This window comes from Macaca thibetana, chromosome 11 (assembly GCF_024542745.1).
Source record: "Macaca thibetana thibetana isolate TM-01 chromosome 11, ASM2454274v1, whole genome shotgun sequence".
NCBI classification, from domain to species: domain Eukaryota; kingdom Metazoa; phylum Chordata; class Mammalia; order Primates; family Cercopithecidae; genus Macaca; species Macaca thibetana.
Window position 1 is genome coordinate 32739442 of NC_065588.1, and position 144179 is coordinate 32883620.

Consider the following 144179-nt stretch of genomic DNA (forward strand, 5'->3'; position numbering starts at 1 on the left):
AAGAAAAAAAGGGCTTACAGCTTCAAAAAACAGTTCTCTGACATGCAGCATAAGCTGTCCCTCCTTGGAAATTTTACAATTACAAGGCACTCATGGCATTCTGAGAAGTCATGCCATGGTCAAGAATCTTTTGATCTTTGTATAACTATGTTTTTTTTTTCATAAAGAACATATTTATTTAAGTATAGGATATTTCTTTTCATGTAGCACTTTACCCACAAAGGACTCATGTCCTGAGGAATGGACATTCAGAGTCACTTGCCTGGGCCATATTTGTTTTCCTCATTTCTACCTGGCCTTCTTTTGGGGCTTTTAACTGAACCAGCTTTATCTACAAAGAGAAATTCACAAGAGATGAACTTAAAAAGGAAAGCAAAGACCTCCAAACCAGGGAATTCCAAGTAATTTAGTTAGCATTTGTATTAGTTTTCACACTGCTATAAAGAAATACCCGAGACTGGGAAATTTATAAAGGAAAGAGGTTTGATTGACTCACAGTTCCACATGGCTGGGGGAGCCTCAGGAAACTTACAATCATGGCCGAAGGGGAAGAGGCATGTCTTACATGGTGGCAGGCGAGAGAGCAAGTAAGAGCAGGGAAAACTGCCATATAAAACCATCAGCTCTCATGAGAACTCACTATCAGCAGAACAGGATGAGGGAAACCGCCCTTATGATCCAATCACTTTCCACCTGGTCCTTCCCTCAACACGTGGGGATTATAATTTGAGATGAAATTTCGGTAGGGACACACAGCCAAACCATATCGGCATTTATTGAGTAGATACTATTAGGCACTGTTTCAAATGCTTTGTATTTATTAACACAGTTAACCCTCAGAACAACCCAATGAGGTAAATCCTACTGTCACACATTACAAATAAGGAAAGCTGAGGCTCAGAGAGAATAAGAAATGTGCCTCAGCTAGTAAGTGGAGAAACCACAATTTGAGCACAGGCTGGCTGTTCTAGAATGAGCCTTCTTAACCATGATGTCATACTGCACTCTTTATTTACTCTCCAAAGGTAGCAAAGCCAAAGAGACTTCCACTGTTGACCAGCATGGAGACATGAATTGTTCACGCTTGGCTCACAGGGGACTCGCAGAGAGGAGCCAGACCATCTGGGTTCACAAAGCCCCTCTGCACTTTCCAGCTATGACTTAACCTCTGTCTGCTTTGAGGTTTTCTTTCTCATGCTTTTTAAAATGTTAAAAAAGAGGCCGGGTGTGGTGGCTCACACGTGTAATCCCAGCACTTTGGGAGCCTCAGTGGGGTGGATCACGAGATCAGGATATCAAGATGACGTGAAACCTCGTCTCTACTAAAAAGACAAAAAATTAGCTGGGCGTGGTAGCATGTGCCTGTAGTCCCAGCTACTTGGGAGGCTGAGGCAGGAGAATCACTTGAACCTAGAGGTGGAGGTTGCAGTGAGCCAAGACAGTGCCACTGCACTCAAGCCTGGGCCACAAAGCGAGACTCTGTCTCAAAAAAAAAAAAAAAAAAAAAAAAAAAGAGAAAAGGATGATTTCACGAGGCTGTGAGAAGTACTCAATATATGTCCACTATTACCCTGTCAAAGCTAATCTCATAATAGCCTCCACCTATTGATCCTGGTTTCATCCTCTATACTATGCCAGAACAAGCCTATCATCTTCTCTACAGTGGGCTTTCAAATATGTACAGAGAGGTGACACAACACCCTTCTCAGGCTAAGGACTGCTGGATCCTCTCACTGAGTCTCCCAGGCTAGGGCCTTCACGGCACTTTCCCTTCTCATATTTTCAACAATTCTTATGCCAGTGCTTGGGATTTTGGATCTCTCTTTCCTGAATATCATATCACAAAGAATTTTTCTTATAGTCCTTCAAAGGTTAACATTTACTTCATAAATGATGAAACTGTTCTATTTCCCTTCTCATATTTTCAACAATTCTTATGCCAGTGCTTGGGATTTTGGATCTCTCTTTCCTGAATATCATATCACAAAGAATTTTTCTTATAGTCCTTCAAAGGTTAACATTTACTTCATAAATGATGAAACTGTTCTATAAACTAAAACATGAAAGTTAAAGCAGAATTTTATTTTGAAAAGTTTGTTCCCTTTTTTATCTATCTTCCCTCCCACAAGAAATACTTTAATGCAACAGTGAGTCTTGAAAAGAGCCAGTTATATGGTCATGTTGAGAATTAGTTGAGTGTACGACTCCATGTTTTTCTTTTCTGTCACATTAATAAGAACTGAGTCTTTTTCATGCAAGATGATACTTCGAGGAGGATTTGACCAAATGCCTTCTAAATTCCCTCTTAATCCTGAGATTCTGTGATTTGAGGCTTCTTCTGCAATTTTGTTCAATGTACACACATACTGAAGTCCTCCTTATTCCAAAGCGGTAAGTTCATTAGACATTTTATTTAGGGGAAATCTCATTTTATAACTATAGTATATAGGCACACACACACACACATATGTAGGTGTCTATATATAAACGTGTGTGTGTGCGCGTGTATATAGATATATATCTCCCATCTCCTGTTTTCTTCTAAGAAATTGCTTCTTCAGAAGGTGATTAAATTGGTTTTATAGTGGTTTATCTAGTCCTGCTGCTTATTCTCCCACTTGACATGTTAATCCCCTGTCTATTTTATCAGATAACCCTTTGGTTATTGCCATCAGATCTAAACAAATGTTTCCAGTGATGGAAATCTAGGGCAGCAGCCTCCTTCATTCCAGACCATGAAGAATTCTTGACAGAGAGCAGCCCTTTGGAACAAATAAACACAAATGAATAAAAAGGCCCAGCTTTGCCCATTCGTGTCTCTGAAGGCATGGGCGAGGTCTGGGACACACAGGAAAACAAACATATTTATATATAGACCTGTGATCAAAACTGTTCATTCACAGAAGAACCTCCCTGAGAGGTGTTCACAAACTGTAAAGTAGTGAGGTGTTTGCAAACAGGGTAGACAAAGCAGCACATGGAAATCAAATGTAGTCTGTCTTTTCGCAGTCACAGAATCACCCAATAATATACTAAAATCTAACCACAGCTAACACGTCTGCATGTGTCTTCATTTTTATGGTCACCATCTAGTCCCACCATTCTTACAGGAAATGTCTCTTGGTAAAAAATTTAGGATTTTAATTAGGGGGAAAATATAAGTAATTACAAAGTATCAAACCCTTAGTAATTGAAGTTTACAAAGTTAAATCCTCAAATTTCATGTCAATCATACCATATATTCCAAGATACACAAATAAATCAGATATACACAGACACCAATGCAAGCAACACTACTTTTGTCTCATTTTGTATTTAATATTATCAAAGGCTTTATTAATGCCTTAAAAAACACAAAAAATTATTGAACATACATTTATTATCTGGAGGAATAAATGCACTCCAAATGCTTATCATCAGAACTCTGGAAAAAGACATATAAATTCTCTCCAGTATTTTAAAAATTGGTATCTAAATAATTTCATTTTGAACTAGGTTAGTAACCTAAGTTGTCTTCATTCAGCTTTTAAAATTGAAAAAAAAATTGTTTCAAATACAATAAAGACTTAAGTACACATTCAAAATTTATTTTCTATTACACCTTTCTGGCCAAGGGAGTTGAAGAATTTTTTTCCTTATCTTACTTAGGACAAATGTTGCCAGATTTAAAAAAAAATATATAAACAGAATAGTAGTTGTAAAGACTAACTCTATATGAATGGTTTTAATCATAGCACAGTTAAAATAACATTTAATATAGATTCATTTCGCTGGATGATGTCACCTTTTAAAACATCAGTATTTCTCGTATCATTTCTGGATGGTCTTGACACATTCTTCTCTCTTCTTCAACATGACTTCTTCATTTTTTTTTCTCTAGAGTTTTCTTGAGTTAAAATAATGGCTTGAAGAAGATCATATGAGATCTAGTGGCTCTGTGATATTTCTTAAATGCTGGGCAAAGCTGGGCTAGTTGATAATGTAACTCATTAAAATGAGCTGTATTTTCAGTGCCCCAGGCTGGTTGGTTAGTCTGATAGAAGGCCTTAGTTCCTCTTGCAGATAAAGATAGAGTCCATTCTTCTACTAGTCCAGGGCAGTGGCCAAAGAAGTCCAGGAAAGGCATTACACGGAATGCCATTGTTTAGAAGGGATTTGGATTTAATGGCATCGTTATAGGTAAAGTATTTCCTGAGCAAAAAATCTCATTCACTGAGTGTTTGGGGGAATGTTAAATTTTATAATCATAGTTGCCTTTCTCTGTGGAAAAGATTTTATTTATTTATTTATTTATTTCTTATTTTACTTTTAAGTTCTGGGAGGAAAAGATTTCTTTAATTTGCCATGATCACTTCCTCTCAATTTCTTTTTCTTATAGTCATGCATACTCTGTAATCTAAATTTCTTAAGTTTATTTAAAAATCAGAGGAAAAAAAAAAGGGGATAAAAACAAGCACAAAGTAAAGAAAGAAACCAATAATTTTGCCATTATACCTTCTCCTGGATAACTGCAGATATTTATCATTTCTATTCTGTTTCAACACTGCAGAACAATACACTCGTGGCCCAATGGTGAAGCAATGTGCACGAGTGACCAAACATGGGAACCGGAAAAGGAATATAAATGTAAATCACACTTTTAAAATCCCAGTAATGCAACCGCTTCTTTCCTTATTTATTGGATTAATGTCCCTTCCACATGAATTCCCATTTTGGTTCCAGGAGGCCATGCACCATAAGCTCTAATAGCAAAGACGACTATTTGTAGTGCCTGTAGCCAGTATCTACTGGTGGCAAACTCGCGAAAGTCTTCTGGAAGACTCATAAAATTATGTTCTATTTGTTTTCTGGATTCAGGGGACCATGGAAATAGAAAAGGATAGAAACAAGGCATGCTTTTGAGGTTTCTTGGGCTGGGTAGTAGAAAAATAGGTGTTTTCCTTTGGGGATTTTTGCAGCTGAGAATGCTTTGTCATTTTCCTCAGTCTTTAAGGGAGTGGTAGGCTTTGGCAGTCCGGCTGTTGACGAAATCTGTCTTCTTAAACTGAGCCTTTGGAATAAGGAAACAGAAACGTGAAAGGTAACAAAACTGGCACACAAGAAAATGCAGTTTTTTAGTGATTTCTTACCAGGGTCAAGTCAAGTGGGCCATTATTACCTGGCTCTGTTAACTATGACACATTCCTTGTTCATGTTCTTACCTTCTTGTAGGCATGGTGGAGTTCCGTGTGTGCCCACAGAGAGTACAGGAGGACGGAAGCAGCTTTACTTGCTTTGTTGGAGGCATAGCTGAAAAGAAAAGGACATTCTGAGATCAGGGAGAATGAATGAGGCTTCTGCATGCTGCCTGTCGGCGTTCTGTAAGACCTCTTCACTCTTCAACTGCTCCTCCCCAGCAGCCGTCCGTGAAGTCAGGCCACTCAGTGACCAGACAATTAGGCAGCAAACTCTGGAAGGAGGGGACCATATTTGTTTTTGTTTTCTTTTTAAACCACTAGCACAGTGCTAATAAAGAAATAGTTTATAGGCCAGGCGGGGTGGCTCATGCCTGTAATCCCAGCACTTTTGGGAGGCCAAGGTGGGTAGATCACGAGGTCAGGAGATCGAGACCATCCTGGCCAACATGGTGAAACCCTGTCTCTACTAAAAATACAAAATCTAGCTGGGTGTGGCGGTGTGTGCCTGTAATCCCAGCTACTAGGGAAGCTGAGGCAGGAGAATCACGTGAACCTGGGAACGGAGGTTGCAGTGAGCTGAGATTGTGCTACTGCACTCCAGCCTGGAGACAGAGTTAGACTCTGTCTCAAAATAATAATAATAATAATAATAATAAAATAAGCAAAGTAGTTTATAGAGAAAAATCCCTGATATTTATAAGGAATATATCTTTAGATATGTTATAAATTCTTGAATTATTTATAGAATATAATCTATATTTGTATGGTTATAATGTGTGTTTATAGAATAAAAATGCATGAAAGCATGACTGAAAAATACATATGATTTTGTGACACCATAAATGTAGGAGTAATTTTTCAAGTCAATAAAATAAATTCTTGTGGCAGCCCCTGTTAAAGCAGTTTCAAAATCTCTTTACGTTTCTGTATAGAGCAAATGGAAAACTTGTTCCTGCTATAAATCCAAGTCACCACTGCATTTGAACTGTACTTAGTATTTCATATTCTGCTTTTTTTTTTTTTTTTTTTGAGATGGAGTCTCACTGTGTCGCCCAGGCTGGAGTGCAGTGGTGCCATCTCGGCTCACTGCAAGCTCCGCCTCCCAGGTTCAAGCGATTCACTTGCCTCAGCCTCCTGAGTAGCTGGGACTACAAGCGTCCACCACCACGCCCGGCTAATTTTTTGTATTTTTAGTAGAGACCGGGTTTCACCATGTTAGCCAGGGTGGTCTCAATCTCCTGACCTCACGATCTGCCTGCCTCGGCCTCCCAAAGTGCTGGAATTACAGATGAGAGCCACCGTGCCCGGGCCATGTTCTGCTTTTAAATTTATTCTAAATGTCCCACTTCAGGCTTAGATCAGTGCTGCCTTAGATCTCTTTCTCTTCTATCACCTGATTAGCACATGGCTGAGTTTTTTTTTTTTTAAACAAAGACTTTTCCCCCCTCCCATAGCATAGGCATTTGTAAACATAAAACCAAAACCAGAGAGTGCAACGATGTACAGAGAAGAGCATGCTGTGTTCCTTCAAGAGTGAAAAGCCTTTCTCTTCCATACTAGCCTGGCAGGGAGGAGCAGTCAAATCAGCCTTCACAGACTTGTTAGTACCTCCTGGACTTTTCAGAATCACTTGGTAATAACTGAAGGGCAAATAAATCCACCAAAGTGATGGGTCTCTAATATTCAAAAGTGTAAAAAGTTATTAAATTCCAAGGCTGTTATATTCATAACGTTTGTTTATAAGTTGGTTGTTGGATACTTGGTACTCTTTTATTCAAAGATGTAATGTTATAAATGATAATTAGTTCCCAGGCTAGCCTACAAATGATAGGTCAGATATATAACACTCTAGTAAGGAAAGAGCAGCAGACACCACTGGCAAGAAGCTGCTTGTTAATTTTCGTTTTTGAAACAAGAGCATGTGAGGACTCACAAGTGGACACCCAGGGCAATAAACAAGTAACGAAGTAGCTCACCCCCTATCTTGCTAAGCAACCAGAAGTTTCCAAAAGTAATTGCATATTCCCATGTGCAACAATTGTTATATCTGAATACTCAAATAATGAGCATCATACTATCTTATGGTGATTTGCCTGGAAGTTTGGATGACTGTTTGGAAGAAGAGTCATTTCTGTTTTCCAGCAGTAATTCATTCTTTCCACAAAGACTGAGCAACTCTAGATACTATCTGCCAGCCTGTGGCGACAGGTGAATATTCCTGGGGAACTGACGCTCCAGCCAGTGCTCAGGGCTTGTTTTAATCTGACTCTGAATGCAGTCTTCCTTCCTCATGTGCACTGCAAAGTGGGCTGCAGGGTAGAAGGGACCTCACTTGGGTGGGGCTGTGGTGGAGGTGACATGTACATCCCTGAACAGCCAAGCACACGTTTCTTCAGTACAGATGAAGTCATCTGCTTTGTAACTCATTAGAACTACGCTATAGTGGCCATTTCTTTTCTTGTTTGGTTATTTACAAAAGTAACTTGTATCTATTTGTAAAAAGTCAAACAATTCCGAATTGTATAAAGAGAAAAAGATAATCTTCATGCCCCTTTTCAATCTCATCACTCTAAATTAACTAATAGTAAATAATTTGGTTAAACAAGGTTTTTCATTCTCCTCACTTTTTTTTTTTTTTTAATAGGGCAAAGTTGAAAACAGGAACACATTGGACCTTCTATTCTCAAAAGGGAATAAGATGTGGAAGAGATAAGATAGAGAAAAAACTGTGAAAGCAAGACTTTGTCATCAGGCTCCCCCCACTGCTTCTCCTGTGCCATCACTGCTGCTGCTGCTGCTTTTTTTCTTCTTTTTTGAGACAGAATCTCACTCTGTCAACCAGGCTGGAGTGCGGTGGCATGATCGCGGCCCATTGCAACCTCTGCCTCCTGGGCCCAAGCAATTCTCAAGCCTCAGTCTTCCAAGTAGCTGGAATTACAGGCACGCACCACCACATCCAGCTAGTTTTTGTGTTTTAGTGGAGACAGGGTTTTACCATGTTGGCCAGGCTGGTCTCGAACTTCTGACCTAAGTGATCCACCTGCTTGGACCTCCCAAAGTGCTGGGATTACAGGCATGAGCCACTGTGCCCAGCCCATCACTGCTTCTTCTAAGCCACCTGGTGTGACGTTGCCTCTTAAGATGGGAGTGAGGAAAAGGGCACTTATCTGTCCAGAGGACTCCTGCTTTGCCTACATTCTGCTGTTATTAAATCATGGCTGTGGCTCTGGGAAACTAATTCATTAGGCCAATACAATGCTGGAATGCACTACCAAGAGAAGCTCTGGAGTCTGACCCTCTCTCGACACTTCAGAAGAGAAGGGACAAGCATGTGGTGTGGTGGCTCCAGTTCTTTCCTTGGCTGGTCACTGAGGGCTGGCCAGACAATCTGGCCTGGCTTTGCGTCCTGTTTGCCGCCATGTTGCACATGATGACCCTGCCTGCACATTCATAACTGGGCTGTTTACACACAGGGTGGTGAGGGGAAAGGGAGGCCACTGACGGGCAGAAGCTGAAGGACTTACGCATCGCCTGCACTGATGGTCATAATTTTCTGGATGCCCCCGGTGTTTAGAAGGTCCCGTGCATTCTGGTAACTGTTTTGGATTATGTTGTTCAATGTGTAACAGGCAGAAGCTGTAGTTTCAATGAGAAGGTCAGTACTTGGGACTGTGTCAGGAATGATGGAAACCAAATCGGGGAGAGTTTCTTTGGCTACAAAATGAAAAAAAAAAAGAACACTTGATTTAAAAGATTGTTTCTTAATCCCAAAATCCCAATACATTTTGGGTAATGAACATTTTTTTTTTTTGAGACAGAGTCTTGTTCTGTGCCCAGGCTGGAGTGCAGTGGCACGATCTTGGCTCAATGTAAGCTCTGCCTCCCGGGTTCACTCCATTCTCCTGCCTTAGCCTCCCGAGTAGCTGGGACTACAGGTGCCCGCCACCACGCCTAGCTAATTTTTTTGTATTTTTAGTAGAGAGGGGGTTTCACTGTGTTAGCCAGGATGGTCTCAATCTCCTGACCTTGTGATCAGCCCGCCTCGGCCTCCCAAACTGCTGGGATTACAGGCGTGAGACACCGCGCCTGGCCAAGAACATTCTTAAAAAGAAACACAGCTGGTTGACAACACATGGAAAGATGTAATTTCCCTAATAACAAATTTTTTAAAATATTTGAAAAGAGGATACTCTGTGCTCAGCACATTGAAAATCTTTTCAGAATGTAATTTGGCAGAAATGTCAAGAACTTAAAACATTTTCATCTTCTTCAATTCGGTCATTCCATGTCTAGTAATACATCTTAAAAACATCACTTTGAAAATGGAAAAAGCTTTCTACAGAGATCTTTATGACAGTACTACACGTAAATGAAAAACTAAAAAGCCTGAATATCCTAATAATAGGAATATGATTAACTAAAACACACCTGCAGAGACTATTATTCATCACAAAACCTATCTATGAAGCATGTGTAATAAAAAGAAAATAATTATGCTAATAATGTATGTGAAAAATCTGTATATTTATTTATATAAAGAATACATAATATTATTGGCCAGGTTTGGTGGCTCACACATGTAATCCCAGCACTTTGGGAGGCTGAGGCGGGTGGATCACTTAAGGTCAGGAGTTCAAGACCAGCCTGGCCAACATGGTGAAACCCCATCTCTACCAAAAATACAAAAATTAGCTGGGCGTGGTGGCACCTGCCTGTGCCTATAGTCCCAGCTACTCAGGAGGCTGAGGCACAAGAATTGCTTGAACTTGGGAGGGAGAGGTTGCAGTGGGCAGAGATCACGCCACCATATTCCAGCCTGCGCAGCAGAGAGAGACCCTGTCTCCAAAAAAAAAGAAAGAAGAAAAGAATACATAATATTACCAAAAAAACCCACATAAGAAACCTGAGGAAAAATGTTAATAGGAGCTGTTTTTCTACAACAGTATTAATAGTGAACTAAAATCATTTTCTTTTTTTTTTTTTTTGAGACGGAGTCTCACTCTATCGCCCAGGCTGGAGTGCAGTGGCGTGATCTCGGCTCACTGCAAGCTGTACCTCCCGGGTTCACACCATTCTCCTGCCTCAGCCTCCAGAGTAGCTGGGACTACAGGCGTCTGCCACCATGCCCAGCTAAGTTTTGTATTTTTAGTAGAGACGGAGTTTCACCTTGTTAGCCAGGATGGTCTTGATCTCCTGACCTCATGATCTGCCTGCCTCGGCCTCCCAAAGTGCTGGGATTACAGGCGTGAGCCACCGTGCCCGGCCAAACTAAAATCATTTTTGAGGCCAGGCACAGTAGCTTATGTCTGTAATCCCAGCACTTTAGAAGGCCGAGGCAGGTGGATCACTTAAGCCCAGGAGTTTGAGACGAGTCTGGAAAATATAATGAGACCCTGTCTCTATTTTAAAAAGTACAATTAAATAAGTGAATAAATAATAAATGAATAATCTTTGCTTCCCAAGGTTTTTTTCAATACATAAGTAATACTACCATTCTAAAAAGAGAAATAAACTATTTTAAAGGTACTTTTCTACTATGTATATGACTTCTTGGTTGTAAGTTTGAGTTTGGCTTTCTTTTTGTATTAATAAGAAAGGTATTAAAAAAAATAGACACGTCACTTTCACAATTAGGCTACAGAAAATAAAAAAGACACATAGACCAATGGAACAGAATAGAGAACCCAGAAATAAAGCCAAATACTTACAGCCAACTGATCTTTGACAAAGCAAACAAAAACACAGAGTGGGGAAAGGCCACCTTATTCAACATATTCAACAAATGGTGCTGGGATAATTGGCAAGCCACATGTAAAAGAATAAAGCTGGATCATCATCTTTCACTCAAAAACCAACTCAAGATGGATCAAAGACTTAAATCTGAGACCTGAAACCATAAACATTCCAGAAGATAATCATGGAAAATCTCTTCTTGACATTGGCTTAGGCAAAGAGTTCATGACCAAGAACCCAAAAGCAAACGCAACACAACGCAAAATAAGTAAATGGGATTCAATTAAATTAAAAAGCTTCTGCACAGCAAAAGAAATAATCAGCAGAGTAAACAGATATCCCACAGAGTGGGAGAAAATATTCACAAACTGCATTCGACAAAGGACTAATATCCAGAATCTACAAGGAACTCAAATCAGCAAGAAAAAAGCCAAATAATTTCATCAAAAAGTGGGCTAAGGACATGAATAGACAATTCTCAAAAGAAGATATACAAATGGCATATGAAAATTTTTTTGATAAGCTTCAAACAAACATGAAAAAAATGCTCAACATTACTAATTATCATGGAAATGCAAATTAAAAGCACAATGAGATACCACCTTACTCCTGCAAGAATGACCATAATTTAAAAATCAAAATATAATAGATGTTGGCATGGATGTGGTGAACAGGGAACACTTCTACACTGCTGGTAGGAATGTAAACTAGTACAACCACTATAGAAAACAGTATGGAGATGCCTTAAGGAACTAAAGTAGAGCTACCATTTGATCCAGCAATTCCACTACTGGGTATCTACCCAAAGTAAAAGAAGTCATTATATGAAAAAGACACTTGTACATGCATGTTTATAGCAGCACAATTCACAATTGCAAAATATGGAGCCAACCTAAATGCCAATCAACCAACAAGTGGATACAGAAAATGTGGTATATATACACCATGGAACACTACTCAGCCATTAAAAAGACAGACATAATGGCCTTTGCGGCTCAATTGGATGAAATTAGAGACCACTATTCTAAGTGAAATAACTCAGGAATGGAAAACCAAATATTGTATGTTCTCACTTATAAGTGGGAGCTAAGCTATGAGGATGCAAAGGAATAAGTGATATAGTGGATTTTGGGGACTTGGGGAAAGGTAGGAAGGGGTGAGGGATAAAAGACTACACATTGGGCATAGTGTGCACTCCTCAGGTGACAGGTGCACCAACATCTCAGAAATCATCACTAAATAACTTATCTGTATAACCAAACACCACCTGTACCCAAAAACTTATTGGACAATTTAAAAAGGTATTACTATTTGACAAGTCCACCGGAACTTGTCCTGTGGTACATATTTTGGTCAATGCGAACTTGTGCTTAAACTTTTTGTAATAGTTATTTTCATGTATGTTTTCCTCTTTTTCCTCTAACCACTTTAGACTCTTCTTAAAAGATAGAGAGCATGCATCTTTTGCTTTTGCTGATCCCCACAGTTCCCGAATATGTGTTGCATTGATCAGGAATTAACAAATACTGCCTAATTTTATTGTGTGCCTTCATCTGTGTTCACGTGGCATCTTGAAGCACATTTCTCTCTCTGTGATACTGGATTGTAATGAATTGTGTGACTGTCTCAACCTCATATGAGGCTGTGGGTTCCTTGAAGCCAATTATCTTACTTATTTCTATGTTTCCAGCATTGATCATCATTCCTGAAATGGACAAGTACTCAATAAAAGGCACTGAATGATATGTCATCATAATACCTGGACCTGATTGACAGGTAAGACATACTTTCTGCTCACAGGCCTGAACTCTTTCTTTTTGACTGTGGTTCAAGCACACAGCATACTGTGGAGAGCTCAGTGTTCATCTAAAGCCAGAGGGCTTTAGTTTCAGTCCTGGTTCTGCTACTTTATGGCTCTATGGCCTGAGCAAGCTATTTAACGTCTCTATTTGTTTTTCCCTAAGTTGCAATGTGAGATAATAATGTCTATGTCACAGGGTTATTTTGAGGGAATGAATCAATGCATGTTAAGTGTATTATAGTACTGCGCATGTGGTAAGCTCTCAATGGATGCTATTATCAGAAGGCTTCCTCCTTTTAATAAGTTAAACTACAGAATGAAAGCCTTGACTGGCAAAGTAGCACTGTGAGATACATACCCGTGTCTTCTGTGTGAAATCTGTTATTCTGTTACCATGCCCCATTGCCTGTCTTTAAGTTTTTGAGAAAATGTAAGTTTCAAGTTTATTTCTCTAGATGTAAGTAAAACGTAACAAACTTATTGCAGGTGAGAACAGGGAAAGTTACCTGGCTTAGAAAGCTCTGGTGAGAAACACAAAGCATGTATTCAAGATGATTTTCACTTATGTCTGGCTATTACAATTCTGAATTAAGAGAAGTCCTTTTACTTATATATTTGACATGAAGCCAATTTGGAATTTTAAAATTGCATTTATCTTGCTGAAGCCTCTTCTCTCTGTTATCCTTAAAGTGAAGTGTATCAACAGAATCATCTACTATAAACCAGGTGGCTACGGCTATACCTTCCCAACATTTAGGGGACTGCAGAGCCTGAGGCCAACAGCATTCCTGCCCTGAAGGTACGTGCTTAATGTGTACAGTGCCATTGTTTACCTTGGCGGTGTTTTAAAGATGGAGTCAATTTTTTATTTGGGAAAAGAACAAAAAAGGGAAGGATAATACACCTCTATTGAAGTTCAGCACAAAAGACCACGGGGAGAGCATTTTAATAATTTTGAGAGTGCCTATGACGAGGTCTCTTTCAGATTCACTGAGAATGTTCCAGGTTGTCTCTACTCATAATGAGCATGAAACCATTGTATAAAAAAAGCTCCTGTCAAATGTGCGGCTGGCTGGCTTTGAAAATGACATTACTAAAACATAACTGCAGCCTTCAATATCTCTGGGGCTATCTGTGTGCATATTTAAAAATCTAATCCATTAACACAAGCAAAATATTGTTTATATTTTTTGTGAAATGTGAAAAACTGAGTTTGAGTTGTTAGAAACGACCTATTTATAGAGCATTACGAAGCATGTTTAATTTTAGCATTATCTTTCTATCATCTCATTTTGTAATTTTCTACTTGATACAACAAACATTTATCACATACTTCTTGGTATAAGCAAATAAATAAAAAATTATGTTATTTGATAATGTAACGCCATTATCATCCCAGTCAATAATACAGTCAAAGGCAAAATATGTCTCATCACAGTTACCCAAAAAAAGATGCCAAATTTGCTATATTCAGTTACTCCTTTTTTGTCTTTCTATTGTGATTATCTGCTTATCCATTTTTTTTTATGTCCAACACACTGCCAAACTACTAAACTACCACTACATGTGTTTTTCAAATGTTCTAGAATTATGGTGCTTAAGAGAGCCACCGAGAGAACATTCTGAAAGACAACTATATGGATTAGAAAGACTTCATTGGATGGTGTGAGTGAGGGTGCCACCCAGTGAAAAATATCAACAGTATTACTTATCTTGTTAATTATTAGTATGCTCTAAAATTTTTCTTTTGTAGTAATTTTTTAAAAAATGTCGGGTATTTAAAAAAATCTCTGGTGAGATCCACCGAGAAAGCCTCCTTGTGATATCTGGCGGCAGAAAAGGCAGGCCAGTTTATCACCTACTCCTTACTCCCATTTCCAGTGCATCTTTGTGAACGGGAGGGGATACAGACAACATTTCATTGCATTGTATCTTCAGCATGTACATATTACACATAGATACTTATACCGACTCACCAATTTCATTCTGCAGAGAAAGATTCCGGGACAGATTTCTTAGCAGCGAGATGGCTGTCTTTTTCACACTTAGGTCACCGACATGCAGCATCTTTCGGGTGTGCTGCAGGCCATTTTCCTTCTGGACAACTGCCTGAGCCACTGACGTCGGCATCTGTTTTGTGAGACACATCTTATAAGTGCTATTGTGTTTGATTTCATGATAATATTAAGTTTTCTGTAGATTACCAGAGGTTGATGAAAATGTTTTATTTTATTTTTATTTTATTTATTTATTTTGAGATGGAGTCTCTCTCTGTCACCCAGGCTGGAGTGCAGTGGTGCGATCTCAATTCACCACAACCTCCACCTCCCAGGTTCAAGTGATTCTCCTGCCTCAGCCTCCGGAGTAGCTGGGATTATAGGTGTGTGCCACCACACCCAGCTAATTTTTTTGTACTTTTAGTAGAGATGGTGTTTTATCATGTTGGCCAGGCTGGTCTCGAACTCCTGACTCAGGTGATCCACCTGCCTCAGCCTCCCAAAGTGTTGGAATTACAGGAGTGAGCCACTATGCCCGGCTGAAGATGTTTTAAAAATTAGAACTGTGATGAAACTAGTCTAAATTAGGTTTTCAAGTCAATTACTAGATAAAAACTGTTTATTCAGTACATTTAAATGCAATCTTGGGGCTGGGCGTGGTGGCTCACACCTGTAATCCCAGCACTTTGGGAGGCCAAAGCTGGCGGATCACCTGAGGCCAGGAGTTCAAGACCAGCCTGACCAACATGGTGAAACCCTGTCTCTACTAAAAAATACAAAAATATTAGCCAGGTATGGTGGTGCGTGCCTGTAGTCCCAGCTACTCAAGAGGCTGAGGCAGGAGAATCGCTTGAACCTGGGAGACAGAGGTGGCAGAGAGCCAAGATCGTGCCACTGCACTCCAGCCTGGGTGACAGAGCAACACTCTGTCTCAACAAGCAAACAAACAAATAAATGTAATGCAATGCAATGTTGGATTTAATTAGGTTATTACATTTTTTTGCATCTGTGTTTATAAATAAAATGGATTAACCTTTTCCTTGTACTACCCTTTTCACTTTTAGAATCAAGGTTATACTAACATCATTAAGTTAGTTGGGTAGTATTTAATCTTTTTCTATCTCCTTTAGCTGTTTGTGTAATACAAGAATAATCTCTTCTTTTGGGCTTGGTAGAATTTAGCCATACAGATTGAGTATCCCTTATCTGAAATGCTTGAGACCAGAAGTGTTTTGGGTTTTTTTCAGATTTTGGAAGATTTGCAAATGTACAATGAAATATCTTGGGGATAGATAGAACCAAGTCTAAACATGAAATTCATTTATCTTTCATATGCACCTTATACTTATAGCCTGGAGGTCATTTTTTAATTTTTTTTATTTTTTTTTATTTTTTGAGACAGAGTCTCGCTTAGTCGCCCAGGCTGGAGTGCAGTGGCGCGATCTCGGCTCACTGCAAGCTGCCTGGAGGTCATTTTATACAATATTTGTAATAATTCTGCGCATGAAATAGTTTGTATACATGGAACCATCAGAAAGCAAAGGTGTCACTATCTCAGCCACCCACATGGACAATCTGTGGTTGTTTGCATCACCATTATTCCTGACTCTGAATTCATATACTACGATAGGCTATCATTTTCTTCCACCTGTACTCAACAGTTAAAAATATGGTATGCCATTAAAACAGTTAAAAAAAATAACGTGTTCAGGTAACTAAGCAGCACAGTAGCACCACCAGAATACCTGTCTCAGCAGTCTAACAGCGACAGACAATGGCAGGCTTTCTGTCTCTAACTACCGTGCTGTGTTTTGATGCAAAGGTTATTGTCTACTGTTTTTTGTTTGTTTTTTTTTCCAGTGAGAAGAAACATGAAAAGCAATTGAGGGATGAGGAACTGGGTCCTTTAGGGATGAGGAGGCATTCTGTTGGATGGTTTTGCAAAATGTTGCCTCTAGAGTCATCTGCCTCATTAACAATGGCTTTTTTCCCTTCAACTTTTAAGTTCAGGGGTACACGTGTAGGATGTGTAGGTTTGTTACATAGGTTAATGTGTACCATGGTGGTCTGCTGCACAGATCATCCCATCACCTAGCCCAGCACACATCAGCTATTCTTCCTGATGCTCTCCCTCATCCCCCCAAGTCCCCAACAGGCCCCAGTGTGTGCTGTTCCCCACCAAGTATCCATGTGTTCCCATTGTTCAGCTCCCACTTATAAGTGAGGCCATGTGGTGCTTGGCTTTCTGTTTGCCAAGGATAACGGCTTCCATCTCCATCCATGTCCCTGCAAAGGACATGATCTTGTTCCTTTTTATGGCTGCACAGTATTCCATGGTGTGTATGTATGACATTTTCTTTATTCAATCTATCACTGATGGGCATTCGGGTTGATTCCATGTCTTTGCTATTGTGAATAGTGCTGCAATGAACATACACATTCATGTATCTTTATATGAGAATGATTTATATTCCTTTGGGTATATACCCAACAATGGAACTGCTGGGTCAAATGGTATTTCTGCCTCTAGATCTTTAAGAAATCACCACACTGTTTTCCACAACGGTTGAACTAACTTGCCCTCCCACCAATGGTGGAAAAGCGTTCCTTTTTCTCTGCAACCTCACCAGCATCTGTTGTTTTTCTGACTTTTTAATAATCACCATTCTGACTGGCATGAGATGGTATCTCACAGTGGTTCTGATTTGCATTTTTCTAATGATCAGTGATGTTGAACTTTTTTTTCACGTTTGTTAACCACATGTATGTCTTCTTTTGAGAAGAGTCTGTTCATGTCCTTTGTCCACTTTTTTTTTTTTTTGTCTGTCTTGTAAATTTGTTTAGGTTCCTTGTAGACACTGGATATTAGACCTTTGTCAGGCAGATAGACTGTAAACACTTTCTCCCATTCTCTAGGTTGTCTGTTCACTCTGATGATAGTTTCTTTTGCTGTGCAGAAGCTCTTTAGTTTAATCAGATCCCATTTGTCAATTTTTGCTTTCATTGCTATTGCTTTTGGCGTTTTTGTCATGAAATCTTTGCCGTTGCCTATGTCCTGAATGGTATTGCCTAGATTTTCTTCTAGGGTTTTTATAGTTTTGGGTTTTACATTTAAGTCTCCATCTTGAGTTAATTTTTGTATAAAGTATAAGGAAGGGGTCCACTTTCAATTTTCTGCATTTGACTAGCCAGTTCGCCCAGCACCATTTATTAAATAGGGCATCCTTTCCCCATTGCTTGCTTTTGTCAGGTTTGTTGAAGATCAGATTGTTGTAGGTGTGCAGTCTTATTTCTGAGTTCTCTATTCAATTCCACTGGTCTATGTGTCTGCTTTTGTACCAGTACCATGCTGTTTTGGTTATGGTAGCTTTGTAATACAGTTTGAAGTCAGGTAGCATGATGCCTCTAGCTTTGACCTTTTTGCTTAAGATTGTCTTGGCTATTCGGCTCTTTTTCAATTCCATATGAATTTTAAAATAGATTTTTTTCTAATTCTGTGAAGAATGTCAATGGTAGTTTAATGGGGATAGCATTGAATCTATAAATTACTTTGGGCAGTAGTTTATTGAGAGCTTTTACCTTGAAGGGATGCTGAATTTTATCAAAGGCCTTTTCTGCATCTATTGAGATCATGTGGTAGTTCTGTTTGTAGATCATGTCTGTAGTTCTGTTTATGTGATGGATCACATTTATTGATTTGCAAATGTTGAACCAACCTTGCAGCCCAGGGATGAAACCCACTTGATGGTGGTGGATACGCTTTTTGACATGCTGCTAGATTCAGTTTGCCAGTATTTTACCGAGGATTTTTGTATCGATGTTTGTCAGGGATATTGGCCTGAAGTTTTCTTTTTTTTGTTGTTGTATCTCTGCCAGGTTTTGGTATCAGGATGATGCTGGTCTCATACAATAAGTTAAGGAGGAGTTCCTCCTTTTCAATTTTTTGGAATAGTTTCAGTAGAAATGGTACCCACTCTTCTTTGTACCTCTGGCAGATTTCAGCTGTAAATCTGTCTGGTCCTGGGTTTTTTGTGGTTGGTAGGCTATTTATTACCACCTCAATTTTAGAACTCATTATTGGTCTATTAAGGGATTTGATTTCTTCTTGGTTCAGTCTTGGGAAGATGTATGTGTCCAGAAGTTTATCCATGTTTTTCTAGATCTTCTAGTTTATGCATATAGAGGTATTTATAGTATTCTCTGATGGTTGTATGTATTTCTGTGGGGTCAGTGGTGATATCCCCCTTATCATTTCTGATTGTGTTATTTGATTCTTCTCTCTTTTCTATTAGTCTAGCTAGCAGATCATTTTATTAATTTTTTTTTTCTTCAAAAAAACAGCTCCTGAATTTGTTGACTTTTTGAAGGGTTTTTTGTGTGTGTGTCTGTATCTCCTTCGGTTCCACTCTGATCTTGGCTATTTCTTGCCTTGGGGTTTGTTTGCTCTTGGTTCTCTAGTTCTTTTAGTTGTGATATTAGGTTGTTACCTTGAGATCTTTTTTTTTTTTTTTTTTTTTTTTTTTTTTTTTTTTTTTTTTGAGATGGAGTCTCATTCTGTTGCCCAGGCTGGAGCGTACTGGCACAATCTCGGCTCACTGCAAGCTCTGCCTCCTGGGTTCACGCCATTCTCCTGCCTCAGGCTCCCAAGTAGCTGGGACTACAGGTAAAGACAGGGTTTAACCTTGTTAGCCAGGATGGTCTCTATCTCCTGACCTTGTGATCTGCCCACCTCGGCCTCCCAAAGTGCTGGGATTACAGGCATGAGCCACCGTGCCTGGCCACTTTGAGATCTTTCTAGCTTATTGATCTGGGCATTTAGGATTACAAATTTCCCTCTTAACACTGCTTTAGCTGTGTCCCAGAGATTCTGGTACACTGTCTGTTTGTTCTCATTAATTTCAAATCACTTCTTGACTTCTGCCTTAATTTCATTATTTATCCACAAGTAATTCAGGAGCAGGTTGTTCAATTTCTATGTACTTGTGTAGTTTTGAGTGAATTTCTTAATCTTGAGTTCTAATTTGGTTGCACTGTCATCTGAGAGATGGTTTCCTATGATTTCGGTTCTTTTGCATTTGCTAGGGAGTGTTTTACTTCTAATTATATGAACAGGTTTTGGGTAAGTGCTATAGGGTGAGGAGGAGAATGAATATTCTGCTGTTTTTTGGTGGAGAGTTCTGTAGATAACAGGTCTGCTTGATCCAGAGCTGAGTTAACACTTCTTGATGAATTGAACCCTTTACCATTATGTAATGCCCCTCTTTGTCTTTTTTTGATCTTTGTTGGTTTAAAGTCTGTTTTGTCAGAACTAGGATTGCAACCCTTGCTTTTTTCTGTTTTCCATTTGCTTGGTAAATTTTCCTTTATCCCTTTATTTTGAGCCTAAGTGTGTCTTTGCATGTGAGATGGAAGACAGGACACCAATGGGGTTTGGCTCTTTATCCAGCTTGCCATTCTGTGTCTTTTGATTGGTGCATTTAGCCCATTTACATTTAAGGCTAGTATTGTTATGTGTGAATTTGATCCTGTCATCATGACGCTAACTGGTAATTTTGCAGACTTGTTTATGTGGTTGCTTCATAGTGTCACTGGTCTGCGTACTTCAGTGTGTTTTTATAGTGGCTGGTAATGGTTTTTCCTTTCCATATTTAGTGCTTCTTTCAGGAGCTTTTGCAAGGTAGGCCTCGTATTGATGAATTCCCTCGTCATTTGCTTGTCTGCAAAGGATCTTATTTCTCTTTTGTTTATGAAGCTTAGTTTGGCTGAAAATGAAATTCTGTGTTGGAAATTCTTTTCTTTAAGAATTTTAAATATTGGCCCCCAATCTCTTCTGGCTTGTAGGATTTCTGCTGAGAAGTCTGCTGTTAGTCTGATGGGCTTACCTTGTAAGTGATCTGGCCTTTCTCTCTGGCTGCCCTTAACATTTATTCTTTCATTTTGACATAGAATCTGATAAGTATGTGTCTTGGAGATGATCTTCTCATAGAGTATCCTACTGGAGTTCTCTCCATTTCCTGAATTTGAATGCTGGCCTGTCTTGCTAGGTTGGGGAAATTCTATTGGGATGATATACTAAAGTGTGTTTTCCAACTTGGTTCTGTTCTCCCTGTCTCTTTCAGGTACCCCAATCAGTCGCAGGTTCCATCTCTTTACATAATCCCACATTTCTTGGAGGTTTTGTTCATTCCTTTTCATTCTTTTTTCTCTATTCTTGTCTGCCTGTCTTATTTCAGAAAGATAGTCTTCAAACTCTGAGGTCCTTTCCTCCGCTTGGTCTGCTCTGCTATTGAAACTCGTGATTGCACGGTGAAGTTCTCATGTTATATTTTTCAGCCCTATCAAGTCAGTTATGTTCCTCTCTAAACTGGCTATTCTGGTTATCAGCTCCTGTATTGTTTTATCATGATTTTTAGCTTCTTTGCATTGGGTTACAACGTGCTCCTTTATCTCAGCGAAGTTTGTTGTTTCCAACCTTCTGAAGCCTACTTCTGTCAACTCAGCCATCTCAGCCTCATCGCTGTTCTGAGTGCTTGCTGGAGAGGTGTTGTAGTCATCTGGAGGAGAAGAGGCACTCTGTCTTTTTGAGTTTTCAGTGTTTTTGCATTGATTCTTTCTCGTCTTTGTGGGCTTATCTACCTTCAACCTTTGAGGCTGCTGACCTCTGAAGGAGTTTCTGTGGGGTCTTTTTTGTTGATGTTGTTGTTGTTGTTTTCTGTTTTTTTTTTTTTTTTTTTTCTTTTCACAGTCAGGCTACTGACTGTTAGCAATCACAGGCTGCTGTGGTTTGCTGGGGAACTGCTCCAGACCTTAGTTGCCTCTGCTTTTCCTGTACTTGGAGGTATCAACAGTGAAGGCTGTGAAGCAGCAAAGATGGCAGCCTGCTCCTTCCTCTGGACACTCCATCCCAGGGTGGGTACTGACCTGCTTCTGGCCCAAATGCTCCTTTCGGAGGTTTATTGAAAGGTCTCACCTACTCAGGAGGAATGGAATTAGGCCCTTATTGAAAGGTCTCACCTAGTCAGGAGGAATGGAATTAGGCACCTGCTTACAGAAGCAGTCTGGCTGTAGACCAGGTGTGCTGTGTTTGGGAGGACCCTTCCTCATCCAGACTGCCCAGACTCTCTAGAGTAGGCAAGCTGGAACAGCTCAGTTGACCGAACCACAGAGATGGCGGCCTCCCTCTCCATCCCAGGGAGAGATCAGAGCTCTCTGTCCATATAAGCCTGGCTGGAGTGATTAAAGGCCCCCCACAGGGAGGCCCTGCCCAGTGAGGAGGAATGGATCAGGGTCCCACTTTAAAGCAGTTTGGGCACAATCTGGCACAGCAGCTGTGCAGTGTTGGGGGGGGGGTATCCCTTCCTCATCTGGACCACCCAGACTCTCTGGAGCTGGCAGGCTGGAATGTGCAGTTGACCAAACCATAGAAATAGTAGCCACCCCTCCCCCAGGGAACTCCCTCCTGTTTCAGGCAGACTCACTGTGTTGCCATTGGCTGGCTGGAATTCCCAAGCCAGTGGGTCTTAACTTGTGAGGTGCTGTGGAAGTGGGGCCCGCAGAACAATGCTGCTTGGCTCCCTGGATTCAGCCCCCTTCCTAGGGGAATGTACAAAGGGATCTGTCACCTTGCTGGGAATTCCAGGGTGGAGTATGTAAAACTCTTGTCTCTGTGTGTACCTGTGCTGAGGCTCCACACAGCTCTGTTTATTGGATCCAAGGCCCTAGTAGTGTGGGCTCATGAGGGGATCTCCTGATCCACAGGTTGCAGAGATCTGTGGGAGAAGCATGGTTTCCTGGGAGGGTTGCACAATCAGTCACTGCTTCCCTCTGCTGGGGGTGGGGGTTCCTTTGGCTCCGTGAGGCTCCTGGGTGGGCCACTGGCCCACTCTGCTTTTCTTTATTCTCTCCCGGTCAGGATGATTGTCTAGTCAGTCCCAGTGTGAGAACCTGGATATTTCAGCTGAAGGTGCTGAATTCACTCGACGCTTTCATTCCTCTCTGTGCTGTGGGCTGCAGCTGCTTCTAATGGGCCCTCTTGGTCCCCAACTCAACAATGGCTCTTATTTTAGCAGTCTCTCTTTGATTTTATAAATAGAATGAGTTGTTCTGTTATGAATGCCTGCTGCTCTAGTTCTTCAATAAGCCCATCACACAATTTCACCCTGTCATCTATAGGCACTTTTTCTGCAGTGTTAACAACATCACTATTATCATGATTACCTTATTCAGAATCATTTTGGCCATTTCACCATTGGTCAATGAATGAACAAGTGGAGCCTTGTTATCAATGTTAAAAACTTCTTATAGTATTCACTTCTTCCAGCTTACTGACGGATTATGAAGTCTATTTTTTTGCAAAGGTAAGGAGTTCAGCCATCTTTTTTTTCTCACTTGACATATATAATCCTTCAAAGCCACCATCTCGTTTATCATTACCACTGGACATAGCTGTAGGCCAGAGTTGTGCCAGGCATGCACACCTGTTTCAAGCAATGGCAACAGCATATAGAGCATCCTCAGGCTAAACTCCTTTTGAACACTTTCTCACACCCACACCTCTGTACACCGCTGCTAGCCAGCATGCTGTTCAAGAAAAGTGTTTTTTTAATCTACTCTTTATTGATCTAAGGATACTCTGGTCACATGGCTAAAATGATGAAGTCACATTTGAGGGAAAGTACATAGAATAGACATTTTTAAAATGAGAATTTCAGCTGGGAGATGAGCAGAACAGTTGTCATGTAATAACAAAATCTTGCAGTCATCATCCAGTCGAGTCTCCCTGCAGCAAGCATTAGCCACTTGGTACCAAATGTTTGTGAAACCAATCAAAAAAGATGTCCCTGGTGCTCCATGTCTTTCTGTTAGCATAATAACAGACTGGTAAGAAACTTGCTCCTTGAAAACAGTGAGGACACAAGTTTTTATCTATCACCCCACTTATGTGTGCCTGATGCATTAACACATCCCGGCATATTCTGTCCTTGGCAGCCTTAATTCTAGTAGGTGCTGTTTCAGCAGCTGTAGTCAGTGTCTTTCTGAGGCAATGATGCCAAAACAGTGATGTTTCATCAGCATTATAGACTTGTTTTGGCTTCAGATTTTCATTAGGCATGACTGGCAAACTCAATGAATTTCTTCACTGCTTTGTGATCAGCAGATGCTTTATCATCACAAATCTTTAAAAATGTAATGCTGTGTCTTTTGTTAAATTTCTGCAACCAGCCTATTGATTATTCACATTTCCTTTTAATTTTCAGTTCATCAAGATCTTTGCTTGTTTCATGGTCAGCGTACCATTATGTGGCATGTGTTCACTGTGACGTGGACAGATCCGCACTTTCAATACATGATCAAGATCTTCATGTTTGACTTTATGCTGTTTTCTAATTTTCACTAACTTCTGTGAATCAGTTTCAGCACAGAACTTCAACAATGTATCCTTCTGTTTCTTCAGGTCATATATGGATGTTTCATATACTCCTGTCCAGTTTCTCCAACAGCTTGGCTTTCTGTGCTAGAGGTAAACATAAATGCTTCCTCTTTTTATCAGTTACCCTGAGGGGTATCTGTAGGTCATTTTGTCATTTTCAGCAATACCTTTATACCACAGAGCAAAGAGTAAGCAAGCAAACACAGTTGAGTCATGCATGTAGGTCTTGGCTCCATGTGGGGCATTGTGGGAAACCTGCCATCAGCATGCCTGGCCTGCACACACGCCATTTTACTATCCTTTGTGGGTGTGCTTGCTTGCATGGGGGAAACTGGGTGTCTGTGGAAAAGATATATGGCAGCTGAAGGGAGCTGGGAGGGATTTGTTTTTTTTTTCTTTTCTGCTTGGGGATGCCGAGTAAACTGTGTATTGTGTGCCTGCGTTTTGACTTGACTCGCCATATAAAGGTCAAGTATAACATTTTCAACGCATGATGTCATGCTGGTGCTAAAAAGGTTTTGGATTTTGGAGCATTTCAGATTTTGAAAATTTCGATTAGGGATCCTCAACCTACATTGCTGCATATCTGTCACTCACTTCCACGGTGACATGGAATCTGTGTTCACCCAGAAAGCTAACTGAGCTGAGAAAAAAATCTTAAAGGAAGATGTCTTTCATTATCATTTCAGTTCATTTACCGGTTGATAATTAGTCATCTTTTCTATTTCTTCTTGTTCAAGTTTTGGGAATTTACACAGGTTAATTAATTTACGCTTTTTTTTTTTTTTTTTTTTTTTTTTGAGACGGAGTCTCGCTCTGTCACCCAGGCTGCAGTGCAATGGCGTGATCCTGGCTCACTGCAACCTCTGCCTCCCGGGTTCACGCCATTCTCCTGCCTCAGTCTTCTGAGTGCTGGGACTACAGGCGCCCGCCAACACGCCCAGCTAATTTTTTGTATTTTCAGTAGAGATGGAGTTTCACCGTGTTAGCCAGGCTGGTCTTGAACGCCTGACCTCAAGTGATCCACCTGCCTCAGTCTCCCAAAGTGCTGGGATTACAGGCACGAGCCACTGCGCCCAGCCATTATTAACTTTTAAATGGGAAAACCCATCACTATTTCCACACAAACGACCTGCCAATTGACTTTCTGTAACCTGCTTAGAAGTTTGGATCTATATTCGGTCAAATCCGTGTTAACTGATCACAGTCCTTGCATTTGTTATTCCTGGCTGTAGCTGTAAACTATCGCAAGCACAGTCAGTCTGAAGGTGAGAATTGTATTTTTGAAAATATAAAATGTCTTGACTTCCAGGAGCTTACTAGAGAAATAAAAAAGTGTAGCCTGCAGTTTTCAAAACCAATTCATCACAAGATTGAAGGTTATAAATCTAAATAATGGTCAGTGTTAGCCCAATAGTGACCAGACAAACATAAAACAAAAATGTAAACAAAACCAAAGCAAAAAACTAAAAACAAAACCCCAAAACAACCAACCAAACAAATAGTCTAAGCCATGAGGACCCCTTGTGAACTCTCATATGGATGTCTGGATTTTAGGAACAGGATTATCAGATCAGTGGGAGAAAATATATAAACATTGGGAAGTAGAATCATTTCAAGTTCATTTTGGGCCTTTGGATATGACTTTAATGTTAATCAACTTACTTTAAACTGAGCCTGCTTAATATATAATGAAACAAATAATTGTCATGTCTTATTGTTTTTATAATTTAGTCAGCATCTTTTTTTCTTTCAATATTAAAAACAGCAGGAAGAAGCTAGGCCTGGTGGCTCATGCCTGTAATCCCAGCACTTTGGGAGGCTGAGGTGGGAGGATTGCTTGAGGCCAGGAGTTTGAGACCAGCCTGGGCAACATAGTGAGACCTTGTCTTTACAAATGATAAAAAAATTTAGCCCAGTGTTGTGGTATGTGCCTGTGGTTCTAGCTTCTTGGGAGGCTGAGGTGGGAGAGAATAATTTGAACCCTGGTGGTCAAGGCTGCAGTGAGCCATGTTTGCACCACTGCACTCCAGCCTGGGTGACAAGGCAAGACCCCATCTCGGGAAAAAAAAAAAGGGGGAGGAAGAAAACATGTAATTGTTAGATACAGTTGCAATACTCTGTTTATTAGTTATTAAAACATATCTTTTATTAGACTCTCAAAGTGTCCATGACTCAAAGGAATTTAATTACTATTTTATAATGTTTGTTTTATTATAAACAAATAAAAATTTGTCTTTCATTAATTTGCAGAACATTCTGTTAGACTATTTGCTCTCCTCTGAGAAGAATCCTTCCCCTGTAGCCATCCAAGGAGGAGACTATTGGACACCACTTCTGTATCCTGGGCCAGGAGGGACATTTGGCACTTCTGTCTCTTCCCAGCTGCACTTCTACACTATTCCGTCTTCCCTCAAATGCACAAGTCCTGTTCTTCTGAGTTACCACCGTCCAGCTGTATCACCCCCCACAGCATTTTCTTTGCTATCACAAGGCCTATTGTTCTTTCCTCAATATTCGCTGGAGGCTTTGGAGCCCAGTTCACAGCCTTCTCCATCTCCTATTCATATACCTCATCAAAATGATTACCTCACAGTTCCTAGACTCCCGCACAGTCCCTGACTTCCATCTCTTCCATACATCAGCCACTCACTTCCATGGTCACACAGAGCCTGTGTTCACTCAGAGATATGTTGCCTCCGAAAACATAAACTCATCAATGTCAGGCTCTGAACACATTTTCCCATTCTCCTTGCTCTCCCTCCTACCATGTTTCTCTTCAGCCTCATCAAGAACTTCAGTCCCTTTACCCGACCTTCATTCCTTACACCTCAAGATATCAATTCTCTCCTGTCTTAAATTTCTTATTTAGACTACAGTGCACGAACCATCACATTAAATATTATCTCTCCAGGCTGGGCACTATGGCTCAAACCTGTAATCCCAGCACTTTGGGAGGCTGAGGAAGGCAGATCACCTGAGGTGAGGAGTTCGAGACCAGCCTGGCCAACACGGTGAAACCCTGTCTCTACTAAAAATACAAAAAATTAGCTGAGCGTGGTGGTGGGCGCCTATAATCTCAGCTACTTGGTAGGCTGAGGTAGGAGAATCACTTGAACTTGGGAGGCAGAGGTTGCAGTGAGCTAAGACCGTGCCACTGGACTCCACCCTGGGCGACAGAATGAGACTCCATCTTAAAAAAAAAAGTTCCAGTACTCTCAACAATCTTGTCAGTCTAGCTTATTTTTCTCTCACCCATCAAAACTGCAATACGGGGTTCATTTAACTTTTTTCTTTTCTGATTTTATACTTGTCTACCAAATATTGCTAGGGCAAACAGTGCATTTGCAGAAGAACCAATCTGCAAATTATGGCCTCCAATCTCTACAAGAAACTCAATGTTGCTAGTAAACTTGCTGTTTCTTAAACACCAGTGGGGGTTTCAAAGCCTTACACCAGAATCACCCTTGTAAAATTTAATCTGATTATGTTCCACACCTCAGATTTAAACCCTTTCATGACTCCCCATCGCCTTCCAAATGATGTTCAAACATCTTAGTACGGCTCAAACAGTCCTCTGTAGTGTGACATTTTACTTCCTTCCTTACCACTACTCCCTAGTTCTCTAGATTACAACTCTCCTAAACTGCCTATCTCTCCTACTAGACCATTCATTAGCCTCTTGAAAGAATGTATCTTATCCATCTTTTCTCCACCTCAGTGCCTTGTATGGTACCTTGCACATGATAGGTCCTATACAAATGTTTACTGACCTGAATTGTATAAATAATATGCTATCAAGTTTCCCTGAAGATTTATCATCTCAGAAGGTACTTGAAAACAAGATGAGGAATCAAAGTCACAAAATATTTGTTACAATTTTTGTTTTCTTTTAAAACATGAGAATTTCTTGAGAATTAAAATCTCGCTTTATAGACATATCATACTACACTATTTAATGATATATGCTTAGATATAATAAAGAGCATTAATGTTTTCATGTTAATTCGTAAGAACAATCATTGAAAACATGTGACTGTAGATGAGGTCTGATTCCTTAAATGCTGTTTGCTCAGCTTGGGGACAGCATGGCAAAATTTCACTAATTCTGATTCACTGAGGGAAATGAGAAAGCGTGAAGTAGGATGACCTTTATAATTTGCTCCATAAGGAAAATAAGCAATGAGCGCTACCAAATAGAGATTCTATATTCTAGCTTTTATAAATATGTGAGAATGACTGTTATTTAGCTGGTCAACTGTTTGCAATAGCACTTTTAACTTATATTGCCTTGATCATTAATGAGGTTGAAAAAATGTTTTCAAATGTTTATTGGCCTTGAAAAAAAATTTCAACTTTTAGATTCAGGGGGTAGATGTGCAGGTTTGTGACATGGGTATACTGTGTGATGCTAAGGTTTGTGATATGAATGATCCCGTCACCCAGGTAGTAAGCATAGTACCCAAGAGTTAGTTATTCATCTCTTTCCCCCTCCTTCTCTCCCTCTTCTTGTAGTCCCTGGTGTCTAATGTTGCAATCTTTATGTCCACGAGTAACCAATGTTTAACTCCCACGTATAAGTGAGAATATGTGGTATTTGTTTTTCTGTACCTGCATTAATTCACTTAGGAAAATGGCTTCCAGATGCATCCATGTTGCTGCAAAGGACATGATTTTACTCTTTTTTATGGCTGCATATCATTCCAGGGTGCATATGTACCACATTTTCTTTATTCAATCCACCATGGATGGGCACCCAGGTGGATTCTCTGTCTTTGCTATTGCGAACAGCATGGTGATGAACCTATGAGTGCACGTGTCTTTTTGGTAGAATAATTTATTTTCCTTTGGATATCTACTCAGTAATGGGATTGCTGGGTGGAATGGTAGCTCTGTTTTAAGTTCTTTGAGAAACCTCCAAACTGCCTTCCACAGTGGCTGAACTAATTTCTATTCCCACCAACAGTATGTAAGTGTTCCCTTTTCTCCTAAGCCTCACCAGCATCTGTTGCGTTTTGACTTTTTAATAATAGCCATTTTAAGTGGTGTGAGACGGCATCTCACTGTAGTTTTGATTTGATGATTAATGATGATTAGTGATGATGAGTGTTTTTTCATGTTTTTTGGCCACTGGCAATGTCTTTTTTTGAGAAATGTCTGTTCATGTCTTTTGCTCCCTTTTTTAATGGGGTTATTTGGTTTTTGCTTGCTGAATTTTTTAAGTTCCTTACAGATTCTGGATTTAAACCTTTACCAGATACATACTTTGTGAACATTTTCTCCCATTCCGTAGGTTGTCTATTTACTCCCTTGATAGTTTATTTTGCTGTGCAGAAGCTCTTTAGCTTAATTAGGTCCCAGAATAGACAACCCAGCAATGAAGCTCCACACCTACAGCCATCTGGTCTTTGACAAAGTTGACAAAAATAAGCAATGGGGAAAGGACTCCCTATTCAATAAATGGTGCTGGGATAACTGGCCAACCATATGCAGAAAAACAAAACTGGACCTCTACCTTTTACTATATATAAAAATTAATTCAAGATGGATTAAAGATTTAAATGTTAAGACCTCAAAATATAAGAATCCTAGAAGAAAACCTGCGAAACACCATTCTGGACATTGGCCATGGGAAAGAATTTATGTTGGCTATTTCAATGTTATCTTTCGCCAAGTGTCTCTTAAGTCTCTTGTCCATTCATTTTTCTATTGGGCTGTCCATGTTTTGTTTATTTATTGTTATCTCAACTCTTCTGTATTTTCCGGATACCCATGTTTGTTACTTACATATGTTGCTTTTTTTTTTTTTTTTTTTTTTTTTTTTTTTTGAGACGGAGTCTCGCTCTGTCGCCCAGGCTGGAGTGCAGTGGTGTGATCTCAGCTCACTGCAAGCTCCGCCTCCCGGGTTCATGCCATTCTCCTGCCTCAGCCTCCCGAGTAGCTGGGACAACAGGCGCCCGCCACCGCGCCCGGCTAGTTTTTTTTTTTTGTATTTTTTAGTAGAGACGGGGTTTCACTGTGTTCGCCACGATGGTCTCGATCTCCTGACCTCGTGATCCGCCCGTCTCGGCCTCCCAAAGTGCTGGGATTACAGGCTTGAGCCACCGTGCCTGGCCTACTTACATATGTTGCAAAAATCTTTTCCCACTCTGTGGTTTGCCTTTGTAATGTCTTAACATGTCTTTTGATAGCATAAGTTATTAACTTAGTCAATTTATCAAATGTTTACTTTAAGGTTAGTCCTCTTTGTGTCCATTTTAAGGAAATCTTTCCCTATTCCAGGTCATGAAGATATTCTTCCATGTAATTGTTTAGCATCTTTATTGTTTTACCTTTTATATTTAGGTTTCATTCCTGTTGGTATTTACTTTTATATTTAGGTTTCATTCCTGTTGGTATTTATTTTTGGGTAAGGTATGCGGTAGGGCAGAAGATCCCAACCCCCTGGGTCACAGTACCAGACCATGGACCGTTAGGAACCCGCCGCAGAGCAGAAAGTGAGCAGTGAGTGGGCATTGTTAGTGCTTGAGCTCCACTTCCTGTCAGATCCGTGGTGGCATTAGGTTCTCACAGGCGCACGAACCCTATTGTGAACTGCACACGTGAGGGATCTAGGCTGTGTGCTCCTTATAAGAATCTAATTGATCTAAGGTGGAGCAGTTTCATCCTGAAACTCTCTCTCCCCAGCCTAGTCTGTGAAAAAACTGTCTTCCATGAAACCAGTCTCTGGTGCCAAAAAGGTTGGGGGCCGCTGAGGGAATCTGTTTCATTTTTTTCTGATCGATATTAAATAAAGGGCTTTTAAAACTATTTATTTCAGGCTGGGCACAGTGGGTCAGGCCTGTTCCCAGCACTTAGGGAGGCTGAAGAGGGCAGATCACTTGAGGTCAGGAGTTCGGGACCAGCCTGGCTGACATGGTGAAACCCATTTATACTATAAATACAGAAATTAGTTGGGAGTGGTGGCACAGGCCTGTAATTCCAACTACTCGGGAGGCTGAGGCACGAGAATTACTTGAACCCAGGAGACAGAGGTTGCAGTGAGCCGAGATCGTACCACTGCACTCTAGCCTGGACAACAGAATGAGACTCCATCTCAAAAAATTAAGACAAAAATACCAAACTTTATTTCAATGACTTTTAACTTTTACTATGCAATGTTTAATCTTTTAATTTATATTATATTTAAAGAGCTTGCTAAATAAGTAAATTTTATTATTCCATCCTTTTGCTACTAGAGTGACCATTATATCTGAACTAATAAAGCTTAAACTAACATACTTGTACTAACTAGAAATTACTGTCATAATTTTTGTATGTAAATTGTATAATCTGTCTTTTAGGAAGCTATTTCAGCTTGGGTTCTTTGCCAAGTAAAGTACACCGTCATTAATTGTTCGGTGCTATCTCAGTTACGATCATATGACCAATGGACTTGATATTTTCTGGTACTATGTGTATGACCTAATTTTCATGTTTTCCTATTCAAAGATTCCTTGTTTGAAATTATAAAGCCAGAGATCTTATCACAGCATCTAAGCATACAAAATTAGGAAAAGTAATGATTTAAAAAAAACACATATGTCAAAATTTTAAAAAGCATCTTGTAACTTAAAAAAATAAAGGGAGGTTGGGTGCGGTAGCTCACACCTGTAATCCCAGCACTTTGGGAGGCTGAGGCTGGTGGATCACCTGAGGTCAGGAGTTTGAGACCAGCCTGGCCAACATGGTGAAACCTCATCTCTTTTTTTTTTTTTTTTTGAGACAGAGTCTCGCTGTGTCTCCCAGGCTGGAGTGCAGTGGCGTGATCTCGGCTCACTGCAAGCTCCGCCTCCCGGGTTCACGCCATTCTCCCGCCTCAGCCTCCCAAGTAGCTGAGACTACAGGCGCCCGCCACCACGCCCGGCTAGTTTTTTGTATTTTTAGTAGAGACGGGGTTTCACCATGTTAGCCAGGATAGTCTCGATCTCCTGACCTCGTGATCCACCTGCCTCGGCCTCCCAAAGTGCTGGGATTACAGGCTTGAGCCACCGTGCCCGGCCGAAACCTCATCTCTACTAAAAATACAAAAATTAGCTGGGCGTGGTGGTGGGCACCTGTAATCCCAGCTACTCAGGAGGTTGAGGCAGGAGAATCGCTTGAACCTGGGAGATAGAGGTTGCAGTGAGCTGAGATCGCGCCACTGGACTCCAGCCTGGGTGACAGAATGAGATTCCATCTGAAAAATAACAATAATAAATAAAAACAAAATAAAATAAAATAAAGGGGCTTCATATTTGTCCCATGCTGCTAATGGTTTTCTCTTATAAATCTCCAATCAAGTCCAATTCTAACAACCTTGAATATGAATCAGTATCAGTTGAGTGTAAGCTTCCCTTTAGGGATGGCCTATTAGGCCCCTTAGGTATGACTATTGGCCACTTCCCTGCCTTTAGGAGAGAGTATAGGCCTCCCTTTAAACACTCCCTCCTGAAGGGAGGGAAATAGCCAATAGTCATACCTAAGGGTAGGTATGATTCTAAATGCCTTGATACAATTAGGGCATGAAGGTATCTTCCTTACTTAGGTCCTTTATGGACCTGGTACCTTAAAGTTTTCCTAGTACTTTAAATTTCTGTTTTTTATCCCAGTAAGACTATTACCAAACACAGGGATTTGTCTTATTTACTGCTGTGTAACCCACACCATAACTGCTAGTGTCTGTTATGTAATATGCTCAAAAGAATGTGTGTTCAGCAAATGAACGTACGAACTTAGGGACTACGTAATACAATCATATTCAGAGCTTAAGTGGCACAAATATCCCTGTAACCTCAGAAAAATGAAAGCACTCCTGGTCTGGATTCTGTGGGAGGCTCCTGGAATGGAAGAAGCTAAAATCCAAGCTTAAAGGGTTAGCTTATATTGAACTAGACTCAGACCACAGCAAGCTTAAACACACACACACACACACACCCCTATTTAATTTTCTTTTATGTTAGCTGGGAATTAATAAGAGGGCTTCTGTAGTTCAGCAAAGTAAGAGAAATGGTTTTGGGAAATCTAGCATAGGAAAATGGGAAATAACATGATTCATTAGTGTCCCTGAGTCATTAAGGGCTCCCTGGTAGTTATCAGTTTCTTTCTCAATGTACATTTTGCAGAAAGCCAAACAGATGAAAGTTTGGGTGCATTCTTAACCACAATGCTAAGGTAAGAGAAATACTGGTGTTAGCATTTCACAATTTTATTCAAAACAGAGAACAAGCTTCTGTGTAAACATACATATTAAAGAATAATATGGTTTCTCAAGTAAAACATAAATATTTTTTGCTACTTACAAGAGTCCTTTTCTCTACAGAGATAAGTGGAGACTACACAGATAATGAGCTACTTGGGGGGAGTTCATTCTAATCGTTTCATGACCAAGGCAAATAATACAAGCTTAGTTTAAATCATTAAATACTTATAGAATACCTTAAATATAGGAAGGGTATAAAATACATGGGGAAGTGAATAAGCTTTTACTGTTTTAATTATTTTGACTTTGCTGGTATAAAGTAAGTGCATCTGGAAAGAGGATCAGCTCTTTATTTTGTAGCTGAATTTCTGGGACACAAAAGCACAGATGGCCTTTCCAACTCCACACTGCAGTAGACATCTGCTGTTGTTTTTGCCTTCCCAGCACTTTTTCCTCCTTCCTTTGGTAGTAACAGTCTCATTTTCCATTAGGAAGCACTCCTTTACCAGTTCAGCCCATGTGGTACAAGGGGTAGTGGCCCTCATCCAATCAAACCCATCCCCTGGAAGTGCAAATCTGGGCATATGACCCAGACTTGGCCAATTAGAACATCGCAGCCTCAGAGACACAGGTACTGGTTCAGAAATGGGCAAGAGGCCCAAGCCAGCCCGTGAGACATACTCTCCAACTTCTTAACAACACTCTTGGGAAAATGGTAGTTTGTTTCTTGTGGGAGACACATTGGGCTGATAAAATGTGAGCCTGAAATAATTCATGGCTGTCTTTGTTACCCTATGGACAGAACCTTTGAGAACAAAACCAGCAGAGGAAAACCAAGCCCAAAAGATGAAGAAAGTCATAATTGTAATCACTGATGCACCTAAGTCCAGTCATGACAGAAAGAAGACCCACCCTGGACTTTTCAGTTCTATAAGCCAAAAATTTCCTCTTTTTTGCTTAAACCGGTTTGAGGCAGGATTCTGAAATCTGTAACTGAGAGTACTGACCAACAGCAGCCTGACTTGACTTCACATAAGCTGAGACTGAAACCCTCTGTAATTTCTGAGAACTGTCTTGACTAAAATAAGAAACCTTTGTCTCTTACCTCACTGTTTCGTCTCTGAAATGAATGTAGGTATGTCTACAATATCGTTATTTTAAAAAGTAGGAAATCAGGCCCAATACTCACTGGTCCACTTCCGGCAGTGAGGTTCTGGAGAGCTCCTAAGGATGCTTCCTGTGTGTAGTTGCGGACACTCTTGGCGATCAGTGACAGATACATCCTTATCACGATGGAATGCCACAGCCACTCCACACCCTTGGGGTTGCTCTTTTCCTCTGGCATCGGCATGTCCTGGTATTGCTGACCACACACAAGAGGAATCCAGAATTAATGCATGTCAGGTGATGTCTACAATTTCACACTCAAACCAGGAGACCAGAAATACTGTCTAGAAAGGCTCATAATTTGCATAAGCCCTTGAAATAGAAATTTTAAAAGCAAATACATACAATTTCTAATCACTTAACTTTTAGCCCATGATGATTATTTCTTCCTAGTAACACCCCACACCCCTAACTTGATATTTCTCCCAGTGAGAGAAAATTCAGAGAATTAAGCATAGGCCATTCTAGAATGGTTTTCAGGCTGCTGTTGAGCTAAAAGCTAAATTAGTCACAACCACCCTGCAGATAAGAAAAACAGGCCTGTTCCCTCAGTCTTGTGAAAGTGTCCAGGATAGCACCAGGGTTCTAAATTTACCAGCTGATCTCCACAAATACCATGATACTCAGAGAAGGAGGGGAGGTTACATTCTTTTAGTTTTCATATCAGTATGGAAATAAATATGTATTCCTTCCTATGAGGTTTGCTTTTAGTATGTCCAAAGTTGGTTTTCAGAATGCCCAAAGCCAAATATCAGGGCTGACTTTAATAAAAACAATTTATATACAATTAGCTATGCTGCATTAAGCTTCTTTCCTAACCTATAAGGCATAAAGCAGTATGGTTCATGGGTAGCAATGAAAATCTGGAGCCAGGCTGCCTGGGATTGTATTCAATCTCTTCTACTTATTTGCTGAATTATTCCGGGAAAATTAATCTTACTGTGTCTCTGTTTCCTCACTGGTAAATGAGGGTATTAATAATACACACCTCAAAAGGTTGATGTAAGAATTAAAATAACTTAAAATAGTGCCGAGATATACCAAGTACTTAGACATACACATATACACAAACACGGAATCTCTCTCATTATCTCCCTCTCTTTCTCATTCTTTCAAAAACTTCCCAATATACCTCTTTTACTTTCCTGCTTCGACTGCCAAAACACCCAATACTTTTGTTGTTGTCAGTCTGGATATTCCGGTTTTGAATATAGATATTCTGGGAATATTTCTCTGGGAGCTCTGCCTCCAGCTGGTAGGAGAGGTTATGAAGAATGCATACACAATTCTCTGTGGCCTGAGAAAACAGGACAAGAATACTGATCGTATACATATAGACATCCTTGCAGGTGTGATATCACAGGACGCAGGCTTTAGCTCTTACAAGGTTTACCAGATGCAACTGGGTGTGCTTAAACTGCGGGATGCCTGGGGGAATCGCAATGAGTATGTCTAGAAAAGCTAATGTTATCATGAATAGTCAGGAGTGCGATGCTAAGAAGTAGAGGCTAAATTTCTTAAACAATGGAGAGTCTTTTTAGTTTACTTTCTAAAGAGTGTGTCCAGAATAACTCTATAGTTTAGATACGTAACTTACTAGCTATGCTGAATTGGAGAAGAGGAGGAGATACTGTTTATAGGGACCAACTAGGAGGCTATTGCAATAATTGGAATGAAAGATGCACAATGTAGGAAAACACTAGAAGCATCAGAGGGAAGTGGAAGAACTGAAAGCCTTTTCAGAGGTAGAAAGCACATGATTACTCAGATTTCCATCTTCTTTTGGTGGATGGTGATGATTAAGAAGGATTATAGGCCGGGTGCTGTGGCTCACGCCTTTACAGAGCAGTTTGGGAGGCCGAAGCGATGGATCACCTGAGGTCAGCAGTTCAAGACTAGGCTGGCCAACATGGCAAAACCCTGTCTCTACTGAAAATACAAAAATATATTAGCTACGCATGTTGGCGCACACCTGTAATCCCAGTTACTTGGGAGGCTGAGGCAGGAGAATTACTTGAACCCAGGAGGTGGAGGTTGCAGTGAGCTGAGATTGTGCCACTGCACTCCAGCCTAGGCTGGGTGATGGAGCAAGACTCTGTCTCAAAAAAAAAAAAAAAAAAAAAAAAAAAAGAAGGATTATAAACAGAAGGGGCAAGTTTGGGAATGAAAAAAGAGATACATTAAAATTCATTGCTGAACATGTAGCATTTGTGCTCCTTTCAAATATCCACATAGTGAGGTTAGACAGACAGTTAGACATTGGAGCCTGGAAAATAGAAAAGGCAATAGGTTTGAATATTTCTAACGATGTATGGAAAAATCTTAGGCTCAGCAATTGAGTCAGTGAAGAAATCCAAAACCAAGCAGCTATCCAAGCTCGCTCTGTCGCCCAGCTATGCAGTGGCTTCAGAAAGCTATTTCTGAAAGTAGCATCTTAGTAAGACACTGTGTTCGCCAATGGATCTCCTGACCTCGTGATCCACCCGTCTCGGCCTCCCAAAGTGCTCAGGCTTGAATCACCTTGTCATCTTAGTAAGACAGAACAGGATAGTTATCTCTTGAATCACCTTGTCATCTGGTTGGTAATCTGCAATGGTTCCTCTGACATAATGGACCAGTGAGTCAATGAGTCCGTCACATCTTCTCATTGCTTTTCTCCCATCAGGGCCAGCAGAACTCATGTTTCTACCAGAAAAAAGTAAGCAAAAAACCGTAAGTCTTAGGCTGTGTATCCAACAGGCCTTTGTTTTGAAGTTTTACTTGACGCTTCTTCCAAGTGTTTGGAAACTGGCAAATATGTAAAAGTGTGACAGACTTGCCCAGTCAACAAATCACTGACTGCCTAAAGGATCAACTATGAACATACTTTCTGAATATTTCCAAACAACACGTAATCGTGTCATAAGTCTTCCGTCTACTTCACTCCAAGCACCATGATCAAAACATTATTTACTTAATCTTCGCTCCATTTTGACTGTTTTGGATATGAGGCAAATGTTTTTGTAACTAGAATGAGAGCAAATGGCACATTAGACATTATAATATACTGGATGCCAAGTCCCAATTTGCTCTAATTTTAACTCTAAGTAATTTAAAGTTGCTCTGGGCCTCAGTTTCCTCATTTGTAAAGACAGTGTGTTGGACTACATTCTTTGTGGTTTTCTAAGTTTCAGTATAAACTGTTATTGACAAATATTAAATCAGATGCTCTAAAATATGATTATTTTACCATTAAAATGGCAGAGAGATGTTACAGAAAACATGGAAGAGTCTGCAGTGTGTAAGGCTTCAGTCAAGAGTATGGCCCATGAACATCTTTACACTTCTCTATTTCTAATATGGCTAAGTCATGACACCTTTCTACAAACAGTAACTAAACCTACAATTGGAAGTTGTTTACTGAGAAATGAAACTTATCAAATACAGGAAAGTAATGCATTTGGGGATTACAGTGCAGATTCACATCATGTTTATAGTCTGGTATTATTGTTACTACCTTCCCTTAGATTAAGTTTTTCTTACTAGCATTAACTACTTAAACATATTTTTTTTTCCAAAAGTGTCAATACCTCAGTCAACAAGAATGACAAAAAAATAGGGCCTTCAGGTTTTTAAAACTTGAGAATCACCTCTATTCCCAACTTTGTTAAGAACTGTCCCTACAAAATGTATCAGATTTTTTTTTTTTTTTTTTTTTTTTTTTTTGAGACGGAGTCTCGCTCTGTCACCAGGGCTGGAGTGCAGTGGCGCGATCTCAGCTCACTGCAACCTCCACCTCCCGGGTTCAAGCGATTCTCCTGCCTCAGCCTCCCTGAGTAGCTGGGACTACAGGCGTGCATCACTACGCCCAGCTAATTTTTGTATTTTTAGTAGAGATGGGGTTTCACCATGTTGGTTAGCCAGGATGGTCTCGATCTCTTGACATTGTGAACCACCCGCCTCAGCCTCCCAAAGTGCTGGGATTACAGGCATGAGCTACCACGTCCGGCCCAGATCAGTTTCTTTTACTGGTAGGTAGAATATCCAAAATATGTTCAGGACTTTTTGTTTACAATGTGTTAGTGTCATTCTGAACATCAAAAAGAACTGCAACTTCGAGACATTTTTGAGCCTTATTTTCCTCATCTTTAAAATAATATAGGCCAGAAGCTGTGGCTAACACCTGTAATCCCAGCATTTTGGAAGTCCAAGCCAGGAGGATTGCTTGAGCCCAGGAGTTTAAGACCAGCCTGGGCAACATGGCTAAACCCTGTCTCTATGAAAAAATACAAAAAACTAGCTAGGCATGGTGGCATGTGCCTGTAGTCCCAGCTACCTGGGAGGCTGAGGAATAAGACTGCTTGAGCCTGGAGGTTGAGGCTGCAGTGAGCCGAGATTGTGTTACTACACTCCAGCCTGGGTGACAGAGCAAGACCCTGTCTAAAAAATTAACAAAATAAAGTAATATAAGTGATTTCCAAAAGGCCTTCTGCCTCAAAATACTGCTTTCAATGTATATTTGTCAAAGAAACAAAGGTGCCTAAGCATTATATCAAGAACTAAAGGGAGCTGGGCACGGTGGCTCACGCCTGTAATCCCAGCACTTTGGGAGGCTGAGGTGGGTGGATCACGAGGTCAGGAGATCGAGACCATCCTGGCTAACATGGTGAAACCGTCTCTACTAAAAATACAAAACAAAAATTAGCCGGGCGTGGTGGTGGATGACTATAGTCCCAGCTACTGGGGAGGCTGAGGCAGGAGAATGGCGTGAACCCGGGAGGTGGAGCTTGCAGTGAGCTGAGATCGTACCACTGCACTCCAGCCTGGGCCACAAAGCTAGACTCTGTCTCAAAAAAAAAAAAAAAAAAAAAAAAAAACTAAAGGGAATGAGAGGAAGATACACAATATTATACCTTGCTTTCAGGGAGATCACATCTATAGGTTGAACTCTGGAAACTAACAAAAACCGACTGTTTTAACCCTCAAAAATGGCAATTTCATGATTCAACCTGACAGTTGAGGCGATAAGACTAACATACCTAAAACTAAGAATATACTAACAATTTAATGGCTGCTGAATTGATATAATGAAAGCTTTTAACAAAATCTCTTATGTGACTGATTCTCATTTGACCCTTCTACTTCCTTATTAATTTTTACTGTACCTGAAAAACTTGGACAGTTTGTTCATAAAAAAAAAATAATGAATGGGTTCATAAGCTGGAAATAAAACAATTTTTTTACTTAGCTTTTTTCAAAGAAATGATCATTTCAGCCAAGATCCTCTATCTACTTTGTGAGCCCTTTAAGAATCATGGGGCTTCAGAAGCTTGACAGAAACTGAAAAAGCATCTTTTCCAGTCTCCTTATTTTATACATGAAAAACTAGAAGCCAAAAGAGCTTCCGTTACTTTTCCCAGTGACAGCAAATTAGTGGTAAAGTCAGGAAAAGAGGGCTGTTCTTTATTCTGCACCCAGGGTGGCCCAGAACACAGCAAACCCCATCTAGCATTCATTCAGTCTGCAAATACCATATGTCCCCAACTACGTGATGTTATCATATGTTTAAAAGCTTCCCCTTGGCCTTTTCAACCTCTAGCCGGGATAAATGGCAGTAGTTTAAAATTGCTTTGACAAATCAAAAGGTCTTTGTTCCTGGCTAAGCCCACTGCGTACCTTGCAGATGGATGACTTAGCTTTGTTTAACTCCAGGGTGTTTATTTCGGGTTGGAGTGGTAAGTCAAGTTGGCAGTACTGCCAGTTCACAAGTACTAACTGTTGTCTTGCTGTTTGGTATTATCCAGACTCTACTTGCTTGAAATGGGACTTATCAGGGGTTTCTGGCAGCCGATACTTTTGCTGACAGAAAGTGCATGGAACCCCATTGCTCCGGCATATCAAAAATAGTTCCCACCTTACTCAACTACACAGAAATATGAATGATAAGGGCAGATTATTTTATACCACTGCATCCAGGAATAGAAGTCATTAGACAGAAAGTAATTTGTTATTGTACCACCCTGAAAATAACCAATAACTATAGAAAATGATATATCCATCTTAAAATACATATTTTTTTAACAGCTAGTACTTAAGCTTGAGGGAATCAGAAAATTAACATGGCTATCCTTAGGCAGAATTGATCTTTTTTACAATGTATCTCTTGAATCATAAGAACTATTTATTGATTAGTTTCCCATACATTACCCAGTCGTGGCTCAATAGAAAAATATCTCAAAACTATAAGTGAAATACACTGAAACAATGACCTTATTGAAAATTAAAAGAGAATGAGCATACAAACATGGTAGCTACTCAATAAAAAGTGCTTATTAAAGTTAACAACAGAATATATTAAAAATGTGTAATTTAGTGCCTGTCATTTGCATTTGATTAAACAATGGGTTTATTTCCCCTGGTATAATCAAGCCTAGGTCTGAGTAAATATCTGGGTACCTTTAGGAAAACTAAAACAGTATACTGTTATATACTGAAATTTAAAAACAGCTCCTTGGACTAGGGGTTGAAGACAAGGGGCCAGAGCCTTTGGAGATGGGGAGTGAGGAAGGAGACAAACTACTCTTCACATAAAGGCAGGAATTATTTGGAGTTCTTCACCTTCACTGGTCCCAAATGGGAAGACACCAGCTTGACTTGTGGCCAGTGCTTGATATTGGGAAGAATCTCTCCAGCAATGTGACTTGTAATGGGGGAAGAAATAGAATCTGAACCTCTGTGTGTCTCTGAAATGGTCACAGAGCTTCACATATTTAGGAGGATTCAGGTGTTTTATCAGAAAGCAAATCTGTGACTTTTCACTCCCTCTAGGACCTCTTATCTCACACATTCCTGAGTGTCACAATGAAAAAGAGAAAAGAAAACATAACACCCTGGACCTTGCTAGAATGAAAAGGAAGAATGGTATGTTAATGGTTGAGATTAATGACAGTGTGACTAAATCTTAGATTCATATGGTAAACCAAAGAATGGGCAGTGACAAATGAAAAAAAAAAAAAAAAAAAAACAGCTGCAATTTAGTGTTTGCACTAGACATTATGGTAGGCAACTTACAACTAGCATGATCTGTAATTTTCACAAAATTCCTGAAATTAGGGTACCCTAGAATTTCATTCTGGGAAATTCTGACCTGTGATTCTCATTTAAAATCAGAATTAACTGCTCTAACAGGATTGTTACAGGCTCTTCCATATAAGGTAGGATATAAGCTAGTCTGTCTGTGGCTATGTGCAGGGGTGCTGTCAAATATGCTTAATTGACCAGCATTGAAAGGAAGTTTGTTACAATCCCAGAACATCCAAACTCAGGTACAGTGTGTGGTCAGCTGGCCTGGGGAAACAACGAGCTGAAGGAGATGGTTAAAGTAAAAGGCTACAGTTAGTTTCCAGGACATGAAATGGCCAGGAACAATAATGTCTGGTGCATCTTTTCAAGACACTTCACCACCAGACAAAATAAGGAACTTTAGGAGGCAGAATTTTTGTTTTGTTTTGTTTTGTTGTTTTTGAGTTAGTCTCACTCTATTGTCCAGGCTACAATGCAGTGGCATGATCATGCCTCACTGCAGCGTCAACCTCCCGGGCTCAAGGGGTGCACTTGCCTCAGCCATCTGAGTAGCTGCGACTATAGGCATGCACCTCCAAGTCCAGCTAATTTATTTTTGTAGACAGTCTTACTATGTCGCCTAGGCTGGTCTTAAGCTCTTGGCCTCATGTGATCCTCCCACCTGGCCCTCAAAGTGCTGGGATTACAGGTGTAAGCTACTGTGCCTGGCCCAGGAATTTTTTTTTTTTTTTTCAAAATTTTTTGAGACAAAGTCTCACTCTGTTGCCCAGGCTGGAGTGTGGTGGCACAATCACAGCTCATTGCAGCCTTAACCTCCTAGGCTGTAGGGATCTTCCCACCTCAGCCTCCTGAGTAGCTGGGACTATAGGCGCATGTCGCCATGCTCAGTGAATTTATTTTTTGTAGAGACAGGGTCTCATGGCGTTGCCCAGGCTGGTCTCAAACTCCTGGTTTCCAGGAATCCTTCTGCCTTGGCCTCCCAAAGTGCTGGGATTACAGATGTGAGCCACGGTGCCCAGCCAAAATTTTGTTTTTTAAATGGGACTATTGCTACTTGATAATGGGTATGGTTTTTACCAACACACAGTTTATGTGCATGTATCATATACAAGGCCTGGTGGCTGTGGGACCAGTCTTTTTTTTTTTTTTTTGAGACAGAGTCTTGCTGTGTTGCCCAGGCTGGAGTGCAGTGGTGAAATCTTGGCTCACTACAACATCTGCCGCCAAGTTCAACTGGTTCTCCTTCCTCAGCCTCCTGAGTAGCTGGGATCATAAGCGTGTGCCACTGTGCCCAGCTAATTTTTGTATTTTTAGTAGAGACAGGGTTTCACCATGTTGGCCAGGCTACTCTCAAACTCCTGACCTCAGGTGACCCACCTGCCTCGGCCTCCCAAAGTGCTGGGATTATAGGCGTAAACCACCGCACCTGGCCTGGGACCAGTCTTGAAGGTCTAATAATCAGCACTCTCTGAGAGAGTGATCACCTCAATGGTTTTAAAAAATTATGCACGCATCACCAACAACTATAGGCTTCCTAGTACTGTGTAATGTAAACTGTATGGTAAGACCCTAAGTGGTATCAGTCAGAAAGCCACTTGGTAGGCAAAGTTAAAGTTATTCCAAGACTAAGTAGGTACTTGACAAGACATCAGCTGATACGCAGGCATCCTTCTTCCTCTTGTTATTTAAGATTTAGGCTTGGGCTTTTGTTTAACTCCCACCTGATACATATCAAACAGTTGGGCCTTGTCTGTGATTAACTAAGAGAAGCAGCACAGTCAGCTTGTGGTTGCACATGACAAAAGGGAAGCCTCATTTGAACTGGCAAGAGGAAGAAAAACTCGATGCCAAAAGAAGGCTTGTCTGTTAACTCTGAAGTCAACATTTTTTCCTGAAGGTATCAACAAACATCAGCCAAAGTCAGCTGTTCATTCTGCAAATAGAGCAACATTGGGAGGTAGGACAAGGCCCTACAACCTACACATCCTGGTCCTTTCCGGACAAGCAAAATTAATGGAACAAAGCTATGTTGTCATCTATTCTGTACCATGAAACTAGAAGGTGGTAGAGCAGAAAATCTAACCTTAAAAATCCTTTAGCTCTGGCCAGGCACAGTGGCTCACGCCTGTAATCCCAGCACTTTGGGAGGCCGAGGTGGGCAGATCACCTGAGGTCAGGAGTTCAACACTATCCTGGCCAACAAGGTGAAACCCCGTCTCCATTAAAAACAAAAAATTAGCTGGGTGTGGTAGCACATGCCTGTAATCCCAGCTACTTGGGAGGCTGAGGCAGGAGAATCGCTTGAACCCAGGAGGCAGAGGTTGCAGTGAGCTGAGATAGTGCTACTTCACTCCAGCCAGGGTGACAGAGTGAGACTCCATCTCAAAAAAAAAAAAAAAAAAAAAAAAAAAAATCCTCTAGCTCTGCTTTCCTGCATTTTCAGGTTTTCCAAAAGCATTCTGAATAGTTAATTCAGCCAGTAATCAACTGGCTGGCAGGCTACATTAATTTCCTCTCAATTAGCTAGAATATGTTATGTAGGACAGAATCCCAAATTCCATTGAAAATAATTCTATTAATTATAAACAGCAAACCGTAATTTTAAAAATACACCGAAGAGCTACTGCAACTTGAATAAGCATTCTTGACACATAAAGGAGATATCTGGAATGTCAGACTAGGAATAATAAAGATGTTTAAGACCTAAAGTAAAATAATATGATGCTTAGATAATCTGTACCTTCAAGACAGGCACAGATTTTAACCACAGGATAGTGACAAAATCGTCAGTTGCTTTATCCCAGTGTATCAACCCCTCACTTTTTATAATAATGAATAAAAACAATTTAGTAGTCATTTTGACTATGATGATAGTCTTACATTTTTTGGAAAAAGACCTTCAGTGTCACAAAATACAGTTCATAAAACACCAATTTGAGCTATATAGATATTTTTCTTTAAACATGAAGATGGTATTAAAAGTCTCTGATAAAGACATTCTTGTGAATTCTTTTTTTTTTGCCCAAGACTCAACTCATAAGCTAACTGATTAAGAAAGCCCAGCAAAAAGAGTCCATTTGATATAATGAGTAAAAATTAATGTCCTGTTTCCTTCCCTGATTTTTCTTCCTCTGTATTGTTCCTATTCATGTATTTTCAGGCAGTCAATATTTATGCACTGATTGATAAGAATAAAGAGTTTCTTTAGCAAAGAGAAGTGTTACATAATTTCTGTAAAGTACAACTTTTAATCTGGGCCAATTTGGTAAAGAAACGAATAGGACAGTGGAAAATGTTAGTCTGAAGAACAGGGACCTTCGTAAAGGGGTCAGTTGGTTGTACATGTGCTGCTTGAGGATTTCAGTGAGACATGTACTCTTAAAAACACTGGGTTCAGGAAGACCATGGTTTACCAGGTAAGCATAGTCATATTTGTTTTGATTTTGTTTGCTTTAATAACTTAAGAACTGTTGAGATATTTCAAAATAATGGCCTAAAACCCTGAAGCTTAGTTCATAAAACAATCATTTTTAAAAATCAGGATCTTATTTACCCATTTAAATACCACTTCCACCTTTTAAATTTACTTAAAGAAAAAGTTGGCCAGGCACGGTGACTCATGCCTGTAATCCCAGCACTTTGGGAGGCTGAGGTGGGCAGATCACAAGGTTAGAAGATTGAGACCAACCTGGCCAACATGGTGAAACCCCGTCTCTACTAAAAATAAAAAATTGACTGGGCGTGGTGGCACACGCCTGTAGTCCCAGCTACTCAGGAGGCTGAGGCAGGAGAATTACTTGAACCCGAGAGGCAGAAGTTGCAGTGTGTGCCACTGCACTCTAGCCTGGCGACAGAGTGAGACACTGTCTCAAAAAAAAAAAAAAAAGATAAATTTACAAAGTAATTTAATTAATTAAACCATGTACTTGTTTGTATATCTAAAGTAACCAACAGAAAATATGGTTATGACCGGTTATGATAGTGTAACATTAGAAATATTGCCAATTCCATTATTTATGAACTTCATATTGCTTATGTTTACACATGAAACATGAAGAGTTTAAATAATCAGCCAAATAACCTGAGGCTGAAGATGATGATTCAATTGTCTTTCTATTTCTGGGAAAGCCAGTCTCAGGGCTGAACTATCTAGATGCTTTCATCAAGTTTCCATTTTGTTTGCACTGTCTCATCTAGCATTACTCTTTTAGTTTTATGTTAAATTCTTCTCCAGAAGTAAATGCATTTAGATTGTGATTTTCAATAGTAAGTTCTGGCCTCTTTTGGGGGCTCCTTAGAAAAATAGTAAAGTGCATTTATCTGGGAGATTATTCAGAATAAGATTTTCAATAGTGCAAGTTCACCTTGGCTCATGCCTGTAGTCCCAGTACTTTGGGAGGCTGGGGGGCTATCACGAGGTCTTTGAGACCACAAAAAAGAAAAAATAGTTGGACTATTTGTATAGTCAAGAGAATCGCTCGAACCTGGGAGGCAGAGGTTGCAGTGGGCTGAGATTGTGCCATTGCACTCCTGCCCAGGTGACACAGCAAGATTGTCTCCAAAAAAAAAAGAAAGAAAAGAAAATGCATAATCACGAAAATGTAGATGCAGTAAATTTCTAAAGTTTGGTACCAAGATATACCTTAAAAATTATATTCAGTATGTGGTTTTTTGGTGTATATGTGCTGGAGAAGACAGTTGTAACTGAATATATTAAAAATGTACATGGAGACATTCATTTTTCAGAGAGTAGCTTGTACTGATATTCCAAAACAACTTGCCCTTAACTCTGTGACTAATTAGAAACAAGATTGATAGTTACGGCTTTTCTTTCTAAAGGTACAGTTTGCTTCCTCTGACAAGCCACTCCAGCTAGATTTCCAGTGGAAGAGACAATGAAAGTTTCTTTTAAGAATTTAAATAATTTTAAGTAATAAAATGTAATACATAAAAGGATATTATACATTCAAAACACATTTACTATAGGATGAAAGGTGGGAGAAAGTGAACTTTATGTCATTTGTAGGAGAAATGCATTACAAATTGCTTTTCGTCGTTCACCAGCATACACAGGCATAAAATGCATTGAGAAAAAAAGAATATGTTTTATAATGTGTACTGACAAATTCTGGGTAGACCTTCATAAAGCAGACTGCATCTTCATCTTAAGGTGGCAATTTTATAAGCCTTTTCTCATAAGCAGATGGTCAACAAAATACAGTAACTCAGGAAAATGACTTTTTAGGGCTTTATGAATTCAGATTTTTAATATGACTATAGTATTTAAGAATGCTGGAGACAACCTAATGATAGAATGATGATCTGACGACTGAGATGGACATTCAAACACCTACTCATCCTTTAACAGTTTGACCTTCTCCAGAAAAAATTCCCAACTCCCAAGGCAAAGTGAGTGAAGCAACTCAATGCTTTGATAACAGTTTATTCATTCCTCTCTTTAATCTCTTACCAAAAGGATTGTCACGATCTCTTCAGGTGCCATTTTCCTCCACTAAACCCAGAGTTCCTCCAGGGCAAAAATAGGTCCCATTCCATTTTGAAATCTCAGAAATTTAAATAGTGGTTTGGATAGAGGAGGCCTTCAACATACTCCAGGAATAACAAAAGGGTTGGATAAGAGGGAGAATAAATGAAGACCAGTGGCAGAATCCCAAGAAGGCTGGACTAGCTGTCATTCTCAAATTTCTGATAGCTGGTTCTATAACTGTGGAAGAGTCTTGGGGACTTAATTTCTTCCCCTGAAGAATGAGGCCACTAACAGAAGCTCCCTAGATGTGTTTGGTTTTGACCTAAGTGTTTTCCAGAACTTGACTCTCACTGCTCTTAGGGCAAGTGTTTTTCCCCTTCTCTAGTCTGACAGAGCCAGCCCATTCCTCATGTCTTACACCTGCCCACTTAAGTGCCTACCTTAGCCCTGAGGCATTTTAATTTATTACCTCTAAATTGCTTCCAGTTCTTGTCCTTTAAGAGAAGAAAGAAGCTGAGGGAGGAGGAGGGGAGAAAGAAGGAAAGAAAGAAAGAGGAGGAAAGAAGCTATAAGAATAATAAGCAGAAATGATGGTAAATTTTTGGCAGCAATTCAGACTTATCCCAGATAATAACCATTGGTTTTATTTATGCTACATTCAGAGGTTTTCCAATCAGTGATGTGGAAAATAGAGTTAATAGTCAGGTTACACCAATTCCCTAGGATGAGCCACAGTATAAATTCATACTACAAAAAAAAAACAGGACTCACAATAGGTGTGTGTGTGTCTAGAGGGGTATGGAATCAAAGAAGACAGCCATTGCATTTTTTTTTTTTTTTGAAGTGGAGTCTTTCTCTGTGGCCCAGGCTGGAGTGCAGTGGCGTGATTTCGGCTCACTGCAAGCTCCACCTCCTGGGTTCAAGCGATTCTCCTACCTCAGCCTCCCGAGTAGCTGGGATTACAGGTGCCCGCCACTATGCCCAGCTAATTTTTTGTATTTTTAGTAGAGATGAGGTTTCACCATGTTGGGCAGGCTGCTCTTGAACTCCTGACCTGTTGATCAGTCTGCCTCGGCCTCCCGAAGTGCTGGGATTACAGGCATGAACCACTGTGCCCGGCCTACTCTTTTGGTAATTTAAAATTCTAAGCCTATTAAATAAATATTTTGGAATTTGAAATATTTGGAAGAGCAATCTGATAATTGCAATACATATTTTAACTAAGTTATACTTCTTACTCCAAGTAAATAAAGGATGCTGTGAAAAAAAAAAGAGATATTTTAGCAGCTTTTCTCCACTGAAGAAAGAAAAAGAAAGAGGAAAAAAAGAAAAAAAGGAAAAAAAAAGAAAAAAAAAGAAAGAAGAAGAAAACATGCTGAAGTTTCATTATACCGTCTAAGAAAACAAAGGAATTGCTTCTTCTTTGAAAAGGAGTGTTTATGGAGAAATATGCCTATACCTTAGTTACCTATGTTGTGATGTTAAAGTAATCAACTAATGGAAATTCAGTGCTAGCAGCTTGCTGATAAATGTTTAACAACCAGCTTTCTAGGGCTGTGGTAGGGGGAGACGTCTGACTTGCAGAGTTTGTCAATTTCTTTCTTTCTTTGTTTTTAGAGATGGGTCCATGTTGCCCAGGCTGGACCTCTGGGCTCAGGCAATCCTCCTGCCTCAGCCTCCCAAGTTGTTGGGACTACTGGCACACACCACTGTGCCTGGCTTGTGTTTGCCAGTTTCTTACTAAAATACTCCCATCACGGCTAGTCTCAAGCTACCAACATGGCGTCACTGAACACGGAATGATGCTGAAATGCCAAGAATCCCTCTCACTTGCCGGCTCCAACACACTGGAGTGTACAATTTATTTTCCTCTCCTATCTTGGATTTTACCAGTCATTAAGCTAGTGTAGTATGACTTAAGAAAAAAAACGGAAACTTTATGTGGGCACATGGTTATCCCTGTTGCAAAATTTGTATCACCTTTCAGTGAGTGACTTCAGTGGTGAAAAGTATGTAATTCCAAAGGGCGCTAAAGAAAGCACCGATGCCTGTGGTAAATGCTGTTGCAGGCACATGCTCATCCTAAAGACAAATGATCCGGTACATCCCCAAGGTGGCGGACCTGACAGTGCTAGTCTTTTTTGAAGGATAAATTATGCATGTTCTCTTAGAGGAGTGACCTCACTATAGAAGCTTCCGGTGGGCAGAACTGAAGTCACTGCCACAAGTTCGTTAGTTAAGCAAACATTCTACCTACAGAGCAGATTTGCTCAGCACCATTGCCACGTGCAGACCAGAAACGATCTTAACGTCAAGTCTAGTAAGTGGAGAAAGTCACTGGTGTATGCACAAGTTTTTCTCCAAAATAGACGGAAAGAATTTATTATAGTAATCTAAATCAAACACAATGCTCGAAATACTACTCAATTTAGTTCACTGTCGGCTCTGAATACATGTAGGGAGAAAATAACACCAATCAATTTGTGGCAATTAAGATATTCGGTAACATTCATGAGTTTTAAAAATGTAGCTAAGATTAATTCTTACTAGAACCAGTCAACATCTGTCTTAAAAATTTTTAAGAGTGAGCTGGAGACATAAATGAGCAACTACTTAGCAGACACCTCTATGTCCTGGAAATCAATGCTATGTGACTGCAGGTTCCATGGAGGTCTTTTCTTTTCTTTTTTTTTTTTTTTTTTTTGAGACGGAGTCTCGCTCTGTCGCCCAGGCTGGAGTGCAGTGGCCGGATCTCAGCTCACTGCAAGCTCCGTCCATGGAGGTCTTTGCTTACATTCTGACTCATATCCTGAATATTCTCCTGGTGGCCTTTCTATCCATTGTGATGACATCTACCCTGAAGTTGTCTACAATGCCATCTCCTACCTTGGAAAGGTGTCTCATTTCATATACTTCATCTTTGTATCTTCTTTGATTATATGAAATGCAGTGCAGAGTTCTACATGCACAGAACTTCAAAAAGAACAACACTGAAATGCTGATACAATGCCCATAATGACAACTGAATATGCCTGTAAATTGGCAATATCTGACCCTGTGGTGTCTTGAGACTATGAAGGGCAGGGGCTTTATCCACCTAAGCACAATCTGTGGACATATGACAAATACTAATGTATCTAGCATACTAAGACCTTCGGCTTTGAAGACAAGCTTCCCGCATTTGAATTTCAACTGTCTACTGCTAGCCATATGACTTTAGGAAAATCACTCAACCTCTTTGAGGTGTTTCCTCATCTATAAAATGAGGAAAACCTACCTTGTAGGGGCTGCTGCTGAGAATAAACTGAGAAAAACCTCATAAGGCATTTAGAGCAGTTTCTAGAACATAACAACAATAAATGTTAGCTATTATTGTTATAAATGAGATATACAGATGAAATCGGAAGGGACAGTTTAGTAAACATATATATTATGGTACTCACTTCCCAGATTTTGGCTATATTCTGCTTTTGGAAGGTGAAATTCAAATAAGTGTTCTGGACTGTTTTGCAAACACTGTTTAAAACAGTGCTATTCTGACTAGAGTGTATTCAGCTACTATATGTTCTGAAAAATGTGTGCCAACCAGGGCATTGCTACAACCAACCAATGTATATCTTCTACTCATCAATCGTAAGGGGAGACTACAGGAAGAGATTTGTAACTAGCATCGTTGCCTTTAGATTTTTACCTTCACAATACACCTTTCCCTGTTGATACTATCATTCTTCTTCTTCCCACAAAAATTATCATATCTCTGTCCTCCATACTAGCTAATTTTGCTTACAGAAGAAAAAAAATTAACTCCTGTTTCTCAAAGAACTAAAAATAGAATTACCATTCAATCCAGCAATCCCATTACTGGGTTTATATACAAAGGAAAATAAATTGTTCTACCGAAAAGGCACATGCGCTCTCATGTTCATCACAGCAGTTCACAATAACAAAGACATGGCTAGATGCCTATCAATAGGGGACTGGATAAGGAAAATGTGGTACACATATACCATGGAATACTACACAGCCATGAAAAAGAATGAAATCATGTCCTTTGCAGCAACATGGATGCAGCTGGAAGCCATTATTCTAAGCAAATTAATGCAGCAATAGAAAACCAAATATCACATATTCTCACTTAAAAATGGGAGCTAAACACTGGATACAAATAGATACAAAAATGGGAACAACAAACATTGGGGATTTCAAAAACAGGGAGGGACAGAGTAGGAAAAAGAGTTCAAAATCCATCTATTGGGTACTAAGTTCACTATTTGAGTGATGGGCACATTAGAAGGCCAAACCTCGGCATCATACAATGTACCTGTGTAACAAACCTGTACGTGTACTTCCTGAATCGGAAATTTAAAAAAAAGTTAACTCCTTAATGTGATCCTCAAGATCCCCACTATCTGGCTTTAGCCTATGTTTCCAATTTCTGTTTGATTACTTTCTACCACAAACTCCACACTCTTATCAGACTCGACTATTCACCAAATTCACCATGTATTTTCATTTATTCACTCATTCATTTATTCATTTTATTCAAATACCTTGCTCACTTACTATATGCTGAAAACTTTGCTAGGTGTTAGGCATTAAAGACGGTTTTTAAATGCATAGGCTTAGCTTCTATGGCATTCACAATCTATTAATAGTAGAAAAGCTATGTAAACAACTATCATAATACAGCTATGTGACAAAATCAGTAACGGCAAGTGGTGACTTGCCTACAAATTCCCATTTGATCAACCTCAGGAACAAGCACTAGCTTTTGCTGGGGAAGCTGGAAAATGTTTCATAGAAAACACAAACTTTATCTTTGGTTTTAAATCATTAGGAGATTAAGTATTCAATAGGCAGATAATAGAAAATGTTTACCAGGCAAATACAATTAAATAAAGTCTTGATAAGAAAGTACTATGACATCTAAGGAAAAGCAAGTACTTCGGTGGGTATGAAGTATATTTGTGGGAAAAAAGGTGGTAATGAAGGTTGTGGATAGACTGAAAAGGGCTGTGTATACTGTCATGGACCAACGTGTCTTCCATTTTTGTTTGGTTCACCCAGCAAGTTCTTCCACCCTTTTCTTATGGTAATAGATCTTGCTGTCCTTGCTATAAAAGCAGGTATCTGATCCAGGCTTGGACAATCCAGGTCAAAAGTGGCTCAAATGATGTGCCCCTTTCTGAAGCCAGGCCAGGAAAAAACTTTCCCTGTGATTGGCACAATCATTTTAAGAAAGACGTGCACTTTTTTGTGTGTGTGGCTAAGCAAGGGCTGCCTATGATTAAGTTATTAAGCAGAGAAGGCTTGTTTGCATTTGCAGGAAATGAGCCCACTAGGAAAAACGAAGAGCAAGAAGAGATGAGATACAAATAGAAAAAGAGTGAGTCCCAGGAATGCTGAATTCTGTCCCAAAAAGGGAATACGGCCATGGTTCCTGGTATACTTCCTTCACTTCCTCAAGTGACCTGCAATATCTCAGCCACATGGGCCAATGAATTCCTACTTGTTTCAGTGAGTTTAAGTTTGGTCTCCACCACTTTCAATGGAAACAGTCCTAATACATCTGCCATACTAAGAACTCTGTTTTATGTGGTAAGGCAATGGGAGCCGAAGAGAAACTTTAAGACGTGAAATGTGTTTAAGCAGGTGAGCGATGGATCAAAAGTGCACTAGAAAAGCAGATTCAATGGGCAGTACAGAAGATGGATTCAAGGAAGGCCATTTAGGCACTTCTTACGCCTTTCAAGAACGTGGTCCTTTATCTTTAGAGAATTTCTGACTACCGAAATAGTCCAGCAAGGCCCAGCTCACTTGACCCCTTTCTCTAGTGCCCTTCTGATCTCACCAGACGTCATGAATGGTCCTTTGTTCTGCATTCCCGCAGCGCTTCACTTGCACCTTTGACATCTTAGTTCGCAAACTTCAGTGTCTGTCAGAATCACCTAGAGGCTTGTTAAAACTAGACTGCTGGGCCTGACCTTGAGCATTTCTGACTCAGGAGGTCTGGGGTGGGACCTGAGAATGCTAACAGCTTCCAGGTGGTGCTGGACCTGTGGCCAGCTTTGAGAACTGCTGCTGTCTTTTATCTGTGTCCCCTGCTCCAGTAAACATTCCTTACAGATATTCTTGTTTTGTATGTTTTGAGACAGGGTCTTGCTCTGTCACTCAGGCTGGAGTGCAGTGGTGCAATCAGGGCTCACTGGAAACTCAAACCTCCTGTGCTCAAGAGATTCTCTGTCCCAGCCTCCCGAGTAGGTGGGACTACATGTCCACACCACCATGCTCAGCTAATTGTTTTCATTTTTTTGTGGAGACAGGGTCTTGCTATGTTGCCCAGGCTGGTCTTGAACTCCTGACCTCAAGTGATCCTCCTGTCTCAGCCTCCCAAAGTGCTGGGATTTCAAGTGTAAGCCACTGCACCCAGCCAAGGGTTTTCTTATTCATCTTTGTATAGCCTTCAGTAGCTAACATAATGTTTTACACAAAATTGGCATTTGATATGTATTACTGTGTGATTAACTATGGAGATAAAATAAACATATTATCGTAATAAATTTTTTCAGTTACCATCCAAATAGAGTCTCTCAAAAAAATCAACTGTGTAGGCCGGGCACAGTGTCTCACGCCTGTAATCCCAGCACTTTGGGAGGCTGAGGCAGGCAGATCACTGTACTCCAGCCTGGGCAACAGAGCGAGACTCTGTATATTTTTTTTTAAACAAACAAACAAACAAACAAACTGTGTAACTAGAGAAAGAACCAAAGGCAGAACATATCCTGACTTCCTTGGGGCTACCTAATTTTTGATTACATCTTCTATCAGGGCAGGGTACAGGTAGCATTACCTTAGGCATCCGGTGACGTTGTAGAATATGTCAAAATCGAGCAAACCATTTGCTTTTGGGTAGTCTCCTTCAGGCCACCCAGAAAAGGGGATGATGATATTTCTCGGTCAGCGTAAGCAATGCTTCTGTTATCATGAGATTCTTGAGTTTATCATTAGATGACAAATTCCACAGCAAACCTAGAAAAGCACAGAGTTAACATGAAGACAGTGCAGGGTGGGACCAAAATGACTGCTGGCAAGTTCCGTGAAGGCCATCAACTCCAGGGCTATGACTAGTCACAAAAAAATTTGGGGGTGGGGTGGGGCGGGCAGCCCCTTTCCCAAATGGAAGAACCCAATTAGAACTCATTAGATGGTGATGGAGGCTGACCCACGTGAACAATAAATATACGGCTTAGGCTACAAACTGTGCAGGTTTAAACTCATCAGATAGATAAATAAAAGCCACACATACTTAAGCATTTATTGCTGTTTCTCTTAAAGGGCCCTACCACAAAGCTGACCTGGCTGAGATAATAAAGTCTGGGCTCACCAGCAGGGAGGCTTAAAACGGTCCTATTGTAACTAAAACTTCAACATTTTTAAAGAGTTGTAGTTTTTTCTCCCTTAGATACACATGGGAAAATATCTTCCCTGCCTCCTTCCCCACTAACTGTAACTTTCACCTGACATTGTGCCTCCCAGTAAGAGCAGGGAGGGTCTGCAGAAAGCCTTTCTCCATGCCTGTCAACAGGAAGCTGATCAACATCACCAATTAATGTTATTGACTGCTACCCAATCACAGAATCACATCCTCCAGCTATTTATTCTGGCTACCTCATGTATAGTTTTATAGTTTGGCAGTGAAGGAGAGACAAGAGGATCTTCCCTATCTGCCAACTTGCATGGTCAAAGATTAGTACCCTCTTTACTCATTAAATTTTCTCTTTCCTCTTGAATCCCCCATATTAAAGAGAAAGACCATATGGGCTAATCTGAAGAAACTGAGATAATAGCATGTTGTAATTTCTAAGGTATATACTGTGACATACAGACTGAGGCTGGGTACTGAGAGAGAACAGAAAGTGGTATATATATGTACGATTTTTTTTCTTTTTGAAATTTGGAGCTCGAATGCTTCAGATTCAGTGGAAGGAAGACTGTACACCGATTGCTTGCTATTCCAGGGACTCCCAGCAGGTGTAGAGTTGCCTCACCATCTCTTTTTTTTTGAGACTGGGTCTCACTCTATTGCCCATGCTGGAGTGCAGTGGCGGCTTGATCTCGATTCATTGCAATCTCCGCCTCCCAGGTTCAAGTGATGCTCCTGCCTCAGCCTCCCAAGTAGCTGGAATTACAGGTGCCCTCCACCATGCCTGACTAATTTTTGTATTTTTAGTAGAGACGGGTTCCACCATGTTGGCCAGGCTGGTCTCAAACTCCTGACCTCAAATGATCTGCTGCCTCAGTCTCCCAAAGTGCTGGGATTACAGTCATGAGCCATTGCCTGGCCCGCCTCATCATCTTTCATACCGCAATAGGTTACCCTAACTCACTAATGCCCAGGAAAAGGAGAAGAAGGGGCAGAAAGAGAAGGGATGACTCTTCCCTTTCTACCCTATCCTCCTTGCTGCCCAGGCAACAATTCCTACTTCTTTTTTTTCCCTTGAGACGGAGTACTACTTTGTTGCCCAGGCTGGAGTGCGGTGGTGCGATCTCGGCTACTGCAACCTCTGCCTCCCAAGTTTAAGACATTTTCCTTCCTCAGCTTCCCGAGTAGCTGGGATTACAGGCACGCGCCACCATGCCTGGCTAATTTTTGTATTCTCAGTAGAGAAGGGGTTTCACCATGTTGGCCAGGCTGGTCTCGAACTCGACCTGGTGATCTGCCCACCTCGGCCTCCCCAAGTGCTGGGATTACAGGCGTGAGCCACTGTGCCTGACCCAGCAATTCCTACTTTTTTTTTTGAGACAGAGTCTTACTCTGTCGCCTAGGCTGGAGTGCAGTGGTGCAATCTCAGCTCACTGCAACCTCCGCCTTCTGGGTTCAAGTGATTCTCCTGCCTCAGCCTCCTGAGTAGCTGGGATTACAGGTGCACATCACCACACGCTGCTAATTTTTTCGTATTTTTAGTAGAGACAGGGGTCTCACCATATTGGTCAGGCTGGTCTCAAACTCCTGACCTCATGATCCACCCGCCTCGGCCTCCCAAAGTTCTGGGATTACAGGCATGAGCCACCGCGCGCAGCCAAAAATTCCTACTTCTTAAATTGACTGTGGTCTGTGCAAAGGAAAGAGGAAGCATAGGTACTCGGAGCAGGCTCCTTTATGAACACAGCAAATGTGGCAGACTTGGCTGAACTCTGTGGCAATCATCATCTCCCCTGAAATAACAGTCTGTATAGTTAAAGCTTGGTAATTACTCAGTATACTTATATTTGGTCCAACCAATTAGAACACATTAGGCTTCAGGCAGTCTTTTGGGCTTAAACAGTTTGCTTCCGCTGTGCAAAGGTAGCTACTTTTTGAAACTGTAACCAGATTTCCATTGGAGCCTACACAGAGCTTCCATTAGATACAGTGACACTGGGTCTGGTGTCTTGTGAGGACTAGATTTCTGGCTTATGAGGAGGTCTTTTCCTGATCAAACTAGCATTTGGGGTTAAGGAGCAGTGTCCCTCAGCCACAGGTTTTGTAACACAATGACTTCATTCCTCCCACTTCTCCTTAAGAGGCCCTGGAAGAGGGACAGATAAGGCCGGGCGCGGTGGCTCACGCCTGTAATCCCAGCACTTTGGGAGGCCGAGGTGGGCGGATCACAAGGTCAGGAGATCGAGACCACGGTGAAACCCCGTCTCTACTAAAAATACAAAAAATTAGCCGGGCGCGGTTGTGGGCGCCTGTAGTCCCAGCTACTCGGGAGGCTGAGGCAGGAGAATGGCGTGAACCCGGGAGGCGGAGCTTGCAGTGAGCCGAGATCGCGCCACTGCACTCCAGCCTGGGCGACAGAGCGAGACTCCGTCTCAAAAAAAAAAAAAAAAAAAAAAAAAGAGGGACAGATAAAACTCAGAAGGTGGTTGAAAACAATTTAAAGGCAAGTCTGAGGTTGAATTTTGGTTACTAAGCTACAAAAGCAAGTTAGAAAGAAGAGAGAAATGAAGAAGAAGAAAAAAAGCTTCTTTAGTTCTAAATAAGCAAACAAATTAATAGTCTCTGCCTGCCAGAAGCTTAAGAACGTGAAGCATAATGACATTTCCTCCTTTTAAAAAGGACCACACAGGGCACTCAAAGGAAAAGTACACCTTACAATAAAAACCAGAGAGGATTAATTGGAACAAAGGGAGTGGAATTTTCCTTCAACAGTCAATATCCTTTAGAGCTTGGCATGCTCTGTTATTTCTACAAAAGTATACAATTTTGGAAGTTTCAGTATAATTTTAGAATTTCTAATATAGGATTTTGCATAGAAATGTCATGCCTGTCAAATTTCTGGGTGGCATGAAAGCTGTGAAAGAACTAAGATGTTCAGTAGAGATTCAGGATTACATATGCTTACACACACACCCCCTCAAACAAAATCAGTGAGTAACCAACTACAAACTGGGAAAATATGTACAAGATGAGATAAAAGGTTAATATTCTTAATATATAGAGTTCTTATAAATCACTAAAAAGTGAAACACCAGTAGAAAAATTGGGAAGGTACACAACACAGAACCAACTGATATTAGGAGCTAATCTACACAGCAATCCATGTTCTCTAGTAACTAAAGAAATGCAAATTTAAACAACTAGATATCATTTTGTATCACTGGAGGAGGCAAAACCAGAACCAATGAGTGGAAATTCTAAAGAAGGAGATTTTGGCTCACTGAAAGGATAAACTTCTAAGAGAGCTTTGACGAAAACAGAAGGAACTACTTGTAAGACCGAGCTCTATCACTGGAGGGAATAAAAATTAGCTTATCCCTTATCAGAAAGTAGATGAGGGCTTTCACCCTGAAATTAAAGTGTTAGACAAGACGAGTGGTTTCCAAATGAGCCCAGTGACAAAACAGACTCACAGTCTTGGGCCATGCCCCAAATTTGCTGAGCCAGAATCTCAGGATGGAGTTCAGGACTTATATTTTTAAAAAATGATTCCAGTTTTGGGCATGATGAAACCAATGGACTAGATGATTCCGAAGAGATGTCCCTTCGATGATCAGATCTGGACTACCTAATATAATATTTACAGTTTGGGTTTTCATGTATTTTATCTTTAACTGTTGGTCAATTTATTCATAGTGTCTTAATGTCTACTAGTATAGTTCTTTGTTGCAGATGGTCTGTCTGCCTGTAATTTTCTACCATGAGGCTCTCATTCTAGCCAAAAAGAAAGGGATCTGGACACTGTTAAGGGATATAATTAGAATAATTATCAATTATAAGAGACAATGATAACTCCTATTATCCAGAAATTTATTGCCAACTGTGATGTTTGCAAAAAATAGCTAACCAGTAAAGGGATCTTAGATATTACAACTCATGTTTAATAATAATGGCCTCAGCCGGGCACGGTGGCTCACGCCTATAATCCCAGCACTTTGGGAGGCCAAGGTGGGTGGATCATGTGGTCAGGAGATCAAGACCATCATGGCTAACACGGTGAAACCCTGTCTCTACTAAAAATACAAAAAAAAAAAAAATTAGCTGGGCGTGGTGGTGGGCACCTGTAGTCCCAGCTACTCAGAGGCTGAGGCAGGAGAATGGCGTGAACCAGGGAGGCGGACATTGCAGTGAGCCAAGATAGCGCCACTGCACTCTGGCCTAGGCGACAGAGTGAGACTCCGTCTCAAGATAAATAAATAAATAAATAAATAAATAAATAAATAAATAAATAAAAATAATGACCTCTAGGACAGAAAATATAGTAATTTAACAAATCTGCCTTAACACTTAGGCAGCAAAACTTCCAAATTTTCTGATTAAATAAATCCCTATCTTCAGTGACAAAGAATGAGGAGGAAAAGATGATGACAATGACCACTCGAACAAGGACAAGAAAGAAAACTGGTTCTTTTTAACCGTGTTTTTCAAAGTGGTCAAAGAGTGGGAGGATTTTTTTGTTGTTGTTTTTTGTTTTTGTTTTTTTTTTACAATTTCCCTTACATAGATATACCCCTCCTTTCACCTAAATTTTGCAAAACTTACCTGGAATATCAGGTTATTAAAAAAGTCATGTATTTCAAGTTACATATAAACCCAGGGTACCTTGTTATACATTATGAATGTAGAATAAAATAATATACAATTACTTAAAGTACATAATATTTTATAGCAAAACATTTTGAGTATTTTATTAAAATATAGCTATCCAATTAAGTACTTCTACAAAACATGCAGAGATTAATATGCAGTTTCAGCACATTTCACTGACCATCACCTCTGACTCTTTCATACGTAATGAGAGAGGGATAAGAACCCCTGCTGCACTCTTACCATGACTTGTCCGTTTTCATCCAGGGTATATCCCTGCTCACTCCAGCCAATGCTCACTACTCAGTGACCTTGAAGATGAACTTCTGAGACTAAGATGTGCCGTTCTCATTTCAATTACGGGAACACTACCACACTCACTCAGTAAGGGAGAAAGAACAATCTCACCGGGGTAAGGGGAATGGGGGTGTCTTTGATCCTAAAGTTCTTTCATTAGAAGAGAAGATCCTAGCCTACTACTGGAAATGTCAGGAAAGTCAGTGAGTTTAGATTCGTTCCCAGTGATGCTAAACTTCTTATGCACGTGTAGAAACAGATGGTTCCTTTTGTATATTTTGGCTAGAAAAATGAAGGTCTTATCTTAAAACACACCTGACTCTCTTACTGGTATGTATTCTAGGTATTTCCAGGCCAGAAGACTCTTTTTCACATTTGGTCAGACATCCACAGTTGTTGAGAAACTAACGTGAGCACCACAGCTCATTCTGTGATTAAATACACGGCATGGCAGAAGTGGCAACTTAACATTAAAGGATGCAAACGCGGCTCAGAGACGCCCCTTTCTTCAAAATTCTGCTGAAAGTCGGGAGGAAACTGAGAGTAAAGTATGGAAAGATGGCATTTGAAATGCTTCAGAGAAGTGAAGTTGAGCCAACTATTGAAGGATGAGCGGGTTCTCCAGGCAGTTTAAGTGTGCAAAAGTTTTCTACTCTAAGACAGCAGCAGAGACAGACACCAAGACAGAAAACAGGCATAGAGCAGACCAGCAGGTTCTTTAGGATTTCAGAACTTAGGCTGGAAGAAGATGAGAGGAGACCCTGCTGCCAATGATCATCAGGCTCACATCATAACACCTTTGTGTGGGATACTACAGAGTACGGGCTTCATCTCACGGGAAGCAGGGAGCACAGTGGGACAGTATGTTTATTAGAAAGACAACCCTAGAAGCAGAATGGAGGATAGTCTGGCGATGTGCAATACTGAATCCCAGCGGCCAGGTAAGAAAGAGGCTACTACTGCAGGAGTAGAGTGAGAGATGAAGACAGCTTGAACCAAGGCAGAGACAAGAAGAGAGGGGGCCGGGCACGGTGGCTCACGCCTGTAATCCCAGCACTTTGGAAGGCCGAGGCCAGCGGATCACCTGAGGTCAGGAGGTTCGAGACCAGCCTGACCAACATGGAGAAACCCCGTCTCTACTAAAAATACAAAATTAGCTCGGCATGGTGGCTCATGCCTGTAATCCCAGCTACTCGGGAGGCTGAGGCAGGAGAATTGCTTGAACCTGGGAGGCAGAGGTTGCGGTGAGCCGAGATCGCGCCATTGCACTCCAGCTTGGGTAACAAGAGTGAAACTCCTTCTCAAAAAAAAAAAAAAAAAAAAAAAATAGAGAGGAAGGGTCAAACAGGAGTGAGGAAGAGCTCTCTGATGAGAGTCTCAAAGACTACAGAAATGAGTCATCACGTGCCTCAAAAGTAGGCAGGATGACAGCAAAACACTCAGACACAACTAGGTTCAAACCTGGGCTTTGTACTTTACTATTTATACAACTTTGGGCAATTAACCCCTCTGAGTCTCATACTGATCATATGTAAATCACCAATTATGCTTCCACCTCTTACGGAGTTGTCAGGAGAAACTGGATAAAAAAAAATAGAAAGCCCTAGCTTAGTGACCAACACATAATAGAGGTTCAGAAAAAAAAAAAAGGTCTAAGAAATAGACCAGTAAGATTCACATATATACTTACTTTCTTTGTGTTTCTAAACAAAGATATAAACATGTCTATATTAGGTTAACAATTTATTTCCGAGGCCCAGAAAGCCCTTATTTAGCTCTTCTATTAGTAGAGCCACAGGGAGTAATTTAGAAGGATTTGTATCAAATGTTCAAATGTCTGTTTGGTTCAATTAGCATGTAATGAACACCCTCCAGGAGGGATGTTTGGCTTATACTAGAAATCCTGGGTGCTGTACAATCAACTTCCATTTATCAGCTCTATAGCTGATGTAATGATGCCTGAATGGTTTCATATGGAATCAACATCACAGAATGTTCTCTGACGTTAGTCTCCTATTGCCTATGCAGGAGAAGAGGAACCGTGCTTCAATGGCTTGTTCCCTCGACATATGCAAGCACACACACATTTCCCAAGCTTTCTAACTACCAGGCACCCTAACTCCAAATCACGCTATTTTCCATGTTTCCTCTAAATGACTGGCAGCTAGCTTCTTTCTGCCTCTTTGCCTTGCTAGTGATGCTCACTTTGCCAGGAATAACTTTCATCCTCCTTCAAAACACCAGTCCAAAGCCTATTCCTCTTTTAAGGTCCACAATGAAACATAATCCCATCAGGAAATGCTGTCTACTGCTGCTTTTGCATTACAACACAATTGAGAATTGCTACTGAATCTGTATGACCTACAAAGGCTAAAATGTTCACTGTCTTACCCTTTACAGAAAATGTTTGCTTACCTCTGCTCTATGTGAATGGAGGTAAGTGATGAACTTTTCCAGGGGCTATAAAACTAGTAGATGGAGAAACAAAATCCAATGTGGGTGCAGTGGTGTGTCCCTGTAGTCCCAGCTACTCAGGAGGCTGAGGCAGGAGGATCTCATGAGCCCAGGAGACCAGCCTAGGCAGCACAGTGAGATCTCCATCCTTTAAAAAAACAAAAACAACAACAACAAAAAACCCAAATCCACACCCTTCCTAGGCTGTGATTCTCAGTGCCCGACCTCTGAAAGCTGCTCTGTAAATGTTGGTTAAATGAATGGAATCACTTTTAATTTCTACAGGCATTTTACTACAAATCATGGATATGAAAAGAAATCCCTCATGGGACATGACAAAATGCTGGCAAGAGGGTAGCATGGTACTAGCCAGGCGCGGTGGCTCATGCCTGTAATCCCAGCACTTTGGGAGGTGGAGGCAGGAGGATTCCCTGAGGTCGGGAGCTCGAGACCAGCCTGACCAACATGGCGAAACCCTGTCTCTACTAAAAATACAAAAAATTAGCTGGGCGTGGTGGTGAGTGCCTGTAACCCCAGCTTACTTGGGAGAGTGAGGCAGGGAGAATTGCTTGAACCCCAGAGGTGGAGGTTGCAGTGAGCTGAGATCGTGCCACTGCACTCCAGCCTGGGCGACAAAGCAAGACTCCATCTCAAGAAAAAAAAAAAAAAGAGAGAGTAGAGAGAGTAGCATGGTACCTCACATAGTTTTATAAAATTAAAATACATCAGAATTTAAAATGTGATATTTAGCAATATGGATACAGCTGGAGGTCATTATCCTAAGCAAATTAATGCAAAAACAAAAAATCAAATACTACATATTCTCACTTACAAATGGGAGCTAAACATTGGGTATACATGGACATAAAGATGACTAAAACAGGGAGGAAAGGATGGAGGCAAGGGTTGAAAAACTATCTATTGGGTACTACGCTGAGTACCTGGATGACAGGACCATTCGTACCCCACACCTCAGCACCACACAATATACCCATGTGACACACTTGCACATGTAACCCCAAATCTAACATGAATGTTGAATTTTTAAAAAATGTGATATTTTAAGATACAAAGCGAGTAGAGACAATGACAAAGTCTTTATAGAGAAATTAAACCTATCGTATAACTAAATGAATAAGGTGGAAGAGCAAAATATATTCAATTCAATTTAAAACAGTCTTTGTGGAGTACTTCCTTTAAAAGTATTTACCAGAACACTGTCAACTATTATACATAGTTAATTTAAAAAAAACCTCTTCTATGATATATATTCTTTGAGCATTTGTTTCCTCATCTATAAAACTGACATAACACCTGATAATATCTAGAAACCCAAGGTTTTTGTGATAATTAAATTAGAAACTGTATGTACATCTCTGAGACACTGAAGATATTTAATAAAAATTTACTGATGATTGCACTCAGTTATGCCTCCTGCAATCTTTTTAAATTCTTTTGAGATAAGGTCTCACTCTGTTGCCCAGGCTGGAGTACAGTGGTGCAATCATGGCCCACTGTACCAACCTCAACCTCCTGGGCTCAAGCAATCCTCCCACCTCAGCCTCCTGAGTAGCTGAGACTACAGGCACACACCACTACCACGCCTGGCTAATTCCTTATTTTTCGTACAGACAGGGTCCCACTGTGTTGCCCAGGCTGATCTTGAACTCCTGGGCTCAAGCAATCCCCCTGCCTTAGTCTCCCAAAGTGCTGGGATTACAGGCATGAGCTACTGCACCCAGCCCCTCATTCACTCTTTGTACTGTGTGCAGGGAGCACAAGTGGAGAGCTGATGGTGATGGCAGGGAGCGTGATTTTTCTGGAACATCAATAAATCATTTTCTCTTTTATCATATGACTGTTCATTTAAATGAAACTAGCCCCTTCTCTTCATGCTTAGAGGACATATTACTAACACTGCTGTTTTAATTCTCTCTGATTAGTCCATCTCTCCAATTCATTGCATAAAAAGGAGACATTTGCTCAAATCAGTATTTGAACAAAAATGTGAAGTAGACAATTAAAAAAACAAACATATCCAGTTACTCTTCTTTCTTTAAGGTTGCAGTAAGCTAAGGAGGTGGTACTGAGAGGAGTCCAGATAATGGAAAGATTGGAAAAAACAGCTTCTAATATTTGATTAATTTGATTAAATTGATTCTCCACATGGGAATACTACGTGACTCTCCATTTCATTTTTTTTCTATAGATCCAGCAAGCCGGTTATTGAGCAAATAATACGAACAACTGAGTGTGGTTCTTGTCAGTTTTCTTTAGAAGGTTTAGGACACCTGGGTAACAGTGAAACCCTACATGTTCTTAAACTACAAAGTGGGCTGTTAGTGAATTTAAGCAGAATTTTTATTACAGTGAGTCTTGTCAAGTTGTTTTAAAGACATTTAGTCAAAGGCGCATAGAGTTCCTAATTAAGAATATCAAGCAAAAGCCGCAGAACATTTTCCCTTTCAGAAAAAAGGAATTCAGGCTGGGCGCAGTGGCTCATGGCTCATGCCTGTAATCCCAGCACTTTGGGAGGCCGAGGCGGGCGGACAAGGTCAGGAGTTCGAGACCAGCCTGGCCAACATGGTGAAACTAAACTTTAGTAGAAACATGGTCTCTACTAAAAATACAAAAATTAGCTGGGTGTGGTAGCACATGCATGTAATCCCAGCTACTAGGGAGGCTGAGGCAGAATTGCTTGAACCCCAGAGGTGGAGGTTGCAGTGAGCCAAGATTGTGCCACTGCACTACAGCCTGGGTGATAGAGCAAGATTCTGTCTAAAAAAAAAAAAAAAAAAAAAAAAAGGAATTCAAATATGGCTCAAATCTGGAGTCTAAGCCAGCAGGTAACCATGTTCCTTTAAAGCCATCTCTAGCATAACAATGAGCCCATCAATCATTTGCTCCAGGAAACTTAAGAAAAAGAGATGACGTAAGGCATCTGGCTGGGGTGCAAATGTGTTACGTTCTACAATATTCAGTAAGCACTACCTGTTATTTGTTTTTTAGTCTCCAAGTCTCTGGTTTGCTTCAGCACCTGGAGCAGCCGAGGTATCCCATTTAGTTCAGCCACCTCCAATTTGTTGTCATTGTCTTCAAATACTAAGTTTCTCAAGGCCCCACACACAGATCGCTGAACGTCTTCATTCTGAACTTTTAGGAGCTGCAGAAGCTTGGGGATGCCACGAAGCTGGTTAACCTGGGGAAGAAGTAGATGCACATTTCTAATATTAATTTTGATGTGGCATCAAGACATTCAGTGTAATACAAACAGATGAAGTTTACTGATGCTGATTAGAACCTTTCTTCATCAACAACTATGTGTAGCACAACTGAGATTCTTGTAGAATATACCCCAGCTATAAGGCAGTTATCTGTCATCAAGGAACTTACAGTAAATTCAGGAAGTTAAGACTGAAACCTATGAAATAATTGAAGGGGAAGATTAAGTGATAAAGGCTGCATAGGTACTAGTTAAACAAAGTTAAGTGATAAAAGCTTGGAGCATAATAAAAATGAAGAGAATTGGGAATGTAGGCAGTAAGGGAAGTTTTATTAAAGAATCCAGAATTACGTATGTTTTTTCCTAAGACAAAACTTCATAGTCCATATAAAATGAATAGCATCACTTTCATTAACAGAAGTAAAAATGGATTTACTATGTCAACCTCAGTAGTAATGCAAACTAACCCTAAATTCTTACACTCAATTGCATTGAGTATTTTAAAAGACTTATAAAACCTATGCAAGCAGTTTAAGCAGATAAAATAACTTTACACTTTTAAATGTGTTATTTAAAAAATATTCCTTCTCTCCAAATACGTAAGAAAGCGCATGCTATTAGAGAAAGGGCACAACCACCAATGGGAAACAAATTGATGGTTTAAATTTTGAAACCTATGGGTGTTTAAGAAAAGGCCAAATAATCCTAATCTAAACAAGGAGATTTCCTGTTTTAGTCTGAAAATATTATCTAAAGAAATTAAAAGGCAGACACAGTGTTGGTGAAATGAAACATTAGGTTGTAGACTGAAGGCTTTCCTTCTCTTAGGCTTCCATTCACATTTGATTTTGAAACTTTTAAGTTGCCAAGAGCAGTTGGTAAAGATCTCATTTTCACTATCTTAATGCAGAAATTTTGAGGAAGTGAGTTTTCATGAATGGGCATGAGCTTCCCTTTCAGACGAAGTTTGTCACTTAGTAAGGACACCCTAACTGCCAGCAGTTTATGCTCAGCAGAGAGCTGCATGCCTGGCTTGGGGCAGATTTGCATATTTTCTATGTATCAAACTCTAGCCTCCCTTTCACAGACAGATAAATGGTATTTAGGACACAGGCTCCAATATTACATATTCTTTTGACAGGACTGGAGAAAAGTCTAGAAAGGTGGAAATAAGTATCAGAATTGTAAAACAATATAAATAATAAAAATAATAGCCACAATAACAACCACAATCATTATAATAAAGCAAAAATTACAACTCCTCTCCCTCCTACTTCTAACATTAAGAAGTGTCAGTATAGTGTTAGGAGTTTTATATACATTATCTAATTAATAGATTGCAAGAACCTTAAGAAGAAAGTACTCTTGATTCCTTTAAGGCTTCACTGGACGTAATAAGGAATAAATACTTCCACTTACTGACTGCCTTCTGAGGAGACATTTGCTGAACAAGAGACAGATGGGAGAGTGGCCACAGCAATTCTGTTGGACTGTGTCTAAAGCCATTTAAATGCATGATAAAGATTTCTTAGCTGGCTGGGTGCGGTGGCTTATGCCTGTAATCCCAGCACTTTGGGAGGTCGAGGTGGGCGAATCACGAGGTCAGGAGTTCGAGACCAGCCTGGCCAACAAGGTGAAACCCCATCTCTATTAAAAATAAAACATTAGCTGGGCGTGGCAGTGCATGCCTGTAATCCCAGCTACTCAGGAGGCTGAGGCAGGAGAATTGCTTGAACCCGGGAGGCGGAGCTTGCAGTGAGCAGAGATGGCACCACTGCACTCCAGCTCGGGTGACAGTGTGAGACTCCATCTCAAAAACAAACAAAAAAGATTTCTTAGCTGTCAAGTAAATCTGGTCCAACAGATTATTTCATCACTTCATCTATTCCTATTACAGGCTGAGTATCCCTTATCTGAAAATCTGAAATCTGAAATACTTCAAAATCTGAAACATTTTGAATGCTAACATAATGCTCCAAGGGAGTAATTCAGATCTTGGATTTTTGGATTAGGAAGGCTCAACCAATGTAATGCAAATATTCCCAAATCTGAAAAACCCCAAATTCAAAATACTTCTAGTCTCAAGCATTTTGGATAAGCGACACTTAACCTGTATTATACTTCCTTAAAAGCAAAAAAAAAAAAAAAAAGAAACACACACACACACACACGCACACACCACAATTTATGTTAAAACAATCTGTAATTCACATTTCCCTAATTCCCTAATTTTTATTTCATGGTAAGGTTTTAAGGTAAATTCATACTATCTCTTTTTTTTTTTATACAGAGTCTCACTCTGTCACCCAGGCTGGAGTGCAGTAACATGATCTTGGCTCACTGCAACCTCTGCCCCCTGAGTTCAAGCAATTCTCCTGCCTCACTCAGCCCCCCAATTGCTGGGATTACAGGTGTGCGCTACCACGCCCAGCTAGTTTTTGTATTCTGAGTGGAGATGGGGTTTTGCCATGTCAGCCAGGCTGGTCTCAAATTCCTGACCTCAAGTGATCCACCTACCTTGGCCTCCCAAAGTGCTAGGATTACAGGGGTGAGCCACTGCACCCAGCCGGCTTCCTCCTTTTAATAAGTTAAATTACAGAAAGAAAGGCCTTGACTGGCAAAATAGCACTGTGGGATATATACCCGTGTCTTCTGGGTGAACCCTGTTATTCTGTTACCATGCCACATTGCCTGTTTCTAAGTTTTTGAGAAAATATAAGTTTACAATATAAATTCACACTGTATAAGCTACATGAATGCCAGATATACCAAATCTTCCCAGTAGCAGTATACATATCAGATGCAAAAACAAAATCCTATTTGTCCTGAGGTACTTTGGCAGCTTTAGACATATTTTATTAACTTAATTCTTAATTTATAAGTTGTCTTCTTCAAAATATGATGGGAAATGGCTTACTGGCCATATTGTATTTCAAGCTGCAATCATAGAATTAGTACAAAGTGACATATGGAAGCCTCCCCCAGCTCAGAACAGCTCCCTTACCCTGTCACCTTTATCACCTTGGCTTTCAGCACTCGCTCTAGCCCGGAAAGAGAGAACTACAGACACAGCGGTGCTCCGATAAAGGCTGAAATCTGGCTACAGCTCTACTTACTGTATAACTTGACTCCCTAGTGTCTGGTACTTATCCCAAGTTTAAAAATAGGCTTTAGTTACTTTCATCGATTTTATCAAGCAAATGGATATAAATCCTGCTAAACGCAAAAAGTTAATGACCTTCTCCTTGCATTTAACTAAAAGATGGTAGGTGATGAATCCTATCCACAGTAGGACCAATGTCAAATATGCTGCTCTTGTCCTTAACATTCAGGGAAGCAGCTGGGACCAGAGAGGTTTGATGAGTTTCCCAATTATACTGAATCCTCGGGGTATTTTTCCCTCCTTTGGGAAAAGGAAAAAAGAAATAGACTAACATGCATGTTTCAGAACTTCAAAAAAGTTATCATTTGAGTTGGTTTCTAAATACATGAAAGGGCAGAGTCACATATGAGAATCTTAACTCTCTCTGTGGCTTTATTCTGATTATCTTTCCTGTCAATTACAAAATAAGTAAATGACGAGGACTTCTGGTTGCAAATAAGTACAGGGAACACACGGCCTCTGCTGAGGCAAAGGCTCTGTCCAGCCCCGGAGCCTTTGCTCTCACTTCCTCCTCCTGTCTGGAAGGTTCAGTCCACTCTGCCTCTCTTCCAGCGAAGCCCTATTCATCCTGTGGGATCCAGCTCAAATGTCACCTCCTCTATGAAATGTCACTCCCTTTCTCTGCTTTCCCTCCCATTAGAATTAATCACTCCCTGTAAATTGACATAACCTTTCAGGAAGGCAAGTGGCAATATGTGTCAAAACTTTTAAAATATTCACTTCTAGTAACCTTTATTGGGAAACAATGTGAAATGAAGACACAGACTAACATGCAAAAATAGTGACTACTTCTTTTATAATAGCAGAAAATAAGAAACCATGAATATCCAGCAGTGGGGGAAGACTGGTTGATAGTTGTCACATACCCATATGTTGAGGTATCCACAGGTGAGGCAGACCTGACAAAGACACTATTAGCCACACAGTTCCCTCACTAGTCAAATGGGAATTACTGTGTAAGATGAGCAATTACATGTCAGGCACACAGCAGTCACTCAATACAAGGTTGCAACTACCATCACCTTTAACAAGTTAACTGAAACTGGCCATCAGAGAAATGCAGATCAAAACCACAATGAGATACCATCTCATACCAGTTAGAATGGCAATCACTAAAAAGTCAGGAAACAACAGTTGCTGGAGAGGATGTGGAGAAATAGGAACGCTTTTACACTGTTGTTGGGACTATAAACTAGTTCAACCATTGAGGAAGACAGTGTGGCGATTCCTCAAGGATCTAGAACTAGAAATACCATTTGACCCAGCCATCCCATTACTGGGTATATACCCAAAGGATTATAAATCATGCTGCTATAAAGACACATGCACACGTATGTTTATTGCGGCACTATTCACAATAGCAAAGACTTGGAACCAACCCAAATGTCTATCAGTGGCAGACTGGATTAAGAAAATGTGGCACACATACACTATGGAATACTATGCTGCCATAAAAAAGGATGAGTTCATGTCCTTTGTAGGGACATGGATGAAGCTGGAAACCATCATTCTGAGCAAACTATCGCAAGGACAGAAAACCAAACACCGCATGTTCTCACTCATAGGTGGGAATTGAACAGTGAGACCACTTGGACACAGGAAGGGGAATACCACACACCAGGGCCTGTTGTGTGGAGAGGGGAGAGAGGAGGGATAGCATTAGGAGATATACCTAATGTAAATGACGAGTTAACGGGTGCAGCACACCAACATGGCACTTGTATACACATGTAACAAACCTGTACATTGTGCACATGTACCCTAGAACTTAAAGTATGATAATAAAAAAAAACAAAAAAAAATTGTTATAAAAATTCATATGTCATTTAAAAAATGGAATAAGGCCAGGCGTGATTGCTCATGCCTATAATCCCAGCACTTTGGAAGGCTGAGGCAGGTTAGATCACTTGAGGTCAGGAGTTCAAGACCAGCCTGGCCTTAGTGAAACCAGGTCTCTACTAAAAATACAAAAAATTAGCTGGGCGTGCTGGTGCAAGCCTGTAATCCCAGCTACTGGGGAGGCTAAGGCAGAAGAATTGCTTGAATCCGGGAGGCAGAGGTTGCAGTGAGCTGAGATAGCGCCACTGCACTCCAGCCTGGGCGACAGAGCGAGACTCCATCTCAAAAAAAATAAAAAAAATAAAAATGGAATAAAACATCTATGCATTTCTACTTATAAACACAGGCAAAAAGGAAATGAGATTAGGGAATTTGGGAGAAGTGGCAAATGTATGAGTCATAAATAGGATCTGCCATTTTCTGTTTTCAAATAACAAGCCTGTATTTGTGCACACTTTTAAAAATTGAAATAAAAATTTTCTTTTGTGGGGACAAAGAAAGCTACATAAGCAATTTGATTGAAGACATGTAAATATAAGCATTAAAAATTAGAGAACAAACCCAAAATGATAATGGGGAGATTATGGGTGCATTTTCTTTTATGTTTTTTAATTTCTCAAATTTCTTATCAAAAACTTGAATTTGTTTTATAATAAGTTTTTGCAAGATATTTATGGCAGTAACTACTTCAATAATGCGATATGAAACAGCATGAAAATAAGACCATGTTAAAAGGGGTCTTACGACTAAATAAGGGATTTATCTTTTATCCTGCAGGCAATGGGGGCAGTTATCGGAAAGGTCTCCCTGGGGTCCGTGAGGCATGAGACTATTAGGAATGGATAAGAATGGAGACAGGGATGTTAATCTGGAGACAGCTGGATTAACACAAGATGGTGCTGGGACCAAGTCAGTAGCTCTGAGTAGGGAGGGAAAGATGTGGGTAGATTCCAGATACTTTTAAAAGTAGCATTAATAGGACTTGAAGACTAAGTGACTATGAGAGGTAAGTTAAAAAGAAGGTTCACCACATGTTCTCACTCACAGGCGGGAATTGAACAATGAGAACACTTGGACACAGGATGGGGAACATCACACACCCGGGCCTGTTATGGGGTAGGGGGAGCGGGGAGAGATAGCATTAGGAGATATACCTAATGTAAATGATGAGTTAACGGGTGCAGCACGCCAACATGGCACATGTATACATATGTAACAAACCTGTACGCTGTGCATATGTACCCTAGAACTTAAAGTATAATAATAATAAAAAAAAAGATTCAAAGTATTCAAGTTTTGGTGTCAAATTACCTGGGTGAACTACCCTCCTACCATTCACTGACAGGGAACAATATGCTTGGAGTTATTGCCTTGGGGCAGGCAGTGCACCATTATCTGATTGCATTATCAGGACAACTCTTGGCAGGAGAACTATTTCCACTTTATAGGTAAGAAAGCTGAAGCTCAGAGAAGGAAAATATCTTGCCCAAGGGCATCTATGTAATTAGGGTGCTGGGAATCAAATTCAGCTAGCAGTGACTCTTGAGAGTCCATGATTAAGCCACCAATGTCCTGCCTCCGAGCCCAACAGGAAGAACAAGTTCAGAGGGAGGGTTGGAGAGTAGAGAAGAAAAGCAAAAGAAGATAATAGGTTCAGGCTGGCACTACGGCTCATGTCTGTAATCCTAGCACTTTGGGAGGCCAAGGTGGGAAGACTGCTTGAGCCCAGGAGTTCAAGACCAGCTTGGGCAACGCAGGGAGATCCCATCTGTATAAAAAATGTTTAAAAATTAGCTGGGCATAGTGGCATGCACCTGTAGTCTCAGCTACTCGGGAGGCTGAGACAGGAGGATTGCTTGAGCTCAGAAGGTCGAGGCTACAGTGCGCCATGATAGTGCCACTGCCCTGCAGCCTGGGCAACAGAGTAAGAACATGTCTGAAAAAAAAAAAAAAGAGAGAGAGAGATCAACAGTGTAAAACACCAAAAATCCTAATCAAACAAACAAAATGAGGACTGAAAAGCTGCTACTGGTTTTAAAAGTATTATGATTTAAAATTTTGATCTCTATGTCCAAATTATAATTTTCTTTCATACATACATTTAAAAACTATAGTACCATGTTTAATATAAGGATTTTTCAAATGTTCTTGGGTTATAACATTATAATTCTTAGGCTTTCTATGAAGCATATACATTTTTAGTTTTGCATATAATTTTCATGTTTCATCATTCTCAAAACCAGTCTTTGTTCTAGTTTTATCTCTGAGTAATGGTCAAGCCAGCAAACACAACTTCAATCCTATGTGTAAGCAAAATGATATTTTTAATCAAATTAGTAATTTAAGAGATAGTAGAAATCTAGACCAACTTGGGCAACAGAATAAAAATTCCAGTAATTTGTAATACGAAATCGAAGCATACATAATGATGCCCAGTTTTTAAAAACTAGGAATAGGCCCTGGTGTGGCGGCTCATGCCTATAATGCCCAGCACTTTGAGAGGCCGAAGTGGGAAGACTACTTGAGCCCAGGGATTTGTGATCAGCCTGGGAACACAGGGAGACCCCATCTCTAGGAAAAAAAAAAATTAGCCAGGCATGGTGGTATGTGCCTGTGGCTCCAAGCTACTTGGGAGGCTAAGGTGGGAGGAATGACGCCCAGAGGTCAAGGCTGCAGTGAGCCATGATCACACCATGCACTCCAGCCTGGGCAACAGAACAAGACCCTGTCTCAAACAAACAAACAAAACTCCCCCAAAACCAGGGATAAACAAATATTTAAATATTTAAAGATATTTAAATCTAAATATTAAAACAAGTATTTAAATATTTAAAGACAAATATTTAAAGATTTATCTCTGACTAGCTATTAAAGGATCAATATTTAGCCCCATTCCCTTCACCTATATGTATAAAGAAGGTTCATCACTAGCTAAATATCTTCTAAAATCCTTACTCATTCTTCCTATGGAGCAAATAGGCAAAGGGTCAGTGAGAAATACTCCATAATTACACAACTTTTGAAACAGAAAAGTCTAGATGTAGGGATAGGTCTTTTAAAGCAATATCTAACATACAGACATCGAGATGAAACATATTGAGTTTGATCTCACAAGAATTTTAAAATCTTGCATGATGAAAGATACCATAAACAAAGTTAACAACAACAACAAAGATAGAACAGGAGAAACTATCTGCCACATAAGTAACAACAGATTAATATGTGTAATAGGTAAAGAACTGTAAGTCATTATGAAAGAAACATATCTTAGTAGAAAAAATACACAATGGATTAAAAATGACAATTCACTGAAGAAATACAAAGTCAAAAACCACACCAAAAGGTGCTCAACTTCATGAATAATTAATGAATGCAAGTGAAAAAAAAAATCAGCAGAAGCTCTTTTGTGTGACCCTTCCTCAACCGAACTGCAAGGTTTACCAACCACATGCTCTTTTCCCTCTGTGAAACCTCCTTGATTCTCAGAGTACTATCAAAGCTGGTAGGTTACTCTATTTGAGCCTTTGCACTTCTATTTCTACCAGTTGAGTTACATGTTTACCAATAGTAATTTAGGTTTGTTTCCCAGTGTATTTATGTCAATTGTATTTGTTATAATTATGTAATTTACTTACCTATTCTATAAATGGATGGAATGTAAGTATAGAAAGAGTACTTATTTCGCTGAAAATTAATCTGAATATTTTGGAAAGACTAGATGAAGGTGAAAAGCTTAAGAGAGCTTTGTAATTAGTGGTGGATAGAATTAATGTAAGAGACTAGGATTTGAACTCAGATGAATTAGTTCCATTAAGTTCTCATTCCACTTTAAACTTAAACTAAAAATGGCAGATGATCTATAATGGGCATAGTTTATGCATGCAAGATGACGACAAATTCTAGAAAAGTGTTTATCACTTTAAAAAATAATTTTCCCAATAACTTTTTTTGTGTGTTTGTATGACAGAGTCTCTCGCTGTTGTCCAGGCTGAAGTACACTGGCATGATCCTGGCTCACTGCAACTTCTGCCTCCTGGGTTCAAGCTATCCTCCTGCCTCAGCCTTCTGAGTAGCTGGGACTACAGGTGCGTGTTACCACGCCAGTTAATTCTTGTATTTTTAGTACAGATGGGGTTTCGCCATGGTGGCCAGGCTGGTCTTGAACTTCTGACCTCAGATGATGTGCCTGCCTTGGCCTCCCAAAGTGCAGGGATTGCAGGGATTACAGGTATGAGACACTGCACCTGGCCCTCAATAACTCTTTGGACAACTACTAGTCTTGATTTCAAAATATAAGAAAATTTCTATGATAATGAAATGCCTATTTTTGCTTCTCAGATTAACAAAAACAAAAGAATAATACCTTGTGGTAGTAATGGTACATGGAAATGAACACTCTGATAAAATGTTGATGGGCGTGTAAACTTGTACAGTTTTTCGGAGGACTTATTGGGGAGTTATTTATCAAAATTAAAAATGACTCGATAGTTATTAACAACTCAACTTACCTACTGCCTGAAACAAAAATTGGACAAAGCATACAATGGTTTCAATAACTGAATATTAGTAAATGATGGATAGCGATCCCTTAGATATCACTGCCTTGGGAGAGTTCCCAGGCTACAGGGCAGCGAGAGAAAACTTAAGTGAAACTCAATAGAGTTGAGGGCACAGAGCTCAGAGTCTGAGAAGACCAAAGGGGCGAATTTGTTCAGAAAAGAGTATCACAGAGAAAAGAGCCGAACAGAAAGGGAGCTCCTGAGATCTGCAGAGGACCTGCCCGCTAGTATTCAGTAGAGTATTAATTAGTGCACATGGTATGAGGAAACTGTCTGAGGCCAGGGAAATAATCATCCAAAAGGATTTAAGGGAACAGCTCCCCATGTTCACACAGGCCTAGGAACAATGACTATTTTTGTCAGCCAGCCAGAAAAATCTCAAAAATTCCTGCTACATTAGGTAGAGTTCTCAGAAGTGTCTTGCCTTAAGAAGTAGGGATTAATGATCTCTAGAATAAATGCTGCTCTGGTTCCACTTAACGAATCTTAAAAGTAGAATTTGAGTGCAAGGAGAGGGAAAGCATTAGGACAAATACCGAATGCATGCGGGGCTTAAAACCTAGATGACGGGTTGATAATGCAGCAAACCACCATGGCACATGTATACCTATGTAACAAACCTGCACACTGCACATGTATCCCAGAGCTTAAAGTAAAATTTTTTTAAAAAGTAGAATTTGGTCTGGGCGTGGTGGCTCAGGCCTGTAATACCACCACTTTGGGAAGCCAAGGTGGGTGGATCATGAGGTCAGGAGTTTGAGACCAGCCTGGCCAGCATGGTGAAACCCCATCTCTACTAAAAATACAAAAATTAGCCCAGCATGGTGGCGCGTGCCTGTAATCCCAGCTACTTGGGAGGCTGAGGCATGAGAATCGCTTGAACCTGGGAGGTGGAGGTTGCAGTGAGCCGAGATCACACCACTGCACTCCAGCCTCTGGGACAGAGCAAGACTCCATCTCAACACAAACAAACAAACAAAGTAGAATTTGAAAGGATCAAACTGTTTCCAAGTACCTTAACTGCACCCAGAACAAAGCTCAATGACCCATAATGTGGAGAAAAGCCAATCAATCAAAAGCTACCTAGAGGCCGGGCGCGGTGGCTCAAGCCTGTAATCCCAGCACTTTGGGAGGCCGAGACGGGCGGATCACGAGGTCAGGAGATCGAGACCATCCTGGCTAATATGGTGAAACCCCGTCTCTACTAAAAATACAAAAAACTAGCCGGGCGAGGTGGCGGGCGCCTGTAGTCCCAGCTACTCGGGAGGCTGAGGCAGGAGAATGGCGTAAACCCGGGAGGCGGAGCTTGCAGTGAGCTGAGATCCGGCCACTGCACTCCAGCCTGGGCGACAGAGCGAGACTCCGTCTCAAAAAAAAAAAAAAAAAAAAAAAAAAAAAAAAAAAAAAAAAAAAGCTACCTAGAATAGACACAGATGTTAGAATTAGCAGACAAGAACGTTAAGGTAGCAATTTTATCTGTCTTCCGTATGTTCAAAAATCTTGAGCAAAGATGGAACATGTTAAATAGAAACACATAAGACATAAAAATACTGAAATCTAACTTTTAGAGATGAAAACTACAATGAAGAAAAAATACACTGAATAAGATTAATGGCATATTAAACACATATTAATGTATTAATGGCATATTAAACACATATTAAGAGATTAGCAAACTTACAGCATAGGAATTGAACTTGTCTAAAAACACAGAGAAAGAAGACTAAAAAAGAAAGACCTAAAGAAGCCTAATATGTATGTGATTGTAGTTCCCACAGGAGGAATAGAAAAAATGTGACATTTTTCTAATTTTGATGAAAAGTAGAAACTCACAAATCTATGAAGCTCAGTGAACTCCCAAGCACAAAAAACTAAGAGAAACTACACTAAGGCACATGTGACCAAACTGATCAACACCAATAAGAAAGAAAATCTTAAAAGCAGCCAGAGGGGGTTGGAAAAGACACATGTATGGAGGAAGGAAGATAAGGATGACAGGAGATTTCTTGTCTAAAACAATGCAAGTGATGCAAGTGAGAAGACAGTGGAGCAACTTTCTTTCTTTCTTTGAGACAGAGACAGGGTGTCACCCAGGCTGGAGTTGCAGTGGCGCGATCTCAGCTGACTGCAACCTTCGCCTCCTGGGTTCAAGTGATTCTCCTGCCTCAGCCTCCTAAGTAGCTGGGATTACAGGCACCCGCCACCATACCTGGCTAAGTTTGTATTTTTAGTAGAGACAGGGTTTTGCCATGTTGCCCAGGCCGGTCTTGAACTCCTGGCCTCAAGTGATCTGCCCACCTCAGTCCTCCAAAGGGCTAAGATTACAGGCGTTAGCCACCGCACTGTGGCCAACTTTCAGTACTAATATTTAGAAACGGTCAACCTAGAATTCTAAAGCCAGTGAAAATACCTTTCAAAAGCAAAGATGAAATTCTTTTCCAGACATACAAAAGGTGAAATAATGCAGGTTTGCTGGTGATGAACTAAAATATTTTTTAAAAATTCTTCAGGCCGGGCGCAGTGGCTCACGCCTGTAATCTCAGCACTTTGGGAGGCCGGCGTGGGCGAATCACGAGGTCAGGAGATCGAGACCGTCCTGGCTAACACGGTGAAACCCCGTCTCTATTAAAAATACAAAAAATTAGCCAGGCGTGGTGGCGGCGCCTGTAGTCCCAGCTACTCAGGAGGCTGAGGCAGGAGAATGGCCTAAACCTGGGAGGCGGAGCTTGCAGTGAACCCAGATCGTGCCACTGCACTCCAGCCTGGGCCACAGAGCCAGACTGCATCTCAAAAAAAACAAAACAAAAATTCTTCAAGTAGGCCAGGCGCAGTGGCTCACACCTATAATTCCAGCACTTTGGGAGGCCGAGGTGGGTGGATCACCTGAAGTCGGGAGTTTGAGACCATCTTGACCAACACGGAGAAACCCTGTCTCTACTAAAAATACAAAATTAGCCAGGCATGGTGACACATGCCTGTAATCCCAGCTACTCAGGAGGCTGGGGCAGGAGAATCACTTAAACCTGGGAGGCGGATGTTGCGGTGAGCCAAGATTGCACCATTGCACTCCAGCCTGGACAACAAGAGTGAAAGTCTGTCTCAAAAAAAAAAAAAAAGAAAAAAGAAAGAAAAGAAAAGAAAAAAGAAAGAAAAGAAAAGAAAATTCTTCAGGTAGTCTGGGCATGGTGGCTCATACCTATAATCCCTGCACTTTGGGAGATAGATCACTTGAGGAGGACCCAAGTGGATCACTTTGAGAGGCGGGTGGATCACTTGAGGTCAGGAGTGAAAGACCAGCCTGGTCAACATGGCAAAACTCTATCTCTACTAAAAACACACAAATTAGCCAGGCCACGTAGTGCCCACCTGTAATTCCAGCTACTCAGGAGGCTGAGTCAGGAGAATTGCATGAACGCAAAAGGTGGAGGTTGCAGTGAGCCAAGATCACGCCACTGCACTCCAGCCTGGGCAACAGAGCGAGACTCCATCTCATAAATAAATAAATAAATAAATATTCTTGCTTCACCATCTTGGATCCTGGGGAGGCCTGCTAGGAACAGGACTTCTAAAAGGAAATACGTCTGGAAAGCAGGCTGTAGTCCAAAGCCATTTTTGCTGGCTGTAAGTGGGGTCTCCAGAACCAAAGGGAACACATCTCTTCTTAAAATTAAAGGTGTTTATGCCCGAGAGGAAACAGAATTCTATTTGGGCAAGAGATGTCCTTATGTATACAAAGCAAAGAACAACATGGTGACTCCTGGCGGCAAACCGAACAAAACCAGAGTGATCTGGGGAAAGGTAACTTGGGCCCACGAAAACAGTGGCATGGTTTGTGCCAAATTCTGAAGCTGTCTTCCTGCTAAAGCTATTGGACACAGAGTCCAAGTGATGCGGTACCCCTCAAGGATTTAAACTAATGAAACAATAATAAATAAAAGTGGGTTTGTAAAAAACAAAACAAAACAAAATTTTAGGTAAAGGTAAATGATCACAGTATCTACACAAACAGATAAAGACCACTGGGGCAACTTAGATCAAATGGGCAAATCCCTTGAAAGACACAAACTACCAAAGCTCACTAAAAAAGCAACGGATAGCCCAAATAGCCCCGCAGCTGTTAAAGAAACTGAATTTGTAGCTAAGGCTTCTACACATAAAAAACTTCAGGCTGAGATGGCTTCACTGCTGAAGTCTACCAAACATTTAAGGAAGAAATAATACCATTTCTAACCAAATTCTTTCAAAAAACTGAAAAGAAGGGAATATTTCCTAGTAAATTCTATGAGACTAGTATTACCCTCAACTCAGAATCAAAGACACCAGAAGTACAGATCATGTCTTTTATACATACAGACATAAAATTTCTTAACAAGATTTTAGCAAATCTAGTCATAAAACCTACAAAGTGATAGTACATCATAACCAGGTGGGGTTTATGAATGGAATAACATTTCAAAATCAATCAAGGTAATTTACCATAATGGCAAAATTAAAAACCCTAAAAAATTTCGATAAATGCATAAAAAGCATCTGACAAAATCCAACATCCATTTGTGATTCAAAAACTCCATTAAAGCAGGAGTAGAAGGGAAGTTCTTCAACTTGATATGGTCATTTATAAAAAACCTACAGGGTTGGGCGCGGTGGCTCATGCCTGTAGTCCCAGCACTTTGGGAGACTGAGGCGGGCGGATCACGAGGTCAGGAGATCAACACCATCCTGGCTAACACGGTGAAACCCCATCTCTACCAAAAATACAAAAAAAAAAAAAAAAATTAGCTGGGCATGGTGGCGGGCGCCTGTAGTCCCAGCCACTCAGGAGGCTGATGCAGGAGAATGGCGTGAACCCTGGAGGCGGAGTATGCAGTGAGCTGAGATCGCACCACTGCACTCCAGCATGGGCGACAGAGCGAGACTCTGTCTCAAAAACAAACAAACAAACAAACAAAAAAAACCTACAGGTAGCATAATATTTAAGGGTGAAAGAAAGATTGAATACTTTTGCCCTGAGATCAGAAACAGGATAATATGCCTACGCTCACCATTTCTTTTCAAGATTGTAGGAGAGGTTCTAGCCAGTACTCTCTCTCTCTCCATATATATATATACACACAAAAATATATATATATATTACATATATATTATCTATTCTATATACTAGCAATGAACAACCAAAAATATAAATTAAAAAGTATCATTTATAATAGCAGCTGGAAATATGATAAACTTATGGATAAATCTAAGAAAAGACATGAAAGACCTCTACAGTAAAAATTATAAAACTCTGCTGAGAAAAACTGAAGGCCTAAATAAACGTTAAGATGTACCATGGTCATGGGTCACAAGACTCAATATTGTTAAGATGTCAATTTTCTCCTTATTGATCTACAGATTCAGTGCAATCTCTAACAAAATCCCAGCAATTATTTTTTAAGAAATTGACAAGCTGATTCTAAACTTCAGATGGAACTGCTGAAGATGTAGAATAGCCAAAACTTTGAAAAAGAATAAAATGGAAGGACTAACATTACCTAATTTCAAGACTTACAAAACTATAGTAATCAAGACAGTGTGGAATTTGAAAAAGACAGACAAATAGTCTTCATCTTTGCTGAAGACTAATTACTCTGGGATTATTACCTAACGTGTCTGTTTCTCTGAATCAGATGATGAGAAGTTGGCCCCTTTCTGGGTGAAGGCTTTTTGAAAGTAAGACGTGGTTGACTTGAGTCATATTTATTTGCACTAGGACGTAAGCATGTTTCACATCCCCAGTTTTACATAGTATCCTCAAAAAATCAATTTTCTCAAAATTCATTTAGGAAATAATACTTGGGAATAGTAAACATTCAAAAATAATCTTACAGGCCGGGTGTGATGGCTCACACCTGTAATCCCAGCACTTTGGGAGGCTGAGGTGAGCGGATCACTTGAGGTCAGGAATTGGAGACCAACCTAGCCAACATGGTGAAACCCTGTCTCTACTAAAAATACAAAAATTAGCTGGGTGTGGTGCCTATAATCCCAGCTATTCAGGAGGCTGAGGCAGGAGAATCACTTGAACTCAGGAGGTGGAGGTTGCAGAGAGCCAAGATTACGCCAGCCGGGGTGACAGAGCAAGACTCCATCTCAGACAAAAAAAAAAAAAAAAAAAATCAGCTGGGTACAGTGGCTCACACCTGTAAATTCCAGCACTTTGGGAGGCCGAGGGAGACAGATCACTTGAGGCAAGAAATTCAAGACCAGCCTGGCCAACATGATGAAACCTCGACTCTACTTAAAAAATACAAAAATTAGCCATGCGTGGTGACACATGCCTATAATCCCAGCTACCTGGGAGGCAGAGGCAGGAGAATGGCTTGAACCCGGGAGGCAGAGGCTGCAGTAAGCCAAGATTGCACCACTGCATTCCAGTCTGGGAAACAGAGTGACTCCGTCTCAAAAAAAAAAAAAAAAAAAAAGACAAACAGATCAATAGAACAGAATACACAGTCCAGAAATAGACTCACACATATTTAATCAATTCCTTTTCAGCAAAGATACAAAGACAATTCAGTAGTGAAATAAAAGTCGTTGCAACAAATGACACCTGAACAATTAAATTTACATATATCAAAAAAAGGAACTTCAGTCCACATATTACAATATATAAAAAATTAACCACAAATGGACCATAGAACAACTACAAAATATAACATTTACAAAATTTCTAGAATAAAATATAGATTATCTTCTAACCTTTGAATAGGGAATGATTTCTTGGATACACAGGAATCTCATTAAATCTCATTAAAATGAAAAACTATTAGGAGAATGAAAAAGCGCAACTGGGAGAAAATATTTCCATATATATCTGGAAAAGGTCTTGTGTATAGAAAATATTCAAAAACTGTCAAAATTCAGTAATAAGAAAACAAAACACAAAAAAATGGGCAAAAGAATTGAATACACATTTCACCGAAGAAGACATATAAGTGGGAAATAAGCACATAAAGAGATGTTCTGGCTAGGTGTGGTGGCTCATGCCTGTAATCCCATCACTTCGGGAGGCCAAAGTAGCCGGCTCCTTTGAACTCGGGAGTTGGAGACCAATTTGGGCAGCATGGTGAAACCCCGTTTCTACAAAAAATACAAAAATCAGCAAGGTGTGGTAGTGCACTGGTAGGCCCAGCTACTTGGCAGGCTGAGGTGGGAGGATCACTTGAGCCCGAGAGGTGGAGGTTGCAGTGAGCCTAGATTGTGCCACTGCACTCCAGCCTGGGCAACAGAGGCAGATCCTATCTCAAAAAAAAAAAAAAAAAGTTCAACCCCTTTGTCATTGGGGAAATGTAAATTAAAATCACAATAAAACACCTCTACAAACTCACAGACTAACATTAAGGCTCACTATATCAAATGTTAAGATAAGGAGGAACTGGAACTCTCATAAATTGCAAGTGGGAATGTGAAATGGCACAGCTACTTTGTAAAATGGTTTCACAGTTTCTTAAAAAGTCAAACATACACCTATCATACCATCCAGGCATTTACGCCTACGTATTTACTCAAGAGAAATGAAATCATATGTCTACATGAAGTCTTGTACACAAATGTTCACGGTAGCTTTATTTGTAATAGCCAAAACTTCTGACACACACGACATGGGTAAATCTCAAAAGACTTACTCTGAGTAAAAGAATTCAAACCAAAAAAAGCTTATATTCTATATGATTCCATTTATACAAAATTCTAGAAAATTCAATCTAATCTATAGTGACAGAAACCAGATCACGACTGGGCATGGTGGCTCATGCCTATAACCCAAGAACTTTGGGAGGTCGAGGAAGGGAATTGCTTGAGCCCAGGTGTTCCAGACCAGCCTGGGGGCAACATAGTGAGACCCCCATCTCTACAAAAAATACAAAAACTAGCTGGGCATGGTTGTGTGCACCTACAGTGCCAGCTACTCAGGAGACTGGGGTAGGAGGATTGCTTGAGCCCAGAAAGTTGAGGCTTCAGTGAGCTGTGATCGCACCACTGCTCTCCAGCCTAAGTGACACAGTCAGATCCTGTTTCAAAAAATAGAAAGCAGATCATTCATTGGTTGTTTTGGGAGGCTGTTAGTAGGTTAGGGGCAGGTGGGATATATGGATTACAGAGGGGCACAAGAAAACACTGGAGGTAATGGATGTGTTTGTTATCTTGATTGTGATGATGGTTTTATAGTGTCAAAACATGTCAAAACTATGTCAGATTGTACCTCAATAAGGTTGTTAAAAAATGAATCAACAAAACTGATACATTTAACAACAGTAATCTATGCAGCATCTTGAAAGAATGAGGTAAGATTAATATATATTGAAGATTTCCAAGATATAGTGTGAAAAAATAAAGTACTGCAAGTAGTAAGTTATCATTTATTATTTCATGTTTTAAAAAGGATACTCAATCAACTGTTTCAACAATTGTTTCTATGTGTATAAAATATCTCTGGAAAGACAAAAAAAATGATATATGTGTTTGTGTGTAAGAAAGACTGAAAGAGAACAGAGAGAATATATAGGCTGGAGTTTAGAGTAGAAGAGACTTACTTTTCACCGAACACCTTTTTGAGCTGTGATTCCTTCTCCCTCACTTTTTATTTCTTTTCTTTTTTTTATTTTTATATCACTTTTTTTTTTTTTTTTTTTTTTGAGACGGAGTCTCGCTCTGCCGCCCAGGCTGGAGTGCAGTGGCCGGATCTCAGTTATATCACTTTTTAAAACAAATATAAAATAACCTATTGCTTCCATCTCTGAGGATCTGTCCTACAGGAACAAAGAGTCAAACGACATATGCACAAAGCAATTCATTGAACAACTGTTACAAATGTTAATGGAATCATTGAATGAAAAAAAGTTGCAAAACACTGGCCGCTGGGGAGGGTTCTAAATGGAGAGGTTGGGGAGACAGGAAAAGAAACGGGAAGTTTGCGTAGGGACTTACTTTCTGCATTTCCGATTTGCAGGAAATATTTTTGGTAATGAGTGGCTGTTTCCTTTTAAAGTAAAAGACCTCAATGAAATTTTTGTTTGTTTATTTTTTCTTTTTTAAGATGAGTCTCACTCTGTTGTCCAGGTTGGAGTGCCATGGTGCAATCTTGGCTCACTGCAGCCTCCACTTCCCGGGTTCAAACGATTCTCCTGCCTCAGCCTCCAGAGTAGCTGGGATTACAGGCACCTGCCACCACACCCAGCTAATTTTTGTATTTTCAGTAGAGATGGGGGTTTCACCATGTTGGCCAGGTTGGTCTGAAACTCCTGACCTCGTGATCCACCTGCCTCGGCCTCCCAAAGTGCTGGGATTCTAGGCATAAGCCACTGCGCCCAGTCTCGATTTTTAAAAATTTAAATAAAGTACTGGTTTCAGTGTGCAAGGTCATCATAATAAAAGTGAAAGTGTGTTGCGTTTCGCAATGGACTGAAGATGACACTCACCCTCTTCCGAGCTTCAGATTTCTGGAAGCACTCATGCTGTATGAAAGTGGCTGCAGCAGAAATCCTGGACAGCGGTATGTGGTCTGCATCGAGCATACTCACTGCTCGCTCCAGAGTCATCTCCATGTCTGCATTCCTAGACAAACAGGCACAGATTCAGCCAGATTCCAAACCTCCCACCTCCTGCCTACCGACCTGGTCTTCCACAGATGACTCAGCTAATACTGGGAAGCACTAGAACATCTGAACCTTGGCTTTTCTTCAGCCAAAAGAAAAATCAGCACCCAAGATTGGAAGGCAGAGGGACTACTGACTAGAAATTCTCCAGCTCTGATCAGACGGGAGAATTGGATGATGTCATTCGATTGAATTATACCATATACCAAAAAAAGAAGCTGAACTTTTAAAAAGAAATATGACGCCGAGGTGGGTGGATCATTTGAGGTGAGGAGTTCAAGACCAGCCTGGCCAACATGGTAAATACAACCGTAATCTCAGGAGGCTGAGGCAGGAGAATCACTTGAACCAGAGGTGGACATTTCAGTGAGCAGAGATAGTGCCAATTCACTCCAGCCTAGGCAAAAGAATGAGACTCCGTCTCAAAAAAAAAAAAAAAAAAGGAAAAAAGATAAATATGTATCCTATGATTCTTACATCTTTAAAAGCAACTTTAAAGGCACAGTAAGTCTTTTAAAATAATTCAAAAGAAATCTGTTTACAGAAATTAAACATTATTTCTAGCTGGGCACGGTGGCTCACATCTGTAATCCCCGCACTTTCGGAGGCCGAGGCAGGAGGAATGCTTGAGTCTAGGAGTTCAAGACCAGTCCTGGCAACATAGTGAGACCCTGTCTCTACAAAAAGACAAACAAAAAACCCAAAATCAGCTGGGTGTGGTGGCATGTACCTATAGACCCAGCTACTTGGAAGGCTGAGGTGGGAGGATCGCTTGAGCCTGGGAGGTCAAGGCTGCAGTGAGCCTCGGTGACGCCACTGCACGGCGCTCCAGCCTGAGCAATAGAGCGAAACTCTGTTTCAAAAACAAACAAACAAACACACAAAATAATGACTAAAGACACGCTTAAAGGTAATATAGGGCTGTTCTTTGGCTTCAAAGAGGGTTATACCTGACTCATTCCAGGTAATAAAGACACTGGAGACATCCTGAGAAGGAGTTTTCCAATATCTACTAGCAAGTACAGTGAGTAAATACTCTTTTCTATTAGGCTAACCCATGAATACATGCACATGTGTACAGGTGTGAGTGTGTGCAGCGTTGTGAAGGGTGTGCCTGTGTGTGGGTGGGTGGTGGGTGTGGTGCAGGTGGGGCGATAAGGAGTAATGTGCCTCATGACTAAAAACTAATAGCCCCTGCTTCTGAAACACATGTTCAAACACAGAAGGGTTACCTCATAAGTATAAAGGGTATTAAAAGTGAAGCAGCAAATTTCTGGCATCTATACTGAGAATTATATAATGATCTCATATTTTTAATGTGCCTCACACGAGTCAATTATACTTGGTAAAAAAAATTAAAAATGCAGGCTATTACCATTAAAACTAGAATTTGAGTCACTTTTATCTAATATTTTTATCTAATATACACACACCTTTTAAAGGAGAGGGAAATAGTTTACATTCATGGACTCTGAGGCCTTTATAGAGAAGTCAAAACTCTGTAAGTCTAGTCTCAAGCTCAGTGGCAAAGTCTTTACCAGCCATCACGGGTGTATTAACTGATGAAAAATCATTCGTAAGAATAGCCTTCTGTTATGCAGCTTTTAAGAAAAAAAAAAAAAAAAGATTGAGCCATTAATCCATCTCATAAGCCATACATGACTCAGGAAAGTTTGAATTTCCCATCTCTAACACCCACAAATAATTCCATTACTCTAATCCTTTATTTTCCTGAACATGATTCACCTAGAAGCTCTGTGTTCACACTTAGGCAATCCAATGCGATTTCACTTTATCACTACAAAAATTCCTAAACTAAGTGAAGACTTCCTCAGCAAGGTTTACTACAGCTGTCAGGGGGTCAACTTTCTGTCTGACTGTCTATCAAGTCCGACTCCATAACATGGCATACATTCTGGCCCAAGTCTGACTCCATTTCCTGTCATCCTCAACCTCTTTTCCTTCCCCTCCTTGGATCTTACACCCCTCCAATCACACCGGGCTTTTAACCCTTCTCTAAACACTGCCACCTTCTTCACAAGCCACCTTCTTTTACTTTTCCAGCAAGCTTATCATACTACCTAATTCGTACCCATTCTTCAAGACTCAATTCAAATATCTTCATTTCTTCTTGTTCTTCTTTTTTCAGAAAGACACAGTCCTGTTCCGTTACGCAGGTGAGAGTGCAGTGATGTGATCATAGCTCACCATAACCTCAACCTCCTGGACTCAAATCATCCTCCCACTTCAGCCTTCTGAGTAGCGGGAAGTACAGTTGCATGCCACCACACCTGGCTAATTTTTTAAATAGTTTTTTTTTTTTTGGAGACGGAGTCATGCTCTGTCACCCAGGCTAGAGTGCAGTGGCACGATCTCGGCTCACTGCAACCTCTGCCTCCCAGGTTCAAGCAATTCTCCTCCCTCAGCCTCCCCAGTAGCTGGGATTACAAGCGCCCACCACCATGCCCAGCTAATTTTTGTATTTTTGGTAGAGATGGGGTTTCACCATGTTGGCCAGGCTGGTCTCGAACTCCTGACCTTGTGATCCACCCACCTCAGCCTCCCAAAGTGCTGGGATTACAGGCGTGGGCCACCGCGCCTAGTCAAATTTTTAAATTTTTGTAGAGATGAGGCCTCGCTATATCGCTCAGGCTGGTCTCTAACTCCTGGTCTTAAGTAATCCTCCTGCCTCAGCTCAAATATCTTCATTTCTGTGAAATCTTTTCTGTGCCCTTATCCCGGCTAGAGCTATTCTTTCCTCCTCTATTCTCCTACAGCATTCTCCCGTTCCAGCCCCTTTTCTCTCTCTTCCTCCCTCCTTCTCTCTCTCCGCACTCACTTATAAAACATTTCTTGAAGCCGGCAGAAATGTGGCCTGAAGAGATGGCGATGGGCATGGGTTGGAGGATCAGGAAGAGAAAGCTGTTCCCCAGCCCCACTCACCCCTGAACATATTCTCCAGAAGTGAGTCATTTCAACAATTTTTAAAATGATATCAGTATAAATTTAAAAATGTAAGAGAAAGCAGTGTAAAATACCACTGGTCGGAATATGAGACATTACGGCGGCGGGGGGAAACCCCAGTAACTTGGCTGGGGAGCAGTAGCTCATACCTGTAATCCCAGCACTTTGGGAGCCCAAGGTAGGTGGAGTACTTGAGCTCAGGAGTTTAAGATCAACCTGGCCAACATGGTAAAACCCCGTCTCTACTAAAAATATAAAACATTAGCCGGGCATGGTGGCAAGCACCTGTAATCCCAGCTACTCGGGAGGCTGAGGCGGAAGAATTGCTTGAACCCGGGAGGTGGAGGTTGCAGTGAGCCGAGATCGTACCGTTGCACTCCAGCCTGGGCAACAAGAGTGAAACTGTCAAAAAAAACCCAAAAAAACCAAAAAAAGCAAAGCAAGACAACACTGTAACTTGTGTGTGTGTAATCCCCCAGTAGCCAGCATTCCTGCCAACTAACAACACAGCCCTGCCCGGGCTGGTTCCCGTGATATTAGAATATGGCTACACCTCTGAAGGCAAAGCAAACACAAAATAATGAATAGATAGCTCCTACAAGTGTTGTCAGATACTCAGTAAATGCAAATCCTCACAAATATCTTAAAGTATGGTGAAAGCAATGCTTTGGAAAGATGACTCTGGAATGGATATGTGTTCCTCGAAAGAAAGAGACAGTGTTGAGGACACTATAAAAGGTTCAGCAGAGGCAGCAAATAAGGCTTGAACTGGGCTGTTAAAAATGGAAATGGAAAAAAAAGGTATAGTCGAAAGAGATGAAAAATCAAAGAACTAAAGCAGGTAGTAATTAAGATGATGTGGAGGGAAGTCAATATGCTCTGTTTTCTGCTCTGCAGTGCTCTTGGTCACAAATTTGACTGTCAGTCCTAGAGAAGATCCATCCTCTCTGCTTAGTCTCCCTCAACTAATCCCAAAGTACAATGCTCTTGTGGGTTTTGTTTGTTTGTTTGTTTTGCTTTGAGACAGGGTCTCACTCTGTTGCCCAGGGTGGAGTGCAGTGTCGCGATCATGGCTGACTGCAGCCTGGACCTCCCAGGCTCAAGTGATTCTGTTGCTTCAGCCTCCTGAGTAGCTGGGACTACAGGCATGCACCACCATGCCCAGCTAATTCCTGTACTTTGTAGAAATGGGGTTTTGCCATGTTGCCCAGGCTGGTCTCAAATTCCTGGGCTCAAGCAATCTGCCAGCCTCAGCCTCCCAAAGTGCTGGGATTACAGTTGTGAGCCACCATGCCCGGCCCTGCTCTTGTGTTCTTGAAATTTCTGTAGACACTAATATGTATCACACAACCTAGCACTTGACAACATATCCTATTTTTCACTGCTCTTCTCCTAGACCATCATACATCCCACTCAATTTTCATCTTTAATTTTATTTATTTAATTATTTTTTTTGAGACTAAGTCTTGTTCTTTCACCCACGCTGGAATGCAGTGACACGATACCAGCTCATTACAACCTCCGCCTCCTGGGTTCAAGCAATTCTCCTGCCTCAGCATCCAAAGTAGCTGGGATAACAGGCATCTACCACCATACCTGGCTAATTTTTGTATTTTTAGTAGAGACGGGATTTCACCATGTTGGCCAGGCTGGTCTCGAACTCCTGACCTCAAGTGATCCGCCCACCTTGGCCTCGTAAAGTGCTGGGATTACAGGTGTGAGCCACCGTGCCTGGCCCATTTTCATCTTTTGTGATGCTTACTGGGAAGGACCTATGAAGACCCTAATACTCATTTGCAGAACCATCAGTCTCCAACAGGTCATAAATCATGGTTTTAGAAAAATTCATCTGGAATTTTTTTGTGGTGATTCTTAAAACCTTTTTCATCAGTTTGACTTAGAACATGGGTTTCATCAGTTTGTCTCTCTTATACTCCAAGTCTCAGTTTTTAGCTGCATTAGTAACCGTTTAACCAGCCATTCTTCTTTTGGAAAGCCAGGTCCATTGTTTAATAACTTAGGTCATTATGCAGGTTTATGGTTTTATCCAGTTAATATTCAACGTATATGAAAGAATACTCCTTTACATGTGGGAGTTTCACTAGGCATAAAAACTTAAATCTCCAAAATAGGGGCTGGACAGAGTTTGACAATGCAGGACCAAGGAGAACACAGTGTGTGGTCTCAGGGCAGGTGTCCCAGGAGCAGCCTGGGGAACTGAAAGGAGGCGTGGAGCCCAGCAGAGGAAAGGGGGAGGTCAGGTAGGCACAGGCACCACCGTGGGCATCTATCTTCCTCATTACGCAAAATATTTCTGGTTCCCTCTCCTTTTCACAGACAGCTAAATTTTCCTTTCAAAATCAGAGAAAAAAGTTGATTTCTATGATTTCTACTCTCTAGAATTTGGGGAAATCTCAGGAAGAGATTTCTTACTCATTATTTTTAAATTTCTTGACCCCAAGTGTTCCTTCTATTCTTTGAAATATTCTAATACAATTTGCCCTGTCTATTAAAACAATAATCCAAAAATAGTATGACTAATACTTCTAGAATTTGAGCAACAAAAGAACCTAGATGGCAAAAAGTAAAGCTTATATTTCATTTCTCCTTTCTGTAATTCCTTCACTCTTTCACTATATACTTATTTATTTATTGAAATAAGATCTCACTCTGTTGCCCAGGCTGGAGTATAGTGGCACAATCACAGCTCACTGTAGCCTCAACCTCCCTGGTTCAATCAATCCTCCCACTTTGGCCTCCGGAGTAGCTGGGACCACAGTTGGGAACTATCATGCCAGGCTAAGTTGTTTATTTGTAAGAGAAATGGCGTCTCCCGATGTTATCCAAGCTGGCCTCAAACTCCTGGGCTCAAGCGATCCTCCAGCCCGGGCCTCCCAAAGTGCTAGGATTACAGGTGTGAGCCACTGTACCTGGCCTCATCATATATTTATACAGTGCCTACTATAGACCTACTTCCATTTTAGGGTGCTGAGAATATAAAGATGATTGAGCACTCACAAAAAGCTCAAAGTCCAGAGGGAGAACAGATAAGCAAATGTGTAGCCACAATATAATATTCTGATAGAGACAGTCATACAAGGCTCACAAGGCTCCCATCTGGGGTACCTCAGCTAGACTGGGAAGGAAGTGGTCAGAAAAAAGGTGGTATCTGAGCTAAATCCAGAATTATAAGTAGTCAGACAAAAATAGAGCTGCATATGTAAAGGTCTGGAGTGGGGGGAAAGAAGGAAAGAGAGAGAGAATGAATATGGATGAATATCTTCCATTAAGGAAAGTAAAGAGGTTCCAGGTGGTTTGGGTATTGGTATGTGGCTATGTTTGGGGATGGTGGTGGCAAACGGCAGAGAAGAGGAGAAGGAGAAGAGGCTGAAGTGATGAGCAGAGCTGAAAACACAATGGGCCCCGTATGTCATGCCTAAAAGCATGAACGCTTAGTGGAATTATGGAAGGGTTATAAACTGGGGAGAGAAACAATCAGACGTGGAAAGATAATTCTGACAGTCCTAGAGAACGGTTCTGACTGAGCAAGACCAAAGGCAGAGAGGCCTGTGTAATGGAAATGGAAAGAAGGATAAAATTCAAGACCCATTATAGAAGGAAAAATATGGCTTGGTGATAGGTGACCAGAGAGGGAGAAGATAGGAATGACTTCCAGGTTTGAAAATAGTAGGCTACAGCAGGAGGAGACGGGTGGAAGTTGAGGACAGGGAGATGAGTTTCATTTAGGACATGCTGAGTTTGAAATATGTAGGAGGTTGTTACATTTTCATATAGGTCCAGAATTCGGCATCGAGGATGGAATTGCAGACAAAACTTTGAGAACTATAAGGATAAAAGTGAGGTACACAGGGCCTCTCTGGAAGAGCATCAAGGCTTGGAATACAAGGGTTACTGAAGATGCCTCCTTTGGGCAGGCGGAAAGGGAGCATGCAGAGAAGACTAACAAAGAATGGCTGGAGAGCTGAGTGGAAACCCAGGAGAAGCTAGTGCCCTGAAAACCAAGGGATGAGAGAATTTCATGGTGTCTCAAACACCACCCGCAGGTTGAGTAATATAAGGACTGCTTACACTACTCAATATAGCATCCGCTTAGAATGTAGCAGATAAGGCAGTTATTGCTACATTTGTCAGGAGACCGTTTAGGTGGAATGGAGGGGACTGAAATCATGTTGCAGTGGGTTGACGAGAGCCTGGGAAGTGACAGGGTGGTTCAAGAAGCAAGGGGCACAGAGATGGAGGAAGAGAATACCAGTTGTTGGAGGATGTCGGATAATAATTTTTTTACTGTTAAAATCATTTTGCTAAAATTGTGGCTATCACAAATCCTAGACTATGGTAGGCATTCCATAAATTTTGAATTACCTGTTTAAAAGCCTTTATCAGCTTTTTCCTCCATAAACAATGACCTGATACACTTTCTCTCTCTCTCTCTCTCTCTGTTTTTTTTTTTTTTTTTGAGACGAGGTCTCACTGTGTTTTCCAGGCTGGAGTGCAGTGGCACAATCTTGGCTCACTGCAACCTCCATCTCTTGGGCTCAAGCAATCCTCCCGCCTCAGCCTCTGGAGTAGTTGGAACCACAGGCGCACACCACCACACCCAGCTAATATTTGTATTGTTTGTAGAGATGGGGTTTCACCATGTTGGCCAGGCTGGTCTTGAATTCCTGAGCTCAAGTGATTCGCTCGTCTGGGCATCCCCAAGTGCTGGGATTACAGGCCTGGGCCACTGCTCCTGGCTCATTTTTCCTCTTGGTAAGTATGCTCATATTGCCAAAGGTCTGCTTACTATAAGAAATGTTAGAAATCTTGCCGGGCGCAGTGGCTCACGCCTGTAATCCCAGAACTCTGGGAGGCCGAGGTTGGCGGATCACGAGGTCAGTATTTCGGGACCATCCTGGCTAACACGGTGAAACCCCGTCTCTACTAAAAATACAAAAAATTAGCCGGGCGTGGTGGTGGGCACCTGTAGTCCTGCTACCCGGGAGGCTGAGGCAGGAGAATGGCGTGAACCCGGGAGGCGGAGCTTGCAGTGAGCCGAGATCGCGCCACTGCACTCCAGCCTGGGCTGCCGAGCAAGGCTCCGTCTCAAAAAAAAAAAAAGTTACAAATCTCATGGTGAATTTTACATCATAAAAAATATTTCCTGTGTTAAGATTAGATTAGCCCTCATCATTTTGAGAAGTAGTTTACCAATGACGCCTACCTGGTCAGTGAGCATGCTGTACAATTTCACTTGAAGGGATGTTTAGAGGTAACAACTATCATTAGACAACTTTAGCAATCAAATGACAATAACATATCTAATGCTTTATCCTAATCATGTTAGATGGTTATTGCAGGAGTTAGTGATCTAATCAGCCATCCATTTCTCAATCTTTCTCTTAGTAACGTGCTCAGTTTATAAAATTTGTGCTCAGGCATTAAACTTGAATAAGGGTTAAGTTCCAAACACTAAATTAGTCAAGCTATAAAGTAAATAGGAAGGGAAAGGAATGATTTAAAAATTCAGTTATTTCAATAATTTAGTATGGGCAAAAGAATACCCCTTCAAATCACTGACACTAGAAATGTAAAAGGTACCAAGTATCAAAGGAAGAAAAGAAACATCTAGAAGTCAGCCATCTAGCCATCTTTCCTTAGCTCTTTTTACAGTCATAGTTATCAAAATGGCATTTGAGGTTCACACTTAGCACTAGGAATAAGCATTTTTTCCTTTTATTTCAAGGGATGGTGAAGAAAATACACGTGCAGTTCTTCATTTCTTGGCCTACTTTGGAGTTTAGAGCAGATTTTCATATGGCTGAGGGGTAGGGTCCCTTCAGCCAGCATCTAATCTGGAACAGATGGACTAAATGTCACATTTCCGCACAAAGCTGCCATGTGAGCAGGTAGCCTGGCCCCTGTCCCCGAGGTAAATAGGCTGATCTGTCAATTAGGCAGCTGCCTGAAAAGTCATTATTTTAATCACTTATCTCTGGAAGCCTTTCTCTCAAGCCCCAGAAGTGCCAGCTCATGCTGTCAGGGCTGTGGGAACAGAATGTGCTGGCAATGACTGAGCTGCAGAGTCAGGAGGGGACTTACCCCAGCTGGGAGTCAGTGAAAGTGCTTCTCTCGGTGAGCAGATTCCCACTTCCCCCTGCCGCCGCCTGGCCAACGGTCAAGTGCGCTCTCCTCCCGCTGGAATCCACGGCGACACTGGGCCCAGCTTCCCTCAGCGTGCGGGTGCTGTGGAAGGAGCTCTGGTGCCAGGAGGACCTGGAAGCCCTGTTCTGAGTGAGGGGCTGCAGGGGCACCAGCGGCCTGACCTGCCCAACGGTGAGCCCTGCCGTCAGGTAGTTCTCTTTCTCCAAGAGGTTGCCCATGCTGCGGCTGGTCCCTGGCCTGGGGTACGTGAGCAGGGCCGGGTTGGCAGGGATGCTGTCAAAAACGGTGTCGCTAACAGAACCATGCTGGTACTGTCTGTGGTACGTGTCAAAGTGGCGCTGCCTGCTTGTGGTGCCAGCACGGCTGACCCCCACAATCTCAGAACGAGCATATCTCGGTGGCACTAGGAGGGCGGCCCGCCTGCTTTCTTGGTGGCGCAGGGTATGCCCAGCCTGGCTTCTCTGGCTGTACTGGTAATCGCTGTGCGTGTAGTGAGCCCTCTCTGGGCTGCTGTCAGGAGAAATCTCCAGCCTCCTCAGAGGATGCCTCAAGGACCTTTCTTCCACCGACTTCTGGGAGCTGTACTGTGCTGTTCCTCTTCCCCAGCGACCTTCATAAGTGGCAGTTGTGCCAGCCTGCACATGAGAGAAATAAAGTTCAAAGGAGGCATAAATCAGATTTCAACTTTGCTGAGGACTAATTACTCTGGGACTATTACCCAACATGTCCGTTTCTCTGAATCAGATGATGAGAAGTTTGCCCCTTTCTGGGTAAAGGCTTTTTGAAAATAAGACTTGGTTGACTTGAGTCATATTTATTTGCACTAGGATGTAAGAATGTTTAACATCCCTAGTTTTCCATGGTATCGTCACAAAAATCAATTTTCTTAAAGCTCATTTAGGAAATGATAATACTTGGGAAAAGTAAACACTCAAAAATAATCTTAGGAAGTTTGAAAATATTTTCATGGTAATCTGATCACTAGGGTTACATTCTTTGATATCCTACCTTCAGCATGTCATAGGTTTTAGGAACAGGGGAACGGCCTCCAACAAAATCATTTTCAACCAGGTGTAGGTTGTAGACATATTCAGGAACACTGCTGGTTCGGTGAAGATTTCCTGCAATCAAGAAAATAGTAAAATAACTCAGAATATAAGTGGGCTAATTAACATTTACAGACTGCATAACAACGATGTACTAAACTTTAAGTAATGGACGCCAAGAACAAGTATTAAATGTACATTAATGTTTTTAAATGCTAGTTTCACACCACCCTGGGATATGGCAAGTGATCAAAGGTTATCAAAACATTCTCTACAAAAGTTTTTCAGCTGGGCGTGGTGGCTCACGCCTGTTATCCCAGCACTTTGGGAGGCAGAGGCAGGTGGATCACCTGAGGTCAGGAGTTCGAGACCAGCCTGGCCAACATGGTGAAACCTATCTCTACTAAAAATACAAAAATTAGCTGGGCATAGTGGCAGGCACCTGTAATCCCAGCTACTCGGGAGGCTGAGGGAGAAGAACCGTTTGAACTCAGGAGGCAGAGGATGCAGTAAGCCAAGATCACACCACCACTGCACTTCAGCCTGGGCAACAAAAGCGAAACTCTGTCTCAAAAAGGAAGTTTTGGCTGGGTGTGGTGGCTCACGCCTGTAATCCCAGCACTTTGAGAGGCAGAAGCGGGTGGATCACCTGAGGTCAGGCATTCAAGACCAGCCTGGCCAACATGGTGAAACCCCATCTCTACTAAAAATACAAAAAATTAGCTGGGCGTGGTGGCGGGGACCTGTAATCCCAACTACTCGGGAGGATGAGGCAAGAGAATCGCTTGAACCCGGGAGGCGGAGGTTGCAGTGAAGCTGAGATAACTCCATTGCACTACAGCCTGAGCAACAACAGTGAAACTCTGTCTCAAAAAAAAAAAAAAAAAAAAAAGTTTTCAAAATGAAAGTTGAATTTAAAAAAGAAAAAGAAGGGAGAGGAAATTCACAAAAATCTAAAAATGTTCGGTGGTTATAGTGCTGAAAAATTTGGGACTCATTGTCTGGTTTAGGTGGTCTGGACTATAAAATTCAGTTTCCCAAGTCACAGAACTCTGTTCCCAGGGCAGGAATTCGGAAGCTTCTTATAATAAGCAGGTGTAGGCAATAAATATAATGGTGACTCAGCACTACTAGATAAGACAGCTTGTATAAACAACAGGGTAGGCTGAGCGTGGTGGCTCACACCTGTAATCCCAGCACTTTGGGAGCCCGAGGTGGGTGGATCATGAGGTCAGGAGTTCAAGACCAGCCTGGCCAACATGATGAAACCCATCTCTCCTAAAAATACAAAAATTAGCCAGGTGTGGTGGCAGGCACCTGTAATCCCAGCTACTCGGGAGGCTGAGGCAGGAGAACCCAGGTGGTGGAGGTTTCAGTGAGCCGAGATAGTACCACCGCATTCCAGCCAGGGCGACAGAGCAAGACTCCATCTCAAAAAAAAAAAAAAACAAACAAAAAAACAAGAAAAAAAACAGGGCAGATCAGCATGATCAAGGGAAACATGGATCAACTTAAGGCCAATGCTGGGGTTGAGATATTTGGCAACAGGAGAGTTAGGCAGGAAAGGAAATCAACCTCTATACTCCATCCAAATGGCTGCTTTTGTGGAATCACCTGGCCCCTCCTTTGTTTGGTGTTCTAACAGCCAGCCCACTCTCATGAAAACAGACAGGAGCCAGCCCTTTGTGCTCAGCTCTGTGAAGCCTGCAGGAATTCAACGGATGCCTGTCTCGTACATCTTCAAATACTCCTCTCTGAGGAGTGGGGAGTAGTGGAAAGCAGTATATTGTGTCCCTCTTCTGCCTCCTTTATCCTTCTCTCAGCTTTTTTTTTTCTTTTGAGTTTTCTCTTACTGCCTTAAAAAAGGGCTAATCAAAATAATCAACAATCTCCAAAAGCCAAGTAATATCTACTTTCTTATGTTTAACTGAAATTTCTTTTTCTGTCATGTAGCATATCTTAGAAATCGGAGGAAAATATACTCAATTAACTCTTCTAGGCTTTAGAGACTCATGAAAGATGTTGAGAATACAGCAACACAGGCAGCTCCTTGCCAGTGCAATGGGAACACATCAACATAACTTTTCCAGTAAACTGTTATAAAGACAAAATTTCAAAATACTGACGATACATTCAAGGGGAGGGAGAATGGTAATTTGAAATTATTTTTGCCAGAGAGCCAAAAAGTCTAAATCCATCCCAAATTATGTTTGTCCACATGTCCTTATTTCCTACAGCCAAACGATCTGCCTGATAAACAATTTTCAGGCCTCAAGGAGTCTTGTGAGGAGGCAGTGACAGGCTTGTAACTGTCACCCTGGAGACAAGGGCAGCTGAGATAAACCAGGCATCTCCTGTTTCCAGGGGCTTGATTTCTCCACAAGGGCTGGCAAAAGGTCAGGCAGCCACTTAATTTTTAATCTCTATGGCAAAGAACGGCTGGAATTTGGATCTTAAATAAGGAAAAACAATTTTTTTCCATAAATTTTATTGGAGATGGAGTATCACTATGTTGCCCAGGTTGAACTGCAACCTCTGAGCTCAAGTGATCCTTCTGCCTCAGTCTCCCTTACTTGAAAGCAATCTTTTCCATGACCCCACAGCCAATTTAAGAGAGAAATCAAGGACACATTAAGAATTGGATCCTTAAGGACGCTGAAATTTATTATTATAAATAAGTTGAAAACAACTCATATTATTATTATTGTTATTATTTTTTGAGACAGAGTTTCGCTCTTGTTGCCCAGGCTGGAGTACGAAGGCACGATCTCGGCTCACTGCAACTTCCACCTCCTGGGTTCAAGGAATTCTCCTGCCTCAGCCTCTGGGAGCCACCGTGTCCGGCCTCATATTATTGTTTTACGTTAGCTGAGGCTCATGCCTAGGCTAACCCTTTATCCTCTACTCTGCACTTCTCTCCTCCCCAGGCCACTAGGGAGATAGGCCTGCAAGGGCCCTGCTGGTGTGGGAAAGGAGGCTAGCAGGCCAGGTACAGGGAATGTAAAAAGGCTCTAATCCTGAAGAGTCTGGGGGCCAGAGTACCCTCAGCATTGGGAATATGCAGAAAGGGGAAGGGGTCGGGGTAGGGGGAGTGGTTGGAGAGAGTGCTTACACTACCCCCACCCCCAATAAAACAATCCTTTGTACAAAGGCTGTGGCCAGGCAGAACATTATTAGTTAGCTGATACATAAGAAATCCGATTTATTGTCTTTATAAAAATTAGTTTAGGGCTATCCATGTTCAAACCTTTATACCACATGATAACTGAATTAGGAAAGTCCGGGACAATCTAGAATGGCAAAATACTAATGGTCATTTATGGACCGTAGCTGGAACCATTAATTCCTGTTACTGTATAATAAAGTGGCAGGTGATGAAAGCAGGCAATTTTAGGAATTCAAGAAAAATTCTGTAAATCAGCCCCTCTAGCCCATCATCACTTGGAATACACCCTTGCCCTAATTCCAGGAGTAGGTAGATATTCAGGAATAGTTAATAGCATGCTTCTTCCATCTTGAAGCTGAGATTCCTGCAAAGGTTTTCTAAATGTGTAACAATCTTTGGACAGGACCCAGTGAAACAGTATATCCTATCACATAGCTAATTAATCAGTGTGTTTTATAATCAGGCTTATTGAACTAAAATGTTTAACTGATGTTAAACATTCACGTTGTTGCTGTGAGTTTTAAGGCTTTTTAAAGCAACTTGTGTGAACTCCTTACATTTCAATGTGACTTTTCTTTTAAGGAGCTCAAATTATTTTATGTTCCTTTATGATATTCTGTGATGCGGAGCCAGCTACTATCATCGCTGTTTATAAATAGGGAAACTTAAATTATCTGCTTTAAATTGCAAAGAGATTTAATAGTCAGGGTTGAACTCTGCGTTCCTCCTTTCTCCGGTCTTTGCTGTCTGACTGCATGGTGGCTACTATGATATTGTCATTTATCAAGGCCTTAGAGGGATAATTATTATAGTTTTGATATGAGGACAAAAAAATTATTTTCTCTTGGCAGGGTGCGGAGGCTCATGCCTATAATCCCAGCACTTTGGGAGGCTGAGGGGGGCGGATCAAGAGGTCAGGAGATCGAGACCATCCCGGCTAACACGGTGAAACCCCATCTCTACCAAAAATACAAAAAAAATTAGCTGGGCGTGGTGGCGGGCACCAGTAGTCCCAGCTACTCAGGAGGCTGAGGCAGGAGAATGGCAGGAACCCGGGAGGCAGAGCTTGCAGTGAGCCAAGATTGCGCCACTGCACTCCAGCCTGGGCGACAGAGCGAGACTCCATCTCAAAACAAAAACAAACAAACAAAAAAATTATTTTCTCTTTTCTCTTAAAACCTTCACTTATGAAACTCCAAATACTCTGTAAATATTAATTCTTTATTTGCCAACATAAGTTCTTAGAAGAAAGCTGCTTCTTCAGTTTTCAGATGAATGAATTGAGACTGGTTTAATGGTTCCCCAAATAACAAGGTAGTTGGAAACAGGGAAAAAAATACAATTGAATTTTTAAAGCACAGACACTCTTCCTGTGGAATACACATGAAAGATGTGACTCCAGATATTCAGCCTGCAAGTTGGCGCAATCAATGGTTTTTCTGGATAAATAGCCAATCTCAAACAACAAATAATGCAGATGAATTTGCCTAGGCAGTCATGAGATTGAGATCAGTGTGGTGGATTAAAAGTGAATTAACGGCTGTGTTCTAAGATTTTAAAGAAATTTTGGACTGAGTAAAGTTTTTTTAAAGTAAATACTAATAAGGATGGAAAATGAATTTCTTTAAGTCATTTTCTGTTCAATCAGAGAATAAGATGATATCGTGATGACTGCTGAATATATAAAATAACTCAGCCATGTCCTTTTCTGAAAATAGAAGAAAGCAAACAAAAACATACTATACACACAGGTGCATCCTGCTTTAAACAAATCCAACATGAAAATCCAGATTTTCTTACACTGAAAATTGAGGTGTGATTCTATTTCAAAGGATGTGTTTATTTCGAAAAAGAAGTAGGCATACTCCCTACGTTGAAGAAATCCATAGACTTCACCTGGAACCCCTATTCTACCACTTTGTATGTGTCTGGACAAATCAGTTAGATGCCTGTTTCCCATAATTCCAGCTACTAACAGGACTGCTGAGAGAGGTTTACCTGAGAAAGCATACACTCAAACGCTTTCAAAATTGTGAAGTGATGGGTTTCGGGACATGTCATCCCAAAATACAGTACTTGGCATTTGAGGAAGCAGCAGGCGCAGGAAGTGCACGCTTATGCCTTCCTCTCATCCCTTCTTCCTTGAAGCAGACCATATAAAATCAAGCTGACCTTCCTTTGAATTAGGTCAAAGACTCATTCCAGAAGGATCCTCCTCCCTATACCTGGAGGAAAGGAATGTCACAAAGGGAAGAATCTGAACAAACAAGCCTTGCTAAATTCCCTCAGTTTATTACCATTAGATCAGGCCCACCTTTGTCTCACCAGACTTCTGTATGACTGTATAAAAATATAGTCTTCTGCCAGGCAAGGTGGCTCACGCCTGTAATCCTAGAAGTTTGGGAGGCCCAAGTTCGGCGGATCGCCGGAGGTCAGGAGTTCAAGACCAGCCGGGCCAGCATGGTGAAACCCCGTCTCTACTAAGATTACAAAAATTAGCCGGGCGTGTTGGCAGGCAGCTGTAATCCCAACTACTCGGGAATCTGAGGCAGAAGAATTGCTTGAACCCAGGAGGCAGAAGTTGCAGTGAGCCAAGATCACGCCATTGCACTCTAGCCTGGGCAACACAGTGAGACTCCATCTCAAGAAAAAAAATAAATAATACAGTCTTCCCTGTTTCTTTGGGTCTTCATTTCTGAAAACTCGCACGTCACATAAAACTTACAATAAATAAATTTGTTATGCTTTTCTCTTGTTAATCTGTCTTTTGTTATAGGGGTCTCAGGCATAAACCTGGCGACAGGTAAGAAAAGAAAACTTTTCTCCTCTACTCAAGCAAAATGCAAAAATGAGATAAGGTTTTTAAATAGAACTTGAGTCATAAAAATTTGTTTTTCACATTTTTTCATGAATTGGTCTATTCTAATAACAGGGATAAACTAGTGTGCATGCTTTACACTGTGTTGTAGAACAGCTTTTTTTCTGCTAAGTTTACCATTGGTCTTGAATTGGACTTTTTCTGGTTTTTGATTGACCTGCCACTGAGGAGCTCGATGATATTACTGTGTTTTCCAGCCATTCATTTCACTTGCACAGTGCATAATGTGCTTTCGATGTTTCCTAAAGAAGGGGATGTTTTACCAGGAAATAGTTCAAATTAACATGGGCTCAGGCAACATTACCTAAATTGTTTTTTCTAAAAATACCACGCACATATTATGGAGCCCATTTTAAGGAAAATGAAGTAGGTAGTTGCAGAGCAACTTTAAACTCCACCCTTCTCAAATAACAAGCAATTCAGGTCAAACCAATTGCGGGGTGGGGGGGTAATGGTGAGGGAGGTCTGTTTGGATGGTGGTAGGATTCTAAATTCCTCAGAAGATTGCAGAGGTGAAGCCTTCACAGGACAATGTAATTTTCTCCCTTTCCCAATCTGAATGTTCATTGGAATGATATGATTCCTAAGCAGCTGTTATGGAAAAAAAGAGCTTTGTGTTTGGTCACCAATACAAACACCGCTCGAAATAATGAATTATTGTTAGGGTTAAAAATACTCAGTTGAGGCCAGGCATAGTGGCTCACGCCTGTAATCCCAGCACTTTGGGAGGCCAAGGTGGGCAGATCACTTGAGGTCGGAGTTTGAGACCAGCCTGGTCAACATGGGGAAAGCCTGTCTCTTCTAAAACACAAAATATAAACCCTATCTCTAAAATACAAAAATTAGCCAGGTGTGGTGGCAGGCGCCTGTAATTCCAGCTACTTAGGGGCTGAGGCATGAGAACTGCTTGAACCCAGGAGGCAGAGGTTGCAGTGAGGTGAGACTGTGCCATTGCACTCCAGCCTGGGCAACAGAGCAAGACTCCATCTCAAAAAAAACAACTAAGTTTATTTTCATAATCACAGTTTTGTGAACAATTTTATTATGTAATTGGTTAGATTTAATATATTTATGAAATCAAATTGACAAGTCTCTATTGCCGTTCCACCTGTTTCTGGGCATATTTTAAAAAAACCAACTGCAGTTTCTCTTACAGTAAGCAGATGACAGAGAATTGCTAAACAAGCAAGACCTTTATACAGCCTGCTTCTATTAGAGAGAAGAGAGGAGCACTCACATTCAGAAAAGCATCTTTTCTTTCAATCTTCTAGCACTGAGTATGGTTTTTAAAAAGTGATTTGGTTCACGCTGAGCTCTAAAAGGAGGATTTCTGGAGTTGAAGATGCGTGTAGAGGGCCCCACAGAAACAGGTGTGGTTAAACGTAAGCACAGAAATCAGCAGGTGTTCACTACTAGCATTGATTTAAACGCTGCAGGTAATTGGGCTAACAGCCATGAGCAGTTGTCCTCACAGTGTGGATTCACGATGGTCTTTTAGAAGGAAAGAGAGCCTGAAAGTCTAAAAGCTTATCGTCCTCCTGTATTTGGTCTTTCTACAGTAATCTCTGGCTTGCAACAGCTCTTATTCTCCACAAATCTGAAAAGGTTTAACTTCTCCCATTACAGTAAAGTTGAGGACATGTTATTCCAGGTAAGACATGGGATCCTGACACTTATTAGGAGGAATTTGTGTAACAATTCATATTTGAATGGATCCTTAAAGTCATTTACTAGCAAAAGTAGGAGCTTAAAAGAAAGCATAAAATATGCTGAGACTTATCAAAGACCATAAGTATGCCCGTACTCCTGAGTTGGTGAAGGAATTTTTTTTTGTTTTTTTATCTGCCTGTGTTGGCATAAAACATAGGATTGATTCGTTTCCTTGGACTTACATATTTTTTAAAACGATATTTTATCTTCTATTCTTACTTTCCGAGAAGAACAACCAGATATTGGTGGAAACCACAACAGCCCAAGTAAGCTTTTGCTTAGGCTGGAAAATAAGTAGAATTTGTTGGTTTAGAAAACTATAGTTGGCCAGCCGGGGGTGGCTCACACTAGCAATCCTAGCACTTGGGGAGGCTGAGGAGGGGTGGATCACTTGAGTCTAAGAGTTTGAGACCAGCCTGGGCAATATAGTGAGACCTCGTCTCTACAAAAAATTTAAAAATTTAAAAATTAGCTGGGCATGGTGGCATGGGCCTGTAGTCCCAGCTACTTAGGAAGTTGAGGTGGGTGGATTGCTTGGGCCCTGGAGACAGAAGTTGCAGTCAGTTGATGTTGCACCACTGCGCTCCAGGCTGGGTGACAGAAAGCAAGACTCTGTCTCAAAAGGGAAAAAAAAAATGGGAACACTATGATGAACGCTTGTTTCAAAGCAGATGAAAGTCTAATAAAGTTTTGTACTATTGAAAATTTAACCAACAGTTGTACAGTGCTGTATTTTGTGACCAGTTAGCTCACATAATCAATCATGAGAAACAACTTGGTGTATCAGGTATATGCTGAAAAGCACTGGCTACGAGTTCTTACGAAGTTGAATATGCCAGGGAGAGAATAGCTCTCCTGCAAGAGTGGGCCACATATTCCACATGCCAGTGTGCAACTGACTAATCCATCGCCATTATCACTCAACACGATACACCGGCCACTAGAGTCCTTATTTTTCAGGAGGCCCGCTAAGCAATTCAAGAACTATCCTCTGATATACCAATTTATGACATTTGGGGGGCAATCCTCAAATTACTGCTCTAGGTAATGACAAAAATACATTTTAAGTGTCCCCCTCCCACTTTTTTTTATTGAGATGGAGTCTTACTCTGTTGCCCAGGCTGGAGTACAGCGGTACGATTTTGGCTCACTGAAACCTCTTCCTTTCAGATCAAGCGATTCTCGTGCCTCAGCCTCCCGAGTAACTGTACTACAGGTGTGTGCCACCACGCCTGACTAATTTTTGTAATTTAGTAGAGATGGAGTTTTGCCATGTTGGCCAGGCTGGTCTCAAACTCCTGGCCTCAAGAGTTCCACCCGCCTCAGCCTCCTAAAGTGCCAGCACTTTAGGTGTGAGCCATTAAATGGCCCTTTTATATTACAAGTGTTCATGTCATATTTTGTTTGAGGTATTAGAATATGTAATTGTAGAATTTGTTATTATAAACTGGTAATTTGGCATCCTGGTGAAGAATTAAATAGAAATATCCTGGAAGTATCTAAATCTGTTCATTTCTCAGTCAGGCGCGGTGGCTCATGCCTGTAATCCCAGCACTTTGGGAGGCCAAGGTGGGCGGGTCACTTGAGTCCAGGAATTCAGTAAAAGCCTGGGCAAAAAGGCAAAACCCCGTCTGTACAAAAAAATACAAAAATTATCCGGGTGTGGTGGCATATACCTGTAGTCCCAACTACTCAGGAGGCTGAGGTCAGCGAATGGCTTGAGCCCAGGGGGCAGAGGTTGCAGTGAGTCAAGATGTACTCCAGCCTGGGCAACAGAGGCAGATGCTGTCTCATGAATGAATGAATGAATGAATGAATACACTGTTCATTTCTGTAACTGTCTTTACTGTGGCATTCCTGCCAATTTATTTGCTGAGTTATCTCATAAGACTTTAAGACTTGTAAGACTTTATAACTTCAATGGCAAATATCACATTATACTCCCAATAGTATTTAAAAAAGTGAATTTATAGAACTCACAAATTATTTTTTGCTTTAAAATACTTACTAGAGGTTTTCTTTGTAATGACTTTCAAGTCATTATATTTCCCCTGACTCTCACTTGCCAGGGTTAACCCTTCCCAAGTGATTCATAACTGCTATCTCAACATTTTTTTTTTTTTTAAGACAGTTTCGCTCTTGTTGCCCAGGCTGGAGTGCAATGGCGCAATATCAGCTCACCGCAACCTCTGCCTCCCGGGTTCAAGTGATTCTCCTGCCTCAGCCTCCCAAGTAGATAGCATTACAGGCGTGTGCCACCACGCCCGGCTAATTTTTTTTGTATTCTTAGTACAGACAGGGTTTCTCCATGTTGGTCAGGCTAGTCTCGAAGTCCTGACCTCAGGTGATCCGCCTGCCTCAGCCTCCCAAAGTGCTGGGATTACAGGCGTGAGCCACCACGCTCAGCCTCTTTTTTTTTTTTTTTGAGACAGGGTCCGCTGTGTTGCCCAGGCTGATGTGCAGTGGTGCATTCAGAGCTCACTGCAGCCTCGAACTCCTGGCCTCAAGCGATTCTCCTGTCTCGGCCTCTTAAAGTACTGGGATTACAGGAAAGAGCCACTGTGCTTGGTCTGTTCCTACTTTAAATCCACCAAATCTGTCAAATGTATTTTCACAAAACTCCTGTACTTTCATGTTTCTTCCCTGTGGAAACATCACAATTATCAAATTCTTTAACTTGCATTCAAGATCAGAGGAGAGGGGTGAAGGAGGCTGCCTATAAGGGACACAACTGAACTGAGTTAACCAGGCAAGAGAAGGAAGGGAGGGAGACGGGGAGGGGTAGAAGTACCAAGCAAGATAAACTGCCCGCGTGTTTGGTAGGGAGCAAGGGTAGTGGCCCCAGGGATGAAGTTTGAGAAGTTGCAGGCATCAGATCATGAAGAACTTGGAATGCTGTGTTCAATAATTTTACTCTTGTAGATAACAGCAAGAAACTGAAGGAATTTAAACTGGGAAATGATGCAATGAGATTTTAGAAAGTTCACTCTAGCAGCTGTGTGGAGAATGGATTGGAGCAGAGCCACACTAAAGCAAAAAGAGGTTATTTTCTCTTCTAAGGAGATTTTGACAGAAAGAACTGTATCTTACACTACCACTTCTAGCACAGTCTTGCATCAGTACTTGACAAGTTAATTGTTGATTATTCAGATTACCTGTACATTAGAAATACCCTAGTTACACAAATTCAGTTTGCGCTTATCATTCAGGCAAGTATCTATTCTGTGGCTCACCAGAATGGAACTAAAATGTGAGTATGATAGTCACATATATGCTTTTATCTTGGGGTAGATGGAAGGTGCTCAAATAGTTTCGACTGTTCTCTGTCATTCTGGGTATATGGAGAGGAAGAAAAGTTGCTTCCCCCCAAACGTAGGCAGACTTTCTTCTTAAGTTATTAGGAAAGCAGACTTTGGGCCAGGTGCAGTGGCCCATGCCTGTAACCCCAGCACTTTGGGAGGCCAAGGCGGGTGGCTCGATCAGTCAGGAGATCAAGACCATCCTGGCTAACACGGTGAAACTCCATCTCTACTAAAAATACAAAAACTAGCCGGGTGTGGTGGCACGCACCTGTAATCCCAGCTACTTGAGAGGCTGAGGCAGGAGAATCGCTTGAACCCAAGGAGGTGGAGGTTGCAGTGAGCCGAGATTGCGCCTCTGCACTCCAGCCTGGGTATAGGGCAAGACTCCATCTCAAAAAAAAAAAAAAAAAAAAAAAAAAAAGAAAAAGAAAGAAAAGCTGACTTTGTTCATTTTGGCAAGGTTGTTCTACATTTGAATAATATATGTTTACTATCATTCTTTTATCTGTATGGCTTGTGTATTTATCTGTAATATTTTGGTGGCCTAAAATAAGTTTATATTATCTGTCAAGAAAAGTTCCCATTTGTTTTCATTCTTCCATGAAAAAAAGTAATCAAGATCCAATAAGCTTGATGCGCCCCCCTCACCCACCCCATGAATAGTTTACTGAGAGATTCAGAAAAAATAATCCTAAGCTTCAAATGAATGTTTTCATCCACAAAATCTGGAAATCAAGGAACTGCAGAACTTTGATTGTGACTGCTTTGATTAGCTGATGTCGTTAAGTCTAAAGCTGATTATTCCAAGAATATAAGTATGTGAATTATTTTAATAGTAATGGCAGGTTGTATTTTCAAATGCTTAAGGTTCTTTTTTCCAACTGTCCATTTTTATTTAAATCTACATATTGAACTCTCAAGCTTTTGTCTTTAAACACTTTAAGAACATTACAACTGTTTTTATGTCCAATATCTAATCACCACAAATGGCATTATAGAAAAGATACACAGGCTGGGGGCGGTGGCTCACGCCTGTAATCCCAGCACTTTGGGAGACAGAGGCAGGCAGATTACCTGAGGTCAGGAGTTCGAGACCATCCTGGCCAACATGGTGAAACCCTGTCTCTACTAAAAATATAAAAAATTAGCCGGGCTGCGTGGGGGGTGCCTGTAATCCCAGCTACTCGGGAGGCTGAGGCAGGAGAATTGCTTGAACTCAGGAGGCAGAGGTTATAGTGAGCTGAGATTGCACCACTGCACTCCAGTGTGGGCAAAAAGAGCAAAACTCTATCTCAAAAAAAAAAAAAGAAAAGAAAAGATACACAACAGGTTTTTAATGTTTCTATTATGAGAGCACTTGATACTCTGTTTAGTAGTCTTACTCTACTAGTCAGGTGAGCCAGGTGGCTCACTCTAATAGAAAAATAAAGTTTTCACCTAATTTATTGTCGTTCCCACTTGCATTGCTGCCTTTTGCTGCTAATTTACTTCCCCAGGAGAAGTAGGGTATTTATCTTCATATATTTGCAGACATGCACAAAATACCTGAAGAAGTCCAACATTTGTCTCAGAATTGTATAATTTAAACTTGTTGAATGTCATCTGAGATGGAAATAAACCATCTTACAGGCCTAATCATCTGATTTATAAACTCCAGAGGTTTTAGCAACATATTTATTATATTTCATTACTATCATAGATAGGTTGCCAATAGTATGCTTGTTCTCTCAGAGAAAAAAAATCAAAACTTTTAATAATTTGTATTGATCAGACTAGGAATTCAACTGTCGGGTAAAATCAATGTAAAAATATGTGAAGATAAAATAATGTAAGTATGTATAGCCTTATTTTAATAACTGAGAAAAAACTGTAAAGTTGCTATCTAAAACTGGAGAAACTGTGAACTACAAATACCTAGAATATTTAATACAAGTAAGCTACCCTCTGTTCCCATGACTGTGGAACTCCTAGCACAGGGCATACAGATAACATTAAGGTCTTTTAAAAGCCTAAATGAACAGTCTTCCTCCCTTTAAGGTACTTTCCTGCATCTTATCTGTCACACATAGAACAATGTACTTTCATAATCAAACCCTGTTACTCTGAGTCTACTTGTGGTTTCTTACAGTTCCATGAATTCTGAAGCATCCTTACTTTACCCTCACACAAAACTTCACCCCTAAGAGATGTGTTCTAAACATTTCCAGGGGTGTGAAGTTTGTTGTTTTTTTTTTGTAACTACCATTTTGTTAACATTCTATTTCATTTGACTTACTATAATCAGAAGGATTTCTTTAAAAATAAAAACAAAAGATGACCACACACTTTTTTTGGACTTACCGAACTCAATCTGCTTGGCACTGGACAAAAAGTGGCTCACAGGCCATATTACACAGACACAGAGGTGCATTTAATCCAGTGTGCTACTGACACCTCACATTCAGAGCAGAGGGCCATGACCTTGCCACCCCCCGCCATCTCACTCTTTTTTTTCCTTTCCCGATCCCTCCTACTTTCTGAATGATTAGTCACCTTGCTCCCCAGAATTGCTTCATTCCTGGGATTCCTTTTTGTCAAAGGAAGAATTTATGCAGAATTTGAACAATGTCTAACTTTTTTTTAACAGTAGCACCTGGTAACTACCTTTCCTTTGCTACCCTGAGCAAATTTTCAATTCTCTCTCCAGAATTCACTTTTTTTTTTTTTTTTTTTTTTTTTTTTTTGAGATAGAGTCTCACTCCATCGCCCCGGCTGGAGTGCAGTGGCATGATCTTGGCTCACTGCAACCTCTGACTCCCAGGTTCAAACGATTCTCCTGCCTCAGCCTCCTGAGTAGCTGGGATTACAGGCACGCACCACCACACCTGGCTAATTTTTTTTTTTTATTTTTAGTACAGACGGGGTTTCATCATGTTGGCCAGTCTGATCTCAAACTCCTGACCTCAGGTGATCCACCCGTCTCGGCTTCCCAAAATGCTGGGATTACAGGCATGAGTCACTGCGCCTGACCCAGAATTCACTTTGATCACAGATACTGAAAAGCAGCATCACCAAGGAAATCACCTAAGATAATAGCGTGCCTCAAGTTTTATGGTGGATTTTCAAAGAGGCTGTAAATTGCATTAGGAGATTGTTCAGTGTCCTTTACAAGTAGTAAATACAATTTAAAACACAACTTTCTCTCTACTCAGGTACCCCGAGGGGAGAACTGTGTAACAAGTAGTACTTTTAAGGCAAGTGTAATCAATAGGATACGGACACTTTTAATTTTTCCCTTTGCCAATACTTGCAATTCTTAAATGCCTTCTGTTTATTTTAGGAAAATATTTTAACTATTAGCTACAATACAGACTTACTTCACAATGCTGCTATACACCTCTGAAGACCCCCTTCCCAAAGAGTTATAGCCGACTTTAAAATGTTCAGCACAATTAAAAATAACACCAAAAGTCACTGAGTGATTTACAATGAAAATCACTAAGGCATTGGAAAGAAGTCAAAGGGTTAAAGACCCTTGCGAGATACTTATCAACAAATCAGCCACATTTATCTCATTTCTGTTTTCAGCAGGTTATCCACTGTCTCAGCCATACAGGTTTGTCAACAACTCAGAATTCTCCAGGGCCCTGGAGCTAATAGCAGTTAACATCAGGGTCTTTTCTTCCTGGAATTTCTTATGTTGATACAGGATTTTTTCCAGACCAGCACTGTTTCAACAATTGCTTGTCTGTTTCAACTTGAGAGACAGGATAATAATATGGAAATAATAAAAATTATAGTCAGAACCACTACGAGCCCCCAGACCTTTTCAAAGAATTTAAATTAAACAATACATAGGAACCACCCCTGGTAATTGTTTCATGGCATGCTAATGTTAAATTCCTTTGAAGCTGATTTCCTTTTTGAGTCTCAGAAGGCTGAGGCTTTAAAGTAAGTAGGTGTTGTTTGCTGCCTTATCTCTCTGCCTGATTTGTACTTCTGTGTAGGCTGCAGAGTGTATTTCAGCTTACTGGAAAGCTGCTGTTGCAATCAAAATATTTCAAACACTTTGTTCCTTAGTTGGAAGAGCCAGTCAAGTAGTTGCCCCAAGCATTATAGCAGAAGGACCAAGATAGCGCCCTTTGTTCTACCATATCAACTCTGTGAACTGTGAAATATTCATTCTGTTCCCTCTTAGAATGATTTTTCTCCAATCACCTCCCTATGTCCAGTCCTACTGAATTTTTGAGCTCTGCCTCCAGAAGCTTTTCAAAATTTTGTGCTACTAGGAGTAACTTACTTTTTTTTTTTTTTTTTTTTTTTTTTTTTTTTTTTTGAGACGGAGTTTCGCTCTTTTTGCCCAGGCTGGAGTGCAATGGCGCGATCTCCACTCACTGCAACCTCTACCTCTCCGGTTCAAGCGATTCTCCTGACTCAGCCTTCCGAGTAGCTGGGATTACAGGCATCCCCCACCAAGCCCGGCTAATTTTTTGTATTTTTGGTGGAGATGGGGTTTTACCATGTTGGTCAGGCTGGTCTCAAACTCCCGACCTCAGGTGATCCTCCCGCCTCGGCCTCCCAAAGTGCTGGGATTACAGGCATGAGCCACCATGCTCGGCCAATTTACACTTCTAAACTCCATTAATATATTAGCCATTCTTTTAGGTCACTTACTACTTTTTATTTGGTAATGTATTTTTCTAGCAGTTGACTTCCTTCTTTAAACTTTTTGCTTTAAAGCAAGCAGAGTCTTTGTGTTTAATTCAGCACCTGCACAGTGCCCAGCATGAATAACATACTCATTTGATGCTTGCTGAATTCACCACACAGGTGATGCATTACATTGTAGAGAGAACAGATTGTGTGTGGAGTTGGGATTAAATTTCCAACCAATGCTGACAGACACATAGTTCATATGTGAGATGGATTCTCGTATCTATCTCACACAATTGTTTCAAGAATACGGTGAAGATTCTGGAATAGGCACATAGTAGATGCTCAGCAACATTCCCTTTTCTTCTGTTCATGGCTCCATTTATGGAAGAGTTGTATCTGCTTGTTCTCTTCCTGGCTGGCCATTCTCATGGATAAGAAAGAATATCTAATATGCCTCCTGTGTCCCCCACGCAGAGGAAGCTGATTTGATTTCAGTTTAGCACTGGACCTATGGGCACAGAGAATGAATGGGTGTGATGGCTCCACTCATCAAAGACTGGCCTCACTCATCCTGGAATCTTTAGTCAGACTCCTAAGTCTAAATATAAGGTCTTTCCCTCCATGTATTGCAGCAGTTCTGTGTTTTCTAGACCTCCCCAGCCTTTCAGAAATTCCTCAATTTTATTTAAAGAAAAATGGGAGGGGGCCATGGAGAGGCTTAGCATCTAACAAATCCCACTTTGTATTAATCATTTTAAAACTTAATGATAAAACTGATAAGTTTAAAAATCAGGTTTGGGAGTTTAAATACCAGCTCTGCCACTTACCATCTATGAGAGCCTCAGTGTTACTTAACTGCTTAGTTTCCTCATCTGTAAAATGAGGATTAAAATACTAGCTCACAAGTTTTTAAATATATATATATCTCAAATGAATGCAAACCACATTGCCCAATTCTTGGCACATACTAGGCCCTCAGTTATATTAACTATGATCATTGAACATCTTCTCTTTACCTTTCAAGTATGTTAACATTGACTACCTGATCCTTTCGGATTCTTCTACACGAACAGTACAGCCTCCCAGACTCTGCTGTTTGAAACCTGTGGTCTGGCCTGTTAGAATTTTTCTATTTTCCTAGTAGAAATTAGAATGGGTTAGCCTACATTCGCCAATGCCCAAGTTTACTTCATACAGAAACAATTGCACGTTGCAGGAAACAGATATTCCAACTTAATTGCTCAATTTCTTTCCTCTCCTTTTTGCTATAATAAGCCAACATAGTGCTTTTATAATGCAAACTCACACACACAACAAGTAAAACAAGGGTTACTGAGTTGATCCGATCACCTGACTTCAGCAGGGGAGAAAAGAATACATCATGATCTCTAATTTTTACAAGTGGCTTGCCATCTTCTTTCCCTTCACCTCCCCCGTCTATCAATCACGAACATAGTGTGCGTGTGTGTGCTTACACCCTTTTCACCTCCGGGTTTAATTTTTTGGAGGGATCAGCCTTGCACCACACCCGCATTGGTGGGGGTGGGAAGCGCAGCTAGGCGGGCAGGGCTGTTGCCGGCAGGGCCAAAGTCCCCTACCTCCCCCTCGGCGTGTTTGTTCCCTGGACCAAAGCCTCCTAGCCACTTTCTTCACTCCCTAGATCCACAACTCGCCTCCTAAGAGGGTGGAGCGTCCCGAAGTACTAGCACAAGACAACACAATCCCAATTTATAGGTTGTAGGAGCGCCAGTGCTGTCGGGTTTTTTTTTTTTTTTTTTTTTCCAAGATATTTATGGGGGTCATGAACTATTTAACAAATCTAATAAAAGTGAAGGGCTCCTTCTCCCAGAAAAAGATCGTACACACCAAAATTCTGCATAGCATCTCAAGGTGTTTATAGACTCCCTGAACCTCCAAATTAAGTCCGCACCACCGAGGGGTGCGGACGGGCGGAGTAGAAAAAGAAAGGGGTGATACCTTGAAGTGAGGTCTTTAACACTGATAGATATGTACAATATTTAATATACATAGGTATCTATATGACGAAGCTGAGTAATAGGTTATGGAAAAGAGTGCTTTCCACAAGCAAGTCGGTCACACCGAGGACGGCGAGCAACAGGTGGGCACAACATGGGGTCCCGCACTCCCAGCACGCGGGGTGAGGGCGGGATAGGAAGAGGTGACGGGGTGCGGGGCAGGGGGCGGCGCCGGGGAGCGGCGGGCTCCACTCACCGTTGCCCACGGAGCTGCGGCCCTTCCGGGCGAGGGTCTGCTGCACCTGCTCCTGGATCCGCAGGCTCTTGACTGTCTGGCCGCCGCGGCCGCTGCTCCCCGCCAGCTTCAGCTTGGCCTCGGAAGGCAGCGCCAGGCTGGAGCTGTCCAGTTGTCCCAGGATCTGCTGGCCCAGGACGGTCCGGATGTAGCCGTACTCAGCTGGGGCGCCGGGGGCTGCCATGGGGCCGGTGGGGGCGACCGAGCCGCTCGCCTGCCTTGGGACTCGCGGGCGAAGCAGCCACGGAGCTGGGGGCGCTGGCGCGAGCCCCGCCCCGCTCGGGTCCGGCCCCGCCCCTGGCCCGCCCCCAGCGCCGGTGAGAGGCCCGGGCCGGGGGGAGCTCGGCCTCGTGGGCGGGACGCCCGGCCTTCCCTGGGGAGGGGGCGCGGCTCCGGCCGGGCACGCGCAGTCGGGCCCGGGGAGCGGGGGCGGGCCCTGCCGCGCGCGCGGACACCTGGTGACTTGTACCCGCCCGCGGGGAGGTGGGGAGAGAGGTGCGGTTCGCCCGGGGTCGCGCACGTTGTCGGAGTTCCAGCGGATACCGCCTGCCCTGCCGGGGCCGCGCCCCGCTCTGCCCACGCCCCGCGCTGGACAGGATGGATTTCCGCTTGATGCAGGGAGGGGCTGCCCTGCAGGCAGGTGCGCCCTGGAGAGTCACTCCTGTTCTTAGACTGAGGCTTGCCTGCGGGATCCCCGAGCGAGTAGTATGTCTGGTTAGTCAGGCTTTGTCGGACTGTTGGAAACGTTTCCTGGTTTTCCTGGACCCAAGGGTGAGAAAGGGCTATTTGGTCAGGCGGAAAGGGCAATATGAGGGAAATGTGCCAAGAAGATGACATGTGTGAAATAAAAGACTTTCTAAAGAGAGTGTTTTTTTCTTAGTACAACTTCAGGACTATGTACTTTTTGCACAGATGCAGTCCCAGAAACATATGTTCTTCCTCATTGAGAGCTTCTGTTTTCTCTTGAAGATACACGAATTGTACCCAGTACTCTTGCTCACCCATTCCTCTCTTACGAACACACCCACACAGAGAAACTCCAGCAAGAGGCTCTAGAGAAGAAATGAATTTTAATAGACGATGCTTTTTTAATAGCCCTTTTAACGTTGATTAAGTCCTCTTTATTGCAGGTTCTTTATAGAGAGATCCACAGAGAAGGCCTCCAACTTTCAATCGAATCTTCCACAACTTGTATTTATCGTGCTATTAATTATGTTTCACCGCAGTTGACTACTGAGAACTTGAGAGCTAAGCTCAACAGAAAGGATCCTTGACCTTAAAGTTTACAACCAAAGCCACTTGTCTTGATTTTCCTCTTTGGACTTAAGAGGCAGAAAGAAAAACATGTATCCCTGGTATTAAGTAAGATAATCTTCCCTTTGATTGCTTGGGTTTGTATGTTCACTTTCTCTCAAATCACTCAATTGCTGCAAAACCCCACTTACTCAAATCTGGAGTGTTTGGCGAACGCAGCTTCCCTCGTCTCCATTTTCCTACCCACACCCTTCTGCCTTTAGACACACACCGAATGCTTAGACACACAAGGCACAGGTGTATGGCCTCCCTTTTTACATGAGCGTCCAGGGAGTGAAGAGGAAACCAAAGGACTGAAAGCCTGGACAACACAGTGGTGACAGTTCTGCCATCTTTTGTCAGCAGGCCACGTGGCTAAGTGGGAGCCATATGGATGTGAGTCCTGAAAGCAATTGCTCCCACCCCAGCAGAATGGACCACTGTTTAAGCAAATTACACCTTGCGTAAAGCTTGGTTATATAGCCAGATGGAAACATCCAACCATGATGCTGAAATGTAATTGAAAAAAGAGGGGTAAACTGAAGGTAAGTGATGATAGAAATGTCCAGCAACATTCCTGGTGTTCTCTCTCTCTCTTTTCATGGCCTCTTCTGGCAGACTAGAGTCTGCTGCTTTGAGAGACAGTTTTAGTATCTGTCCCTACAGGGTCAGTTGGGGGCATTCCTTGTTATTTTGTACCTGAAGAGCCATGACTTAGAATGTCAGCTCTGCCTCCAATTAGATTCCTCACCAGGAGAATAGAGAGAAATTTTTCTCATTTATTTTAATGAGCCAAACCTCAGATACTTTTTTCCTCTCAAATTAATTTTTTAAAATTGTGATGTTCGAATTGATTATCCTATTGGGTAGGTACCAATAATTGGGCACATAGAAATCTTGATGTTGGATTGTTAGGTGATTTGAGGGGAGGGAAGGTGATTAACAGCACAGCTTGTGAGTGAGGAAAATCTAGGTTTTAACCGTAGCTTCCCCCTTGTAAGTATATGGCCACAAGCAAATTTCTTTAGATTTTTGTACCTCTGTACATTCTCTTATCTACAAATGGGAGCAATAAAAGTATCTACTACATAGTTATAATTAGTCTGTTTGTACGCTGCTGTGAAGAACTACATGAGACTGGGTAATTTATAAAGAGGTTTAATTGACTCACAGTTCCTCAAGGCTGGGGAGCCCCATGAAACTTAGAATCATGGCAAGAAGGCACCTCCTCACAGGGTGGCAGGAGAGAGAATGAAAGCTGAGCAAAGGGGGAGAAGCCCCTTATAAAACCATCCACCCCATAAGTCAATTACCTCCCACTGGGTCCCTCCCATGACACATGGGGATTATGGGAACTATAATTCAAGATGAGATTTGGGTGGAGATACAGTCAAACCATATCAATAGTGTTGTTGTAAAAGTTAAGCAATAAGTAGTACATTAGACATGTTCAACATCCCCCAGAGATCCACTTCCTTTTTTTTTTTTTTTTTTTTTTTTTTTTTGAGCTGGAGCGTTGCTGTGTTGCTCAGGTAGGAGTGCAGTGATGTGATCTTGGCTCACTGCGGCCTCTGCCTCCTGGGTTCAAGTGATTCTCCTGCCTCAGTCTCTCAAGTAGCTGGGACTTCAGTCGGGCACCACCACACACCAGGTAATTTTTGTATTTTAAGACTGGGTTTTGCCATGTTGGCCAGGCTGGTCTTGAACTCCTGACCTCAGGTGATCCACCCATCTCAGCCTCCCAAAGTGCTGAGATTACAGGCGTGAGCCACTGCACCTAGCCCAGACATCAGCTTCCTTTCTTTTTTTAATTTTTTATTTCCGTAAGTTTTTGGGGAACAGCTGGTAGTTGGTTGCATAAGTTCTTTAGTGGTGCCAGAGATCCTCTTTTCTTTTTTTGTTTTTTATTTTATTTTGTGTGTGTGTGTGTGTGTGTGTGTGTGTGTGTGTGTGTGTGTGTAAGAGAAAGGGTCTCAGGCCAGGTGTGGTGACTCGCATCTGTAATCCCAGCACTTTGGGAGGTTGAGGCAGGAGGATCACCTGAGGTCAGGAGTTTGAGACCAGCCTGGCCAACATGGTGAAACCCCGTCTCTACTAAAAATACAAAAATTAGCCAGGCATGGTGGCAGGCACCTGTAATCCCAGCTACTTGGAAGGCTGAAGTCAGGAGAATCGCTTGAACCCAGGAGGCAGAGGTTGCAGTGAGCCAAGATGGCACCATTACATTCCAGCCTGGGCAACAAGAGCGAAACTCTGTCTCAAAAAAAAAAAAGAAAGAAAAAAAAGAAAGGGTCTTACTGTCACCCAGGCCGGAGTGTCGTAGCACAATCTCTGCTTACTCCAACTTCCATCTCCCAAGAAATCCTACCACCTCAGCACCCTCACCCCCATCGCCAAGTAGCTGAGACCACAGGCACGTGCCACCACCCCCTGCTAATTTTTTGGGTTTTTTTTTTTTTTTTTTTTTTGTAGAGTCGGGGTTTTGCCATGTTGCCCAGGCTGAGATCCCCTTTTAGACCACCTCACTTCTTTCAGGTCTCTGCTTTTTTGTCAACTTACTGGTTGATACCCTTTCACACACAGTCACTCTTTCCCTTCTCTGCTTAATTCTTCTCCATAGCAATTATTTTAATCACACATGCTTTATGTTTCACTTATTTAATTGTTGATTGTTTCCTTGCTGGCATATAAACTCTGTGAAATAGGGATTTTGTTTTGCTTACTGCTGTTCTCCAGGACCTAGAATAGGTAGGAAATAGGAATACATGGAATGAATGAATCCTGCATAAAAGCTCTTGGTACATTACATGGCATATAATAAGTGCTTAACAACTGTTAGTAATAATGATTTAGGCTTTCAAACTCTGGGTAACTCTTATCTTTTAAAAAGTCACTTAGGACTGGGTGTAGTGGTTCACACCTGCAATCCCAGCACTTTAGGAGGCCAAGGCAGGAGGATGCTTGAGCCCAGGAATTTGAGACTAGCCTGGGCAACATAGGGAGACTCTGTCTCTGCAAAAATAAAATAAAACAAAATAAAATTAGCTGCTTGTGGCAGCAATGCACACCTGAGGTCCCAGCTACTTGGGAGACTGAGGTGGGAGGATCACTTGAGCCTGTGAGGTTGAGGCTGCAGTGAGTCCTGATTGCTACTATACTCTAGTCTGCGTGACAGAATGAGACCCTGTCTCAAAAAACCCACAGAACAACAACAAAAAGTCACATAGATACCATTATATACTAGATAGTCTGCTAATTAGCTATGTAATCGTCCTTATAAATAAAAAAAAAACTAAACCAAGATGCAGTTTAAAATTTTTGAATACTCACAGAATGCAATGATTCAGTAGAACAATCTCTTTGAAAATCAGAAAAACAACTTACAAGGATATTTTTACCGGGCACAGTGGCTCACGCCTATAATCTCAGCAATTTGGGAGGCTGAGGCGGACGGATCACAAGGTCAGGAGTTCGAGACCAGCCTGGCCAATATGGTGAAACCCTGTCTCTACTAAAAATACAAAAATTAGCCAGGCATGCTGGCCAGTGCCTGTAATCCCAGCTACTTGGGAGGCTGAAGCAGGACAATCGCTTGAACCCAGGAGGCGGAGGTTGCATTGAGCCAAGATCACGCCACTGTATACCAGCCTGGGTGACAGAGCAAGACTCCATCTCGAAAAAAGAAAAAAAAGGATATTTTTAGAGTTGAGAACCTCACCCACAGGGTGAGGATGTATGCACACTCTAGTGTTGTGCTCCTAAATGTAGCCTAGATGTGCTTATATTCCAACAGCGAGCGGGCCCTGTCATGTTCTTCTCATTTCTTGGGAAAGCTGCCTACCCAACTTCCTAAACTGTGAGCAGACCCTGAGATAACAGCTACCCTCTAGCTAACAAAGCGAAGCACAGGATAAAACGCTTCCTTTTATTGAATGCTTTTGCAGTGTTTGGCTGTTCTACGATATGCTACCTTTTGGTATTTAGGTTCCGTTTTCAAAACTCTTCCATTTCTTTGGTTTTCATTTTCCACCAGAATCTGAAAAAAGAAAAATAAAAAGGCAAAACCACAGGAATGTTGAAGTGGAATGTAAATAACAGATAACCAAATTATGAGGCTACAGTTCCTTTTGCTTTGAACCTACAGTAAAGACTCAGAAATTCTTGAGTTTAAACCTTGCATTTTTATTTGATTTATACACTATATAGCCTCAAAGCGCTAATCATTTATTGTTTTAAAATCTACAGTTAGGGCTTCCACAGAATAATCTTTATTTTCTTTAACCATACATAAATTCCTCTATGAGAAATTTTAATATGCAAATAATTCAGGAAGTTACTAGAAGACTAAATATAGTATAAATGTTGGAGCAGAAAGAATATTTTAATGGGGAATATTAAATAACATTAATGGCACCAAAGCTCTTTGATTTATATTTAAAAAATAATAAACTAACATTCTCATGAGTGTTAACTTACGTGAAGTATTTTCTGCCACTCTCTCTAGGCTATTAATATATATTGCTTTTTAAAAAAATATATCATAAATTAGTGTAAGGGACCTGGCAGGTAGAAAATTTAAAATAAACCTCAGAATGTAGTCCCTCTTTTAGCAAACAGATATGTTGCCAAGGCAATCAGTAGCAGTTTTATGATTAACTACATGTAATGAAACGGAATCAGGGCTAGAAAAGGAAGCGATTCACATGTAAGATGCTGAGCACTGCTCTCTGATGGGGACTTTCAGCAGCAGTGGGGGTTAAGGTGTTTATATGTCATTCAGATGTTCATTTTGTCTGCAATTTTGGATATACTGTAGGCGTGTAGGTTTGAAACCTATTCTTTTTGAAAGACCCCAAATGTGATGTAGGAGGTGGAAATCAGGTGGGCAACCCTGAGGGCTGGCAATGAGCAATTTGTTCATAGTCACGGAGGCTTCAAAACAGTCCCTTTAACCATGACTCATGGGCATGCAGAAGCACAGTACATTAGTTAAAATGAATACCTTCTGGATGGATGACCACAGCTGCCCCATTAATGGCTGTCAGGTCTTTCACCTGATGTTCAGAGATGCTGAAGGGTGGGCACAACACGGACAAGTCCTACCATAGGTTCTTGGCTTTAATAGGAACCATGGTCAGAACTCCTTTGTCTCTACCATAGAACCCAGCACCGAGATAGCTAACAGGTGCTCAAATGAATAGTGAATAGAGTGTAATATCTCACCTATAGGTATTTCAATTAATTCGTTTGCCTGTGGGCCCAGCTGCAGCTGAGCAGGAGGAAACATCCTGCAGGACATGGCCTGGCCTGAAACAATATGCCGAAGTGACTTGAGTGCCGGCTATGGGAACACAATGTTTAGTGATTGCTAAGCTTATGAAAATGTCAGAGAAACTCATAGGATTGATTTTCATAACTCTGTAGAGAATATAGCACCTCACTGTCATGCATTGTTTAAATAATACTGCACTATATATATTTTTTGAATTGTTTGGATATTATCTGTATATATCCAAACAATTCAAAAAATATTATCTGTATCAGATATTGTATCCAATATTGGATATTATCTGTATCATTGATAGTATTGGCCTCTTAGGATGGGCAGAACATTCACTTAGTTACTAAATATAAGGTACTTCGATCTCGTAGTTTATAATTAGTGTATCAGTTATCTATAATTGCAAAAGAAAAACATACACACATAAAACAAAAAAACCTTCCCAACATTTAAGAGCTTAAAACAAAAATGATCTCTTTTTCATGATTTTGTGGTTGATCCAGTTCTGCAGGCCTGGGCTCTTTTCACTTTTGTGGCTAAGGCCAGCAGGTGACTTGGCTGGGGCTGGATAGTCTAAGACAGCCATACTCATACATCTGGGATTGCAACTGGTATGACTGGAACAACTACAAGGACTGAGCCTCCCCTTCCATGTGACCTTTCATCCTGCAGTAGGCTTCTCCACAAGGTGGTCTTGGGTGGGAGTAGCATTCTAAGACAGCGAGAGCAGAAGCAATCTAGATCGCTTTAAGTCTATATTCCCAGCAAAATGTCATCTTGACAGACTTCCGTCCTTCTTTCCTTCCTTCCTTCCTTCCTTTTCTTCTTTCCTTCCTTCCTTCCTTACTTTTTTCTTTCCTTCCTTCCTTCCTTTTTTTCTTTCCTTCCTTCCTTCCTTCCTTTCTTCCCTTTCTTCCGTTTCTTCCCTTTCCTTCCTTTCCTTCCTTCCTTCCTTCCCTCCCTCCCTCCCTCCCTCCCTCCCTCCCCCTCCCTCCCTCCCCCTCCCTCCTTCCCTTCCTTCCTTTCCTTCCTTCCTTCCTTCCTTCCTTCCTTCCTTCCTTCCTTCCTTCCTTCCTTCCTTCTTTCTCTCTTTCTCTCCTTCTCTCCTTCTCTCTTTCTCTCTTTCTTTCTTTCTTTCAATGGAGTATTGCTTTTAACCTAGACTGGAGTACAATGGCACAATTGTGGCTCACTGCAACCTCCGTCCCCTGGGTTCAAGCAATTCTCCTGCCTCAGCTCCCAAGTAGCTGGGATCACAGACACCTACTACCATGTCTGGCTAATTTTTGTATTTTTCGTAGAGACGGGGTTTCACCATGTTGGCCAGGCCGGTCTCAAACTCCTGACCTGAGGTGATCTGCCCTCCTCAGCCTCCCAAAGTGCTGGGATTAACAGACGTGAGCCACCACGCCTGGCCTCATTTTGACCACACTCTATTGATTGAAGCATGTCACACAACCAGCTCAGATTCAAAGGACAGGGAAAGAGATATCACCTTTTAAGGGAGAAAAGACAAAGTTATATTACGAGGGGGATGCATGCAGGGATGGGAGGAAATATTGTGGCAGTCTTTGCAAACCATCTTAACACCTTAGTGCTCAATAAATGGTAACTATTAAATTATTTTTTATTTTAGAATTGGCATATCTCTCAGAGGTTGTCAGGATTATTATTACTTTTTGATGGCTGGAGGAAATAAATCAAAGGAAGGCAATCTTGATTTACCCAGTATGAGATACATTATCTCTTACATAGCTCTTTGCCTGTGATATCAGTGGAGCTTAAGCTCTATTCACAGGAACCTTGGGTATCTAGAAATCATGACATGTTTCACTAGACATGAAGCAGTCCCTGCTGTTCCTCTGCTGGTTCAAAAGTGAGTGGAGTTCCAATTTGCTCCCCATCTTAGTAAGGTCACTGATGCTTGAACAGTCACCATCTTGTATTTTATTCAAAGTACACTGATTAATAATAGAAAATACTAAATGCACAATTTAACCTCAAAGCTGACTAATAGTATGCTTTTATCGTGGTATCCCTACTTACAATGATAAGAGAAAAATACATGATACCTTTACAACAGTAAGAAGGAAAGTGTGCTATTCATTTGGAGTATAGCTGTTGTATTTCATAATAATAGCAATTTATTTGTCCAATCTCATTATTTTACATTGCTTTCCCATTATGTTCTGTTCTCTTTTATTAGGTCTGCAGTAGGATCCTAATTTAAAAATTGTCCAAGTGAGGCTGAGAGGTAGGGATTCCCTTATTATTTCTTGAAGAAATATACCTGTGCATTAATTCTTTCCACTTCCTGGAATATGTTTTCCGCAGATTTCCATGGGCTTCACTTGTTGTCATTCAGATTTGTTTAAATATCTCTTCCTCAGAAGGAATTTCCTGGCCAACAGTCTGAAGTAGCCACCTTGTCACTCTCTGCAAAGTACTTAGCATGCCTGATAATTTTCTTGCTTGTAGAGGTATATGTGTTCATATGTATTATCTTTCCTAGTAGAATGTAAGAGCTAAGCAAGCAGAAACTGTGTCTTGTTTACCAATTCTTCTGTACTTCTTAGAATCCATACATATAGTAAGCTTACAAGATATGTTAAATGAATATTAACAGAAAGACATTTTAGTTTTAGTGCTTCTCTACTTTTTTCTTTTTGTTTTTTAGACAGAGTTTCACTGTGTCACCCAGGCTGGAGGGCAATGGCGCTATCTTAGCTCACTGCAACCTCCGCCTCCTGGGTTCAAGTGATTCTCCCGCCTCAGCCTCCTGAGTAGCTGGGATTACAGGCACCCGCCATCATGCCCAGCTAATTTTTGTATTTTTGTAGAGAACGGGATTTCAGAATGTTGGCCAGGCTGGTCTTGAACTCCTGACCTCAGGTGATTCACCCACCTCGGCCTCCCAAAGTGCTGGAATTACAGGCGCGAGCCATCATGCCTGGCCTGCTTCTCTCTTTTTAAATAGAGTTTAAATTTGGGGACAAACCTTTTTGTATTTTTCTGAAAGATGGTTTATAATGAAGATGAGATTCTGAGACATTTATATTATTTCATTATTATTGTTTTACTTAATGCTGTGAATAACAGTGTGTTAAGTGAAGGTAAGTTTAAGCAATCACCTGTGTTCCCAATCTGTTTTAATTCTGGAACCTGAAACCCAGAGCTTAGCGCTGAGTTCTGGCAAATCTCCCAGAACCACCACCCTTTAGTTAGGGCTTCTGTGTCAATTCTCTAAAGGGCAAAGGCCTTTTGGGAAACTGGATTTTCATGGTTTCAGGGATAGGTCTAAACAATACATACTTCTGAATCCCCAAGTTCATTTGTTTTATCTTTATAGCCCAAGATTTCCTGCAGCAACTGAAATTCTCCAATATTTTCACTGGATTGAACTAAGTTCAAATTTAAAACCTATTCAGTTACACTGTTTTTAAGCTTAAAGTAGTGTTCTTGCTTAGGTAGCAGGAAACTTTTTCAAGGGATATTCTTGGTACAGAGCCAAAGTCAAATAGAAATCCCAGTGGTTGCCTTGTGATACAGAAGAGGATGTAAGAACATTTTTCTGTAGTTGTGATTGTGGCAACAGCTTCTGTGAAAATGGTTCAAATAAGACTGGGCACGGTGGCTCATGCCTATAATCCCAGCACTTTGGGAGGCTGAGGCCGGCGGATCACCTGAGGTCGGGAGTTCGAGGCCAGCCTGGCCAACATGGAGACACCCCGTCTCTACTAAGAATACAAAATTAGCCGGGCATGGTAGCGCGTGCCTGTAATCCCAGCTACTCGGAAGGCTGAGGCAGGAGAATTGCTTGAACGCGGGAGGCCAAGGTTGCGGTGAGCCGAGATCGAGCCATTGCACTCCAGCCTGGGCAATAAGAGTGAAAGTCCATCTCAAAAAAAAAAAAAAAAAAAAAAAAGAAAAGGAAAAAGGTTCAAATGATGTGCTAGGTATTTTGATTAACCTTGGGAATATTTCAATTTTGTCATCTTCAGCAGAAAAAAATGAACTTTTGAGTCATGAATAACAAGGCAATTATTGACTCAATAAACAACATGTCAGGAATGTTATCGGAAAAGTATTAAGTGAGGAGATTTCCCCACTGAAGTCTTCATTGCTTAAGTGGTCAAGACAGCATTCATTATCATGGCATTCCAAGACCTTCCTTCTGGACCTCACTTTACCAAGCTGACTTTATCTCAATGTATGGAACTCTTCAGCATAAACGTTCAAAAGCAGTCAGGCCAAAATTCTTATGATAGCCTAAATTATTGGTGCTCATTTCCTTTTATTTTGGTGGCTACATAGTTGATTTCTGCCCATCTTCTAAGATCCAGTTCACGCTTCCTCTCCTTAGCAAGGCTGCCTTCATCTGCCCTCATGCGTTCTTCCTGGCCCATTCCCTAGAATCTTTCTAGTCATGTTTTTGCTTCCTGATAATCAAAGGAGATGACATAATATTTTTAAAGAGCTCAGCCTAGTGTCCTGAAAGAAGATGCCCCTTTTTTTGTTTGTTGGCCTATATAACATACTGAAAACAAAAACTGGGGTATTAAAAATGAATAATAAATGCACGAGGTATGAAGAAATATAGCATGATGGTTTAGAACGTAGCCTCTGGAGTTACAGAAACCTGAATTATTTTCCTTACTAGGCCCCTTACTACTTGTTTAACTTTGGTCAGGTTGTTAGACTTCTCCAAGCCTTATTTTCCTACCTTGAAAAGGAGGGTAATACATAGGACACGTTTAATAGGGTAAATGTGACAAGTGAAATAACAGATATGAAAATTCTTTACAAATCATAAAACAAGTGAAATAACAGATACTAAAATTCTTTACAAATCATAAAAGGGCTGGGTGTGGTGGCTCATGCCTGTAATCCTAACACTTTGGAAGGCCGAGACGGGTGGATCACCTGAGGTCAAGAATTTGAGACCAGCCTGGCCAACATGGCGAAACCCTGTCTCTACTGAAAATACGAAAATTAGGCTGGGTGTGGTGGCTCACACCTGTAATCCCAGCACTTTGGTAGGCTGAGGCGGGTGGATCACCTGAGGTCAGGAGTTCGAGACCAGCCTGGCCAACATTGTGAAACTCTGTCTCTACTAAAAGTACAAAAATTAGCCAGGCGCGGTGGCGCGGGCCTGTAATTCCAGCTACTCAGGAGGCAGGGACAGGAGAATTGCTTGAACCCGGGAGGTGGAGGTTGCAGTGAGCCAAGTTTGCACCACTGCACTCCAGCCTGGGTGAGGGAGTGAGACTTTGTCTCAAAAACAAAAAAATATCGTAAAGTGCTGTATTAATGTTAAATATTATTTTGTATATTTTAGAATTTTTAGATATGTGGCATTAGAGTAACAGAATTTTTTTTTTTCTTTTTTTTGAGACGGAGTTTCACTCGTGTTGCCCAGGCTGGAGTGCAATGGTGCCATCTCAGTGCACTGCAACCTCCACCTCGTGGGTTCGAACGATTCTCCTGCATCAGCCTCCAGTAGCTGAGATTACAATGGCATGTGCCACCATGCCCAACTAATTTTTTGTGTTTTTAGTAGAGATGGAGTTTCATCATGTTGGCCAGGCTGGTCTCAAACTCCTGACCTTAGGTGATCCACCCACCTTGGCCTCCCAAAGTGCTGCGATTACAGGCGTGAGCCACCACGCCCGGCCTACAGATTCTCTTTAAGCCAGCAACATGCAAGGCAATAGCTGTTTTGAACTTGGCATCCAACGAGAAGAAGTCACATTCTTTCCCTGGAGGGGCTTTCATTGTAGATAGGGGGACAAAATATGTCTCCTCATAAAGCAAAAATATGTCAAAAGTGAAATAAAAATAGTATGCCAAAAATTACTCAAGGCAAAAATAAAGGAGATGGTACAGGGCGTCAAAAAATTGGAAACATAAGCACTGTTTCTGAAGTCCCAGGAGTAAGAGATTGCTTTCAGATTGGCGTAATCAGGGAGGATTTGTAGAGGCTATGGTTGGGTGTTAAGTGAGCAGGGGCTTGAAGGTAGGTAGGATTTGATTAGGTGGAAAGTGGGTAGAGGGTATGAGAGAGCAGAAGTGTGGAAGTGGAAAAGGGTAATAGTTGGAAGGTTAACAAGGAAACCAGTCTGACTAGAGTAATTCAAGCTAGTGTTCCCAGACTCAGTTGAATATTAGAATCGAAGTGGAAACTTTAAAAAATTATACAGATTTCTGAGCTCCACTGAAGATGAAATAAATCAGAATCTCTGAAGTGTGGGATCTGGAATCTGTAGCTTCAAAAAGCTTTTAAGTTGATTCTAAGGAATAGCCAATTTTGGAAATCACAGATAAAAAGGATCAGTAGATTATAAACAATAAACTTAATTAAGGTTCAAACTCCAAAGGTCTTGAATGTTAAGACTGTGGATTGTATTTAACAACATTCTCAAGCTTTAGTAATGTATCAATATTGTTTAAAGGGAGAAATGTCTCTGGGGACTCTATAAGAAAACCGCAGAATTCAGTGGAGAGTCACAGAAATTTTGGGGGGACTGACCATGCTCAGAGGTATGATTCTGAGATATCAGTCTATTTGTCACCTCTGGAATGGGCTGGAAGAAAAAGAAAGTGGAGATGGATTTATAAACTAAGAGACCACAGGTACAGTGTAAGAATTACTGGGATCAAAAAGAGAATTCAGGGCTCTAGAGCATGTATTTCCTCAGCCAGATACAGAGGAGGGAATGGTAGCAGAAGCACTTGTTATAGAGGGAGGATATTTAGCACCATCATTCATAAGACCCCTGAAAAGTCTGGTTGTTTAGAAGGTTAAGACTGTTTCTTTGGCTGGGAGTGGGGGCTCACACCTATAATCCCAGCGCTTTGGGAGGCTGAGGCAGGTGGATCACCTGAGGTCAGGAGTTTGAGACCAGTCTGGCCAACATGGCAAAATCATGTCTCTATACTAAAAATACAAAAATTAGCTGGGCATGGTGGAACACGCCTGTAATCCCAGCTACTCGGGAGGCTGAGGAGAATTGCTTGAACCCAGGAGGCGGAGGTTGCAGCCAGTGGAGATGGTGCCACTGCACTACAGCCTGGGCAAAAGAGCGAGACTGTCTCAAAAACAAACAGACAAACAAACAACAACAAAAAAAACCACTGCTTCTTTTAGGCTGGGTGTGGTGGCTCACACCTGTAATCTTACACTTTGGGAGTCAGGCAGATTGCTTGAGTCCAGGAGTTTGAGACCAGTCTCGGCAACATGGTGAAACCCCATCTCTAAAAAAATAGAAAAAAATTAGCTGGGCATGGTGGCGTTTCCCTGTAGTCCCAGCTGCTTGGGAGGCTGAGAAGAGAGGATCCTTTCAGCTGAGGGAGGATAATTTCAGCCTTGGGGACATTGAGGCTTCAATGAACCATGATCACACCATCGTACTGCAGCCTGGGTGACAGAGTGTGACCCAGTTTCAAAAAAAAAAAGACTACTTCTTTTCCCTTCTCAGTCTCCTATAGCTCTTGACACAAGCAACTCTTGTAATACAGAAGAATTGTGGATCTATGTAATAATATGTGTAAATTAACTGATAGGAGACAGTTTTTCAACTGATTTTCTTGGGAATTCCAAATTTATAGTCCTGTTCTTAAAAAGCTATTCCTGTATACATTTTTCTGGCCAGTCTATAAATTTCAATTAATGGTTTTACCACAGACTTTTAGGGATTTCTGAGACCCTTTCAGAGAGTTCTGCAAAGTAAAACTATTTTCATAATAATACAGATACTTTATCTACCTTTTTCACTGTGTTGACATTTGCCCTTATGATAAAAAGCAATGGTGGGTAAAACTGCTGGCAATGGACAAGTCGTCATTGTATTCTTCATTGCCACATCCTTGCAGTAAAAAAGGAGATACCAGTTTTATTTAGAACTGTCCTTGATGGAACCATAAAAATTATTAATTTTGTTAAACCTTGACCCTCAAGTACCTACCTTTTAAAAATTCTAGGCTGAGCACGGTTGCTCACACCTGTAATCCCAGCACTTTGGGAGGCCGAGGCAGGTGGATCAGCTGAGGTCAGGAGTTCGAGACCAGCCTGGCCAATATGGTGAAACCCTGTTTCTACTAAAAATACAAAAATTAGCCAGGCGTGGTGGTGGGCACCTGTAATTCCAGCTACTCAGGAGGCTGAGGCAGGAGAATCACTTGAACCCGGGAGGGAGAGGTTGCAGTGAGCTGAGATTATGCCATTGCATTCTAGCCTGGGCAACAAGAGTGAAACTCCGTATCAAAACTAAAAAATGTTCTATATGATGAACTTAGAATTACACATGAATTACTTCTGTCACACTTAGAAGTGTGAGGATTGTCTTGAGGAGAAGCATTTGTGCAGTGTTTGAGTTCTAAGTGAAACTAGCACCCTTGTTCATTTGATATCAATTTTTACTTGTGAGAATGACTGACACAATACAGTTATTCAGGCTTGGGTAATTGGCAGGTATTTTCTTGAAAATTAGTGAAGTAAGCATGTCAATTCAAGGATATCAACTACAAATATTTGTTATAAATTTCAAGATTCAAGGTTTTAAGTAAAAAATTAGAATTTTGGAAAACATGTGTCTTAGTCCATTTCGTGTTGCCATAAAAGAATACCTGAAACTATGCGATCCATGAAGAAAAGAGGTTTATCTAGCTCATGGTTCTGCAGGCTGAGAAGTCCAAAGGCATGGCCCTGGCTTCTGGTAAGGGCTTTCATGTTGGATCACAACATAGTGGAGAAGGTCAAAAGGTAAGCAGACATGTGTAAAGAGGGGAAAATCTGAGTGTTGTCCTGTTTTTTTTTTTTTTTTTTATTTTTTGAGATGGAGTCTCACTCTGTCACCCAGGCTGGAGTGCAGTGGCGTGATCTCGGCTCACTGCAAACTCCATCTCCCAGATTCATGCCATTCTCCTGCCTCAATCTCCCCAGTAGTTGGGACTACAGGCGCCCGCCACCATGCCTGGCTAATTTTTTGTATTATTTAGTAGAGACGGAGTTTCACGGTGTTAGCCAGGATGGTCTCGATCTCTTGACCTCGTGATCTGCCTGCCTCAGCCCTCCAAAGTGCTTGGATTACAGGCGTGAGCCACCACACCGGCCTGTTCTGGTTTTATAACAACCCTTTCTCACAAGAATTACTACATTCCCAAGAGGACTAATCCAGTCTCTTAAGAGTGAGAACCCACTCACTACTGGGAAAACAGTCCAAGTCATTCATGAAGTATCTGTTCCTATATCCCAATCACCTCCCAGTATGCCCTGCCTCCCAGGGCTGCCATACTGGGAATCAAGTTTTAACATGAGTTTTGGTGGGGACAAGCAAACAGCATCCAAACCATAGCAATACGCATCTATCACCACTGTGACCTGGAAAACTCAGCTTCCCATATTTTTCTTTTTTTTTTTTCTTTTTTGAGACAGAGTTTCGCTCTTGTTGACCAGACTGGAGTGAAATGGCGTGATCTTGGCTCACTGCAACCTCTGCCTCCCGGGTTCAAGCGATTCTCCTGCCTCAGCCTCCTGAGTAGCTAGGATTACAGGCATGCACCACCACGCCCGGCTAATTTTGTATTTTTAGTAGAGACGGGGTTTCTCCATGTTGGCCAGGTTGGTCTTGAACTCCCGACCTCAGGTGATCAGCCCACCTCAGCCTCCCAAAGTGCTGGGATTACAGGCATGAGCCACCATGCCTGGCCAGCTTCCCACATTTTTCTAATGAGATTAATGGTTATATTAACAAATAGGATTTTTTTTTTGCCATGTATAATACATGTATCAACATGTGGAGGAGACACATAACTCAAGGTACCAACATCTATAATGTTATGATCATGCATGATTGAAAGATCTATTCAAAGTGCAAAATAGACAGATAGATTTTAATGTAATTGATTAAGAAAATTAATATAGTTTCAGATTCCACATTACAAATAACCTTTTTATTATTCTTTAGGCAGAGTCTCACTCTGTTGTCCAGGCTGGACTGCAGCGGTGTGATCTCGGCTCACTGCAACCTCCACCGCTTGGGTTCAAGCAATTCTCCTGCCTCAGCCTTCTGAGTAGCTGGGATTACAGGTGTGTGCCACCACGCCTGGCCAACTTTTGTATTTTTTGTAGAGATAGGGTTTCACCATGTTGGTCAGGCTGGTCTTAACTCTCAACCTCAAGTGATCTGCCCTCTTCAACCTCCCAACTTACTGGGATTACAGGTGTGAGCCACCGTGCCCTGCCACAACCAACCTTTAAGATTCTTCTATCTGTTGAGTTTTCATGTAACATTAAAGCAAATGCCCACATTATCTGAAAAGGCTATAAAGCTACTTCTCCCTTTTCCAACTACCTCTTATACTATTGCATTGGGGATTAGGTTTCAACCTATGAATTTTGAGGGGACATAAACTTTCAGACTATAGCAGGTATATGTCAAAAGGAACTGAAAACTGATAGTCAAACAAATACATATGCACACATTTTTTTTTGTTTTGTTTTGGTTTTTTTTTTTTTGAGACAGGGTCTTACTCTGTTGCTCATGCTGGAGTGCAGTTGGCATGATCATGGCTCACTGCAGTCTTGACCTGTCAGGCTCAGGTGACTCTCCCACCTCAGCTTCTTGGGTAACTGGGACCACAGGTGTGTGCTACCAAGCCTGGCTAATTCTTTTGTATTTTTTCGTATAGATGGGGTTTTGCCATGTTACCCAGGCTGGTCTCAAACTCCTGAGCTCAAGTGATCCACCCACCTTGGCCTCCCAAAGTGCTGGGATTATAGGTATGAGCCACCACGCCTGGCCCTCACATGTCATAGCAGCACTATTTACAATAGCCAAAAGGTGGAGACCCAAATATCTATCAACAGATGAATGGATAAACAAACTGTGATATATATATATATACACACATTAGAATATTATTCAGCCATAAAAAGAAATGAAGTACTGATATATGCTGTAACACGGATGAACCTTGAAAACATTGTGCTAAGTCGATGAGCCAGATGCAGAAGATCAGAGATATGGTTTGGCTCTGTCCCCACCCAAATCTCATCTTGAATTGTACTCCCATAATTCCCACGTGTTATGGGAGGGAACCGGTGGGAGATAATTTGAATCATAGGAGTGGTTTCCCCCATACTGTTCTTGTGGTAGTGAGTAAGTCTCATGAGATCTGATGGTTTTATCAGGGGTTTCTGCTTTTGCATCTTCCTTATTTTCTCTTGTTGCCATGATGTAAGAAGTGCCTTTTGCCTCCTGCCATGATTCTGAGGCCTCCCCAGCCATGTGGAACTGTAAGTCCAATTAAACCTCTTCTCTTTGTCTTCCCAGTCTTGGATATGTCTTTATCAGCAGCATGAAAATGTACTAATATGGTAAATTGATACCAGTAGACTGGGGCATTGCTGAAAAGATACCTGAAATTGTGGACGTGACTTTGGAACTGGGTCACAGGCAGAGGTTGGAAGAGTTTGGAGGGCTCAGAAGAAGACTGGAAAATGTGGGAAAGTTTGGAACTTCCTAGAGACTTGTTGAATGGCTTTGACCAAAAGCCTGATAGCGATGTGGACAATAAGATTCAGGCTGGGGTGGTCCCAGAGGAAGATGAGGAACTTGTTGGGAACTGGAACAAAGGTGACTCTTGCATGTTTTAGCAAAGAGACTGGTGGCATTTTGCCCCTGCCCTAGGATTTGTGGAACTTTGAATTTGAGAGAGTTGATTTAGGGTGTCTGGTGTAAGAAATTTCTAAGCAGCAAAGCATTCAAGAGGTGACTTGGGTGCTGTTAAAGGCATTCAGGAAGCACAGCATAAAAGTTCAAAAAATTTGCAGCCTGACAATGTGATAGAAAAGAAAAACCCATTTTCTGAGGAGAAATTCAAGCCAGCTGCAGAAATTTGCATAAGCAACGAGGAGTTGAATGTTAATCACCAAGGCAATGGAGAAGATGTCTCTAGGACATGTCAGAGGTCTTCACAGCAGCCCCTCCCATCACAGGCCTGGAGGCCTAGGAGAAAATGGTTTCATGGGCCGGGCTCATGAAACTTAGGCTGTTTGCAGCCTAAGGACTTGGTGCCCTTTATGTAAGCTGCTCCAGCCATGGCTGAAAGGGACCAACATAGAGCTTGGGCTGTGGCTTCAGAGGGTGCAAGCCACAAGCCTTGGCAGCTTCCACATGATGTTGAGTCTATGAGTGCACAGAAGTCAAGAACCGGAGTTTGGGAACCTTTGCCTAGATTCCAGAAGATGTATGGAAATGCCTGGATGCCCAGGCAAAAGTTTGCTACAGGGGCAGGGCGCCCATGGAGAACCTCTGCTATGGCATTGTGGAAGGGAAATGTGAGGTCAGAGCCCCCACACAGAGTCCCTACTGGGGTACCACCTAGTGGAGCTATGGGAAGAGGGCCACCATCCTGCAGACTTCAGAATGGTAGATCCACCGATAGCTTGCACTGTCTACCTGGAAAAGCCACAGACACTCAATGTTAGCCCGTGAAAGTAGCCGGTAGGCTGTACCCTGCAAAACCACAGAGGTGGAGCTGCCCAAGACCATGGCAACCACCTCTTGCATCAGCGTGACCTGGATGTGAGACTTGGAGTCAAAGGAGATATTTTGGAGCTTTAAAATTTGACTACTCCATTGGATTTTGGAGTTGCATGGGCCCTGAAACCACTTTGTTTTGGTCAATATCTCCCATTTGGAACAGCTGTATTTACCCAATACCTGTACCCCCACTGTATCTAGGAAGTAACTAGCTTGCTTTTGATTTTACAGACTCACAGAGGGAAGGAACTTGGCTTGTCTCAGGTGAGACTTTGGACTGTGGACATTTGGGTTAATGCTGAAATGAGTTAAGGCTTTGGGGGACTGTTGGGAAGGCATGATTGGTTTTGAAATGTGAGGACATGAGATTTGGAGAGGCCAGGGGCGGAATGATATGATTTGGCTTCATGTCCCCACCCAAATATCATCTTGAATTGTACTCCCATAATTCCCACGTATGGTGGGAGGGACCTAGTGGGAGATAATTTGAATTATAGGGGCGGTTTCCCCCATACTGTTCTTGTGGTAGTGAATAAGTCTCACGAGATCTGATGATCTCGGGTTTCCGTTTTTATATCGGGGTTTCTGTTTTTATATCTTCCTCATTTTCTCTTGCTGCCTCCATGTAAGAAGTGCCTTTCACCTCCAACCTGACTCTGAGGCCTCCCCAGCCACGTGGAACTGTAAGTCCAATTAAATCTCTTTTTCTTCCAAGTCTCGGATACGTCTTTATCAGTAGTCTGAAAATGGACTGATACAGTCATATATTGTATGATTCCATTTATATGAAACATCTGGAATAGGTAAACCCATAGAGACAGAAAGCAGATTGGTGGTTGTAGGGGGCTGGAGGGGAATGGAATGGGGAGTGACTGTTCAATGGGTATAGGGTTTCCTTTTGGGGTTATGAAAATATTTTCGAACTAGTTAGATGTGGCAATTGTACAACACTGTGAGTGTAATTATGCCATTGGATTGTTTCTTTTAAGACTGTTAATTTTATGTTATATAAATTTCACCTCAATTAAAAAAAATCACAGCTGGATGATCACCAGATATAGGCCCTAGCACTCGGCAGGGATTCAGAATTTCTTTTTTGGTTTTACGCAAGTAAGCAAAATGAACAATATCTGTTTTCTTTCTGTTGGCAGTGTTTCGAGTATCTGGTGCTAGTATAATCATTATTTTGGCTATTATCAGACTTAGCAATGCAATTTTTGCTTTGATATTCTTCCCAGTTGTTGTGTCAGGAAGAAGGGAGAATTAGGCAGTGTGCTAAAATCAAATCAGTATTTCTTACATAAATGATTGGTTGGGTGAGTCTGTTTTTAGTCACACATCTCCTTTGAAGTCTGAAAGCAAGCAAGAAATTTGAGATTGTTGACATTTCCTACAGAAGAGCTAAAATGTACTGTTATTGAAAGACCACAAGATTTATCAACTGAAAATACATCAACTTCAACACCTTCAATTTATTAACCAAAGGTGGGGGTCACTTATTGCGTTCTTTGTCCAAGGTACAGGTTGTTCTGTCCCTCACTCCCAGCAAAATTTTGTGAAATATCTTTATTGGATTATTGAAGAGCAGTTGGCTTACAGTTCTGTGGTTTGCCCCTGGCTTTTCTTTCCTAGCAACCAAAAACAATACGACTCATCAAGAAGATTGCATCTTATATCATTATACAGAGCCTTTTTTTTTTTTTGGAAACAGAGTATCACTGTATTGCCCAGGCTGGAGTAGTGGTATGATCTCAGCTCACTGCAATCTCTGCTACTGGGGTTCAAGCGATTCTTGTACCTTAGGCCTCTGAGTAGCTGGGACTACAGGTGCGCACCACCATGCCCAGCAAATTTTTGTATTTTTTGGTAGAGATGGGATTACAGGCATGACCCACTGCACCTGGCCATTATATAGAGCTTTTTATATTTAACTTTTAGTCTAATTTTCCTTGAAGTCTACACACTGGACAATTAATTGGTCAGCAGCAAGGTGATAGTTCTAGTAAGACAAAGCAGCATCTAAAGGAGAGAGTGAAAACCAGACAAGGTATTTACATTAGTATTTCAGACTTTAAGACTGAGTTAATTAAGGGGGGAGAGGCACTATTTTGGCTTAAATTTCTTCATCTGTAAAGGTATGTTAATGGTACATGCACATAGAATTTTGTGAAAAAATGTGTGTATGTGAAATGTTTTATATAGAATCAGGAATATAATTGGCCAACAAAGGATGCTTTTTGTTTTTTAATGAGGGATAATGCCGCTGATGAGCAGTTAAGATAGTGCTCATCATAGAAGAGAGAACCAAATGACAAAGGGATGTGAGGCCAGCTCAGCTTTCCTTCAGTTAGAAAATAGACATAGAAGTAAAGCATAATATATAATTATTGCTATGAAGCTAGTAGCAACATGGCAAAATCCCGTCTCCACTAAAAATACAAAAATCAGCCGGGCGTGGTGGCGGTTGTCTGTAATCCCAGCTACTCAGGAGGCTGAGGCAGAACCTAGGAGGCGGAGGTTGCAGTGAGCGGTGATCGCGCCACTGCACTCTAGCTTGGGTAATAGAGCAAGACTCAGTCATGAAATAAAATAATAAAATAAAATAAAATAAAATAGAATAAAATAAAATTGAAGCATCGTTACCTTTTAAAAATATCCATATCCATGAAAAGAATATAACCTTATTCCCCTGGTTCCCGAGACTGATTTAGGACGGCACCAGCTTCTTTTCTCCTCTAAAGCAGGGGCCGAGCTACAGCAGTGACACCAAGTGGTTGTTTTAGGGGATTTTCCTTTTCATTTGGGACTTCGTGATTTTTAAATGACTGAAATAAGATGTTGTTTGCCTTCTTTTTCTTTCCCATCAGTTAGAGCATGTATTCTTCAGTTCTTGCATACCTCACTCACCAGAAATGCTAAAAGAATGAATAAAGCAACAAACAGGATTTGACCCTGACATTTGATCTTTTGAGGGCTTCCAATGTAAACACCTTTGTTTAGTTGTTTCTAGGACCAGGTGGTTTCAGAGAATTGAAAGAAAGCCTAAACTAAACTCTACCTGCTAAAACTATGATAATGATGATGAAACTGTCAGTGCGTTTAAAATTATATGACTCATAAAAAGAGAGCACTGTGAACTTAAAAGTAAGAATGCTGCAGACTGATGCCAAGAAAACTCAATGAGTCTGTGATGAAGGTCAAGACTCCCTTCATAACCATCTGTGGTGAGCTAAAACTTCAGTATCCAAAGAATAACAATGCTTAAAATGTCTTGCTTAGGAAAAAAAAAAAGTAAAAGTAGGTTTAGAAAGTTCGCATCTTAGTTTGGGCTGCTATAACAAACTACTGTAGACTGGGTGGCTTATAAAGAAAAGCAATGTATTTCTTGCAGTTCTGGAGCTGGGAAATCCAAAATCAAAGCACTGGTGTCTGGTGAGGGCCTGATTCCTCACAGACAGGGCCGATAGGGCCATGAGTTATCTGTGTTCTCTTTTTTGTTAATTATAATTTTTTGGTTTTTAATTATTTTTGAAAAAATAGAGATGGGGTCTCACTATGTTGGCCAGGTTGGTCTGGAACTTCTGATCTCAAGCAGTCCTCCTGCCTCAGCCTTCCAAAGTGCTAGGATTACAGGTGTGAGCCACTGTGCCTGGCCTGGAGTCTCTTTTATGAGGGCACTAATCTCATTCATGAAGGCTCTTCCCTCATGACTCCAGCACAGGTTGGAGTGCAACGGCACGATCTTGGCTCACTACAACCTCTGCCTCCCGGGTTCAAATGATTCTCCTGCCTCAGCCTCCTGAGTAACTGGGATTACACGTGCCCACCACCACACCCAGCTAATTTTTGTACTTTTAGTAGAGACGAGGTTTACCATGTTGCCCAGGCTGGTCTTGAACTCCTGACTTCAGGTGATCCACCTGCCTCGGCCTTCTAAAGTGCTAGGGGCCTCCTAAAGTGCTACAGGCGTGAGCCACCGTGCCAGGCCTACTTTCAGGATTTTTACCTGATAATAGTATTCATCAAATATTTCTTTAAGCGGCGATTTCACCAGTACATTTATACTATGACTAAGTTCATAAATATTTGATATACAAACTTTTAAGAAATACATTTGCTAAGTAATGTGGACACACCCAAATTACAAACAAAAGAAAGAAGAGGAAGTTAGGCTATTAACTGACATGTAGACAAGAGAAGTATATGTAGTTATGCAGAGGAAGAACAGTCAATTATAAAGAAAAGCACATGGAGGAAATGGGATTACTGTTGGTTCCGGGGACCATCATTGTGCAGGTGGAACCAAGAGATTTGGTTGAGAACACTCTGCTAAAGACAGTGCAGCTAGATTAGCCACTAATCACAGGCCAGTGTGGGAACTGCGGGACATATTCCTCAATGCCCAAGAAATGTTGGTTGCTTTTCCTTCTAGTGTTTCTCAAATGTCATTTTACTTATCTTTTTTTTCATTGTATCTGTCCTGTGCTTCTAAAATCTGAACATAAAATGAAACATTTTATTTTATTTTATTTTATTTTATTTTTGAGATGGAGTTTCATTCTTGTCGCCCAGGCTAGAGTGCAGTGGTGCAATCTTGACTCACTGCAACCTCCGCTTCCCGGATTCAAGAGATTCACCTGCCTCAGCCTCCCAAGTAGGTGGGATTACAAGCATGTGCCACCACACCCGGCTAATTTTTTTTTGTATTTTTAGTAAAGACAGGGTTTCACTATGTTGGCCAGGCTGGTCTCAAACTCCTGACTTCAGGTGATCCACCTGCCTGGGCCTTCCAAAGTGCTGGGATTACAGACGTGAGCCACTGCAGCTGACCCTTCATTTTAAATCGTAGCTTTTACCACCTTCTATCTGACGGAAATAACTAGTCCTCAGTTTATTTCCTTCATGCTTACTAATTTTATGTCACCAGTAGTTGGCAGATACATTTTAGAAAACTGTCAAGAGAAAAATTTGTATAGAAACTAAAAACAGCAGTCAGCTGATCCGGTGGGCCATGGACTTGCTGCTGTAGACAATGGAATGATCAGAAATAATAAACAGGGCAAGAACTTTATCTATTTTTGAGCTGAGTGTTCTAACATTTATGAATGACTAAGTGATGAGGCATCAATCTAAAATGCCTCTGCATTTCACATTAGTATGTGAAAAACTAGTAGGGATTAATGAATATTTTTCTTTAGCTTCTGAGTAAGAAACAGTTCCAAGATGAGGAAAGAATACCTTGCTTTGCCTTAAACTGAGTGTTTCTAACTCTGAAACTCTGGGAACTTTATAAATCCCTAAGACATGGTTTAAAGGCCACAAATAAGAGGACTGAGTTTTCACTTTTACCCAATTAGATGCTAAAGTGGACTGAACAAAATCACATATTCTTGGACTATAGACTGGAGCATAAAAATTTATATCATAGCCAATAATAATGACTGTCCTTTTGCCAAGCCATTGTACTCCTACTCCCTCTACCCCCATGACCCACGAGTGTTTCTTAAGCACCCACTAAACATGAGAGAAAGCAGCAAGACTGGGAGCACATCGTGGACGGCTTGATATTTTCTCTAGCAATAATTGGAAGTTGTCAAGAAGACAAAAGACACCATCAAGCCTGTGCTTTGGGAAGATGTAACTGTCAGTGGTGTGTAAGACATACTGCTGGAGGATGAGGCCGAAAGTAGGGAGACTGGGAAATACCATGGCTGATAAAATGGAAAGGAGGGTAGAAATTACGAAGGTGGCTTCTGTGAACTACTGCTGTCTTTTGCTGTTTTAATTTAGAAAGAATGAATGTTTAAAAAATAGTTGAGGCTGGGTGCAGCGGCTCACGCCTGTAATTCCAGCACTTTGGGAGGCTGAAGCAGGCAGATCACCTGAGGTCAGGAGTTTGAGACCAGCCTGACCAACATGGTGAAACCCCATCTCTACTAAAAATACAAAAATTAGCCGGGTGTGGTGGCACGTAGCTGTAATTCCAGCTACTTGGGAGTCTGACACAGAGAATCTCTTCAACCCAGCAGGTAGAGGTTGCAGTGAGCCAAGATCATGCTACTGCACTCCAGCCTGGGCAACAGAGTGAGACTCGGTCTCAAAAAAAAAAAAAAAAAAAAAAAAAGTTAGTTGAATGCATATTGGTCATTTGTTGAGGGGAGGAAACAAAGATGATGGTGAAGTTTCAAGTCTTAATAGCTAGGTGTATTAGTCAGGATTCTCTAGAGGGACTAATAGGATGGATGTATATATGAAGGGGAGTTTGTTAAGGAGTATTCACTCACACCATCACAAGGTGAAGTCCCGCAATAGGCCATCTGCAAGCTGAGGGGTAAGGAAGTCAGCCTGAGTCCCAAAAACCTTAAAAGTAGGGAAGTCGACAGTACAGCCTTCAGTCTGTGGCTGAAGGCTTAAAAGCCCCTGGCAAACCACTGTGTAAGTTCAACAGTCCAAAAGCTGAAGAACTTGGAGTCCAATGTTTGAGGACAGGAAGCATCTAGCACAAGAGACTCAGCCAGTCCAGTCTTTCCAAGTTCCCCTGCCTGCTTTTATCCTAGCTGCGCTGGCTGCTGATTAGATGGTGCCCACCCAGGTTGAGTGTGGGTCTGCCCTCCTAGTTTACTGACTCAAATGTTAATCTCCTTTGGCAACACCGTCACAGGAACAATACTTTGCATTCTTCAATCCAATCAAGTTGACAGTCAATATAAACCATCACACTGGGTTAAGCCCAAACTCATTCTGTGTCCATCAACATTTGGTCCTTCTCTTGACTTTGCTAAAATTGTCTGTGGTTCATGCTTCCCTCAGTTTCTTAGAGAAAATCAGGCTCAAAATCTTGATGTAATGGTTCATTTCTTTTCTCCCTCTCTTGCCTTCTACAACCAGTTCTCAAGTTTTGTTCTCTTGATTGGGCAGTAGCAATGACTTCTTAATGGTCAGGGCCAACACATAGATTTATTTCACCTTTAACCTTTCTCACATACTACTGACACTTCAATTTTAATCTTCAAATCATAACTTTGAACATTTTTTTTTTTTGAGACAGAGTCTCGCTCTGTCGCCCAGGCTGGAGTACAGTGGCGCAATCTCGGCTCACTGCAACCTCCACCTCCTGGGTTCAAGTGATTCTCCTACCTCAGCCTCCCAAGTAGCTGGGACTATAGATGTGCACCACCATGCTTGGCTAATTTTTTTTTGTATTTTTAGTAGAGACAGGATTTCACAGTGTTAGCTAGGACGGTCTCGATCTCCTGACCTTGTGATCTACCCACCTCAGCCTCCCAAAGTGCTGGGATTACAGGCATGAGCCATTGTGCCTGGCCAACTTTGAACAATTTTAAAAAAATTTTAAGTTCAAGGGTACATGCACAGGTTTGTTGTACAGATTATTTTGTCACCCAGGTATTAAGCCTAGTACCCATTAGTTATTTTTTCTGATTTGTCTCCCTCCTCCCGGCCTCCACCCTCTGTTAGGGCCTAATATCTCTAACTACCATGCTGTATTTTGGTTAAAAGGTTACCGTCCACTGTGTTTTATTTTTTTAGGTGAGAAAGAAACATAACAAGCACTTGAGGCACCAGGAACTGGGTCCTCTAGGGACGAGGAGGCATTCTGTTGGATGGTTTTGCAAAATGTTTCCTCCAGAGTCATCTGTCTCATTAACAATGTTTTTTTTTTCTTCAACTTTTACTTTAAGTTCAGGGGTACATGTGCAGGATGTGCGGGCTTGTTACATAGGTTAATGTGTGCACATGGTGGTGGCTGCACAGAGCATCCCATCACCTAGGTATTAAGCCCTGCATTCATTAGCTGTTCTTCCTGATGCTTTCCCTCTGCCCTCACCAACAGGCCCCAGTGTGTGTTGTTCCCTACTGTGTGTCCATGTGTTCTCATTGTTCAGCTCCCACTTATAAATGAGAACATGTGGTGTTTGGTTTTCTATCCCTGCAGTAGGTTGCTGAGGATAATGGCTTCCAGCTCCATTCACGTCCCTACAAAAGACATGATCTCATTCATTTTTATGGCTGTATAGTATTCCGCTGTGTGTATGTACAACATTTCTTTTTCCAGTCTCTCACTAATGGGCGTTTGGGTTGATTCCATGTTTTTGCTGTTGTGAACAGTGCTGTAATGAACATATTCATGCATGTATCTTTATAATAGAAAGATTTCTATTCCTTTGGGTATATACCTAGTAATGGGATTGCTGGGTCAAATGGTATTTCTGCCTCTAGATCTATGAGAAATCACCACACTGTTTTCCACGATGGTTGAACTAATTTACACTCCTACCAACAGTGTTTAAGTGTTCCTTTTTCTCTGCAACCTCACTAGCATCTGTTATTTTTTTTTGACTTTTTATTAATAGCTATTCTGACGTGTGTGAGATGGTATGTCATTGTGGTTTTGATTTGCATTTTTCTAATGATCAGTGATGTTGAGCTTTTTTTCAAATTCTTGTTCACAACACATTATGTCTTTTGAAAAGTGTCTGTTTGGCTGGGCGTGGTGGATCACGCCTGTAATCCCAGCACTTTGGGAAGCTGAGGCGGGCTGATCACCTGAGGTCAGGAGTTTGAGACCAGCCTGACCAACATGGTGAAACCCCATCTCTTCTAAAAATACAAAAATTAGCTGGGCGTGGTGGTGCACGCCTATAATCCCAGCTACTCAGGAGGCTGAGGCAGGAGAATCACTTGAACTTGGGAGGCAGAGGTTACAGTGAGCTGAGATCACACCACTGCACTCCAGCTTGGGTGGCAGCGTGAGACTCCATCTCAAAAAAAAAAAAAAAAAAAGAAAATCACATTTCATTTAAGTCAAGGAAAGGAAGAAAATGTGGTTAAGAGTGCCAAATACTGTAGAGGCAAAGAAAAACGAAAAGAGACTAAAGGATTCTATATGTAACAGTTAAAAGAGTCATTGGTGATTTTTTTTTGAGACAGACATCTCATACAATTATAAACCTTTGGGGCTGAAAGATCCTACAGAGATCTAGCTCTCTTTCTCCTTCTGCTCCCAAGGATCCTAGAGATTCTTGGGTGTCAATTTTTGCACATTTAAAAAACTGGGAAATGTTTTCTTGGGAAAACTGACACCCAAGAATTTGAGGGGTTTGCCCAGTCTCTAGGAGCACTATCTAATACTCTATATATCTTTCATTTCAGACTTGTGCCTTGTATTGTATTATTATTTTTTAAATAAAGAATTTCTGAGATAATCTGCCTTTTTTTTTTTTTTTTTTTTTGAGATGGAGTCTTGCTCTGTTGCCCAGGCTGGAGTGCAGTGGCGCAATCTCAGCTCACTACAACCTCCACCTCCTGGGTTCAAGCGATTCTCCTGCCTCAGCCTCCCAAGCAGCTGGGATTACAGGCATGTGCCACCATGCCCGGCTAATTTTTGTATTTTTAGTAGAGACGGGGTTTCTCCATGTTGGCCAGGCTGGTCTCTAACTCCTGACCTCGTGATCCACCTGCCTCGGCCTCCCAAAGTGCTGGGATTACAGGCATGAGCCACCGTGCCTGGCCTGCTAATCTGCTTTCTGAAGCACATCAATTTAGGGAATGTAAAAGTCTAAGAGGCAGCTTTTGATAAGATAAACTGGCACTGAGGGATGAAAGAGAAGAACATTACTCATAGCATGGTTGTGGATATAACAAGCTCTATAATTTTAAAGTTCACAATTTCTTTTAGTATCTCCCATCATGCAGAGGAAGTTTCTTCTGTACATCTTATCAATGGAATGAGGTTCTATGTGTTGAGATAGATGAGCAGGGGGAGAAGAGATGGCTTTGTAGAGTAGGTAGTGTCCATGAATGATTCCTTTTCTCTTTTATTTACTTTTTTATTTTTCTAGAGATGGGGTCTTGCTATGTTGCCCAAGCTGGTCTTGAACTCCTGGCCTCAAGTGATCCTCCCCCTTCAGCCTTCCAAAGTGCTGGGATTACAGATGTGAGCCACCATGCCCAGCATGTTTCCTTTTCTATTCTAGAATGAGGAGGGAAAAAGCTAAAATGCCCTGGGTGGAAGGGTGACTAAGGAGTGAGGAGAGAAGGAGTATGGATTGACTATTTATAAAATAAGTTTAGCAAAGAATAATGAAAGGTTTCTAGGAGTGGAAGATAATGCAATTAAGACAAAAAAAAAGAAAAGAGAGAGAAGGGTAAAAACACAACCTTTACATGACATTTCTTGTTCTAGTTCAGTCCTCATTCCTGGGTCCCCTTCTAACTCCTTTCCTTATCGTTTCCTTTCTTCTTCAGACTCCCTTTGAACATTTACTATCTCTATGAAGTTGTTCCTAACTCTAATCATCATATTATATATTTCTGTGTACCCCATACATGACTTTTTAGAATTATGAATTATTGTATAACTTTGTATGTGTTATGTGCTTCTGTTCAGTTTAAAAAATTTAGTCTTTCAGAGATCAGTATGACTCATGTTTACTGTATCCAACCCTAATACTTCTTACTAGACACACATACACGCCATCCCCAACCCCACACACGGCTACTGAAACATTGCTCTTATGTTTTGCCATCCTCTCAAGCTGTCTTTAAGCCTTTCATCCATTTGAAAGAGGACTGAGCACCCTGTGTGACAAAGTGATAGAGATTAAGTGAGTCAGATATGACTCTGGCTGGTGTGGGGCTGATTTCTGCTCCTAGAGTCTCAGATAGTTTTGTGGCAGATGCAAATGTTCATCTACCTAGCAAATGTGGCCTGTCTTCCCTCTTGCTAACTGAATCTTGCTATTATTGAGGTATTGGGCAGCAATGGGCTCAAGGAAGTTAGACCTGCCACGTGGTGCAAGGGCTTAACCCCTAACTGATTAAAGCAATCACGTTCACCTCATTCTTTGCCAGTGGGAAGGGGTGGGCTTGGTTCTAGTTATGGCAATGGAATATACGGCAAGCCTCCTGAGAGTCTGTGAGAATCATTTTATTTCCTTGATAATAGAGAAATCATTGGGGGTGGGGATACTTTCTGACTCTCCCTTTCCTTTTTGCTAAGTACATCAGTAGGAGGAAGTATGGCTTGGAGCTATGGCAGCCATCTTGTGACCTTGCAGTAAAAACCAAGAGAATCTCAGTGACTCTGCCCGGGAGTGCTGACAACTTTGAGCCTCTAAACTGCCTGGGACCACTTACCTCTAGACTTTTTGTTCACCATAAGTTATATCTTTGTGGCTTAAACCTCTACTAATCAGACTTTTTTCTTTTTGTAACTTGTATCTGAAAGTATCCTAATGGAAGCCTTATCTATGAGGGAAGGGGCAGCTAGATGCTGAAAAGGCGAGTTTCAAAGCTGAGTCAATTCAGAGAGCTTGTCTACTAAGGGAAGTTTGAAATAGTGCAGCGAGTGGAAGAATATGAATTATTGTTGGGGGCTGAGAGTAAAGGGACACAGGCAATGTCCCCAAAGTCTAGCTGATGTGTGGCACACAGGATCACACTAAATACTTATTACATCTTGAATAAGGGAATGTGCTGAGTCCCTTGAATAAGGGACAGTGCTGAGTCAATTTTAACATGTGTGATAAGGATCAGGAAAGTCAGAAGCTAGGAGAATAAAGTACAGGATGAAATGCATTTTAAGGAAAGAGTCAGGATGAGTAGCTTAGAATTAAGGTTAACGTGGACTCTGATGTGACAGAGAATATCTCATCTTTTAGGGGAGCTAAAGCATGCATATAAGTATAATGCACTGAGAAGATAAATGAGAGGTATACATAAAGGACTATAGAAATTTAGAGGTGGGGGATGGGCACGGTGGCTCATGCTTGTAATCCCAGCACTTTGGGAGGCCAAGGTGGGCGAATCGCTTGAGGTCAGCAGTTCAAGACCAGCCTGACCAACATGGTGAAACCCCATCTCTACTAAAAATACAAAAATTAGTCAGGTGTGGTGGCATGCATCTGTAGTCCCAGCTACTCAGGAGGTTGGGACAGGAGAATTGCTTGAACCCAGGAGGTGGAAGTTGCAGTGAGCTGAGATTGTACCATTGCACTCCAGCCTGGGTGACAGAGTGAGACTCCATCTCAAAAAAAAAAAAAAAAAAAAAAAAAAAAAGAAATTCAGAGGTGAGAAGGATTTTTATTTGAATGAATCAAGAAATCAAGAGATGATATTTGAGATGGATTTCGAAAAACATGATTTGACATGCAGAGGAGAGGAAAGCTGTGCAAAATGACAAGAGGAGCAAAGCCATGGCATCAGGGGTGGGAAGTAAGGCAACAGGGTGCCATTTCTCTTTTTTTCCTTTTCGTCCATTCACTCAAAATCATCTCCTTTCCTTTCTTTTAAGTGTTTAGGCTTTGTATTTTAACTTCATTAAAAATGTTTAAATTGCGGTAAAATGCACATAAGAATGTACCATCTTAACCATTTTTAAGTGTACAGCTCAGTGACATTAAATACGTTCATTTTGTTGTGCAACCATCACCACCATCCGTCACCAGAACTCTTTATCTTGCAAAACAAAAACTCTGTACTGTGAAAGAGAAATACATCTATGTATCCCAAACTCATGAAGCCAAAGGGAAAAGTTAAGCTGGGAACTGGGTCATGCAAACCCCTCCCCTTTTGGTTCCCAAATAAGATGG

At 41.3% G+C, this 144179-nt stretch overlaps 1 protein-coding gene and 1 pseudogene across 1 annotated transcript; one reads left to right on the plus strand and one right to left on the minus strand.

Annotated features, from left to right (window-relative positions):
- Window positions 1-3302: 3302 nt before the first annotated feature.
- PKP2 (plakophilin 2) lies at window positions 3303-112736 on the minus strand. Its single transcript, XM_050750254.1, is given in 14 exon segments — window positions 3303-5050; window positions 5202-5289; window positions 8702-8891; window positions 14688-14841; window positions 34548-34721; window positions 35658-35822; window positions 37093-37210; window positions 53926-54026; window positions 54028-54104; window positions 64888-65095; window positions 84136-84271; window positions 93379-94076; window positions 94450-94562; window positions 112411-112736. Coding segments are annotated over 14 exon segments (2514 nt in total). The 5' UTR covers window positions 112634-112736; the 3' UTR covers window positions 3303-4981.
- LOC126930333 (60S ribosomal protein L35a-like) lies at window positions 76672-78592 on the plus strand (annotated as a pseudogene).
- Window positions 112737-144179: the final 31443 nt, after the last annotated feature.